This window comes from Corythoichthys intestinalis, chromosome 8, assembly GCF_030265065.1.
Source record: "Corythoichthys intestinalis isolate RoL2023-P3 chromosome 8, ASM3026506v1, whole genome shotgun sequence".
Taxonomy (NCBI): Eukaryota; Metazoa; Chordata; class Actinopteri; order Syngnathiformes; family Syngnathidae; genus Corythoichthys; species Corythoichthys intestinalis.
This window is the reverse complement of record NC_080402.1, coordinates 17,433,079-17,577,257: the sequence shown is the minus strand read 5'-3', so window position 1 is coordinate 17,577,257 and position 144,179 is coordinate 17,433,079. Positions and strand designations below refer to the sequence as shown.

Genomic DNA, 144,179 nt, shown 5'->3' with positions numbered 1-144,179 from the left:
AGCACACACGCACTCTCCTGAGAGCAATTAAAATTCCTCGAGGAAGAAAAAAAAAACACGTGACTTTTTTTAGTTGGCCTTAATCTCAAGCTCTTCCTTATTTATTTTTCAGTGGGGAGCCAAGGTACCACTCAGCCGACACAGACCACCCAGACCCGTGAAAGGGACCCTCTACTTAAGACTACATCAGGTGTTGTGATGATTTCTTTGTGAGCAAAAGAACCTTGAAATGTGTCAAAATTGTCCTCAGAAATATCGAGGTGCAACAATCAATTAATCGACAAATAATCGACAAGCAAATTAATCGACTACTAATTTGATAACCAATTAATCGTTTAGGACCTTCTTCAACTTAAACTTCTCTAAATTCTTAAAATTATAACAAACATATAACTTCTCAGCTGTAAATGTTATCGAATTTCTTCATTATATTTTTGTTAAGTCAAAGTCGGACATGAACAAAAATCTGCTTTTACTTTGGAAATCAACAATTCACATTTTTGCCAATTTTTGGAGACCTTCCTGTCTAACCTAACGTCTTAATAAGGCTGCAACAACTAATCGATTAAATCAATTAATAAATTAAATGCCAACAAATTTGATTATCGATACAGTTTTAGACTACAGTTAAATCAGGAAGCTGTAATAAAATATTATTTTTGAAGGAAAAAGTCATCCATTTTTTTCTTCATTGTTACTTACAACATACCGAAAACAACTTCAAGGTAAATTGTGAAGGTAATTGAAAGAAGAAAAGATGTTTATCCAATAAATCGTTTAATTAATCGTCTGATTAATCAATTATGAAAATAATCGTTAGTTGTAGCCCTACAAATATCATGACTGACTTGTGATCAATCCCATGTTTTTTCAATTTGGTTTAGTTGATTGTACAGTACTTTCTTGGTTGATTGAATTAACCAAGAATCTACAATATCTATCCACAATAGGGGTTGCACATAGACTTCATAATGATATTGACGGGGCGCGGGGCCTGCATTTTTGGCGTGGCCGTCAAAGCTGACCGAATGGAATCAGGGACAAAGAGCTTTTTTCGTTGAAAATTCTTGTGAATTAATGCTTAAATCCCTGAATTCTTTATAGATATGGACGCGAGACAGTCTCGATTCTTGGTTAAAAGCGTGAAAAAAAAAAACGTGCAGTTAGTATTTATTTTACGTAAATATGTAGATGTACGATGTTAGTCTGTCAGTCAATATGGCGGCCGCCATATGTAAACAGAGCTTTTCCGGTGAAAATTCCTGTGAATAAATGCTTAAATCCCTGAATTCTTTAAAGATATGGGTGTAAAACAGTCTCCATTCTTGGTTAAAAGCAAAAAAACGTGCAGCTTGCATTTATTCTACGTAAATATGTCGAAGTATGATGCTGGTCTGTCAGCCAATGTGGCGGCCACCATATGTAAAAAGAGCTTTTCTGCTCAAAATTCCTGTGAATAAATGCTTAAATCCCTGAATTCTTTATAGAAATGGGCGTAAAACAGTCTCGATTCTTGGTTAAAAGTGGAGAAAAAAAACCATGCAATTAGCATTTATTTCACATAAATATGTCCATGTACGATGCTAGTCTGTCAGTCAATGTGGCGGCCGCCATATGTAAAAAGAGCTTTTCCGGTCAAAATTCCTGTGAGTAAATGCTTAAATCCCTGAATTCTTTATAGAAATGGGTGTAAAACAGTCTCAATTCTTGGTTAAAAGCGAGGAAAAAAAAAAAAAAAAAAAACGTGCAGTTAGCATTTATTGTACGCAAATATGTCGATGTACGATGCTAGTCTGTCAGTCAATATGGTGACCGCCATATGTAAACAGAGCTTTTCCGGTGAAAATTCTTGTGAATAAATGCTTAAGTCCCTGAATTCTTCATAGATATTGGCGTAAAACCGTCTCGATTCTTGGTCAAAAGCGAAAAAAAAAACAAAAAAACAAAACATGCCGTTAGCATTTATTTTACGTAACTATTGCGAACTATGATGCTAGTCTGTCAGTCAATGGGGTTGTCAATGTGGTTGCCGTCATATATAAACATTAAATAACATAAACAAAATATTATATAAAAAAAAAGTTTTTCCGGTGAAAGTTCTTGTGAATAAATGCTTAAATCCTTGAATTCTTTATAGATATGGACGTAAAACAATCTCGATTCATGGTTAAAAGTAAAAAAACGCGCACTTAGAGTTTATTTTACGTAAATATGTTGAAGAATGATGCTAGTCTGTTAGACAATGTGGCGGCAGCCTTACAACAAAGAGCTTTTTTACGTTGAAAATTCTTGTGAAAAAATGAAAATTGTAATATTTACCTTGAAAAATATAATAATTACTAGAGATGCACGATAATATCGGTCACCGATAATTATCGGCCGATAATGGCAATTATGACGTCACACAGATAATCCAGATAAAACGAAATTCAACCGATAAGGCAATCCGATAATTATATACTTGATTTAGCCTCCAAATGTGCGCAATCAACAGTTTTGTCCAATTCTGCTAGTTTTAAGGAGGTGTTTTTGTAGTGTAGTAATGTGATATATGTTAGGAATTTCTTACTTTCAAAGGCATTTTTGTGCAACTTGGGTAGTTCACTCTCTAAGTAATTGTTGCCAAAAGCTTACCATTACACAACGTCATTGCCATTGTTTAGATGTTGGAATTTACTACTTGTTCACATTTGATGTGGAAAAAAAATAGCACTAAATTACATTTTTGCACAGTAACATTTGATCTTTGTATACTTTAAAATTTTACATACATAATTGAATAGAATTATCGGCGTGACATCATCGGTTATCGGGTGGAAGGGGCAGGAAATGATCGGTTATCGATATCGGTTGAAAAATGTATTATCGTGAATCCTCGAACAAATCACTCCTGAGACAATCCTTCCTGTTTGTATGCGGTGCAGCTTTCGTACTTTTTCAACATAAATCCGGCGTTGGGTCACTGCCTGTGTTGCTGCGACCGACTGCGAAAAACCGAAGCGGATTGTTGGATGGCCCCCTACTTGAAGGCGTGGCGCACTGAAGGTCGAATCTGACCCGTCAATATCATTATGAAGTCTATGGGTTGCATTAGCTAAGTTCTATTGGGTAATCTACTTTATTATTGAGTCAGGTCATATTTGAGTCATTTGTTAGGTTTTTGTTTGTTCTGTGTAGGGTCCAGTTAGTGCCATTGTTTTCTTCAGTTGCATTGGAATTTAATTCTTTGGTACGTCTTAATTCTGTGCTATAGTTCCAGCTGAGCTTTTGGTGTTGGTCCAATTGGTTTTATGCCTCGTGTGGTCGCAATTGATTCTTTGGTCCCAGTTGAGTCATTGGTTGGTGACCAAATCTTTGATCAAATTGATCTCTTCCCTGTGGTTGGGTAGTTTTTCTTGATCTGAGGCTGGTGGTGTTCCAGTAGGTTTTGTGGTTGACTTTAGACTTGTTTTGTTCTAAGTGGTTCTTTTGTTGGAGTGTTGTTAGTTGGGATCTACTTGGCTCTGTGGTTGATGGGATACCAGTTAGTTCTATGGTGGATTTTATGTTGTTTTTTTTTGTTTACACTTTGTATTTGTGCTGCTTCGGTTCTATTTGGTTCCATGATTGTTTGGACTCATGTTGGGTCTAGACATGTGCCGGTTACCGGTTTCACGGTTTACCGCGGTGTGAAAACGTCGCGGTTTCAAAACCACTAAAATTTTCCGTCAAACCTTAGTACGGTATTCGCTATTTTTCATGTGCCAAAATGCAGCCGAAGTGGTTTGGTGCGGCAGCGCTCACCATTCCCGTTTGTTGCCGTGAGTGTCAGTGACGCTATTCTGCTAAACAGCAAACCCAAAAACAATCCCTCCAAACACAAGGCGTACTTTTCTTCAATTTATTGAGCTCTCAAATCGTGGTGAAATATACAAATGAATACATTTAAAACGTTATACAATTGTATTTTTCCACATGTGAGTAGGTTCAACAGGATAGCAGTAGCACCATGAAAAAGGTCGCCAAAAACAAAACACACATTTTCCTTTCAAATTCAATATACAAACTAACTAAAACTTACAAAGACGAATGTTAGCCTAGGCTAAGCTGGGAGAGCAGCTTCATCGACGTTTCATGTCTCACAGCCGCTGAGTGAGAAACAAGCTTAAATGAAGGAGAGAAAAAAAAGGATCGCGTCAAAGATCGCTAATTGCGAAAGGAGGTCTCACTCCTCACTTTGTTTCAGATGAAACCTTTCCTCAACATATTTACATTTTAACTAACTTATAAAACTAACTTACACATCTTTAACTAACTTATTAACTTATGAATTCTTTGTTCTTTTTAACACAAAGGCATGACATCATGTAGAAGAGAGTTGACACAGTGGCTGAAAATGGCGAAATTGCAGCTTCTCCCCCTCAAAAAAAGTCATACAGTATATATTTTTAATTTTATTTAGAAGTGTTTTTACTTTTTTATAGCAATTATTTTGTTCTTGCTCTAATATTGAGCAACTTGAGCTGTGGCTGTGGGTATAGTCTAGGTTCTATTTATTTTAATTTTATATAAAATATTTGTTATTTTTTGTTAGTTTATTTATTTTCACATTAATTTATTTTCACATTATATTCATGTTCCAATTTGCAAATATGTTCTGAAAAAAAAAAAAACTGTTCAATGGAAAAAAAGTTTTTTTTTTTTTTTTTTTTAAACCCATACATCTCAAAATTTTGGAGCTATAATTGCAATACCGTGATACCGTGAAACCGCGGTATTTTTGCTCACGGTTATCGTACCGTCAAAATCTCATACCGGCACATGCCTAGTTGGGTCCCTGGTTGGGCTGGAACTGGTTATTAGAAGAGTGACACATGATGGAAACCTTCTCTGAAATGTAACTGGCTTTTTTATTGACGTGAAGGCAAGACGACTTACATCTTACCTTGCAAACAGTACAGTCGCTCCTGTACTTGCATACTTATTGATTTCCTAATATTGATGGTGAACATTGAACAAAATTATTAGGATGTGTGACACCATTAACACATATCTGCACTTAGATTAAGACGAGGAAGAAGAGGTTTAGGCCAGGCTCATACTTTATATTTAGTCTTTTTGTATTGTGAATACAAATAGACGTGTGTGCGCGTGTATGTGTGTGTGGTCAACAATAGGAAAGGTGACACCTCTTGTCTGCTGTCATTCTCGAAGGCGCCAGACTTCTTTCTTTCTTTTCCATTCTTTCTGTCTTCATTCTTGGATCATCGGCAGCAGATGAGACAAAAAAGGTCATGAAAAACTTTTTATGAAGGCAAGTCAAATGAGCCATAAAAACACTCAAATATCAAAATGTGTCGTTCAGATGATCATATTTCAATATTTACAAACGGTTCAATCATTATTAGGGCTTTCAAAATTATCGCGTTAACGAGCGGTAATTAATTTTTAAAATTAATCACGTTAAAATGTTTGACGCAATTAACGCACATGCCCCGCTCAGACAGATTTAAATGACAGTACAGTGAAATGCCCACTTGTTAATTGTGTTTTATGGAGTTTTGCCGCCCTCTGCTGGCGCTTGGGTGCGACTGATTTTTATAGGCATCAGCACCCATGAACATTGTGTAAGTAATTATTGACATCAACAATGGCGGGCTACTAGTTTATTTTTTGGTTGAAAATTTTACAAATTTTATTAAAACGAAAACATTAAGAGGAGTTTTAATATAAAATGTATATAACTTGTACTAACATTTATCTTTTAAGAACTACACGTCTTTCTATCCATGGATCGCTTTAACAGAATGTTAATAATGTTAATGCCATCTTATTGATTTATTGTTATAATAAACAAATACAGTCCTTATGTACCGTATGTTGAATGTATATATCCATCTTGTATCTTATCTTTCCAATCCAACAATAATTTACAGAAAAATATGGCATATTTTATAGATGGTTATAGATGGTTTGAATTGCGATTAATTGCGATTAATTACGATTAATTAATTTTTAAGCTGTAATTAACTTGATTAAAAATTTTAATCGTTTGACAGCCCTAATCATTATATGAAATAATTGTCGACATTCATTTGTGCCCTTTAACTTTTGTTTTTGTAAATTAACTATAAATCTACTTTAATAGTTGTGCTTTTAATAGATTTACCCATTATTATAATTATTTTGAAAAAAGAAATGTTTACTGATTATTAATATTTTCCATAAATTTTGGTCAAATCTCACATGCCTTTAACCTGTTCAACTAAACGACATTTTTTATTTTTGTAACTTTTATTTACAGGATTTATGTTAAAATGTCTTATGAATGTACAAACACGTTCCACAAATTGTCGAAGTTCAGATGAAAGTTTACTTTTCTAAATGTATTTGGGAATCCTCGTTGACCCTTGTAAGACCCCCAGGGCGGTGGAGGTGTTCAATTGGAGGAAGGCTCCCAGTTTCCTGGGCTCCACTTGACACGTAACAACCTTCTTTGGAGGCTCCGCATTCAGCAGCCCGCACAGACGCCGGTAATAGATCACTGCACGGGGAGATGCCGGTAAGTTGAAGGACCTACCATTCTCCAAAGCAAAGCCCACCACCAAACTGATCAATCAACGACACCTGACAGTTTGTATAGTATTTACCGTATTGGCCCGAATATAAGACAGTGTTTTTTTGCATTGAAATAAGACTGAAAAAGTGGGGGTCGTCTTATATTCGCGGTCTAGACGTTATACCCATTCGCGACGCTAGATGGCACCAAATATGATTGAAGCGATGTTCTGTCATGGCAGATCTCAGCTACTCTCAAGTTAAACCAGTTTGCATTATTTTATTGCCACGTTCGTCCTTATTCAGATTTGTTTCAAGACTACAGTTAGACTTCACTTTGATGGTTAATGCAGTTATTGCAATTTTGTTGTTTTATCACAATAGATCATTTTCGAATGTGATTGCACTTTAGTTTACATAATTAAATGTTCAGATATTAAGATTTGAATGAGGCAAAATAACATGCTTTTTCTCGCAAATATATTGTTATAATAATTTGTTTCAGATGTAATGTAATTATTTTCTGGAGAAAAATTAATTTGGTGTTTAAAAAGTCTTTTTTCAAACTTGAGTCTTGAAAAAGAGGGGGTCGTCTTATAATCAGGGCCGTCTTATATCCGGGCCAGTACGGTACATTTATTTTTTTCTTCCCAGGCGACTTCCTGGCTTTCACTCCTTTTAAAGCTTGCCTTTGTCTGTGTATTTATTTTATTTGTTTATTTCTAGTTATATTGAACAGTTAAGTTTAAAACTTAAATTGTCGTATAATGACAATATACATTTTGAGTGTTCTGATTGATAGATTGATGTACGAAAAAGGCAAAAAAATAGATAGTATTTTGAAAATGATTCTTTTTAAATGATGTACAGTATATAGATTTACCTTTTTTGTGAATTAAAACTTTTTTCACTTTTATAAAAAATCGAATGTCAGACTGGTAAAACAAAAATCCTTCATTTTAAAATAGGGCTGTCAGACGGTTAAAATTTTTAATCGAGTTAATTACAGCTTAAAAATTAATTAATCATAATTAATCGCAATTAATCGCAATTCAAACCATCTATAAAATATGCCATATTTTTCTGTAAATTATTGTTGGAATGGAAAGATAAGACAAGATGGATATATACATTCAACATACGGTACATAAGGACTGTATTTGTTTATTTATTATAACAATAAATCAACAAGATGGCATTAACATTATTAACATTCTGTTAAAGTGATCCTTGGATAGAAAGACTTGTAGTTCTTAAAAGATGAATATTAGTACAAGTTATAGAAATGTTATATTAAAACGCCTCTTAATGTTTTCGTTTTAATAAAATTTGTAAAATTTTCAATCAAAAAATAAACTAGTAGCCCTATTCTGTCCTCAATGTGTGTGAGTACACAAATTGACAGATAGCGAACATAAGTTCCAAAAAGAAATCAGATGGTGTGGCATGCAAGTTGCATGGGCTTTACTGAAGTCATCTCTTTTTGACAGGAGCACGTTTCTTGTATTTTTGTAAAACTGAAAATAACAAGGCAATGTGTCAATAACTTGCATAATCATAAAATGTACACACACGTGCCCATTTGTGCAGTAGCACTAGCCAATTAGCTCACAAGCATCTAACAATGTAACTGCATTTCACCATATATGTGAACAAATTCAAATACACATCATCAATAACTATCTAATGCTCATGAATATAAACAAAGGAGGAATATAACTCACAAGCGATGCATGTATTAGACACAAACAGTGTGATGGGGCTATGAGAACTGCCACTGAATACTGGATGCGGACGTTAGCTAGTCTGAATAGCACTGTCTATTAGTGTGAGTTCGCGTCGACATATAATTACGTCAGAAAAGCGCGCCGAAACCCAAATAATCAGCTGCACTGAATCGCCAGCAGAGGGCGACATTACGCCACATAACATATGCAAGTCACACCCAAGCGCCAGCAGAGGGCGGAAAAACTCCATAAAACACAAACAAGTTGGCCTTTTCACTGTACTGACATTTAAATCTGTCTGAGCGGGCCTAGTGCGTTAACTGCGTCAAATATTTTAACGTGATTAATTAAAAAATTTAATTAACGCCCGTTAACGCGATAATTTTGACAGCCCTATTTTAAGAATAAATGGCGCAATTGTTTTTTTTTTCGGTGTGTGTGTGTGAAAGAAATTACAAAAGTCTGAATTGTAATATTTGTAGTTCTAGTAATTGTAGTTCGTGCGTTAAAAAAAAAAACAATCAAAATAAAAATTACCATTTGATACTGTATGTTACATGCACATGTATGACAGGAATTAAATGTATCAGTCCATATAGTTTAAAAAAATCCTTTAGGCATAAAGTCACTTTCTTTATGATTAGATTACATTTAATTTAAGTATGTACCTAAAACACATTGGCTGCATTTTAATTTCTTAAAAACATTTAATTTAGAGACGAATTCCACTTGATTTGTGATATTTTTACATCCAATACATACAAATATATATATATTGTGTGTGCTTGTGTGTGTGTGTTTAGGTTCAGAAGCAGACTCTAAACTGCGTTCAAGACATCATAAATCATAGGCCCAATACATTCAATTTTAAACTTATTTTTAAAAAACAAAATGTATCCTAAATTTGGCTACTTTGTGTGTATGTGAAACTACCGTCCATATGTGTATGTACCTTTTTGTTCAATGGCGACAAACAACCTGCTTGCTTTTGTGTGTGCATGTCTGTCAGGTGTGTGTTTGTTTTGTTTGTCACGTTTCCTGTCATGAGGAGCAGAAAGTCTAAGTCCAGTGCTAATAACAAGCTTGTAATTGATCTAGTAATTAGCTGTCAGGACTTAGTATTAACAAAGAGGGTGACATCCAGGTGATGCCAGTGATACCAGGACAACATGATATGGGGATGATTGAAAACACGAGTCCTGAAACACGATCATTATTCCTTAGTTGTCGTGTACCAAATGATGTTCTTGACATGTTCTGGGATGATGACGCAGCAGGAACAATGTTGATTGTCAACACGAAGCGGTTGGGTTTCCGTGTTTTGTTGCAATATTATTTATCTGACTTTAGAAATTTGTTAAATCTCAGTAACTTAGTATTAGCTAAAGTAGCTTCTGAGTTACTTAGCTCAGTTTAGCTTTGTTAATTCTAGCTTCATATCTTAGCACAGCATTTAGTTTAACTCAGCCTTTGCATATCTTTGCTACCTTAGTTGTCGCGTGTCACTCAGAACACGCGCACACACATTCTTTGAGGTGCGTGTGCGCGTGTTGTTTACTGATATTTGCCTAGAACCTCGTTGACCTCTGTAGGATTAGCAGCTAATCATAGCACACACACAGACACAGACTATCAAGATGCATTCTGGGAGGAACAGGTCGCCACATGTGAATGAACACATAACCACACACAAAGAGACACACAAACACACCCCAAGAATGGAGAGGCACCCACATCATGCGCAGGCCTGTCCGGTACGCGCGTGCGTGAAGTTGTATTAAAACACGACTTCCTGGACTTTGGATGTTGATTGAGTGAATCGCGCTGCTGGCTTCGACCTTGTGATGCCTTTCTGTGACCTTGACACTTAGCGGTCTTCATCCGCTTGCCAGCTGCGCGCAGCTTTACTGAAACATCACAAAACTTCCACACACCCAAAGCAGCTGCGACAAAAGCATCACTGACATGCAAGTACATGGTAAGCCCAAAACGATACATGTATCGTAGAGTGACCAAATGTCCGCTTTTGCCCGGACATGTCCACTTTGTACATCCTGTCCGGGCCGTCCGGCGGGGTTTTATAAATTTATGAAAATGTCCGTTTTTTTTTTTTTTTTTGACTGACGATTTGCACAGAATACGTGGTTCTGTCGGGCTTGTGACGTGTTCCCAAAGAGTCTGCCCAGTTGTTAAGACTTGTGTTCAATACGTATATAATCAAATGTTCATGTACCTAAAAGTTTAATTAAGTTGAAAAAACATTTATTCTACTTTTATTCTACAGTCACAGACTGGCTTTATCATGGCGTCAACTGTTAATTGTCATTCACAAACAAACCTTCGTGTGTCGTGACGACAGGAGCTCACAGGCTATCGGTATGTACACTTGCTAACCTTACCTTTCGGCGACTGCTGACTTCTGTTGGAGCTTTGTATTGTACTGGTTTAATCTGTAAATTCCCGTTTGGTGTGGCATTTTTACGCAGCAAATGATTGTAAACTTTTACAGCAATGTTTGATTTTTGCCTCGGCTACCGGTGCTAGCTGTCATTGATGTAAGCCGCGCTAGGCATTATGGGATATGTAGTTTTGAAGTGCTGCGTTTGGAGACATGCCAGTTGAATTGTTTGTCAGTTTATTTTTGTTATTGTTTGCGTGCAATCTCAAACATTGAATGAGAATAATACGGTGATTGAGTGGGGAATAAAAATTTGTCAATGACAATTATAGTCTTGAGGCTACGGTTAATTTTACATTATTTCACTGGAAAGAGAAATTAGCTTTTTGTGAAAACTGGATTTTCTGCAGAAGAGGTATTATTTAGAACATTTTTTCAGATTATTTATGTACGGTAAGAATTGAAAATACAACTTTTATTTTGTTCAATGATTCGCCAACAAAGAAGAGGCTTTTTTTTAAAATCACTATTTAATTCCAGTGTTGTAATGCGTTATTATTTTAGGAAAAACAAAGACTGTTAGGTAAACTCTGCGAAATCTTTGGTTAAAAAGCTAAATAATTTTGGACTTTAAAGACAAAAAAAAAAATCGCAAAATATTTTTTCAAAATTTGTAATATTGTCTGTCCGTCCATCTTGACCTCACAATTGCTCCTGGGATATGTAGTCTTTCGTGGTGCTTTCGGTTTTGAAAAAGGACAAGAAATGATGGATATATGGACATAAACACATGGTCCATGTTTTAATGCTTATTTAGGAGGGCAATAAAACTATTAAACTCACATGACATTATCTCCCGTTTTGGTCGATTGACTTCAAGTAAAAATGGGCGTGGACCTCATTTTCCGCACTTTCAAATGAGAACAACCAGCGTGACAAGGCTTCAAAGATGATATGCGTAATTTTGTTTGGTGTTAAAGGGTTAAACACCCTCCTCAAAGTTAATTAGTGCTGGTGAAAGCGATACAGACCCCCTCAAAATATAAAAGAGGTGTCTTTCAACTATTTGTCAGTCGACATATCATCACAAATGTTATGAAAATATTTCATAAAGGTTGAAAAGTTACCTAGTGTTGCTTCAATGTGTTTCAGCCTGAAGGTTTGTCAAGTGATGTTGTTATACATAGACGGCAAACAATAAAATTTGGTAAGTATATACTATTTTAAGAGAAAATGAATACACCATTTTTAAGACTAAACCAATGAATTCATGGAATTAACCACATATTTTAGTTTTTTTACACAAATACGGTTTATACTATAGGAGTACATTAGATTACATAAACTTGTATATTTTTTTGCTCCCCATTGCTGTTAGGAATATATTAACATTTCATTTTAGCATCATAAATTAACATTGTGTATTAGCACCCTTCGATAGTGCTGATACAAAGTGTCTGAGTTCTTGAGTACTGGCGGCCATGTTTACCGCCTGAGATTTTGGATGGGAGTCGCTCAAAACATTCCTAAAAGTCAGTATTCATGTGTCCAAAACTGCCGATGTGGGACTTTTATATTTTATTTACGTGAGCGTATAATGATAACAAATGGTCTCAACAGGCAGACTCTATCACGGTGTTTACTTCCTCGACGACATGCTGCTGATTTAGGGAGAGGAAAGATCAGGCATCCATCCTCGAGCCGGAGTCATCCATCATAAACAACATGGAGTATATACATACTGCAGTGTGTAATGTAAGTGCACTTCCTGTCACAGGAGCTGCTGCTGACAATAGATTTCACAAATAACATGAGGCCTCTGTCAGAGAATCACAGTTAAAGGGATAGACAAGATCTTGACCACAGGCATCTCAGTGGGAAAAAATATTTTGTTTCATAAAGTGAAAAGACACTGAATTCAATTTTTAAAAATGGGAAATAGTAGAGAAAAACACAAGTAAATACCAATATTTTCCAGAAGTACAGGTAGTCCCCAGGTTACGACATACCCGACTTCCGTAATCTCGATTTTACGACGCTGGAATCTCGTCCACCATTTTGTTCACAGTAGTTTTTTGTTTTTAAAGTCGTGTAAATCTCCTTGCAGACTTATATCCCGCTAAATTCCCGTGTTATGTTTAAAAAAAAAATTTTTTTTAAACCTGTCCTGTTCAGCTGTTTGACATGGAGAATGGAAGTCTAAGTGTCCGGTTGGTCTGAACAGTTTTAATGTTTCACATTGGAGTATGACATACTCCCATTGTGATCATTCAGACTACTTCGTTTATTAAGACTAAGCAGCGAACAGGAAGGGGTTATGGACGAACAGAAAGCAAAGAAAACAAACACAAACAACAAGAAATACACTGAACGCCTACACTAACTCTGAATATGTTGGTGCTATCGTCAGCTAGATGTATTTTCGTTTGACACAATATGGGGGCCTGTTGACCAGGGAAAGACGGGGGGTGGTCGAGTCTATAAGATAAGTTATTGTGAGGGGTGGAGTGTACACAAATCAGCTCTGTGATCTAGAAACCAGTAATCATGTGAATCCCTTGTGAGTGTAACCCGTTGGCAACCGACCCTACGCTGCCCCAATGCCAATCCCGGCACCGAGGCCCCCCACCCGAGCGCACCCAATCACATCTAGCTGTGCAAGAGCCCCATCAAACATGCGACAGCCACACGGACGAGCGGGGACGCCAGCCCATCTCTCCTCCCGCGGCACAGCGAAGGGGCCATCGTCAACCCCCAGGGATCCAGGGTGGTCCCCCGGGCAGAGGTTGCGCTAGACTTTTTCGTTGTCTGTCATTTTGACTGACAGTGTCATAAAAATCCGGTCATAATCTATTTTTACCCGTCACTTACATTTTTAAAATGATAATAATGACATATTCAATAGTATTTAGTTTTCATTCATTTTTAATTAATATTCTGTCCGAACAAGCTTAACAAGAGGCAAACAGACAGCGGAGTGCACCAATCACTGACGGGCAGACGTGCCGTTAGCAAAGCGACGAGGGCAGGACGAGGGACTTGCGCGCGGAAGTAAACATACGAGGAGAGCGGAGTTTATTCAACATGGCTAGCGCGAGACAGACTGTTGTCAATGACTCGTGTCGATGTGTTTTAGCTCATTTAAAACTGAATTCACCACGGATTGGAACATATTCTCGGCTCTCCCGTTCGCCATCCGTGTTGTTGTAGAGATGACTTTCGGCGCGCAAGAGTGACGTTGCTCGTGAAGAACACATCACGCAAATAAACAAATCTGATTTGTCGATTGATTTTGTACCTACTCGAGAGGCCGTTAATGGGCTGGGTCCTAGACTTTTCTCTCAGTGTTTGAAAATACAGGGAGAACAGTCTGGCTGTGCCAGGCAAACACTCAGTTGCCTTGACATTTTTCCGAGTAAGGCCAACGACGTCATGCATCAAGAGAGACAATAGCTAATTAATATGCTCACTCACCACCCTGTGGTCTGGGGTGTGAATTGCAACCTGTCAAAATGACAGATGGACGTCAATTTTTTCCGTCACCGTTTTAAAAAAACGGTCAACGACGGAAAATATTCGGTTAACGCAACCCCTGCCCCAGGGCCACCCGCGCTCCCATCAACCGGCCTTCAGGGATGGGAAGAGGGTACGCACCCCCAACTGGTTAAATCCCGGATATTATACAGTACTAGGACATGACACGGTCAATGTCCGTGTCATCTCCGTGTCACTCGACACAGGAAATTGCTTTCAGACGTAAGGGCTACCCGTTACTTAACTGGAGTTCAGTGTATGTCTGAAAAGGGCTACAGTAACACCTCTCCGCATTGATGGTAAGTAAAGTATCTTATTTTTTACTGCATTTTGTTCATTTTGTTTTGTTTTTGGATGGTTATTTTGATCTCTAGGGGGTATTTAGGCACATTTAAAGGGTTTATTGCGACTTAAGCGAAAATTCGGGTTACGTCTTCCGTGTGGGCCCTATCTGTTTGCGAAATAGCCATTGTTGACATTTTTAAATGAGAGTAGTAATTTAGCCATTCAAATGCGAGTATCCCAGATTGTCCCCCCTTATTTGTCACGCATTTGCTACGAACTGTACTATATGTGGATATTGGAGAAACAAAAATGGAGCCAGGAAGTGAATCAGGCTTCATCCGAGTCTCAGACAGAGAAAGGAGAAGGACAGTGAAATTTTGAACAGGGATAGAAGCTATTAAGAGTGTATGCTTATTTTCTTAGCTACGAGAATGTCAACGTTTATGTGCTGTTCGCCTATGGCGAAATATCACACAATAGCTGTCCTGCAATTTATTTTGTTTCATATAATTGTGATGATGGATGGATGGGTATTATTTCATGTTTGAGTTATTTTTATTCAATAGTTCACCAATGTGTTTATTTGACATCATTTTATTTATTATTTTCAATTCTGTGTTTTATATATGGCGGAAAACACTGGTGACTCGAAGTTCGGCTCTGAGACCCCCAATTGGGCCAAATTTCAAAATTGTCCGATATGGATGTATGATACATCATTGAAAAGCTTAAAATCTGAATTTTCTGGGGGAAGAAAAATTTTGAACAGGAGGGGATTAAAAAAAAAAAGTTTTTTAAACAACAAAAACCTTTCTGGAGGTGAGAGCATGCGAGAGCAGAATTACAGACGCCACAACTTTAACGAGACATTATCGCCTACTTACCTTGTTTCTATCCAAAAACTCCATGTAGCATGTATCACTGAGAGTCAGGACACAGCTGTGAATGGCCACAGCTGGATTTTTGGGGGATTTTATGAGTGGAACAGGGTCACATAACAAGGGTCGCGATGCAGAAATCGCAGACATCAAGGAGTGGTCGAGATTTTCTTTTTCATATATTTACCTTTTCAAAAGTTTTTTTAGGGGTGTCAAAAGATTAAAATTTTTGATCGAGTTAATTACAGCTTCAAAATTAATTCATCGTAATTAATCGCAATTCAAACCATCTATAAAATATGCCATATTTTTCTGTAAATTATTGTTGGAATGGAAAGATGAGACACAAGATGGATATATACATTCAACATACGGTACATAAGTACTGTATTTGTTTATTATAACAATAAATCAACAAGATGGCATTACCACTACTAACATTCTGTTAAAGCGATCGAAGAAATAGAAAGACGTGTAGTTCTTAAAAGATAAATGTTAGTACAAGTTATATACATTTTATATTAAAACCCCTCTTAATGTTTTCGTTTTAATAAAATTTGTAAAATTTTCAATCAAAAAATAAACTAGTAGCCCGCCATTGTTGATGCCAATAATTACTTACACAATGCTCATGGGTGCTGAAGCCTATAAAATCAGTCGCACCCAAGAGCCAGCAGAGGGCGACAAAACTCCGAAAAACACAACAAGTACACATTTCACTGTGCTGTCATTTTAATGTTTCAGCGGGGCATGTGCGTTAATTGCGTCAAATATTTTAACGTGATTAATTTAAAAAATTAATTACCGCCCGTTAACGCGATAATTTTGACAGCCCTAGTTTTTTTCCCAAATTTTCTTTGTTTGGATCAATTATTTATCATCTAACATATCGGAAAAAACGCGACAGAAGCAAAAAAAAAAAAAAATACAAAGCGATAGTTATGAGGTAAATATCCGTGACTTTTTTACAGACGCCATTTTTTGCATTGTGACATAATTTGTTTAAAAATTTAAAATATGCGAGTGAATTTTTTTTTTTAGTTTTTTTTTAGACATCAATTAATGATTCTAAGTTTAAAATGACACACATTTTGAATAATGTAATTAATTACCTTCGTTTTATGGCTGAGTTGAAACAAAAGCGGTTGCGTGGCGTCTGTAAACGGGGGTTTTCAGGGTAAAACGGGCAAATTAAAAATAGTTTGGGGGCTTAATGTGGCATGAATCTGCTTTGGCAGCATATAGACATATTGTTCTATCAAACACAACAGTTGTTTTGGCTTAAAATACAGCAGTTTCTTTTAAAGAGGGGTGCAAGAGCAGAAACTTTTCAGTCTTGTCTGTGTTTTCCGCCATATATTTTATTTTCTATTGTTGGTTGTTTTCAGTTTTTTTGCCCTGGAAATAATTTTATCATTTGTGGAATCTGTTTTGTTTTAGGTGTTTGTACTAGAGTTGACCGATATTATCAGGTAGCCGATAATATCGACCCATAAAAACATTTTAAAATGATATCAGATAATATCGACATCGGTTTTTCATTATTGGTTTTGGGCCAATATTGGTGATGGTGGTCTTCGGGATGTGAATTTTTGTTCCGACTAACAAAAACATCAAAGACGGCAGCAAAAGCAGCGATGTCAAGACATTGCCGGGGGATCGTAGTACTTAGGTTAAAGTCTAAACACACACTGACGGACTAAACCTGAGGCAGAGACACACACACGCCGACTCCAACTTTGACCCCAAGCATGTATCCCCGACCACGATCTTTCGCCCCCGTCTTGTTGCCTTGGGTGGTGACTGTTGATGTGTACACACCAACACGGATCACTTCCTGCCACAGATCATCCAGATTCCACACATGCACACACACACTTGTGTAAATCAGTGTGTTGACATGTTATGTGCCGACTGGTGCCGGGAGGAAGTTGAGCAGGATGACAAAGCACAGACGTCCTGCCTAACCATTGAGTCCTCACTTTTAACAAAACTATGTGCGTGAAGTGAGTAAAAGTTATCGACATACTTTTAGAATATTGATTTTTATCAATATCCTGAAAGGATGGTGACAAAACTTGACAATTTGTTATGGTTTTGAGGGTGCTTTGTAAGATTTTGATCAAGATTTTTTTGATTGGCAGAATGGGAGGAAGGAGCCAAATATGATCACTTTTTGCATCCTTTAGAGATGTCCTTTTATCATTTAACCTGAAGGATGCACTGTAAAAAACATAAAGTTGACAGAAAAATACTGTAAAAACTATGACCAGTGTTGTCACAGATTTGAAAAAGTAATGACTGATTACGCCTCAAAAAAGTAATCTAGTTACTTAACTGATTATTATCAAAGTAACTAAGTTACTTTAATTTATCTGTTACTTTTTACCAAATTTTCTTCCTTTGTTGCCTCAGCATAAAAACGGCAGTAGAAAGATTAAATTGAAAGGGGATGATCAGAATTTTTCACATTAGGCTTAATCTTCGAGTTAGTGTGGGGTTTAATTAGTCAATGGAGTTGATTTCAACAACCATTGACTAGTGCCCGCTTAGCCACTACGGAGCCCTGAAACTAACAAATAACTGACAAAGTACATGGAATTTTTGAAATCAACTCCACCGACTAATTAAACTCCCGGTAACTCAAAGATTAAATCTAATGTAAAAAATTCAGAACTTCGTGTTAGGGTTTAGGGGTTAACAGCATACCAGTGCCAATGTAAAACAATGCAAATTTACTACACAATAATCAAATAACACAAATGAATTGCACAGAATAATAAACACAAAGGTGGGGGCGGGCGCGAATGTGCGCGCACAACCTGAAAGTACGCCGTACACACACACTGTCAATTTGGTTACGAAACGTGACTGAAACTAAGCACTTTACACTTACATCCCAAAGATGCTAAACAAACACATCACCTCATGGCATAAATGTGCAACACGAATATCATGTAAATAATGCTCACCGATGGTTATCCGCCGTAGCAACGGCAAAGCTATGCAACGGCAGCACATGTAACAGCCCCAACCTATCGCTGGAACCCTCCAAAATGAAGGAAAAATACTCACATAAATTCATGGATGCACACAGATCAACTGTACCTAGCACATCTCAACAGGGGGCTGCACTAGGCTCGAATGTGCTCCCGCAATCCTCACTGGAGACAGGAAACAGGAAGTAACTATGAGCGGTTACCATGGAAACTAACGCGTAGAGGGAACCTTTCTGACATTTTATATTCAAAATGCTCTTCGTACATGACTACAATATTCTTCATTCTACATACATTATGAGGCAATTAAAAAAATAGTAACGTACAGACACTAAAGAAATTAACTTTAATCAGATTACTGGTTTGGAAAAATGAACTCGTTCAATTGCTTGTTACTGAAAGAAAACAATCAGATAACAATAATGCGTTGTGACAAAACTGACTATGACAGAAAAACATGTAAAATGTAAAAAAAAAGGTAAATTGGTTGTAATAATTTGTCAACAAAAGAACTGAATATAACTGTTTATTTCACATTAAAAATGTGTGAATCAAATCAAATTTTTGACAAAATACTGCACTTAAGAGTTAAGATGTGGAAAAACTGTACAAGAAACCGTTGGATAATACAGTAATATTTACAACATGACAGTGGTAAAATAACATTGGTTTGTCATGTGCTTTTATTGGTATAGAAAAGATGTGGATGTCATAATGTTCTCTTACTTTTTGATCACAAAAAAATTACTTTGGAACATTAAAATGTTTTATAAACACAAAACATCTGTTGAAATGCATTGTGTTCTATTGATTTTAAAAGAAAATTTGTATCTTGTTCAGTATTTCTTTGAACAATTAACAGCACTTGAACATAAAACTTACTTGGGGGGGCAGCATCTTCATGCTAGTTCACTAGAAAAGATCTATTCAAGTTACAAAATTCAAATGTTTTACTGATTAAATTATATAATTTTAAAAAGTACAAATTACAGGTTTGCTGTTATACAGTTATATTTATAGATTACAGTTTTTACAGATTTTTTGGGCAACCACAGCTGCCAACTTTTTTTTAAAGCAGTGTGCTAAAAAACATTCCCCCTCACAACCTTACGTGATGTCCTCTCATTAATACCAGGATGCCCCAAAAAATCTTCTCACTTTCACCTTGACAATGTCGTCTTATAAATATCCTGACAAAGGGATGCTGAAATGGTCCTCCTCACATCATTTAAATTGTAACTATGATAAAGTTAACACAGTAAAGTCGTGCAAATATTTGCGTCTTTGCTTTTTGTGAGTCTTAAGGGCTAATGGACTCCATCATCTTGGTCTTTGAAATTGGACCTGATGACAATGACGTCTTATTTGTGTTTGTTGAGAGCAAAAGCACAAAGAGGAGGAAGAGTGACAGCTCGACATATAGTAGATCTAAAAAAAACGCCTCTATTATTTTTTTGGGGCTGCGAGGGCAAGTTTTGACCCTTGTTCTAAAGACACCAGTAACAAAAACACTTTTATTTAGTGTTTTTAAAATGGTTCTATTACTTGTTTCTATCATTTCTGTTGCCGTGGTGAAAAGATTATCCGATTATCAGAGAAAGTGAAGAAGCCATTGTATAGCAAAAATTTATGAGTAATCATCAGCAACCCAAAACATTATACAAGAAGATGCACATTTTTTGGTTTTGTTTGTTTTTTGTTATTGAATCAGACTAAATGATACTTCTCCCCATGTCAACATGTTATGTTATGTGGTGTCCATTTTGACTCTAATGCCTTGAGATACAAGTGACTCACTCAACCAACGGGTTTTCTTGAGATATGTGCAGGGGTGAAAGTGGGCCGGAACGCACTGGATCGGCGTTCCGCCAAGAAATACGATGGCGGAACACCGTTCCGGCATATGGTGCTTTGATCCCGAAAATATGATGGCAACTGTCAAAACCCAATGTTTAAAAAAAAAAAAAAAAAAACTGCCACGCTGCCACACACGCATCTCCAATAAGAACAATGTCAGATTTACATACACAAGTGTTAACAATACAAGCCTAATAAAGAGCTTGCTTAGCGTCATCCGTTTTCACTGATTTTTATTATTCATTTATTCTACGTAGTTCTCCCCAGCGTCTCTCTCTATCTGACAAGTCGCATTGCCTGTAGCCCTTTTCACACATATTACCAGGGAATTCCCCGTATAAGGTAACGCAGGATTTACTCTTGTCATTGCTTTCGTGCATGAAAAGATTCCGAGAATGAAGCCGGTTGGACGCTTTCACAGACTTGACCTGTGTTGCCCACTGGCACTCTCAGTGCGTGGAAGGCTGCTGGGCAATTTTATAACCTGGACATTACGTCATTTTTGGTCAGCATTGTCACAATGTTGGTCTAATCCTGTCGTGTTTTGTTCCGGAGGGGGCGTTCCCCAACGTGTAACTGCAACCAATTTAAGGTCATCAAGAGGTAAAATTGGGCTTAAAAAAATCCAGCCCGACCCGACCCGACCCGACCCGTGGTCCACTGGTATTAATGCCCGACCTGCCCAAGCCCGATCAATTGACTTGATTTGCAGGCCCGAAAAAAACCCCAAATGTTATGTTTTATTTGTAGGCCCTAGCCCGGAAAAAAACCCGAAATTTTATATTTTATTTGTAGGCCCAAGCCCGAGAAAAAAAACCCTCAAAATTCTATGTATTATTTGTGAGGAGTAGAGGGAAGGGATGCTCCAGTCAAACCTGGACAGATCACTGCTTGCTGCTTGGAAAAACGGACTGGTTGCGTTTTGCGTGATCACATTTGGTGACAGTGCCTGCGCATTAAAGCCTGTCTTTTGTAACAAATTCTCAGTTGGCAGAAAAAAAACGCAACTTTTCTTTAATGTTTAAATAGTCTACATATTTTTATGATCATTTTAAATGAATTTGCACAATGAAATAACGCTGGAAAAGTTTGTAAAATGTAAATAAACAGATGCGGTTTTGCATCGCAGAGGAGAAAGAGTAAAAAGAGGGCGCATGGCACGCTCTGGCTCTGCAATGACCATACAGCGTCTTGTCTTTTTTATCCAAATTATTTATTTGATAAGTATTCCTTTGTTTAACATCCATACATCGTTTTGGTATACGTATATAAATATATATTTATTTTTAAAATTTAGCGAGAACCCCGACCCGAACGTAATGATTGACATTTTAATTTCGTTATGTTTTCAGTTTAATTTAGTTTAATTTCCAGCTTGCCATGTTTATAGCCCTGCTTTCACACACACAACGAGAAAACCAACGCAGGCATGGTGAGAACATGCAAACTCCACACTGGAAGGTCGGAGCCCAGGATTGAACCCTTGGTATCAGAACTGTGAGGGGAACGTGCTAACCACTGTGAAACCTGCTGTGTTTTATTGTGTGTTATATTTATAACTGTGCCAAAAGTTCTTGCATTTTGGTGGTTTTAGGAGGTTTAAGCTGCCCCCCCCCACACACACACACACACTCACACAAAAAAAAGGGCTCTGTGCCGAACTTTATGTTATGGAGTTCCGGCAAGAAATTCTAGCCACTTTCACCCCTGGATATGTGTCGTATTCCGCCGATTTTAATGTGACTATTACCCGAGAATTATGTTGGTCTAAGATGTACGTACTTATTGCATTTCAGCTGACCTGTTAACCTTGTTTGTTTTGACTTTGCTTGTTTAGCTTAACTGCCCTTAAGCAGGCCTTGGGGGGGGGGGGGGGGCAATGAGTCCTAATGGATGGCCTCACATTGACAGTTCTACAAGACGTGTGCGCGTGTGTGTTTAGGTGTATGTGCGCGACTTAGGCTAGCAGCAGCAGGCTGGAAGTGGAGGCCATTCGTCAAACACTTGAGAGCGTCTGACAAGCCAGGAAACACACCTGAATGTTTATTTTGACACACAGTAATTTACACCTTCCTTCATTTGTTTCACCGTCATGTCAAAATCATAAACACCACACTAGCTATTTCATTAGCTGCAACAGCTAACTCATATTCTAATACGGTCATAAATGTTTTTGCTATAGGACTATTACATCAAAGAGCTGGCCATTTTCTTAGCGATTCTTTTGAATTTACTGCTCAGGATATATACCGTATTTTTCGGACTATATGTCGCAGTTTTTTTCATAGTTTGGCTGGGGGTGTGACTTATACTCAGGAGCGACTTATGTGTGAAATTATTAACACATTATTATTTCATTTCACATGGTATTTTGGTATTTTGGAGTGACACTGATGGTTTGGTAAACATGTTAGCATGTTCTTTATGCTATAGTTATCTGAATAACTCTAATAATAGCTATTAATAGCTATGTTACGTAAACATACCGGCCACGTTCGCATTTCGTTGTTCATGCATCATGTAACATTATCACACTGTACACTTATTCAGCATGTTGTTCTATATTGTATATTTTATTTTAAATTGCCTTTCAATATGAAATATCTCTTCTATGTGCTGGGTTTTATTAAGTAAATTTCCCCCAAAAATGTAACTTATACTAAGGTGCGACTTATAAATGCTTTCTTCCTCTTCATTGGGCGTTTTATGGCTGGTGCGACTTATACTCAGGTGCGACTTATAGTCTGAAAAATACAGTATATATATTTTCAAACACTCAACTTTATTCAAAGGTTTTAAATTTTTTTTTTATTAATTAAAAAAGTTTGAGCTTACTAACAGTCTAGCTAGTCAGAAGAGCACAGTTGGCGACATTTTGTTCCCTTTTGAAAAAAAAAAAAAAAGGCTTAAATAGCGTACCGCACGAATGCTATTTTTAGACCTTGACGTCGCCAACATAGTCACACCCTCGCATAAAACCCACGTTATTACTGCTTGTTTTCAGCTGGTAGTCTTACTAAAAAGAACATCCTGAGTAAACACTGCTGTTGTGGAACTTGTAGAAACGACTCTAGACGTTACGACTTATGAAGGATGTTTTCTTCATACGTTTCCCGAAGCCAAAAAAAGAGGAAAAAATGTGAACAATGGATCAACTTGTGTGGACATCCAAAAGACCAGTTTAACGCCTGCAAGGTGAAGTCATTCACCTTCATATGCAGTAAACATTGTGTTGGTGGCCATGGTGCTACAGATGACAATTCCCAAGTGACTAAAAGCTCTGGAACCGAAGGTGGAGAGACGGACACGGGGGACGTAAAGGTGGAGGATAGAGGAAGAACAAAGTGAACGGGGAGGACTTTTAATACAGAGGGTATTGCAAAGGAATACATATTAGGGCTGTCAGAATTATCGCGTTAACGGGTGGTAATTAAGTTTTTTAAATTAATCACGTTAAAATATTTGACGCAATTAACGCACATGCCCCGCTCAAACAGATTAAAATGACAGCAGTGTAATGTCCGCTTGTTACTTGTTTTTTGGTGTTTGGCGCCCTTTGTTGGCAGTTGGGTCCAAATGATTTTATGGGTTTGGGGAGTGAGCATGGTGTAATTATTGACATCAACAATGGAGAGCTACTAGTTTATTTTTTTGATTGAAATTTTACAAATTTTAATAAAATGAAAACAACAATTTCTATAACTTGTACTAACAAATATCTTTTAAGAACTACAAGTCTTTCTATCCATGGATGGCTTTAAGAGAATGTTAATAATGTTAATGCCATCTTGTTGATTTATTGTTATAATAAACAAATACAGTACTTATGTACCGTATGTTGAATGTATATATTCGTCTTGTGTCTTATCTTTCCATTCCAACAATAATTTACAGAAAAATATGGCATATTTTATTGATGGTTTGAATTGCGATTAATTACATTTAATTAATTTTTAAGCTGTAATTTACTCGATTAAAAATTTTAATCGTTTGACAGCCCTAATATATATGGGAAAACCCATTAGCAGTGTATCAAATACTTGTTCTCCCCACTGTATATATATATATGTATATATATATATATATATATATATATATATGGCCTTCTACAGAGTTCCTTGGTCTATTTTTCTAAAATACGGATATTTAAATAAATTTGCCAATTTTTAGCCAGCTTAACCTTGTCTGATGTAAAGAAACAACCTCAGTAAGGGGAAAGTGTAAATAAATTATTGAAAAATTTTTAAAAAATTATAAGTGGTCGCTGTCTGTCACTGAGTAGCATTTGCTATCGCTACACAAAAATAGCAATGTAAATTAGAGATGTAAGAAAACCAGAGGATATAATATATAAGAAAGACAGGGCATATGGTGGTAAAGGATAGATTGTTGAAACAGGGGAATGTCATCGTTAGTAGCGTAAGGCAGTGCACACAAGAAAAAGGTGTCGATAAAAAAGCTACTTCTGGATCAGCCCTCCACACTCAAGCCATCTCTTTAACTGAACATTTGTATGTTCTTCCACTTCTTTACCAGTGAATTTGGCACCAGGGACATCATTTTTGGACAGAATTGGTAGGTTTAGCTCAGTAAACATCTCGTTCGTACACTTTACATGCATATACCATTCGGGACAAACGGGAGCTTGACCCGCCTAGCAACAATTGCCAATGTTATGAATATTAATGAGCAAAAGTGACGTGTTGCGTGCTGTACGCCATTCCTACTAAAAACACAGCATGAACGTAATCCATTTTATAATGCTTTCCGTATAACAATAATGTTAGTTAAGAGGTTCACAAGGTCACCTTACAACACTTTTTAGCACAACGTGAGAAAATAAAGGTACATGGACATTCGCGTGAGCCATGGTAGCCATTTTCCGGTATAATCCGCTGTGCCAGATAATCCTTACTCTGCATAACTTGCATAAAATTGAATTTCTGATTGGTTCTTTAGAGAAATACTACTTTCTTCAATCCATGATGTAAGGAAATGTGAGTCTAATACTTCTTAATTGCTGAAGTTTCATGAAAAATAAACAAGGAGAATAACAAGAAATATGTTAATAAGGAACATGCCTTGCAATGCACATAAACGGCTGACCTATGAAAAATGGTTCAAACATAGCCACCCACATTTCAATGCCAAATTACACATAACAGAATGTCATATCATCACAAACGTATGAACGTAATTCCAATTCAGATGCTTGAATAGGATAAATTACGTTCTTATGTTATTTAAGTTAATTTAGTGGCGGATGATTGAGGATTTAATGAACCTTTTTTTTATTAGGAGGATGCAGCAAACAGGATGGGGTTATAAGGCGACAGAAAGAAAGGGGGCAGACAGAAGAGGAGGAGAACAAATCGATGGCACCGATTGACTGCGGAAAACCGGAAATATGATCCTTTTACTTACATAATAAGAAAGGTTTTCTCCACTAGAGGGCAATCATGCTCTTTTGACAAATGATGCCTCATTCCAGTATTTTTTTTTGTCTTGCTGGAATTCAATTATTATTATTTTTTTTGTATTTCTTTAGCTTCAAGTGGTTATGTAATAGGTTATAGTCTTCTTCAAAGTTGAATAATCACAGTTCATATCGATTTTTTTTTTCAACATCGTAAGCAGTCACTCACAATTTTACTCATTACGTGAATATTCTTTACACCAAATACTTTTTTTTTTACTTGTACTTAAGTACATTTTTTGAATGACTAATCTTACTTTTACTTGAGTAATAGATTATTAAGTAATGCTACTCTTACTTGAGTAACATTTTTGGCTACTCTACACACCTCTGAGTGACAGTAATATGAAAATACTGACAACGCAATACTGACTGATGAAATGATATTATGTTCATTTCATATTACTTATTATTGAAAAGAGCATCCTATTTAAAGTCATGTATTATATTGCATTCAAACTGTGAAAACGTCATCAAAGATATGCAGAAATAAGATAACCAGACTAAGTTTTGTTTCAGACAGTACACATTTCAGTCACACATTTCCTTTGTTTTTACATGAAAAAAAGTGAACGAAATTTTGGATACATTCTTGGGAAATGCAGAGAGCTGTAGTTCCCTTTTTTCTTAACTGATTTCAATTATTTTGGCATCATTTGAAGGGATTTTCATTATCTATCTAGGGTTCCCACTTGTACACACAACATTTTGTTTTGAACAAAATGTATATTTTGAACAATTGTCCTATAGGTGTGTATATTGTGTAAAAACACTGTGTTCAATTTAACAAGTCAACACAACACGAGCGTGATATCCCGTTTATTTTCTTTTGCGCGTGCTTACAGTGACATTTACTGGCAAACGTTGTTACTGCGCCAGTGATTTTAGCCTGCTCTTCATATCGATGTTTGTCTGAAATCGCACACTATTTTTTAATGTTGTACTTTAAACTGAATACGTATTAGTACACAAACACAACATCAATTGAAGAGTGACATTAATATTAAAAACGCCTTATTTAAATGGAAATACACGCAAATTAATAGGCACTTCCTAGTCGAGCTCTTATTGGTTGTGATAAAGGCACGTCACATGTAAGGAGTCGTCTCATTGGGTAGTGTACTAACGCCCCTGCGTCTGTCTGTCCTAGCGGATACGTGAAGGTGAACCCGGGCTAACTTGCTACTTCCATCCCCGTCTGTCTTCCGGAAGCCCCGCGGCCGTCCTCCAGCCTCCTCTCCGCTATCATGTCCGTGTTCGGCGACGTTCCGCAGGCGCCTCCGGTGGCTGTCTTCAAGCTGACCGCTGACTTTCGCGAAGACAACCATCCACACAAGGTGAACCTTGGAGTCGGAGGTAAGCGGAGCTAACGATGCTAAAAAGCTAACTGGTCCCATTCAATGAGCACGCTGCGTTCAGTGTCATGTGACCATACCAAAATAGTTCGACATTTTCGAAGACAAGTGTAATAATTACATATCTAAGAACGTTTACACTCATTTAACTCAGTCGCAGTGCGTTTGAAATAAAAAGCAGCAGTTTGTAAACTCATTTATTGATATCGTTGACGTAACGGTGCCAACCGAGCATCTGCGTGTGTGGTTTTTCCTGCGTTTGAAGCAGGAACGCAAATGCAACATTTTTCAGCCACACATTTCCTCAGAGCTGTTCCAGATTTTAATAAATATATCAGTGAATAACCAATTTCTATATTTACGCGCATATTCCGCATATTAAAAAAGACATATTGAATGAGCAATTTCTATATTTACGCGCATATTCCGCATATTAAAAAAGATATATTGAAATGCAGCGAAATGCCCCAGAAACGTTTTCTTTCTTGTAAAATCTTGACAAGTTGTTACAAGCAAGCACATATTTATACTTTAACACCACCATTTCAATGAAGGATTTTATTTGGCACCTCAATAGTGTGTTTCACCAATGTCATTTTAAATTAAAGGCTTCACGAAAGTTGCATAACGTGACACACCTTTAGTCAAGACACGGATTAACTAACAAAAAAAAAAAAAAAAAAAAAAAAAAACAACACTGGGCACATGAAACACTTCTCAAATCTTGGATTGTGCATAAATTCTGTAATACAGGTGTGCTATTGCACTGATATTATAAAAAATGGAGGAATGAAACATACAAATAAGAAAAAAATGTCCACATACATTTTGCCAACAGTTGTTTCGAACACTACATAAATTGAGGGTTTTATTTTAGACAATTATTAAGAAATTTACAGTTTTGCAGCGTGGTAAGTTTCAAAACGGTGGGGAAATTGTAGAAAAAATGAAGGAAAAGAAAGAATGATGTAAAAACTTGTACTTACTTGCAATGGCTTGTTCAGTAAAAACCACACCTCATGAATCAGTAGTCAGACAACATAAAATACTTGTTACTGTAATTATCCGTTTTGGTTTGTATAGTTGCAAACCTCCACGGCGCGTATAAATAATTACTAGAGGTGCACGATAATTATCGGTTCGATAATTATCGGTCCAATAATAGGAATTATGACGTCATCCCAATAAATCCAATAACATTATTTATCGGTCCGATAATATACTGTATAATGTTTTTGCCACGGTGTCGGTGGATTAGGATGTGTGCGTTTGTTTCCACTCCTGTTTTGCCAGTATGCAAAGTTTTTTTTTTACTGTTCTAGAGGCCGTATTTTTCCATCACTGAGTGTTTAACCTTACTATACCAATTAGCAAATGTTTGTATTTTACAGTGTTAGTTATAAGTTAGTAAGTTATTGAGAGACCTTTTGGTTATTGTTAGGCTTGCTGTCCTATAATTGCCAGGTTAAGAAAGTTGTTTCATGGGCCAAGACCACAAAAGTCTCCTGTCCTGTTGCAGCAAATGTTTTATCTGGTGACAAAGCACAATACCTGTTTGGTTTATGTTTGTTTTAGTTCAGTGCTCATTTTTTTAGGGGAACACATAGTCAATGATATTGACTGATTGTGATTGACTCAAATTATATTTATTTGAAAAAATAAATATGGGCACTTTATTTGAAGTCCAAACTGTTCTTGTCTTTGTATAATCTTCATGTCATCATGAAAATTCTGGTAAGGTCAAAGGCAAATCTATGCTGAATCCACCAGTAGTATTTTTGATTTACGTGTGTTCAAAAACTCGAGTGAATATACATTTAAAAATTTTATATACATATATATATTTTAGGGGTGTCAAATGATTACAATTTTTAATCGCGTTAATTACAGCTTAAAAATTAATTAATCGTAATGAATCTCAATTCAAACCATCTATAAAATATGCCATATTTTTCTGTAAATTATTGTTGGAATGGAAAGATAAGACACAAGATGGATATATACATTCAACATATGGTACATAAGTACTGTATTTCTTTATTATAACAATAAATCAACAAGATGGCATTACCATTATTAACATTCTGTTAAAGCGATCCATGGATAGAAAGACTTGTAGTTCTTAAAAGATAAATGTTATTACAAGTTATAGAAATTTTGTATTAAAACCCCTCTTCATGTTTTCGTTTTAATAAAATTTGCAAAATTTTCAATCAAAAAAGAAACTAGTAGCCCGCCATTGTTGATGTCGATAATTACTTACACAATGCTCATGGGTGCTGAAGCCTATAAAATCAGTCGCACCCAAGCGCCAGCAGAGGGCGGCAAAACTCCAAAAAACACAACAAGTACACCTTTCACTGAGCTGTCATTTTAATCTGTTTGAGCGGGGCATTTGTGCGTTAATTGTGTCAAATATTTTAACGGGATTAATTAAAAAAATTAATTACCGCTCGTTAACGCGATAATTTTGACAGCCCTAATATATTATATATTATCGGTTATCGTATCGGCCTTGAGGAGCAGGAAGTTAGTGATATTGGTATCGGTTTCAAAAAATGGATATCGTGCACCCCTAATAATTACTACATTTAATGACAAGTGCTCACAGGAAGCAGCTGTCTGTATTGCATTTGTCCTCAGTGGTCTTTTCAGAAGGCAGTGTCTGATACATGATACCTCACATGACTGCACGCTTTGAGTTCCTTAGGGGTCAAAGGCGCATGCACATGCTTAGTTCAGTTCGCTGCCACCTTGTGGCATCGACTGTCTCGCACTCTCACTTCATGTTGGACCTTGGACTGTAAAATTAAGTCAAATATTAAGGTTCACAATTTAGCAAATTCCTCAGCAGGGCAGACATTTCCAGGTTGCCATTTACCTGACAGAAACTAAGGGCTATTGGTGTCGTGTCCCTCAGCCTATCGCACAGATGACTGTCAACCGTGGGTTCTACCAGTTGTGAAGAAGGTGGAGCGTCTCATAGTGGACGATGACACCCTGAACCATGAGTACTTGCCCATCCTCGGACTGCCGGAGTTCCGCTCGGCCGCCTCCAAGGTCGCTCTAGGGGAGGACAGCCCCGCCATCAAGGAAGGCAGGGTGAGTCTGTAGCATATTAGCATGTTAGCACAGGACACCAAAGTATGACTTTAAAATCTTTTATTGGGTTTCAAGTTATCACATTTTCATAAGACCGGAATTAGGTAAAAAATATCAGCTTTTTAAAATGTATTTAATTAATTTTTTTCCCCTAACGTTAGCTCATTGGCTGCCATTGCTGACAACTGACGTCCATTCCAGTTTGACTGGGGGGCTGGCAGCGATGCGAGCCCCAGTCATTTGGAATGGACATCAATTGCCGTCGATGGCAGTGAAACATGATCACTTAATGCCAGCCTTTCCAATGGAAGTGATTTGGTGTCTTTACAGGAACCATCAGACTTAGACTTGTAGGCTCTAATAAGCCACAATTGTTCTCTTTTATTTCCATCCATTTAAAAATCTATAATATTATGTACATGTTTTTACCTCTGGAAGCCGCCAGTTAAGTTATTGTTGTCTGCTTTCTGTTTAAGCTGCGTTTTCAAATTCTGTGTTCAAGCCAGCCGCACTGTCATTTCCGTTGCGTTTCCCATTCAGGTTATACTTCACAGACAGACAACGCATGTGGGTTGCGAATGCTTCATAAGAAAAATCATGACTCTAATGTCACGCAGAAGTATAGTCCTGTGGTCTACGCGCTCATCTGTCGCATGGGGAACAATTGCTTTTCCTGCTTGTTTTGTGAAATATCCACAGTGCAGTCCTGGTCATCACTTTTCCACTTGGGTTCAGATTGGAAAGATACAACCTACAAAATGTTTATGTAGCTAACAAGTGACACTGTGGAAGTACGGCAGCGCTGCCCAGTGACGTCACCGCCCAGAGTGCATTGTGTTGTCAACAACAATGGCAACCTACTACTGTAGTTACACTAATTTTATAAAAATGAAAACATTAACACGCGTTTTAATATCAAATTATTATAACTCATACTAACATTTATCGTTTAAGAACTGCAAGTCTTTTTGTCGTTGGTTCCCTTTAACTGTCATTGGTAGTGAATAGGTTAAGGGCTGCAAGCAACAAATTAATGCATAGGTATAAGGTTATTGTAAAAAAAATTTAAAGTGTGTTTTACAATACGTATATTTGCACTATATTTGCTGAACAAAGGGAACATGTCCAGTGACAGAAAAACCCCCACAACCAAGATAGATCAATTTATTACACTGAAAGACCAACTTTATTCTTAATGTAAGTTTTTCTCAAAAAATACGTATATTAAAACGTAATTTGTTTGCAGCCTTATTTTGGGCTTCACAGAAAAAAAGACTTGTGATTTTTTTTTTTTCTCTCCACTTGATTGAAACCATTGCTGTACAAGTAACCCTTTTATATACGTACAATGTTTCTATAGCTTTGTTTAAGTTTGGGGAAATAAGACATTTGAATGTGCTTTTTTCCCCGTCCTTAATACATTTCTGAAGTATCAGAACAGGATTCTGTATTAGGGCTGCAGCTATCGAATATTTTAGTAATCGAGTATTCTACTGACAATTCCATCGATTAATCGAGTAATCGGATAAAACATTTTTTTAAGTAAAGAGCAATTATTAATAAACATGAGAAAACAAGACATTTCACCTAATTTTGAACCATTTATAGACAATCATTGTCTTTATTTTAGATGCAATTTCTGGCCGTTTTCAACAATGTACATCTCAGATGTGACTAGAAAAAAACAAAAAATTAACTGCTTTCACCCAAAACCTTAGATCTTATAAAAAAAAATTTTTCTTTCTTACCTAATATTGTCATTACGCTTAAAAAAAATTCTCATTTCTTACTTAAAAATGTCATTACGCTTGCTAACACACATCAACACCACTTAAAAAATTTCCCCACATGTTTCGATTGAATTTCCATTTGTGTCAAGCTATTTTTAAGTTCTAGTTAAGTTTTAAGTTTGAATTTGAATTGTAAGTCCTGATAGGCTTTTCAGTTTTTGCATTTTTCAAAATAATTGTATAATACCTGCTGTATTGGAGCTCATTAGGCACCAGTGCTACTTGGTGTTTTATCCATCACTGACTACTGAGCTAAAATTGACAGTTAGCTTTATTATGTTTTTATTTTACACCCTCATCATTCTACAGTGCTGTGTTTTTACAAATTAAATAAAGCCTGTATGTAAGACACAATAGCCACGCATCAACAGTAGTCATAATTCATAGAAACCTAGCCCTTCACAGTGCTAATGTTACATTAGCAAGGTACAGTAACGTTAATCTTATTTATTAGCGCTACGTTAACTAATTTTACCTTATCCTAAGTATCGCCCCTCTGCTCTCGGAGTAAAAGCGGGGCCTTCGGTGGAGCGGGGGCTAGGCGGGCAGGTCGCAAGGTGGCGCCCGGCCCGGGTTTCGGGGGCGGTCATCGATGCCACGTTCGTTTTACAAGGACAGTAGACATTCTGCTCCTCATTGCCCCATGTTAAACCCCGACTCCTATTAGCCGCCGTACTGCTAACCACAGAATGTGATGCTAAACAATGAAGGAATTTGACCTTTCAGCCAGATTGCCAGAATCATGCCAGCCGAACCGCTTGAATCGCGCTAGCGCAATCCTAACGACCTGGGTCGGCGGAAACATGACAACCCAGCCAAAAGGACAAACTCCGCGCGTTCACCTTAGTTTTAACACCTTGTACTGACTCCATTCTAAAAGATGGAAAAAGTCTTCAAAACACAAGTTTACTATTTATTCCAAATCGACAGCAGTCAGACAGCAAGGTAAAACAGCAAATAGAACCAGACGAGGAAGAAAGCTGGCTCCAGGGTCACCATATCACAAGTCAACAAAAGGTTCCTGAGAAAAATGACAACGATTAGTTGAACATTCAGTCTTTTAAAGGCTCTGGTGAGGTCCGGAAAAAGGGTGTTTTGGGAGTTGTTTAGGATTATTGTCTGTTGTGGATTGGACAGGAGAATTCGGGTGTTACTGTTGTCAGGGCGGCGAGAGTTAAGGGTTTTGCCATCCTCAGCGCCACGTGAGCACTAAGTGTTCACTTCTCAGTTGCGGGTTCTTGTTGTCAGGCGTTCCTTGTGGCAAAATCGCCATTAGTTAGGCTTGTAGATGTCTTGCCTATCACCTGCTTGTCAGCGTCAATTTTGCTCTGTCAGCTGAATGACGCATAGTTGGGCTTCTGTGGTCATAAGGCGTCCTGTATCCCCTATGCCCTTATCTGCCAGTTGTCTTGGCGCTAAGGGTGTGACAAAATATTGAAATGGTGATATTTCGTGATACTTTGTATCCCAAAAGGTTATCGATATGCTCCTGCCAAGAATTGAGATATCATTTTAAAAAGGTGTCAATGCCTAAAAAAAATAAATAAAAAGGAACCAACAAGTTGCCACCAAAATCTTCCACCATAATAGTGTCTGTTAACTCTAAGGCTGGATTGACGGTGCATGACGCCCAATCCATTTGGACTGGTGGTTTTCAGGGCATTTACACGTCACTTGCGGTTAATTTTAGGGCATTTATAGGTCATTTCCTGTTGAGTTTGAGTCACTGCCTATTCATTTGGGTGATTCCCAGGTCACTTCCTGTTCTGTAACTCAAAATCAATGTCGCCGAATACTTCCTGTCCTGTAACTCAAAGTCAACAGGAAGTGACTCATAAAATACCCCAAAATGACAGGAAATAACTGAGCATCAACAGGTTAATGACCTTAAATGGCCCAAAATTACCTTATTGTCTGGCATTGGCTGCCACTGACGGCCATAGACATTCGATCCGTTGGAAGTGGAAGGAATGTTCATTCGCTGCCACCCTCCCATTTCAAATGGATTGGACGTCTACTAGTGATAAACTCATTCCAATTCACAGCAGAAGCTTGTTTTTTTGTTTATTAGTTGTTGTTCAGAAAGTCATTCTAGGATATTCTACAAATGTATTGATAATCGTTGTATCGTCAGATCGTTATCGTGAGCTTTGTATCGCAAATTGTATCGTATCGTGAGGTACCAAGAGGTTCCCACTCCTACTTGGCGCTGCAAACAGTCAAACAGGAAATATGGGAAAGATACTATTCCCTTCACCAAACAACATTTTCTTGCCAAGGAAGCCTGTTTTGTGCAGAAAGGTATGTGGTTTCAGCTACGGTCCGTACCTCGGAGCGGTCGCTTTCACACCTATTGCAAACCGCACCACGGTACGCTTGGAAACGAACCGAGACCACCTCTCCGGCGAGGTGTCGGAACGGCTGTTTGGTCTGCACCAGAGTTCACTGGTTTGTATTCACACCAGCCCAAAAGGTGCGCACCACAAACTTTTTCGCTTTGGTCCAGACCAAACAGGGTAGGTGTGAATACGCCATCGGATTCGCATGCAAAAATATGTCGTCAGGACAGCGGTGATACTTTTAGTGTTGGTTACCACATGTGGTTCTCTTTCCTTCTCAGGTGGGTGGAGTGCAAGCTTTGGGCGGCACTGGCGCTCTGAGGATCGGCGCCGAGTTCCTGCGACGTTGGTACAATGGTGTCAACAACACAGCCACGCCTGTCTATGTTTCTTCACCTACATGGGGTTTGTAGAAACTCATTCATACACTGTAATCATGGGCAACATATTAGTTTTTATGTATGTTTTGCGTATGTATGTCAGAGAACCACAACGCTGTGTTTGCTGACGCCGGGTTCAAGGACGTCCGTCCGTACCACTACTGGGACGCCGCAAAGAGAGGCCTGGATATCACCGGCCTGGTGGATGACCTGGAGGTGACCTCTTTGTAATAAAAGACATAAGATGACACGTTAATAATTTTATGTTGTGTTTTGACAGAAAGCTCCAGAAGGTTCCATCTTTGTGCTTCACGCATGTGCTCACAACCCCACAGGCACCGATCCCAATCAGGACGAATGGAAGCAGATAGCAGAGATCATGAAGGTCTGTTTATTATTTTTAAAGTAGAACTTCCACAAAGAGTTATTTTGATAGTCGACTAATCACCAATTAGTGTTGAGATAAGTAGACTCATTCGCTCATTTGTAAATCACTACTTTGACTGTATGTTTGCATACCTGTCAACCCGAGGCCGTTGGCAAGCTTACAAATAGCACGTATGCCCTTACAAATCGGTGACTAATCTTACAACGTTGTATATAGCGTGCAATATGAAAATAAAAACTCAATTTTTAAAATAATGTGAATTTATTGGTAATAGCGTAACATCTAACCTGGTGCAATCAAAGAACAATCAATATCTTCAGCTACATCATGATTACTAAAATTTAACAGTGACTTTTGTTATAATTGTACGTAGCACTTTTTTTAATACAAATAACTAGGGCTGTCAAAATTATCGCGTTAACGGGCGTTAATTAATTTTTTTAATTAATCATGTTAAAATATTTGACGCAATTAACGCACCCGCTGGCATATTGCCTCAAACATTACAATGAGGCCGTTTATGGACATTAAGAGTGAAGAGAATACTTCGGCCGCTTGGGGGCAGCGCCGTTCCATACTCATGTCTTCTAAACGTGGGAGAATTAGTAGTTGTGAGACGTTTATGCTGTATTCACAATGCAATGCAAATTGCTATTTGTGCACCACACATATTTCGGTAAGTTTTCTTTCTTTCAGTGGCAATTATGTGTCTCTTGTTTTATTTTGGGTAAGATATGTACAGATACAGTGGGGAGAACAAGTATTTGATACACTGCCAATGGGTTTTGGCAGTGTATCAAATACTTGCTCTCCCCACTGTATATGTTATACAGTAAAGGCGAGTGGACACAGGCGCGCCGTTTATTGGCATAAGCTTCTCCTTCACAACAAACATAAGTATCCTTTAGTGAAAGCACAACAAAAATAATATTCCTATCTCTCAAAAAAAAAAAATGTTCTCAAAAAGAAAAGCACTTCAGTCTATAGTAATGCGGCCCTATTCTGACACACAGTTAAACAACAATGCTAAATAAACTGGCATTCCATATCAATTTAGCTATGCAAAATACACATAAAACTTTTCACTCTATTTTTATTATTGTTATTTTTATTCTTATTATTATTATAGTAACTCTACTTTTGATTGAAAATTTTACAAATTTTATTAAAACGAAAACATGAAGAGGGGTTTTAATATAAAATTACTATAACTTGTAACTATAACATTTATCGTTTAAGAACTACAAGTCTTTCTATCCGTGGATCACTTCAACAAAGAATGTTAATAATGCCATTTGTGGATTTATTGTTACAATAAACAAATACAGTACTGATGTACAGTATGTTGTATGTATATGTCCGTCATGTGTCTTATCTTTCCATTCCAACAATAATTTACATAAAAATATGGCATATTTTAGAGATGGTTTGAATTGCGATTAATTACGATTAATTAATTTTTAAGCTGTAATTAACTCGATTAAAAATTTTAATCGTTTGACAGCCCTACAAATTACTTTTCCCAAAAAGTAATTGAGTTTGTCAGTTACCTGAATGTAAGAGTAATTAGTTACTTGGCAAAGTAACTGGTGTTACCTTTAATGTTTGTTTGTTTGTTTTTTTCATTAAAAAAACAAAAAACATAGGAACCTTTGCTATGTTTGGAAGTCATTTAATGTTGTGAATCAACTGTTAAAGTTGTTAAAACTGCTCCCGTTTTTGCATTAGTTCCCTTCTGTCTACTTTCAACACACGGTTTCATCATTAAAGATAGATTCTAGTCAAGATTTTGCCAATTTAGGAGTGTTTTAGATGAAAAGTTACTTAGGTTCGCTAGGAAGGTTCACTACAGCAGAGCCTTTCTAAAAAGTCCACCGTTTTAAAATGGCGGCTGTTTATGAACGCCGCCGAGTCTGTCATTTCGCATGTAGTTCGCAATATGCATGTGATATCTAGGCGTAGATTGTAGGCTGTCGACTACAGTCAGGAAATATTGGATCCACCTAGCCTAGCATCGTGTTTGCAACGGCGTCACAACAAAAACTCTTCTCTCCGTGTCTCACTTGTACAAATTACGCCAAAACCGTACAACTTGACAGGTATGTGTTTGTGTTTTGAATTTTAGCTTGAAATGTGCATTGGATTGCTATATTATTCCTCTTTATTTTTCGTACTAGATTTTTATTTTTTTTTGCCAGCGATGTAAAGAGTAGCTCTACCAATTTCACCAATGAGACACCGCAACAATAATCACACGACTCCATTACATTAATCAGACGCAAGCTTGCCGTGTGATCATGCCACGCACCGTAAAAATGAAGTATTTGACATAGAGCGATGCCCTCAACATGAATTGAAAGCACGTATTTTAACCTCTCTCCCAGTCATTATTTGGCACCGATTGACCACGGAAAACCGGAGATATGATCCTTTTAATCTCATAATTGTAACAATGAAGGAACTATTCACTATTCAAACTAGGAACTATTTTCTCCACCAGAGGGCAGTCATGCTCTTTGGTCAAATAATGCTTAATTTCTGTCATTTTTTTTTCTCTCGCCGGAATGCAATGATTTTTCTTTTTTTTTTTTTGCAGTTCTTTGCCTTAATGTGGTTACCGTGTGTAATGGGTTATTGTACAGTATCATTGTAACAACAGTTCATATATCTTTGTGCTGAGGAAAAAAAAATCAAACAAATTTGTAAGCAGATACTCGCGTTACTCGTTACTTGAGTATTCTTTTCACCAAATACTTTTTTACTTGTACTTGAGTACATTTTTTGGAAGAGTTTTGCTTGAGTAATATTATTTTGAAGTAACGCTACTCTTACTTGAGTACAACTTTTGGCTACTCTACTCACCTCTGCATTTACCCTTACCAATTAACTAATCAGAGGATGGGGTGAATACTCGTGCAGGAGAGTGAGGCGCGGCTTCATCTGGGGCGAAATAACCTAGTTTAAATAGATTTTTTCATATCGGCTGGTTGTATTTAAAAAAAAAAAAAAAAAAAAAAAAGGGTCAATACCGATGTTTAGTACAACAAATTTCTAAATATCTGCGCCGGTAATCTCGCCGTGTTTTGATTACGTCATCACAAGAGGACTAAGGTTCTTCACGTTATTCGGCGGTAATCTTTCAGTCTCAAAACTGAATACCGATAATACATTTTTAGCGTTTTTCGGCCGATTGCTTTCAGTGCCGAATTTTCAATCACATCTCTATAGAAAATACAACGAAATTCAAGTGCAAAAAAAAACCAACAAAAAAGTATTTTTGACAGTTTTTTTTTTTAATCAGAAAATTCAAATATTTTAAAAATGTACGAGGGCATTCAAAAAGTAATGCACTCAAGTGCGTTGCTCGTACAGGATTTTACCAATCTTGTTTATATTTGGCAAAAACATGATAGGACACACCTTTTTGCGATTGTTATATGTGTTATATGTGTCAGATTTTTATAGCTTAAACTAGCTTCCAAAATGGCTGCCTCTCTTGAAGCTTGTCAGAGGTGGATGGGCGACCACTAAGGGGCTTATCGGTTATGCTGGCTTTACCCACCTCTTCATGGTCTTCAGTACTGTTTTTAAATCGCTGTACCCATCTTTTTACAGTACTATAGTCTATGGTATCATCCTTGTAGACATTTTCCAGCCGGTTGTGAATCCTCAGAGGGGTTTCTCCCCTCTGCAACAAGGAATTCGATTACAGCTGTTTGTTTCTGACAAGCTTCAAGAGGGGCAGTCATTTTGGAAGCTAGTTTAAGCTTTAAAGATCAGAAAATAAGAAAAACAGATATAACAATCGCAAAAAGGTGTGTCTTGTCATGTTTATGCCAAATATAAACAAGATTGGTAAAATCCTGTACGAGCAATGCACTTGAGTGCATTACTTTTTGAATGCCCCATTTGAAAAAAATAATATTTAAAATATATGAGGCTCAAAAAAAAGGATTTGGACAACTTTTATGTAAAAAAAGTGATGATTAATTTGATCATCAATTAGTTGATTACAGTATGAAACACAATCTGTTTTAACTAATTTTTGGCGGCGGAATCCAAAACCGATCTCAGTTGTTCTCTACCACGTCAAGTTTTTTACCTTAAGGATCACCGTTTTATGGAAAAATTAAAATCTGCTTGTCAAATATTTACATGAAATATGACGGAAAAATGTAATGTCTATTTAATGCATTTTTGGTTTTACAAGAGAGATAGCTTCTATAAATTTGTGCAACTAATTACCACATAGAAAAATACAGAGAAAACCTGACGCGCTAGAAAAAGCTGCAGTTTTGGAATCGGAAAGCCAATTTTTGTTTTAATCAGCATAAAAATCTCAACAGTTTTTTAATGTTCATCATGGCAGCCCTATTTCAAAGTCACATGGTTATTTTTCCCTAATTAGCTCTTCTATGTCTTCTGTTTTTAGAGGAGGAATCTTTTCGTGTTCTTTGACTCAGCCTACCAAGGCTTCGCTTCGGGCTCTCTGGAGAAAGACGCCTGGGCCATTCGCTACTTTGTGTCTCAGGGCTTTGAGCTCTTTGTAGCTCAGTCGTTCTCCAAGAACTTTGGCCTCTACAGTGAGTAGACAAAAGTATTGAAGAACAAGTCAATACACGCAGTCACTTACCACTCTACCTCTCCTTAGACGAGAGAGTTGGCAACTTGACGGTGGTGGCGCGAGATGGCGACAACCTGGGCCGTATTTTGTCTCAGATGGAGAAGATCGTGAGGACCACCTGGTCCAATCCGCCTTCGCAAGGGGCTCGCATTGTCAGCAAGACCCTCAATTGCCCCAAACTCTTCGCAGAATGGTACATTCCTTTTATTCAAGTGTAAAAAAATAATGTCTGATTTTGAATTTTGGAGGGGGGGGGGGGTCAGGGCTTATTAATTAATTACGGACTTATTAGTGCCTGTGTTGCCTGCAGGTGGCAAGTTTGCTTGTAGAGTGCAAGCGCGCACAGCATTCAGCCTCAAGTGCAGGGGTGTCAAAATCATTTTGGTTCGCGGGCCACATTTATGGCAATTAGATCTCATGTGGGCCGGACTATTTTTGGCCAAGTTAACTCACTGGCTGCCATTGACTGTGCTTGATGTGCAATCCATTTTGACTATTCACCCCTCCCACTCAAAATGGATCGGACGTCGAGCACCGTCACTGGCACTGGAAGATGAGCATTCACAGCCAGTTCTTCCAGTTTAAGTTAATTGGACGTCTATCATTGTCAATGGCGCAACACATAGAAACACATATATTATTGCCATTGATTTAAAAATCTATAATATTTAGTACATTATTTGACCTACGGAGGACGGCATGTGTCATGCGCAATGCACACTGGGGGTGATGACGCAGTTTGGTTGGACTTGGAAAGTAGCTGTGCTCGCTAGCAAGCACAGCTAGTATGACGACTGGTATGATTTTGTCTCATTCTGCTGCTCGTCAGATTGTTTTGTTACAGAGATGTGGGAAGAGTTCCCAATGTCGTACCTGCATCCAATTCCAGCTCACCAGCAGTATCTTTAAACCAATCCTAGGCGGCTTGCCGAGATATTGACAGAACTTTCCTCCAGAAGGTCTTATCTTTGTCCATGTGATCAGCAGCAAACTTCAATCGAGCCTTAAGGTGCCGCTTTTGGAGCAAGGGCTTCCTTCTTGGACGGCAGCCTCTCAGTCCATGGAGATGCAAAACACGCTTGACTGTGGACACTGACACCTGTGTTCCAGCAGCTTCTAATTCTTGGCAGATCTGTTTTTTGGTGATTCTCGGTTGAATCTTCACCCTCCTGACCAATTTTCTCTCAGCAGCAGGTGATAGCTTGGGTTTTCTTCCTGATCGTGTCAGTGACAAAACAGTGCCATGCACTTTATACTTACAAACAATTGTTTGCACTGTTGCTCTTGGGACCTGCAGCTGCTTTGAAATGGCTCCAAGTGACTTTCCTGACTTGTTCAAGTCAATGATTCGCTTTTTCAGATCCATGTATGTATATTTTTGACCCAGCAGATTTGATTACTTTTTCTTTTAACCCATAATAAAGTCATAAAAAAACCAAACTTCATGAATATTTTTTGTGACAAAGAAGTATCTGTTCCAATCACTCTATCGGAGAAAAATCCGAGTTGTAGAAATAACTGGAAACTCAAGAGAGCCATGACATTATGTTCTTCATAAGTGTATGTAAACTTTTGACCACAACTGTATGTCATTTCTATTGATGCCAATGTACTTGGAGTCCATTGACGCATATGGATGTCGATGCCATTGACGGCCATGGAAAACAACTTCTGGATGGCTTTGAGGAAATTCTGGTCACCATTCGGCGTCTGAGGAAAGGAAAGCAGTGAACCATTAACACTGTGTTTCGTGAAGATGGGGTACTGCTGACCTCGACTCGACGCGTCGTGAGTCGTTGGGGGGAATACTTTGAAGACCTCCTCAAATTCCACCTACACGCTTTCCTTTGAGGAAGCAAGAGTCTGGGGACTCCGATCTCTTGGGTTGAAGTCACTGAGGTGGCTGGAAAGTTCCTCAGTAGCAAGGCCCCGTGGGTCGATTAGATCCGCCCGGAGTTCCTGAAGACTCTGGGTGTTGTGGGGCTATCGTTGCTGACACGCCTCTACAACATTGCATGGACATCGGGGACAGTGCCTCTGGATTGGCAGACCGGGGTCTTTTTAAGAAGGGGGACCAGAGGGTGTGTTCCAATTACAGAGGGATCACACTCCTCAGCCTCCACGGTAAAGTCTATTCAGGGGTGCTGGAGAGATTCGGAGGAGCAGTTTAGTTTTCATTCCGGCCGTGGAACAGTGGACAAGCTCTACACCCTTGGCAGGGTCCTCAAGGGTGCTTGGGAGTTCGCCCAACCAGTCTACATGTGTTTTGTGGATCTGGAGCGGGCGTTCGACCGACCGTGTGCCTCGGGGAGTCCAGTGGGGGGTGCTCCGGGAGTACGGGGTACGGAGCCCCTTGTTAAGGGCTGTTCGGTCCCTGTACAACCAGTGTCAGAGTTTGGTCCGCATTGCCGGGAGTAAGTCAAATTCGTTCCCAGTGAGGGTTGGACTCTGCCATGGCTGCCCCTTTGTCATCGATTCTGTTCATAATCTTTATGGACAGATTTTCTAGGCGCAGCTGAAGCATTGAGGGGGTAGGTTTGGTGACCTCAGCATTGCATCTCTGCTTTTTGCAGATGATGTGGTGCTGTTGGCTTCATCAAGCCGTGACCTCCAACTCTTACTGGAGCGGTTCGCAGCCGAGTGTGAAACGGTTGGGATGAAGATCAGAACCTCCAAATCCGAGACCGTGGTCCTTAGTTGGAAAAGGGTGGAGCGCCCTCTCCTGGTCGGGGATGAGATCCTGCCCCAAGTGGAGGATTTCAAGTATCCTGGGGTCTTGTTCACGAGTGAGGGTAGGAGGGAGCGGGAGAGCGACAGGCGGATCGGTGCAGCGTCTGCAGTGATGCGGACTATGCACCGGTCCGTAGTGTTGGAGAAGGAGCTGGGCCGAAAGGCGAGCCTCTCGATTTGCCAGTCGATCTACGTTCCTACCCTCACCTATGGTCATGAGCTGTGGGTCGTGATCGAAAGAACAAGATCCCGGATACAAGCGGCTGAAATGAGTTTCTTCCGCAGGGTGTCCGGGCTCTCCCTTATGGATAGAGTGAGAAGCTCGGTCATCCGGCATGGACTCGGCGTCGGGCCGCTACTCCTCCGCATCGAAAGGAGCCAGCTGAGATGGCTCGGGCATCTGGTTCGGATGCCTCCTGGACGCCTCCCCGGAGAGGTGTTCCGGGCATGTCCCACCGGCGGGAAGCCCCGGGGACGACCCAGGACACGCTGTCTCTCGGCTAGCCTGGGAACGCCTTGGGATCCTGCCAGAGAGCTTGTTGAAGTTGGCTGGGGAGAGGGAAGTCTGGGATTCCCTGTTAAAGCTGCTGCCCCCGTGACCCGACCCCGGAACAAGCGGAAGATGATGGATGGGGTGTTTGGATCAGCAACTTCATATCTCAAAAGTGATGGACAGAGTAATATTTCATAAGTGAAACCAGGTTACTAAACTAAAGGAAGAAGTGCATTATGCATAAAAACAAATTATACGGGTGCAAAAATTTGAGCACCCCAACATTTACAAAAAAATATTGAGTAGATCTTGGCCTGCACAAGAAGGTTCAGTTACGCCTACATGATTTTGTAACACTAAAGGGAGCTAGTCACCTAAACATTGATTTGTTTGCAGGCAATCTAACGTGAAGACAATGGCTGACCGAGTGCTTCTCATGCGGGACCAGCTGCAGTCCAAGCTGCAGGCCCTAGGGACCCCCGGAACCTGGAATCACATCACCCAGCAGATCGGGATGTTCAGTTTTACCGGACTCAACCGTACGTAATTAAATAAAAAACACTATCTCTACATTTCAACATACAGTACGATATCCACTAAACACTGTTTTCGTATTCTTTTATGTCTATGCTGTTTATTTTACAATTATTGTTCAAATGTTACTGCATAATATGACATGTTAATTGCAAATTTTCATGGTTTAATTGTAATGTTTGAGAGTTGGTATCAATGTGAGGTAAAACCATTTCATACACTGTAATATTGGATGTATGTTTTACTTCAAACTCAATCTATCCTAGAAAGAGAGTCTCTGTGAGTCTGGGCTGAATCAAGTTTTCCCCAAAAAAGGGACTAATTTTGCTTACTGGTTGGTAAAAACACCACCAAAAGTTATCATTAGTTTAAACTAGGCCTGAACGATATTGGGAAAAACTATTGCTGCGATTTTTGGGGGGTTTGCGATGTATTGCGATATTATATTGCGATATAAAAAAATTATTTATTTATTTTTTTCAAGATATTTTCACAAGATGACTTAAATAGCTGTTTGGAAAGACTTTAGATCACCACAGTGTACAGTCATCCCTTGTTTTTCGCGGTTAATGGGGACCAGAACCCGCCGCAATAAGTGAAAAACCGCTAAGTAGCCCACCCCCCCATTTTAATTTTTTTTTTGTGTGTGTGTTTTTTGTGCCCAATGTATTTAATAAGATTTAGCATTGGAAAGAGATACATAGAGGTTGACCCAAAAAAAAGTTTACACTCAGTTGACTGCTTGTTTAAAAGCCATTGAAACATATCTAAATAGGTTGTCATGCTTAAGTGATTCATTAAGGCAGTGTTTCCCACTAATGGACGAGACTGTGGCGGCCCGCCACAGTCTCGTTTGGGCCCGCCACAGTCTCGTTTGCGCGCCCCCCCCCGAAAAAAAAAAAGATACTAATCAGATGCGTCAGTCAGCCGATTACACAGCTGTAGCCCACTCCACTCTACTAACCGCGCAAGCGAGAGCAGCATTTTAGAGTAGTATTTTATTTATTTATTTATTTATTTATTTAAGAGACGCAAGGGGAACGAGTAGGAAGAATGGGAGAACGAGCGAGATAGCGAGAGATAGCGGTCGCATGTCGTAGCAGCCCGCTGTTATTTTGTTATTGTTTTTCTTTATTATTGTTACCACAATCGAGTGGGTAAGCAAATACAGACTTCTCTCCTTCTTCCCCATATCCGGGGCATTACAATAGTTTCGATCGGACTTTTCGGCGAAAGTGAGCGGTGGACGGCCGTCTTGGACGGAAAGCAAACTTTGATTGAACTTGCGTGGAGAGGCGGGGCCCAAAATAAAGCCTTGCTCTATTTTCAGAGCGTTGGTCACAGTAAAGTATTTATTAGTTCAAGCAGAGTAAAATGATACATATTCACGGTACAAGAACGTCGTTTCCGTGTCCATCGATTGGTAAGAAAAGGCTGTTTGTACGAGTGACGTGTGGGCGCTCCCATCGGGGGGACATTTCGCGTGGAGTGGCTATTTTTCGGCACAACACCGACGCGCCAACTTCAGACAATTATGGCTGACGAAAGTTGGATAAATGCGCCCCCCCCACACAATTTCGTGAGCTCTGGGACACTCGAAAAATGACTCTCTTACCTCTCCTTGCTAAGTTAATGGTACCTCGATGTGCGTTTGTGTGGAAATTTAGTTCACGAACAACGGGGAAAAAACTATTCACCTTCTCACCGAATCAAGAAAAACTCTTTACACGGCCATTAGAATTCCCCCTGTCCTGTAAATGGGTCAGTTGACAGAAGGACTGTTATTGTTGTGGTAATGTAGTACTTATGAGGGTCAAATAAAAAGAAAAAAGGAGGGCTACGACGGGGGTCTGAAACCCGCGGCTCTTGGGCCGCATGCGGCTCTTTAGTGCTGCTTCGGAGCTTTTTTTTTTTTTTTTTTTTTTTTTTTTTTAATGGAAAAAGTTGGGGGAGGGAAATATATTTTTTGTTTTAATAGGATTTCTAGGAGGACAAACATGATACAAACATTCTTTCAATTCATTAATATTGTAATGAAGTTAAACTTGTGGTGTCATCGTACAACAGAGTAGTCACGTGGTGCGCTATAGGATCCACTGCAGGGAAAATAAACATTTAATCATGAAGGCTAATTATGTATTTCTAGCCAACTTAGTCATTTTTATAGTAGGCTAATATAGCTAGTATTGATAATTATAAGGCTTGTACAAGGCTTTTAATTTTTTGCTGCTCCAGACATACTGTATCAGGTTTTTTTTTTGGGGGGGGGGGGGGGGGGGGGGTCAAATATGGCTCTTTTCAACAGTTTGCCAACCCTGAGTCACTACGAGATGTAAGTCGTACTAATGCTACGAGAAAAAAAGTCGCATTATTACATAGGGTAACGTAGCTGTACTCAGCAACGCATTTTACATACATGTACCGTAGCTGAGAGCTATAACATTAGCCTAGCTAATGAAATATTTCAAATATATCGTTGTTATGGTTCTTCTTGGGGGAAAAAAATAATGAAAAAAAAAAAAAAAATTCGCCGTGGCATGACATGGTGTGGCTGTCCGACTCCGATGCAGCCCACCACCACAGTTTCAAAAAATCCTATGGTCAGAGACCCTCCCACCACAGTCTCCTAAAATCCTGTGGGAAACACTGTTAAGGTCACTCAATGCAGCTGGTAATCTCTCGTCTCTACAATTCCTGTGCTTCTGCTGAAAATGAAGAAAACTTTAGCTGTACCTGAATTGCTGCGTGCCGGTCTGACACCTACTGAGATTGCAGCAAATCTGAGAATATCCAGATGTGCAGTCTACAAAGTTAAAAAGAAGCTGAAAGATATTGGAACAGCCTCACGAAAACCTGGGTCTGGAAGTGCCGATCTGTGCGGCCAAAAAGTTGATTGACAAGGTGATATGTGGCCACCCCAGAGTCCAGATCTCAATCCCCTGGATTATAGCATATGGGCAACTGTGGAGGACAGTGCCTGTAAGAAGCCACAAACTTCTGTGGCAGCCTTGGAGAGGTCCATTGTTAGATCTTGGGAAAAGATGACAGCATCCTACATAAAGAAGCGTTCCGCAGGCGCCTGGAGGCTGTTGTGACACTTAAGGGAGGACACATTGAAAAATAGAGTGTACTGTACATGTTCTTTACAATAATGTATAATTTGTGATTCAATTCTAATTCTAAGCTGAATAAACATGGCATTTAAGTTGTATTACGGCAGTGTAAACTTTTTTTTGGGTCACCGTGTATAAGACATGTCCCCCCCCCAACTCCCCCCCCCAAAGTGATTTTAAAAATGTATATAAATAAATGGTTTTTAAGCACTTCAAATTTCATAATTATGATGTTTTAAACATAACTGTCCAACCAAATCATTTTTGAACAAGAATAAAGTACTGTAGCAGATAAATGCTTGGCTTTATTAAATGCTTCTGTTTATCTACTTTAGCTGTGACCGTTGAAGTGACATGTAGAAATTTCAAACTCCTCATGATCACTTCTGGCATTTAAATGTCTCCAACGTCCCCACAGTACACACATTCATTCCAGCGAGGCTTCCTTGCAACTGTTTAACAAGTTAAACGATGATTGACAGATGCCCGTGTGAAGTCTGCTTCTTTGGCCAGATCAAAGCCATTGTTGTGCCGCAGTGACTGAGAGGATCAAAAGGCTGGGAGAGGGAGGGTAGGAGGCTGTGCGCAGACCAGAAAGTGAGGCTTATGTGGATCAAAAAAAAGAAAAACTATCGCACGTGCTTGCGATGGGACTATTGCGCACACGCACATCGCGATGGCGATGTTTAAACGATATATCGTTCAGGCTTAGTTTAAACTATGTTAAGCCATAAGATACTTTAAAAAATGAAAACAAAACAAGTACAGTGGGGCAAATAAGTATTTAGTCAACCACTAATTGTGCAAGTTCTCCTTCTTGAAAAGATTAGAGAGGCCTGTAATTGTCAACATGGGTAAACCTCAACCATGAGAGACAGAATGTGGGGGGGAAAAAAACAGAAAATCACATTGTTTGATTTTTAAAGAATTTATTTGCAAATCATGGTGGAAAATAAGTATTTGGTCAATACCAAAAGTTCATCTCAATACTTTGTTATGTCCCCTTTGTTGGCAATAACGGAGGCCAAACGGTTTCTCTAACTCTTCACTCTTCGCTTGGTGTAAAGAAATCAACTGTGGGAGCAATTATTAGAAAATGGAAGACATACAAGACCACTGATAATCTCCCTCGATCTGGGGCTCCCTGAAGATCTCACCCTGTGGCGTCAAAATGGTAACAAGAACTGTGAGCAAAAATCCCAGAACCACACGGGGGGACCTAGTGAATGATCTACAGAGAGCTAGGACCACAGTAACAAAGGCTACTTACTATCAGTAACACAATGCACCGCCAGGGACTCAAATCCTGCACTGCCAGACGTGTCCCCCTGCTGAAGAAAGTACACGTCCAGGCCCGTCTGCGGTTCGCTAGAGAGCATTTTGATGATCCAGAAGAGGACTGGGAGAATGTGTTATGGTCAGATGAAACCAAAATAGAACTTTTTGGTAGAAACACAGGTTCTCCTGTTTGGAGGAGAAACATACTGAATTGCACCATTCCCTCTGTGAAGCATGGGGGTGGAAACATCATGCTTTGCGGCTGTTTTTCTGCAAAGGGACCCGGACGACTGATCTGTGTAAAGGAAAGAATGAATGGGGCCATGTATCGAGAGATTTTGAGTGAAAATCTCCTTCCATCAGCAAGGGCATTGAAGATGAGACGTGGCTGGGTCTTTCAGCATGACAATGATCCCAAACACACAGCCAGGGCAACAAAGGAGTGGCTTCGTAAGAAGCATTTCAAGGTCCTGGAGTGGCCTAGCCAGATCCAGATCTCACCCTATTGAAAATCTGTGGAGGGAGTTGAAAGTCCTTGTTGCCCAGCGACAGCCCCAAAACATCACTGCTCTAGAGGAGATCTGCATGGAGGAATGGGCCAAAATACCAGCAACAGAGTGTGAAAAGCTTGTGAAGAGTTACAGAAAACGTTTAGCCTTCGTTATTACCAACAAAGGGTACATAACAAAGTATTGAGATGAACTTTTGGTATTGACCAAATACTTATTTTCCACGATGATTTGCAAATAAATTCTTTAAAAATCAAACAATGTGATTTTCTTTTTTTTTTTTCCACATTCTGTCTCTCATGGTTGAGGTTTACCCATGTTGACAATTACAGGCCTCTCTAATATTTTCAAGTGGGAGAACTTGCACAATCAGTGGTTGACTAAATACTTATTTGCCCCACTGTATATTCGTCAGCCGAAACAGCCTGATAGCACAGATATAAGTACGCCTGCACCTCGTTGTTGATGTTGGCGCGGCGGCGCAAATTCATTCAAACTAAGCCTGAACGATATATCGTTTAAACATCGCCATCGCGATGTGCGTGTGCGCAATAGTCCCATCGCAAGCACGTGTGATAGTTTTTTTTTTTTTTGTATCCACATACGCCTCACTTTCTGGTCTGCACACAGCCTCCTACCCTCCCTCTCCCAGCCTTTTGATCCTCTCAGTCACTGCGGCACAACGATGGCTTTGATCTGGCCAAAGAAGCAGACTTCACACGGGCATCTGTCAATCATTGTTTAACTTGTTAAACAGTTGCAAGGAAGCCGCGCTGGAATGAATGTGTGTACTGTGGGGACGTTGGAGACATTTAAACGCCAGAAGTGATCATGAGGAGTTTGAAATTTCTACATGTCACTTCAACGGTCACAGCTAAAGTAGATAAACAGAAGCATTTAATAAAGCCAAGCATTTATCTGCATTTTATTAGTATTTTATTCTTGTTCAAAAATGATTTGGTTGGACAGTTATGTTTAAAACTTATCACAATTATGACATTTGAAGTGCTTAAAAACCATTTATTTATATACATTTTTAAAATCACTTTGCGGGGAAAAGTGAGAAAAAAACATGTCTTATATGTATCTCTTTCCAATGCTAAATCTGAATAAATACATTGGGCACAAAACACACACACACAAAAAAAAGGGGGGGGTGCGCTACTTCGTGGTTTTTCACTTATCGCGGCGGGTTCTGGTCCCCATTAACCGCGAAAAACAAGGGATGACTGTACACTGTGGTGATGGTGAGTAAAGTCTTTCCAAACAGCTATTTAAGTCGTCTTGTGAAAATTTCTTGAAAAAAAAATATATACATTTTTTTTAATATCGCAATATATCGCAAACCCCCAAAAAATCGCAGCAATAGTTTTTTCCAATATCGTTCAGGTCTAATTCATACTTAAGTCTTCCGTCAGAGACAAAGAATCCAAACTACTGAAATTCCCCGGATATGGGGAAAAAGGAGTCTACATTGGCTTACCCACGTTACTGTGGTAACAATAATAATAATAAAAAAAAAAAAAAACAATAACAAAATAACAGCGGGCTGCTGCGACATGCGACTGATATCTCTCACTATCTCGTCCGTTCTCCCATTCTTCCTACTCACGTTCCCCTGCGTCACAACTCCCCAGTCCGATCGTCTCTTAAGGGGGCCGCACATAGTTACGGACATTACAATTAGGGATGTCCCGATCCAGGTTTTTGCACTTCCGATCCGATACCGATATTGTTTTGCACTTCCGATCCGATACCGATACTGGCCGATACCGATACCGGCCTATCTGAGCATGTGTTAAAGTTTAAAGTTATTTAGCCTCCTTACTTAGTTCTCAGACTCATGTTGAAAAAGGTTTTAATACTCTTGATAACAACTAGCCAGCTGAATTTGGTGAGTTTGAATAACGCACAACGGTTGGTAACAAGAAACTGACCTGTTTATTCAGTGACAAACACAAAACATTATAAATAACAAACAGAAATGGCATAGTCAGTCAGTAAAACATGCAAATAATATTGTAAACTGTCTTAAAAAAAGCAAAACACACCAACAACCTCAGTGGAAAATTCCACAAATCCCCCAAGCTATTAGATGCTTTTAATGTTTCATGCATTAGTTACAAAAATTGTATAAAAAGCCTGTCAGGTTTAAATAAACGACTATTTCAGTATCAAGTTAACATTATAAAACTGTAAATAAAATACTCAAGTCCCCATTCTGTATCAGCAGCTCTAAACTACATTCAATTCATTTAATTTTGCGAATCAACTGTTAAAGTTGTTAAAATTGCTCCCGTTATTCCATAATTTCCCTTCTGTCTACTTTCGACATGTGAACGTTTTAAAACTGTTTTGAAGATAAATTCAAGTCACGATTTTGCCGATTTAGGAGTATTTTAGATAAGAAGTTAATTAGGTTCGCTTGGAAGGTTCACAACAGCCTACTAGGGAAGTCTCTTGCTTTAAGATGGCGGCTGATTACTAACGCAACTAGTTTACAATACTTCAATGTTGCTAACGCCGTCGAGTCTGTCATTTTGCACCTAGTTGTATATACATATGATATCTATTATCTACAGTAAAACGATGTTGACGTAGTTTGTAGCGGCTGTCAGCAGCAGTCAGGTATTCTTGTGTTTTTTATCCAGCGGCATGAGTTCATCTAAAGCCGTGAGTTGAGCATTGGCATTACCCGGGTCTATGACAAGCATGATGTTTACTCTCGGGACGCAATGCGGTCCGTTTCTCATTGCGTCCCGAAGACCGCGCTGTGTATTAGTTCCGCTTCACTCGACATATTTCAATAATCGGAATTTAGATGTTTGTGACTTGTTCTCGAATCTTCCGCGGCCGAATCGCTCAAGGATGTAATGACGGCTGGGCATGTTGTACCGTGGTTCTAAGTGTTGGATGGTGCGTCTTTACTCACGAGAGATAATGGCTCGTCATCCAGAATGAATTCTTCGGCAATGATTCTTGTTATTCCCTGGGCTTTGGGACTGTCGAGTGCCAGTTTGTCACGCATAGCAAAAGTTTCTGCCAGTGTTAGTTGCGTAGGACCTTTTTGTCTTCGGTTTTCTTGACATACTTCTTATATTGTTTGTGGTGATATTTCGCTAAATGCTTGATTAGGTTGGTTGTATTAAAACTTCTTACAGCTTTACCACCACGATTGACTTTATTGTGGCATATGTTGCACTCTGCCTCTTCGTCTTTGTCGTTCCTTAAGGTGAAATGATCCCACACAGCTGACATTTTTACCGATAAAGTCTCTCGGTAAATTGGGAGACGGTAATGTAAATGTAGTGTGTTTAAGGTGTGCCGTAAAATGCGGACCGGATTTTAGGGAAACCGAAGCAAAAACTTGAATGGATCATGTAAATCGGTGCGCTGGGAAACCCGGACCGGACTTAAAAAAAAAAAACCTGGATCGGAGGTCTGGATCGGAATTTTTCCGTGTTGGCCGATCCGATACCGATGCGCATTTTTAGATATCGGCGTCTGATCCGATCCAAATATCGGATCGGGACAGCTCTAATTACAATGCACAATGAATAGGTTGCTGCTTAACCCTTCACACTCGGCCGCCGCTAGTTTGAAATTGCCATAAAAAAAATTTGAAACAAAAGAAAAACATTTCATTTGCAAGGCGTGGCGGCGTTTATTTTGTTGTGATGGGGCGTCACAATCTATTATATGCAGGGGAAACCCTGCTGTACATCTTTTATAGTATGCATGCATCTAGGTCCTTGTTTAATGTTATCTTTCTTTATGACCGCAGCCAAACAGGTGGCGTTCATGATCAAAGAAAAGCACGTGTACCTGATGGCGAGCGGTCGCATCAACATGTGCGGCCTCACCTCCAAGAACCTGGACTACGTGGCACAGTCCATCCATGACGCCGTCACCCAAGTCCAATGAGAAGGAACACTCACTTTTTCTTCTTTCTCTCTCCCTGTTGTCCAGTCCTGCTCCTTTCCTCACAGTCAGGCCAGTAACATTTTTAGTCCACACATTGCATCCTCATGCTCAGTGTTTCCCAACACTAAAAAAATGTTGCAAAAAAGTAAGCTTCCTATAGTAGCAAAATTATGTGAGTAATTGATCCTTCCTGCTAAAATTGTGCTTTTATCCCTATTTATTTATATTATAAGCTACTGTTACATTACGCACAGTTTGAGCAATTAACAGTACTGCATCAAAATATAGTCAATTATTCAGTGCTGTTTTCAAATATGCTAGCTTACTCACAATTGTCCTGACTGAAATCTGTTTAATCTAAAAAGCTCTTTTTGTTTTATATGAATGCCAATTTGAATTGTGCCTGCTGCCATCTGGTAAAAAAAAAAACATTTCAATACGCCTGTCACTTTACCTTGCTAATATTTCAAAGATTGAAACGTTACATTTCGTAGTTGGGAATCACTGCGCTAAGCTACGTTTGCTAGGCTGCCTTGGCTAAGCTACGTTTGTCGCCTGCTGCTGTCAACTGTGGACAGAAGAGGTCATTTAATGGGTCAGGTAAATGTGTGTGCGTATCGTCTTTGAAACGCTCTCCTGCTTCACACACACACGCTTAAAGTACACTGAATTAGTAAATTAATACAATTGTAATAGGAAAGAAGTAGCTCTTCCTGCTGTGTTCACCAAAGAAACGGGTCATGACTGTAACGTCGTCCATAATCGTGTACACTTAATTTTGTCACACGGAGCACCCTGAAAGGTATAGTAGGCGCCGCAGGGGTTTCCATTGTTTTAATGTTGCCTTTTAAAAGTGATTCAAATGTTTTTCTCTCATCACTAATGGAAACTATAAAATGCTGTTACATGTGTGTTACATGAAGAAATCAAATAAAAGCGCCACTTAAAATGACATTTGTTTTTGATCAGTGTGTGCAGCAGTGTTGTTTTTGGCAGCTCTTTTAATTCTCGTCGTAATCTTTTGGACGACAATACTTATTAGTCTTATATTTTAGTCATCTCAAAATGTGTTTGTCTTCATCTGGTTTTTGTTGATGAAACTTGAAAACATTTTTAGTAAAACTACAGTCCCTGACAAATGTCTTGTAGCTTATCCATTTTGTGGAAACAATTGCCAATAACTAGGGCTGTCAAAATTATCGCGTTGACGGGCGGTAATTAATTTTTTAAATTAATCATGTTAAATATTTGACGCAATTAACGCACATGCCCCGCTCAGACAGTACAGTGAAATGCCCACATGTTAACTGTGTTTTGTGGAGTTTTGCCGCCCTCTGCTGGCGCTTGGGTGTGACTGATTTCACAGGCTTCAGCACCCATGAGCATTGTGTAAGTAATTATTGACATCAACAATGGCAGGCTTCTAGTTTATTTTTTGATTGAAAATTTTACAAATTTTATTAAAACGAAAACATTAAGAGGGGTTTTAATATAAAATTTCTCTAACTTGTACTAACACTTATCTTTTAAGAACTGCAAGTCTTTCTATCCATGGATCGCTTTAACAGAATATTAATAATGTTAATGCCATCTTGTTGATTTTTTGTTATAATAAATAAATACAGTCCTTATGTACCGTATGTTGAATGTATATATCCATCTTGTGTCTTATCTTTCCATTCCAAAAATAATTTAATATGGCATATTTTATAGATTGTTTAAATTGCGATTAGTTGCGATTAATTACGATTAATTAATTTTTAAGCTGTGATTAACTCGATTAAAAATTTTAATCGTTTGACAGCCCTACTAATAACCTGACTTTTAGTTATTCAATTGGTTTCAGAAATGGCTCATATGAAAGCTAAGACCTTTCCAAGTGATGTTGAATGTACAAAAATTAATGTTTTTCACTGAAATTTTTTTTTATCATTTAAAAGATATAAAGGTCAAATTTTGGCAATACAAAGGTTTTGTCGCCTACATAAAGTAGTGTGAAAATTGAACAAAAAATGTACCTCAAATACAAAAATATGTTACATAACATAAGCGAATTAAGTAGTGGTGCTAGAGATCCAAATTTAATATTTTGTACTACTTCCATGGGCTTCGGCAAGGATTTGTACAATTTATTGATGAAGTCATCAGAAACAATCAAAGAAAGCAGTCTTGCATGCCTCCCAGAGTTCGTCAACATTCTTGGGTTTCGTCTTCCATGCTTCCTCTTTCATCCTACCACAGACATGCTCAATGATGTTCATGTCTGGTGACTGGGCTTGCCAGTCCTTTGTTTGTCTTCAAGGCAAAGAAGATCAAGATCCTCCAGGACTGGTTATGATGGTGTTATGACAGTCTTATGGCAGCATAACTAACAATTGATGAAACAACTGGAACAGTAACTGAAAATAGAATTAGCACAGAAGATGAATTTTGATTGTTACTTACATCTGTAGTGCAGCAATGCATGTTGGGCGACAACAGTGTTGACAGCAGGTGATAGCAGAGTTTTGATTGTCTCCTGATGATGGTTCATTTGATCTTATGATGCCACTGTCAAATATAGTGTTACCGGTTAATATCTTTTGGCGTAAGTATCCCATATTACAGTGAGGACAGCTGTGGCCTATGGTCCAGTGCGGCTAATATATGAACAAATGCCGTTTGTCATGTCAAATTTGGTGGGTTGCGGCTTGGAAGGTGGAAAAGCGCTATATAACACCATTTACCATTTATCGTCCGAAAATTACGGTACATAACAAGTCCAAAGCATCTTACTTTGGAGACATCTAATGGTCAAAAAGCATATCTGCTGTGCTAAGCTGTGACCAGCCCTAGTACAAAGGCAGAAGGCGTCTACATTCACTTTGAAGGGAACATACATATTGGCCCAAAACCAGGGGTGAAAGTGGTTAGTATTTCTTGCCGGAACTGCCCGACGTGATGGTCGCCACGGAGCCAGAAATTTTATTTATATTTTTATTTTTTGGGGGGGGGGTCAAAAGTACTGAAATGCAAAGAAAACTGTTTAGGTCAGTTATTTCTATAACACACACAAAAACTGATTTTCATTCAAAATTGTATTTTTTTCAATGATTTGTAAAATAAAAGTTACCAAAAACAGCTATAACCCCAACCTCCATCTCCTAATTTTTATTTTCCCTCATTTCCTCACATACTAAATGCCAAATCTCAATTTTAAGTACTTAAGAACATAGGGTGTATATTAAAATTGAAGTTAATGTAAAAATTTACTTTGTGTGTGTGTGTGTTTTTTTTAAAGTATGATATAAGTAACATACGTTCAGAAAAATAAGTACAAATGACCTATATTATCCAGAGTGAAATGGAATATATTTTGAAGATCGCGCAAACATTGACTTTTTTTTAAATCATAAGGAAATGAATAAGCCTAACATAAATGAACAAATGTCCAAAAAGTCCAAAGTGCACATTGACAGCTAAGATGTTCTGAACCTCCCCATCAGAGCAAATAAAACTAAATATGATAAATAAGGCACCTTAACTCTTTCCTTGCTGTTATAGATTTGATCCATTTTCTGTTGCATTGCCTTTTTTTTCATTGATTCATTCCATTTTTCATTGATTCATTCATTTTTTTCATTTTTTCATTGACATGACTCATCATCGTCAGACTCAGATAACTGCAACAGCTGAGGAAACCTCCATGCCGTCCGTGGAATGAAATAATAATATATATCGGTGGAAACGGATTACGCCACACAAGCATTTTATTTTGCTTGTTGTTAACACTTGTGTATGTAAATCTGATGTCGGTAGATTGTTTTCTTCTTGGAGATAAAATGCATGTGTGGCAGCTTTGTATTTTATTTTATTTTTTTACATAGCGTTTTGACAGTTGCCGTCATATTTTCGGAATCAAAGCAGCATATACTGGAACTGCGTTCCGGCCCTGAATCTTATACCGTAACTGCGTTCCTGACTGTTCCCGCCCACTTTCACCCCTGCCCAAAACCTATAATGAATAACCGTGTAGCTATTATCCGATATAATTTGAAAATGCTTTTTTACAGCCAATATTATCCATAATATCTGACAACTCCAATCGGAATTTAATTGTTTTTCTAGACATTTTCGAGGGATGTATCCGCATCGATCGGTCTTATGTGATATCGTGTGGCGGAAGGCTGCTTTTGTTCACCCATTTGTCTTGCGGTTATCGCACTTATCTGCCTTTGTAATGTGAGACAACTGCAATGTCAATAAATAATTGAACACATTTTTGTTGTGCAGACACAAGTGATAATCTAGTTGCGTAACAAGAAAAAATCATTTGTACTGGATGGCTTAGAATGATGCACCTTTGAAGTACTAAGTATGTTTTGCATGTAAACACAGATGCATGTTTATAAATAGATTGAACAAAAAATGTGAAAATGTTTCCTGTCTTCAGCTGTAGCAGAGGTAAACACAATAACTGGGGGATTTACTTGATGAAAATTGTAACAATTTGCACTTACCTCTATTAAGTAAATTTTACTGCTTGTGAACTGAACTAAATATTGCAAGCAGTTGCAAGCTGTTTTTATTTCAAATGTTTTACCATATGTAGTATTTCTCACTTTTAATGTGAGGAAATATTAATTTTATTTTCTTATTTATTCATTGATTTATTTATTATTTATTTTCATTTAATTTTATTACTGCACTGAAGAAAATAACTGATGAATTTACTTGATAAAAATCATTGTAACAATTTGCGCTTACTTCTATTAAGTAAATTTTACTGCTTGTGAACTGAACCTAATAATGTAATATTTAATATTATTTATATACTATATATTATTTAATATTTTATATTTTGTTAGTTTGCCTTTAATTCGTATCACTATTTTCTTTGTTACATTTTTGTTTTTCATTTTACTGTTTTTATTTCTAATTTTTACTATATATAGTATTTATTTCTCACTTTTAATATGTGGAAATGTTAATTTTATTTTCTTCTTTATTCATTGATTTATTTCTTATTTTATTTTCATTTATTTTATTACTGCACTGAAAAAAAACTGACGGATTTACTTGATAAAAATCATAACAATTTGCACTTCTATTAAGTAATTTTTATTGCTTGTGAACTGAACTTAATATTGCAATATTTAATATTTTATATTATTTATATACTATATATTATTTAATATTTGGTAGTTTTGTTAGTTTCCCTTTAATTCGTATCACTCATTTTTTTGGTTACTTTTTTTTTTTTTTTTTTACTGTTTTTATTTCTAATTTTTACCATCTATAGTATTTGTTTCTCACTTTTAATGTGAGGAAATGTTTTCTTATTCATTGATTTATTCATTATTTTATTTTAATTTTATTACTGCACTGAAAAAAAAACTGATGGATTTACTTGATAAAAATCATAACAATTTGCATTTACTTCTATTAAGTAATTTTTATTGCTTGTGAACTGAACTTAATATTGCAATATTTAATATTTTATATTATTTATATACTATATATTATTTAATATTTGGTAGTTTTGTTAGTTTCCCTTTAGTTCGTATCACTCATTTTTTTGGTTACATTTTTTTTTCTATTTTACTGTTTTTATTTCTAATTTTTAGCATCTATAGTATTTGGTTCTCACTTTTAATGTGAGGAAATATTTTCTTATTTATTCATTGATTTATTCATTATTTTATTTTTATTTTATTACTGCACTGACAAAAAAAAATAACTGATGGATTTACTTGATAAAAATCGTAACAATTTGCACTTCTACTAAGTAATTTTTATTGCTTGTGAACTGAACTTAATATTGCAAGCAGTAAAATTTACTTAATAAAAGTCCAAATTGTTACAATGATTTAAATCCATCATTTTTTTCAGTGCAGTAACAAAATTAAATGAAAATAAAATAATAAATCAATGAATAAATAAGAAAATTACTATTTCCTCACATTAAAAGTCACAAATAAATACTATATAGAAATAAAAACAGTAAAATAAAAAACTATGTAACAAAACAAATTACAATGATATAAATTAAAGGCAAACTAACAAAAATACAAAATTAAAATTTTGAAAACAAAGTGTTTGACCTCCAGGTACTCCCCGGGTTACGACGTACTCGACTTAGGCGATTTCAACCTTACGACACGTCTGCCATGTTGTCGCTAATGTTTTTTTTTTTTTTTTTAAATCGCATAAACAGTACCTTATTGTACCTCACAGTATCTTATTTTTTGTCTTTCCAAACTAAACGTGAAGTTGTTCAGCTTTACAGAGAGCAAACAAGGCGATTGTGCTTTAAGCGTTTTAGTTCCCTCACTTTTGACAATTTGCAAAGCTGTAACACACATAGGTACACTTATGCTCAAAACGACACGCATTTTAACAATAAAAAATTGACACAATTGATGCACAAACATCAATGTAGTCCGATCAATATGTAAATGTAATAGATTAAATTAGCCTAATTTGCCGAACGAAAATCCGCTATCTTAAATGCTACGAATCCTAATGTATCTACAATTCTCAAAGCAAATCGCTCACACGTAACTCCACAAACTGTAGCTGTAAACTTAATTACAAATGCATACACAAACATGTTAGCTGAAACAATTTACAGCCTTATTTGACCCAAACTACTACTACTCTGACTTCTTGAGTCTTGCTTCTCAGTCATACAAGGTGACAGTCCAGCCAGACCCAATGTTGCCACCAGAGGGCAGTGTATCCTTCATCTTTAAACAAAATACGATACTTTTCGACTTTTTGGATAGTTATTTTGGGGTACTTAACACTGGAAGTCCCGGGAGTTTTTTTGGGGGGTATAAAGAAATACCAGAAATGCGTCAAATGAGCCCGATACCAAACTGACTGCTTTGCTTTGTCAAACAATAGACCACTCAAACAAACAATCAAGCAGCCTAGGCGTGAAGGGGGGGTTTCACTCTGGATAGCTGCAATTAGCATCTTGAATATTTGCAAATCCAGACTTGTTAACTCCTGGGTTAGTGTAAAAATGATGAGGGCCATGTGGCATGAAACTTAGACTGGCATTCAGAACTGTAGCTAAAACAGACTGTCTATATTTTAGAAAATTGAGTGTTAGAACATCTGGGACGAATCCCTTCAAGCACCGTTACTTTGTCTTGACAAGTCCAACATTCAGTTGTCAAGGTTCACAGATTGTTATGTTGAAGCACACAATGACCAAAGAACTTTCCACAGCAGCTCAAACAGTTGTTTTGTCACAGCAAACACAAGCTTCAGTATACAGTACATACTGTAAAAAGGTTGTCCGCCCGATTGCCTGCCTGAGCGGTCCAGTGTCTGACAAAGCCAAAGCAGCCCTACCCTGCAGACTCAAGATGCTAATGGAGCAATCCAACCTTGTGATTTTGCAAGTGTGAATGGGAATGACTACTGAGGACCTCACTGCTCACAAAAGATATGCTGATTAGTCAGATGACCCTTCCCTGGTAACAAAAGTGACTTGTATCATCTGATCCACCCTTGGTAGTTCTAGTGTTAAAGGGTTAATCCTGAGTTGCGAGGAAATTCGGGTTACGTCGCCAGCGTAGGAATGGAACTTGTTTGTACCTGTGTTATAAAAGGCAAATACAGTGGGGAGAACAAGTATTTGATACACTGCTGATTTTGCCGGTTTTCCCACTTGCAAAGCATGTAGAGGTCTGTAATTTGTATCATAAGTTCTCTTCAACTGTGAGGGACGGAATCTAATACAAAAAACAGAAAATCACATTGTATGATTTTTAAATAATAAATTTGCATTTAATTGCATGAAATAACTATTTGATACATCACAAAAATCGAACTTGATATTTGGTACAGAAACCTTTGTTTGCTATTACAGATACTAAACTTTTCCTGTAGTCCTTGACAAGGTTTGCACACACTGCAGCAGGGATTTTGTCCCACTCTTCCATGCAGATCTTCTCCAGAGCTTTCAGGTTTCGGGGCTGCTGCCGGGCAACACGGACTTTCAGCTCCCTCTATAGATTTTCTATCGGGTTCAGATCTGGTGACTGGCTAGGCCACTCCAGGACCTTAAGATGCTTCTTACGGAGCCACTCTTTAGTTGCCTTGGCTGTGTGCTTTGGGTCGTTGTCATGCTGGAAGACCCAGGCACAACCCATCTTCAGGGCTCTCACTGAAGAGATCTGGCGATACATAGCCCCATCCATCCTCCTCTCAATACGGTGCAGTCGTCCTGAGAAGCAGCCCCAAAAAAATGATGTTTCCTCCTCCATGTTTCACGGTTGGGATGGTGTTCTTGGGGTTGTACTCATCCTTCTTTTTCCTCCAAACACGACGAGCCGAGTTTAGACCAAAAAGTTCAATTTTGGTCTCATCCGACCACATGACCTTCTCCCATTGCTCCTCTGGATCATCCAGATGGTCAGTGGCAAACTTCAGACGTGTCTGGACATGCACTGGCTTCAGCAGCGGGACCTTGCATGCGCTGTAGGATTTTAATCCATGACGGCGTAATGTGTTTCCGATGGTTTTCTTCGAGACTGTGGATCCAGCTCTCTTCAGGTCATTGACCAGGTCCTGCCGTGTATTTCTGGGCTGATCCCTCACCTTCCTCATGATCAGTGATGCCCCACAAGGTGAGATCTTGTATGGAGCCCCAGAACGAGACAGATTGACCGTCAACTTGAACTTCTTCCATTTTCTAATAACCGCTCCAACAGTTGTTACCTTCTCACCAAGCTGCTTGCTTATTTTCCTGTAGCCCATCCCAGCCTTGTGCATGTCTATTATTTTATCCCTGATGTCCATACACAGCTCTTTGGTCTTGGCCATTGTGGAGAGGTTGGAGTTTGTTTGTTTGAGCATGTGAACAGGTGTCTTTTATACAGGTAACAAGTTTAAACAGGTGCAGTTACTTCCAGTAATGAGTGGAGAACAGGAGGGGTTCTTAAAAAAGAACTAAGAGCCGAAATATTTACTAGATGGTAATGTATCAAATACTTATTTCATGCAATTTATTATTTAAAAATGATAAAACGTAATTTTCTGGATTTTTGTATTAGATTCCGTCCCTCACAGTTGAAGAGAACTTATGATACAAATTACAGACCTCTACATGGCTTGCAAGTGGGAAAACCAGCAAAATCGGCAGTGTATCAAATATTTGTTCTCCCCACTGTATTTAGCTTTAAATTGTTTTTAACCCTTTACAGTATTGCCAAATGTATCACATTTGATACACCTAAAATGTCATGATTTTGAAACTAATTCAGAATTTTGACATTTCTTTTTGAAAAAAATATGATGGATGCAAGTCAAAACATGCATCTCCAGGTTACATGAGGGGAAAAAAAACAGGATGTAGCAAGGGTTATAGATATTAAAGCGCTTATTACACATATTCATTTTGACTTTTCTTTTTACAAATTTGAAAAAAAAAAAAAGGTTTCATTAGGACCTTATTTTTCAAATTTTGGGATTCTCTGATAATTGCTTCATGTTGCAGGCATTTAAGAGTTAAAATAAAATCAAAAGCGTAAAAGCAAAAGTGTAAACAATAATAGTAACTTGAAATCGTTAACCAGTGAGAATAAATAAAAATACTAGGGAATTTCAAATACAAATTATTACGCAAAATATTAATGCAAAGCATCTATTTACATTATGGCTGTCAAAATTATCGCGTTAACGGGCGGTAAGTAATTTTTTTGGATTAATCACGTTAAAATATTTGATGCAATTAACGCACATGCCCCGCTCAGATTAAAATGACAGAAGTGTAATGTCCGCTTGTTACTTGTTTTTTGTTATTTGGCGCCCTCTGCTGGCGCTTGGGTCCAAATGATTTTATGGGTTTGGGGAGTGAGCATGGTGTAATGACATCAACAATGGCGAGCTACTAGTTTATTTTTCGATTGAAAATTTTACAAATTTTAATAAAACGAAAACATTGAGGGGTTTTAAAGGGTATGTAGCGGCAAAGGGGGTGTGAGACATCAATAGAACCGTTATGTGCCAAGATAATATTGATAAAGTTAACAAAAAAATCAATCACATTAATGAGCAATTATCGAAAATAGATCGAAAATGACGAACATTTCCGAAAGTGTTCCGGAAACAGCCGGATGGGGCGGGGACGTCACGACAAGTGAATGAAAGTCGAGGCGGAGCCAGGTGCCATTGTTTTTTATCGACGAGAGAGTAGCGTTCGGGTTTGTTTGACCAAAACATCACTAGAATGGTTCAAAACTGCTGTGCTATGTGGTGTACAAATAGCTATTTATCGGAATATAGTATCCATGAGTTCCTGAACGTGAAAAAAAAAAGCTGGACTACGCAGACAATGGGTAAAGTTCGTCCGTGCAAAGAGGGCTAATTTTCTAGACACAGCCTCCGGCACGGTTTTCTGTTATTTTCCACCTGAAAGCTTCTCGAACTATGGACAAGTGAAATCGGGTTTTGCTAAAAGATTGCTGCTCAAAGGAGATGCGGTGCCGACCATACACGCGCAGCCACCTAAATGTCCCTAGATATCAAGAAAGAGGACGATGACTGGCAAAGGAGGCTAAGGCTAAGCAAAGGAGGGGAGCAGCCAAGCTCGAAATGGCCAGAGTGAGTACTCTTTTATAATAAAAAAATGTCACGCATTGGATACAGGACTGGACACATGTATAAATTATCGTTCGTAAAATATATAGAACAAATTCTCTGATCCCATACATATTTGTGTCTGTTGGCAGAGCGAAAAGCTATGATAGCGCAATAAATGATAATTATTCTATGCATTCCTTTATTTTGCAGTCACGGTGTATCAGCTTCACAAAAAGAAATGCAAAACAAATCATTGGTGTTTCCCACACGATCTGCTGCCGATGTTTCATCAGTGTCATTGCTCCCCTCAATGACCGTTTCATTACGCTGCATTGGCGTTCGTTTGGGCTCAAATTGGTAACGTAAAACACCGATTAAAGCTTCGTAACTCTCCTCGTCACCATTAGATGAACATTCGTTACGTCCTTCTACGTCGGATTCGTCGCTGAAACTAGAAACGAAATTGTCTGCCATCATCGCCGCCATTCAGTATTAAAGCACTGAGCCTTTTTCTTGTTGAAGAAACACCTCTCACTGTCAATTCTGAATTCTCTTTTATTGACAACGAGGGGTGTTTCTTCATGAGGGAACCTGGAATATGTGCAGGACGAACACAATGCATCAGCATAAACAGCTCAAAACACCCCTAATTCTCCCCTCACTAGAAGGAATTATATTGATGCAGACAGGCACTGCCCCCCTAGTGGCCGATGGCACTCTCTTCACTTGTCGTGACGTCACGCACACAATCTGCCAGATCTACGGGCGCCGGTCGTTTTAGCTTGACAATCGAGCCAAATTTCTCTCATTTTCTTGTGTGTAATTACACGAAGTGGCATGATATGAATACTAAAGGCATGCGTTTATGGATAAATGATGGAATATTAACATTTTCCCAGGGCATGACGTACCCTCTAATATAACATTTCTGTAAGCAGGAATTGTGCATTATTATAATTTCATTATTGGTGTTTTGGCTCATTTCCAATTTATTTTAATTATATAGGGTATCATTTATTTTATTATGCATTAATATTTTCGAATGTGATGCTTCGTTCATTTATATTTAATATTTTATGTTGCATAATTTTGTTCCTAGTTGAATATTTGTTCCTCCTAGGTTGTGTTGTTAGAGGACATGTTAAGTGTAACACAGGGAGTTCCTGGCGCCGCGCTGCGAGAATAAAGACGCAGAGTTAAGACTGTCCAGTGTCCTGCCGTGTCGGTCATTATTTTAGTAGAGGAGACGGAGTAAAGGCACCACAACAATTAAACTGTAACCCGATTGACCCACAGCCTCACAGCAACGGAAAGTAAGGGTTACATTTCTATAACTTGTACTAACATTTATCTTTTAACTACAAGTTTTTCTATCCATGGATCGCTTTAAGAGAATGTTAATGCCATTTTGTTGATTTATTGTTATAATAAACAAATACAGTACTTATGTACAGCAGTGTTGTTAATAACGGCGTTACAATATAACGGCGTTATTTTTTTCAGTAGTGGGTAATCTAATTAATTACTTTTCTCATCTTGGCAACGCCGTTACCGTTACTGAGGACGGAAAGGCATGCGTTACTATGCGTTATTATATTGGTCGAAAAGTCTGAGGGAGACGGACTCACCGTGACGACAGAGCAGTCAGGAGTGGGGAGGAGGCAAGAAAGTTGTGACGCCGAGCAAACGCGATGCTAGTTAGCTCCAATAATACATGTTGTAGCCGATAGCCTTCAAACTACGCCCGCATGTTATGGTAGATATAGTAGACATGGTAGATATCACATATACTGTATATAGATATAACTAGATGCAAAATGACAGACACGGCACTAGATGCGTTAGTAAACAGCCGCCATCTTAAAGCAGTAGCCTTTGTAGGACGGCTCTGTTGTAGAGAACCTTCCTAGCGAACCTAAGTAACTTTTTATCTAAAATACTTCTAAATCGGCAAAATCTTGACTTGAATCTATCTTTAAATGATGAAACAGTTTTAAAACTTTCATATGTCAAAAGTAGAGAGAAGGGAACTAATGCAATAATGGGAGCAATTTTAACAACTTTTAACAGTTGATTCAGGGTAAATTAGGGTAACGAATTGGGCTGGGGCCAATTGTACCAAAAATCTTCACAAAAAACTTCACATAGTGTGGCCAATGTTTTTTTTTTTTTTTTTTTGAGGAAAAAAAAAAAAAAGTAATCATCACCAATTACTTTGCCAAGTAACAAATTACTCTTACATTCAGGTAATTGAGTTACTAACGCAATTACTTTTTGGGAGATTTGTAACTATAATTAATTACTTTTTTCAGTAAGATTAACAACACTGATGTACAGTATGGTGAATGTATATATCCGTCTTGTGTCTTATCTTTTCATTCCAACAATAATTTACAGAAAAATATGGCATATTTCATAGATGGTTTGAATTGCGATTAATTACGATTAATTTTTAAGCTGTAATTAACTCGATTAAAAATTTTAATCGTTTGACAGCCCTAAGAAATATATATAAATTATATTATGAAAATATATCTTGAATGTTTCTTACAATAAACTCAAGACAGATTTCATCCACATACGCGTAGTATAAAAACTTTATTTCCTGAACAAACGTGACATATAAGCAAGCAGCATTCAAGAGTGCAAGCAAGAGTAGCGACATCTTTGACATGAAAATGTTTATACATCCCCCAAATATTTGATTTAACATTCACTTAACGTCCGATAACACCAGACGTCTCGGTCATTTCCGTAAACAATGTTGTTAAGGTTGTGCGGTGGTTTCGCTAGCTTTCAACCAGTGCATGTTGAGAGTTGTCCTCTTGCTGTTCGGTTTCATGCTCATTTTGTATGGAACCCCCTTCAGACTCTTCTCTTTTCTGGTCTTCTAGTGACTCTTGTCCCTTCTTGTGACCTGATGACACAAAAAATTGTCAAAAACAAGCAATGTTTGTTTGTTTTGCCTAAGTGTGCGCTTTTTCTTGTACAGTCCCTGACAAAAATCTTGTCGCTTATCCATTTTGTAGAAACAATTGCTACTATCTAAGGTTTTTACGATCATGTTTTTTTGCTCCTGATCCAATCCTGATCATTTTAGTTTGAGTATCTGCCGATCCCGATATTTCCCGATCCGATTGCTTTTTTTTTTTTTTTTGCTCCTGATTCAATTCCAATCATTCCCGATAATTTTTCCCGATCATATACATTTTGGCAATGCATTAAGAAAAAAATGAAGAAAACTCGGACGAATATATACATTCAACATACAGTACATAAGTACTGTATTTGTTTATTATGACAATAAATCCTCAAGATGGCATTTACATTATTAACATTCTTTCTGTGAGAGGGATCCACGGATAGAAAGACTTGTAATTCTTAAAGGATACATGTGACTTTGTATATTGTGACTAAATATTGCCATCTAGTGTATTTGTTGAGCTTTCAGGAAATGATCCTGTAGCCATTTAACTGTTCTGCCCAAATGCTTGATGGGAAGTGCAACCATAACTGTGTGTAGTGGCACCAATTGATATATCTTCTTTGCGTTGGGAAATAACATAGGGTGTAAAGAAAAAGATCAACTACTACTTCTCTTCCCCACATTGCTTTCCCACGATATTTCTAATTGTTAAGAGAGGGATTTTAAGGCTTAAGCCAATTAAAAAAAGGCTCCAAAGGCTGCCAAAATTCACTCTTCTCATTTTACGCTGCCTTTTAGCTCTATGTATAGGTAAATCGGCGCCATTATAGATTGAACGCGACAATGCATGAGTGGGTCGTGCAGCGCATGCGTTAATTGCGTTAAATATTTTAAAGTGATTAATTAAAAAAAAATTTATTACCGCCGTTAACGCGATAAATTTGATAGCCCTACTTTAAGCCAAAACTAAAGACTCTGGATGAGTGTAAGACATTTTGTCTGTAACGTTAAATACAATTAGAAAACGATTTAATAAAAAAAAAAAAAAAAAAAAAAAAAAAAAAATATATATATATATATTAAAAAAAGGCATGTCCGATATTTTTTTTGCCGATTCCGATACTTTGAAAATGACGTGATCGGACCCGATCGATCGGGACATCTTTAGTGGTAAGCAATTCAAATCTGTTTACTTTTGTTGCACTTCAAATGTAGGATAAATCTGTTGCTGGTTAGGTGCAATAAATATTACAAGGTTCTATAACACAACTAACTACCTGTTCTTCTCTATTCAACTGACTTGAATACTGCTCAGAAAATTTAAAATTCTTTGAACATACAACAACTTCTTTTTAAAGAAACGGAAATAGTTACTTTCCCTGGTAACTAGTTACTTTTACTATAGAGTAATTCAGTTACTAACTCAGGTACTTTTTGGAAGAAGAAGTGAGTAACTATAATTACTTTTTTAAAGTAACGTGCCCAACACTGATTATGACTGACTGTGGTGTGCTCATGGGGTAAAGGTGGACTTTTTTTTAAGGTAGACTGGCAACTCTTTAAGTGTCATAATTATTGCTGATTCTCAGGGGTACAAATAGTTAATACCCCAGTAAATTACAAATAAAATAATTTTAAAAAATCATATAATGTGATTTCTGTATTTTTTTAAGATTATGTCTCTATGAGTGGAAATGCATTTATGATTCGAATGAAATTAATATGAAATTTTCAACCTCTACCTATACAAGGGGTGCAAATTAAGGCTGTCAAACGATTAAAATTTTTAATCGAGTTAATTACAGCTTAAAAATTAATCGTAATTAATCGCAATTCAAACCATCTGTAAAATACCATATTTTTCGGTAAATTATTGTTGGAACAAAAAGATAAGACACAAGACGGATATATGCATTCAACATACGGTAGATAAGTACTGTATTTGTTTATTATAACAATAAATCAACAAGATGGCATTAACATTATTAACGTTCTCTTAAAGCTATCCATGGATAGAAAAACTTGTTCTTAAAAGATAAATGTTAGTACAAGTTATAGAAATTTTATATTAAAACTAGGGCTGTCAAACGATTAAAAGTTTTAATCGAGTTAATTACAGCTTAAAAATTAATCGTAATTAATCGCAATTAATCACAATTCAAACCATCTATAAAATACGCCATATTTTTCTGTAAATTATATATATATTCTGTAAAATAAATTGTTGGAATGGAAAGAGAAGACACAAGATGGATATATACATTCAACATACGGTACATAAGGACTGTCGTGGGCATTTCACTCTACTGTCATTTAAATCTGTCTATGCTGTCCTCACTCCGAAGCGTCTACTTTTTCCAAAGCTAGACAGCTAGTGAACGACGCCTTAATAATCAGACTTCTTCCTTTTTCATCTGATTTATTAATAAAATAGCCTCAAACCATTGTCCTCTTTAGACCGTCGTAAAACTACAAAAAAAAAAGTACACAAGCATTGCATTAGCAACAACGTTAGCTTAGCACGCTATACAGGTTCACCAAACATAAACCAAAAGTGTCTCATACAAAAAATTGAACATTTCGCTTACTAACAAAATATGTACATTCTTTACAACAACCATACTTACGGACAAATCTTGTCCAAGGATCATATAAGCACAACATTACAACGTAGGCGTCAGCCCGAGACGTCGTGCAGCCATATTGAACTGGCAAGAAAACAATAAACCATGTCGCAAAGCGACCACAAGAGTTCGCTGTTAGACAGCACAAAAAGCCTTGCTGTAAAACTTATCAAAAGACAGAATACTGTCTGAGCGGGACATGTGCATTAATTGCGTCAAATATTTTAACGTGATTAATTTAAAAAATTAGTTACCGCATGTTAACGCGATAATTTTGACAGCCCTAATTAAAACCCCTCTTAATCTTTTCGTTTTATTAAAATTTGTAAAATTTTCAATCAAAAAATAAACTAGTTGCTCGCCATCTTTGACGTCATTACACCATGCTCCCGCCCAAGACCCATAAAATCATTTGGACCCAAACAGCAGCAGAGGGCGCCAAACAACAAAAAACAAGTAACAAGCGGACATTACACTACTGTCATTTTAACCTGAGCGGGGCATGTGCGTTAATTACGTCAAATATTTTAAATTGATTAATTAAAAAAAAAAAATTTACCGCCCGTTAACGCGATAATTTTGACAGCCCTAGTGCAAATACTTCTGCTCCTCACTGTATGTTGTCTTATAGTTTGCTGTTTTTTTCGGCCTATATGTGTGTTGCATTTGCATGTGAATTAAAACTGGCGAAAGGAATTGAAAAGGTTGCTAAATAAAAGGTTTGTGTGTGTGTGCAGACCAACTGGGTTTGAGCTTGTTTCTCAGCGTGTCCTTGGAGACGCTGACCGACAAGCTGCTGATCAAAGGAGACGTGTCCGTTACCGCGGGAACACCAGTCACGTCTGACACCCACCCCCACACACCATCGATGTGGGTGTTTATGCCACACTTGTGATATGAGTTACTGTTAAACACTTAGGGAATATCACATTGTGAATGCTTCGATAGTTACCGGAGTATTCTGGCCAGTCCTCTTGGATGTACGGGATATCGTCCATCCGTAAGAAGACTGAATCGCTCGGACTCTTCTGGCCGTCAGACTTACTTCCTGGAGTATTATTAAGACAAGAAATGTGTACTTAACAATATTAATTTTCACTTCAAGAAATATATTTTCAAGACAACAAATCAACGAAGAATTTTCTTTAAAAAGGTATGAACAGTATTTGGGTAAATACAAAAATTGTAAAACAAACAAACAAAAAACACTTTTAACCCTTCCACGTACAAATAAATATTCACAGCTGAATGAATGAATTGAACGTACAGTGGTACCTCGACATACGATCGCTTCGACACGATCTTTTCGACATCCGACATAAAATTTGTCTCGCCATTTGTTTCTGCATCCAACGACATGCTCGAAATACGACGATTTATGACAGCGCCACAGTTTTTTTGTTTTCCTGCAAGACGGACGCACGGCTGATTTTCTTGTGAGAGAAATAAACATAGGTTCCATGAATGTTAGTCCAGGTTGTAAAAAAAGGCAAATCCGCCACATTAGAACCCAATTGGTTACATTATTACAGGTATTATTATTATTACTATTATTATTATTCCAATTTTTAGTCATAATTTATTTGTTTTGATCTGTGTATGTAATTGCTATTTGCAGTAATATTAGCGGCATGGTGGCTGAGTGGTTAGCACGTCCGCCTCATAGTTCTGAGATAGGCTTCATCATGGAAAAAGAATAATATTAGCAGTATTTATTTTAAGTTTTCGGGCTGTGGAAGGAATTATAATGTAGTTTTATGGGAAAATCCTGCTCGACATATGACCATTTCGACTTACAAACAAGGTCCCGGAACGAATTAACTTTGTATGTAGAGGTACCATTGTACATCGCCATCAATGGCATGCAATAATTTAAATATTATGAAAAAAGTCAGGGCTGTAACCAGATTGCATTTCTTTTTTTCTTTTTTTTTTTTTTTTTAATTCATTTCAATTTCATCAATTTAGCTTTAATTCACATTGTATTAGTCTATGAAGTTATTTAAAATGATATAAAAATAGTCATTATTAATAATCAAAAAATAATTGCTGACATTTAAGTTATTTTGATGAAAAAAAAAAAAAAAAAAAAAAACCATCTCTTGCCCTTTAAAAGATTAAACGTCTCAAGCGTCAACTTTTTGATAGCTGTTAAATGTAGTGGCCACTGACCCTGAAAGGGTTAATGTGTAGAATGTAACAAACGTAACAACGCAAACGCTGCAGGATAATAATAATAAAAAAAAGATTAATACAAAACACAAAGGTAAAAAAATACAGACAGGGAAAAACAAGCAAAAATGATTTAATACAATATTTAAAGAAAAACTACCCCCCCCCCCAAAAAAAAAAAATTATAAGGCTGTCATTTCCATAACAAAATTTGATTAAAAAAAGTGTGTGAAATAGATTTTTGAAAAAAACAACAACAAAAAACCTACTGTGCTTACATTCACCCTCCAAAAGACATGGCATGTAATTTCTGTACGGTGACAAAAAACATGCACTGCCATTCATGTCACCACAGGAAGTAAGATATCATCGACTTCATGTTTCCCTTTTATTGGAACTTACTGACTATACGATTCCTACAGTTGAGCACGGAGGTGCTATGGGGTATGCAGTAGCCCTGTTGCCCCGCGTGCCCGGCAGGAGGGTAACGATCCATTTCCCGGCACGGTGGCATCAGTGTGGCGCCTGTGGCGATGCTAGCGGGACCCCCATTCTCAGTCGGCGAAGGCTCTGTCATCCGGGCGTCGGGGTCGGGCGTCTGTGGCGAGGTGTCCATCCTGGAAGCACCCAGTGCATTGTGGTAGTGGCTTCTGGTGATCTGAGAAGAGGTGGGGTGAGGCTAATCTGGGCCGAAACGGGACCATAGGGTAGCGCGTGATAGTTCACCTTGAGGATCTGCAATGGCGTGATCTGGCGTACAGAGTAGTCTGGCACATAGATATTCGACCCCCCGTTAAGCTGGCCAGGGGACCAACCCTCTGACTCGGAGCGGGATGGCGACCGGAGATCTTCATGTCGAAAACAAACAGTTCAGCACAAAAAAAACTACTAGTTCAAGTAGACATTGACAGTGTTAACAAGTCAACAACATGTCACCAAACTGGAGTTATACTAATTATCCTCGGACACAAGAGGAGTCTGATAACCTCTTGAGTTTGCTCATTTGACAATCCACATACAGGAGAAGTAGTAATTGACAGTCCAGTTGCGACTTCAATTTTGGTTAACAATGAAGGTTAAAATTGCCTAAAATGGAAACTGACTCAGTTTGACTCTTATTCCATGCAAACAATATTAATCAATGCTGTGTTTTAGCTCATGTACGTACTCTATATTTTAGAGAGACAGCGAGAACCAAAAGTGGTATTTGCCATGTGGCAAAAATGTTTTGCCATGTGGCATTTTTTTTTGCCATGTGGCAAAATGTTTTTGCCATGTGGCAATTTTTTTTGCCATGTGGCAAAATGTTTTTGCCATGTGGCAATTTTATTTGCCATGTGGCAAAATGTTTTTGCCATGTGGCAGTTTTTTTTGCCATGTGGCAATTTTTTTTGCCATGTGGCAATTTTTTTTTGCCATGTGGCATTTTTTTTTGCCATGTGGCAAAATGGATTTTGCCATGTGGCATTTATTTGGGGTATGTGGCAAAATGCATTTCGGTTCGTGGGAGGGTATATGGTATTTTGGGGGGTATATGGCTGTTTTGCAAGTCCATGCCATTGACGGCTATGCACGTCCAAATTGTATTTTCATTTTAAATGGCAGAAAAACATCTGTGGCTGTGTTTTTTGACTGTACACTTTACATTAGAGCTTATCGGCATTATTCTGGAACCCCAAGTAAGGCTCTGCCATTGACGGCTATGCACGTCCAAATTGTTTTTTTCATTTTAAATGGCAGAAAAACATCTGTGGCTGTGTTTTTTGACCGTACACTTTACATTAGAGCTTATCGGCATTATTCTGGAACCCCAAGTAAGGCTCTGCCATTGACGGCTATGCACATCCAAATCGTATTTTCATTTTAAATGGCAGAAAAGCATCTGTGGCTGTGTTTTTTGACCGTACACTTTATATTATAGCATATCGGCATTCAACTGGAACCCCAAGTAAGGCTCTGCCATTGACAGCTATGCACGTCCAAATTGTTTTTTTCATTTTAAATGGCAGAAAAACATCTGTGGCTGTGTTTTTTGACCGTACACTTTATATTAGAGCATATCGGCATTCAACTGGAACCCCAAGTAAGGCTCTGCCATTGACGGCTATGCACGTCCAAATTGTTTTTTCATTTTAAATGGCAGAAAACATGTGTGGCTCTATTTTTTGACGATACACTTGACATTACAGCTTATCGACATTCAACTGACACCCAAGTAAGGTTCTGCCATTGACGGCTATGCACGTCCAAATTTCGGTGTCAGCTGTCTTTCTGCACTGATGAATCTTGGGTATGCGGTCACTATGCTCGCGGTTTGACCAGAGGCGTAGCAAGGGTCCCCGGGGGCCCCAGGCAACAAGCAACATGGGGCCCTTTTGAGTCACGTGACACACATACATACTCGCCCAGTATAATGAACACAAAGGTGAGGGGGTGCGAGTGCGTGCTGCATGCACGTGTGGTCCATCTTGGCCATAAAAGTGGCGAAAAGTAGCACTTTACATTGACTCATATGGATGTACTTACATTCGTTCATGGACGCACACATTTTAACAGGTGGCTGTCCTCTGCTCGAAATGCGCACCTTACGCCTATTCTCGCTCCCAGAATACACAGCGCTTGTGACATAGGACAATAACAGGACTGGTTGCCATGGGAACGTACGCATACCCAAGGAACCTTGCTAAAAGGAGTATTGAAATTGCTAATAATATAGTTTAGAATTATTTTAGATGCATATATGTTGTATTTTTCTTATAGAGTATTCAAGGAGGAATACAATAGACTAATTAATAGACTTTTTTGGAAAATCACCGTTTCTTTTAGTAGTTACGAGTAATGAGTTGGCCTGTGAAAAGCAACGTAAAACAACTCGGCAAAGACTTTCCAGAGAGTTTGGTGAGTTACTCTTTAAACAATCATGTGGTATTAATAGCTGATTGGACTTTCTTAAACATGTATAATCTACGTAACAGACTTAGTGCTGATTGGGATTGATAACAGAATTGTTAGATAATCTGCCAAATGATTCCATCGTGTTGAAACACAGCGAAATTGGAGTGTCACCCTTACAGTTGTTTCGACAGACGGAAAACTAGAATCAATACATTGCGTAACAGTTATTCAGTATCTGTGTAAAAGGAAAATAAAAGAAAACTGAGACGTACAAAGTATTTTATTTTTAAACATACAACACAATCATATAAAAACAACCAGCAATAAAATTAAGATTTACCTGAAATTGTTGATGTGGCTCCTGAAATAACCTCGTGGTCAAACCCAGAGGCGTCGCGTCCCATTAGGCAAACCAGGCAATTGCCTAGGGCCCCCAGCCAGAAGGGGCCCCCTCAGAGGGCCAACAGATTTAGCACACGCAACTTTACTGCACTGTCGCAGCGACAAGTGTAGGGAGTGTTTCAATAACATGGAATCATTTGGCAGATTATCTAACGATTCTGTTATCAATCCCAATCAGCACTAACTATGTCACGTAGATTTTACATGTTTAAGAAAGTCCAATCAGCTATTAATACCACATGATTGTTTAAAGAGTGACTCACCAAACTCTTTGGAAAGTCCTTGCCGAGTTGTTTTACGTTGCTTATCACAGGCCAACTCATTACTCGTAACTACTAAAAGAAATGGTGATTTTCCAAAAAAGTCTATTAATGGGTCTATTGTATTCCTCGTTGAATACTCTATAAGAAAAATACAACATATATGCATCTAAAATAATCCTAAACCATTTTATTAGCAATTTCAATACTCCTATTAGCAAGGTTCCTTGGGTATGCGTATATTCCCATAGCAACCAGTCCTGTTATTGTCCTACGTCACAAGCGCTGTGTATTCTGGGAGCGAGAATTTCGAGCAGAGGAGAGCCACTTGTTAAAATGTGCGCGTCCATGAACTAATGTAAGTACATCCATATGAGTCAATGTGAAGTGCTAGTTTTCGCCACTTTTATGGCCAAGATGGACTGCACGTGCATGCACCGCGCGCACTCGCACCCCTTACCCTTTGTGTTCATTATACTGCGCGAGTGGTATGTGTGTCACGTGACTCAAAAGGGCCCCATGTTGCTCGTTGCCTGGGGCCACCGGGGACCCTTGCTACGCCTCTGGTCAAACCGCGAGCGTAGTGACCGCATACCCAAGATTCATCAGTGCAGAAAGACAGCTGACACCGAAATTTGGACGTGCATAGCCGTCAATGGCAGAACCTTACTTGAATGTCGATAAGCTGTAATGTCAAGTGCATCGTCAAAAAAACAGAGCCACAAATGTTTTTCTGCCATTTAAAATACAATTTGGACGTGCATAGCCGTCAATGGCAGAGCCTGACTTGGGGTGCCAGTTGAATGTCGATAAGCTCTAATGTAAAGTGTACGGTCAAAAAACACAGCCACAGATGTTTTTCTGCCATTTAAAATGAAAAAACAATTTGGACGTGCATAGCCGTCAATGGCAGAGCCTTACTTGGGGTTCCAGATGAATGCCGATAAGCTCTAATGTAAAGTGTACGGTCAAAAAACACAGCCACAGATGTTTTTCTGCCATTTAAAATGAAAAAACAATTTGGACGTGCATAGCCGTCAATGGCAGAGCCTTACTTGGGGTTCCAGATGAATGCCGATAAGCTCTAATGTAACGTGTACGGTCAAAAAACACAGCCACAGATGTTTTTCTGCCATTTAAAATGAAAAAACAATTTGGACGTGCATAGCCGTCAATGGCAGAGCCTTACTTGGGGTGCCAGTTGAATGTCGATAAGCTCTAATGTAAAGTGTACGGTCAAAAAACACAGCCACAGATGTTTTTCTGCCATTTAAAATGAAAAAACAATTTGGACGTGCATAGCCGTCAATGGCAGAGCCTTACTTGAGGTTCCAGATGAATGCCGATAAGCTCTAATGTAAAGTGTACGGTCAAAAAACACAGCCACAGATGTTTTTCTGCCATTTAAAATGAAAATACAATTTGGACGTGCATAGCCGTCAATGGCAGAGCCTTACTTGGGGTTCCAGATGAATGCCGATAAGCTCTAATGTAAAGTGTATGGTCAAAAAACACAGCCACAGATGTTTTTCTGCCATTTAAAATGAAAAAACAATTTGGACGTGCATAGCCGTCAATGGCAGAGCCTTACTTGGGGTGCCAGTTGAATGTCGATAAGCTCTAATGTAAAGTGTACGGTCAAAAAACACAGCCACAGATGTTTTTCTGCCATTTAAAATGAAAAAACAATTTGGACGTGCATAGCCGTCAATGGCAGAGCCTTACTTGGGGTTCCAGATGAATGCCGATAAGCTCTAATGTAACGTGTACGGTCAAAAAACACAGCCACAGATGTTTTTCTGCCATTTAAAATGAAAAAACAATTTGGACGTGCATAGCCGTCAATGGCAGAGCCTTACTTGGGGTTCCAGATGAATGCCGATAAGCTCTAATGTAAAGTGTACGGTCAAAAAACACAGCCACAGATGTTTTTCTGCCATTTAAAATGAAAAAACAATTTGGACGTGCATAGCCGTCAATGGCAGAGCCTTACTTGGGGTTCCAGATGAATGCCGATATGCTCTAATGTAAAGTGTACGGTCAAAAAACACAGCCACAGATGTTTTTCTGCCATTTAAAATGAAAAAACAATTTGGACGTGCATAGCCGTCAATGGCAGAGCCTTACTTGGGGTTCCAGTTGAATGCCGATATGCTCTAATGTAAAGTGTACGGTCAAAAAACACAGCCACAGATGTTTTTCTGCCATTTAAAATGAAAAAACAATTTGGACGTGCATAGCCGTCAATGGCAGAGCCTTACTTGGGGTTCCAGAATAATGCCGATAAGCTCTAATGTAAAGTGTACCGTCAAAAAACACAGCCACAGATGTTTTTCTGCCATTTAAAATGAAAATACAATTTGGACGTGCATAGCCGTCAATGGCATGGACTTGCAAAACAGCCATATACCCCCCAAAATACCATATACCCCCCCACAAACCGAAATGCATTTTGTCACATACCCCAAATAAATGCCACATGGCAAAATCCATTTTACCACATGGCAAAAAAAAAATGACACATGGCAAAAATATTTTGCCACATGGCAAAAAAAATTGCCACATGGCAAAAACATTTTGCCACATGGCAAAAAAAAATGCCACATGGCAAAAACATTTTGCCACATGGCAAAAAAAAATTGCCACATGGCAAAAAAAATGCCACATGGCAAAAACATTTTGCCACATGGCAAAAAAAATTGCCACATGGCAAAAACATTTTGCCACATGGCAAAAACCACTTTTGGTTTTCGGCCCTGCTGATATTTTAAGGATTAATTCCTATTTAAGTACATTTTGTGAGAAAACACAAGAGATCTGTGGGTGTGTGTATGTGTGTGTTTACCTGCTGGCAAAATGGCAGGAACCCCAAAATAGGAAAAAGCTCCATTTTCAAATTTGAGACACTCCTTGCCAAACTCCACCTCTACTCGACCCTGAAGAACCAGGAAAGCATGAAAAATAAGTTAAAACAGAAGCCACAGAATTTCAAAGTAAAGTCATGAAGCATCTCAAACTGGAGACAAAATGAGACAGGATTTAACAATATAAGCATGAAAAACAAGAATGATGGTTTCTACCCTGATTTCATGGGAATAAAAAAAATCACAAGAGACGCAACTACAAAATATGTTGGCCAGGATTTCAGAATAAAAGCATTAATAAAAACATGAAACCCGAATTTCTGAATACAACTCGAAGGAATCTCATAACGAACAGGAAATGATGACACAGAATTCGGGAATAAAAAAAGAACAAAGAATTTACACTTAAAGACAGACGAACAGAAAAGACAAGACATTGGTACCAGGTGACAAAGTGCTCCAGCCTCCCCCTGCATAGCCTTTTTCTTCCCATCTCACTGGGGAGGGTCTCTTGCTTGGAATGTACAACCCCCCGCCCTGATTAAATTACATACAATGGTAAGAAGACAAAAGGGGCCTGTGTGAATGTTAGAGAATTAAGTGGCATTTTTCATGTGTGATTATTGGGAATAAATGGAAATATATTTCAACAAACTGAAGACCAAAGGGACAAAAGAGTGGATAAAACACAAACACACAATCAGGAAACGAGAGTGGTCATTTCAGAATAATAACCCCAGGACCAGAAGGAACACAAGCCAGAAATTATAGTAGCGATGTCCCAATACAATCACGTGATCGGAAATCGGGCCGATCGCGCCATTTTTCAGATGATCGGAATCGACTGAAAAGGATTGGGTTTTTAATTCAAGAAATATATTTATTTATGTATCTCTGCTTCATGCGCAACAGCCTTCGCTCTCCCTCCTTCTGCTTTTCTTGCTCACCAGAGCAGCTGGCGTTTGATTGTTAAAGTTAACAAGTTAACAAGTGACAGCTTTGAAACTTTGATGTTGCCAGAGAAGCATGGGAGCGCTATACTTGAAAGAGGCCGCATGTTTAACTCATTTGCCCCGAAAAACGTATAAATACGTTCTATTTTTAATTGTTTCAGTGTCCCAAAAATGTATTTATACGTCTCTTACGTTTTTTTTCACAAGAGACATCTCTAGGTTCTGATGCAACTTCGCTCCAAAGCACAACGCTCAAAATCCATTTTAAAGCAATAAAACTGGCCACTGGAGGGCAGGAGCGGATTTGGTAAGAACTCATATCGGACCATGAAAGGAAGTGAATGAAGAGAAATAGTCAGGAAACGGAAGTTGGAAGAAGTAAGAAGTGTGAGAAAAATGTGGAGAACGATGTAAAACACATGGCACATGCCCCTCACAAGTTGCCTAGGTGAATTCTGTTATGAGGTAGTGGTCACTACACAGGTCCCCCCCAGAATTCACTCACACAGAACACCAGGCGTACGGTGTTAACGCACGGCCGACAACAGCGTCATCTCAGTTCAATAGTTTAGTTATGTGTAAATAAATTGTTACTTTGCTAACAAAAGCGCTATTTGTCTTGATGTTTATGTTATTTTGTAGAAGGAAAACATTATTCAGATGTTTGGGATGTCACAAAAGTAAAAAAGAGTTGTGTTAAAGTCAAAGTTATGTTTGAAATATATGCTTTTACAAAAACCTCAATTTCTCATCAAATTCAATTTTTTCATCAGAAATTGGAAAATTGCTCAAACAGCTATTTTCTACTGCTGATTTCTAAAGAATGGAAAAAGATATGAATAGAGATGTCCCGACATCCCAATCGATCGGGTCCGATCACGTCATTTTCAAAGTATCGGAATCGGCAAAAAAATATCAGACATGCCTTTTTTTTAATATACATATATTTTTTAATTAAATCATTTACTAATTGTATTTAATGTTACAGACATAATATGTTACACTCATCCAGAGTCTTTAGTTTTGGCTTAAGGTAGGGTTATCAAATTTATCCCGATAACTGCGGTAATTAATTTTTTAAAAAATGTATCACGTTAAAATATTTAACGCAACTAATGCATGCGCTGCACGACCCACTCACGCATTGTCACACTCAATCTGTAATGGTGTCGTTTTACCTATATAGAGAGCTAAAAGGCAGGGTATAATGAGTAGAGTGAATTTTGGCAGCCTTTGGAGCCTTTTTTTAATTGGCTAAAGCCTTACAATCCCTCTCCCTATGATAAGAAATATCGTGGGAAGCAAAGTGGGGAAGCAAGGTAGTAATTGAGCTTTTTCTTAACACCCTATGTTATTTCCCAACGCAGAGAAGATATATCAATTGGTAGCACTACGCACAGTCATGGTTGTACTTCCCATCATGCATTTGGACATGGCTACAGTATCATTTACTGAAAGCTCAACAAATACACTAGATGGCAATATTTAGTCACAATATACAAAGTCACAAGTCTTTCTTTCCGTGGATCCCTCTCACAGAAAGAATGTTAATAATGTAAATGCCATTTTGAGGATTTATTGTCATAATAAACAAATACAGTACTTATGTACTGTATGTTGAATGTATATATTGTGCGAGTTTTAGTCATTTTTTTCTTAATGCATTGCCAAAATGTATATGATCGGGAAAAATTATCGGGAATGATTGGAATTGAATCGGGAGCAAAAAAAAGCAATCGGATCGGGAAATATCGGGATCGGCAAATACTCAAACTAAAACGATCGGGATCGGGAGCAAAAAAACATGATCGGAACAACCCTAGATATGAACTAACTTTTTTTTCCTGCTGAAAGAAGAGAGTCTAATCTTTCTTTTGGTGGGTTCCATGTTTACATAGCAATAGAAAAGAATTTTCTGTGGGCTTTGCAAAATCAGTCAAAATCCAGTAAAACGGAGCGAAGGGCCTTGCTCCGGTGAAACTGGCTCGGAGTGAATGAGTTAAGGAGTAAAGCTAATAGGAAACAGGTGTAGGCACTCAGGTGATTAGGGGAGGAAGACAACGCTGACTTACGTGAACACAAAGTAACCTACCAAAATAAAACTAGATAGGAAAAGACTAAATCAACGCCGCTGATGGCAGCTTGTAACACGTGAGTGGATTTGAGTGGACTCACTCAATGAAGCATTTAATAAAGGCAAATATTTTTCTGAGTTATTCTTGTTTGAAAATAATTTGGTGGGACAGTAACATGTTTATTTTATTTTATTTGGAACAATTTTTTTCGGAATTAGATCGGGACTCATTATCGGCAGATTCTCAAAATCAGGTGAATCGGACTCGGGTTCAAAAATATGCGATCGGGACATCCCTAAATTATGGAAAAATCTATCAGAATAAAAGCATTAAATGAAAAAGACTCCAAACAGGAGATACGGTTAGCATTATAAAACCACAGCAATTAATAGTTGTGTTTCAAAACACAAGAAACAAATGCATGAAAAACCAGAAGAACCAGAATTAACGCTTCAACAACTTGATAGACAAGAACTACAGTAGTTAACGCGAGACAATACAGTGGTACCTCTACATACGATCACTTCGACACACGATCTTTTCGACATCCGACGTAAAATTTGAGCCGCCATTTGTTTCTACATCCGACGAGTTGCTCGAAATACGACGACATGACAGCACTGCAAACGAACGCACGGTGGATTTTCTTGTGTGAGAAATCAACACAGTTTTCAAAAAAAGTTGATACAGTTGGAGAAACAAGGAAAAAAGTGATGCTTACCTTTGAAATGAAGATGCAAGTTATAGAAAAATATGAGCTTGGTGTGCGCGTCCCTGAACTGGCTCAACAATACAGCTCCATGGTCCTCTTCCGACCACCGTTCGCCACTATTTATAAGTTAAGGTGACAATTATTATTGTGGTAACATTGCCAAGGAAATCGCCAGCTTCGTCACGTTTTTATCATTTATTTAAGAACTTATCCAACACAAAACGCCCATTGCCTTAAGCAGTTGACTGCTCTCAAGAAAACGAAAGTATTATCTCTACCGCACCGACCTATCTCACCGTGACGTCAGCTTCGCGGTGCGTTCAGGGACAGTAAAAAGTGTCCGCCATATTAGAATCCAATTCGTTACATTATTTACAGGAATAATTATTAATTATTCTTCTTATTATTATATTATTCTGACTTATTTATTTATAACTTATTTGTTTTTCTATGTTTAATTGCCATTTGTAACAGTGCCAGCAGTATTTATTAAGAATTTAGTGTATGTTTTTAGGCTTTGGAACGAATTAATGGAATTATAATGTATTCCTATGGGAAAATCCTGCTCGACATACGACCATTTCGACTTACAAACAAGGTCCTGGAACGAATTAAATTCGTATGTAGAGGTACCACTGTATTTCACAATCAAAAAATGAAAGGTTAGAAGAGCCAATAAACGCACGAACACAGTGTTGTACCTGCAGTATAAGAATAAAGTAGTCTGCTGGCTTGTTTCTCTGGAACAGAAAGTGTTTTAGTGCTTGCTTGTTCTTGTCGTCAAACTTAAGGTCCTGAACGACGCTGGGATGCTTGATGAGCCTCAGCAGGATCTTCTCTGAGATGTACGTCGGCTTGAAAGGATCCACCTCTGACGGAAACCAAACAGCTCAATTTCCGACAGCGCCATGGAGCGCCATAATTAGCCGATTGACTATAACCATACCTGTGGACAAGAAGCGGTGCGTGGCTAGAAGGAGCTGCGGTGAAATTTTCACCATCTCATGCTCGGCCACTTTGAAGATGGAGAAGTCCTGCCGCCTCCTCTCGTGGTGCGACACGCGGCGCTTGCTGCGGTTGTCAGCTGTCGTCGAGGCAATGCAGACAATCATAATTGATGACGATGAAGTCAAATAAGCATATAAACCAAATGTAAGTTTAATGGTGATGGCAAAATCATGTTTTCATACTATAGAGATCGGTCTCGTCCAGAATCTCTGACTTAATGATTTCCTCGATGACGTCCTCCAGTGTGACGATGCCCATTACTTCGTAGAAGGGGTCGCCCTCGCCCTCATTGTTCACACGCTGTACGATAGCCAGGTGAGATTTACCTGATGAATAGAACACACCCTCCATTTCGTTAGACTGTGCAATCAACTGAGGTGGGTAAGGTATAGGGCTGCAGCTATCGATTATTTTAGTAGTCGATTAATTGATGAACTATTTAGTTCGAATAGTAATCGGATAAGGACCGTAAAACTTTTGAAATACTTGAGCTGAGTCTCAAATATATATATATATATATATATATATATATGTATGTATATATATATATTAGAGATATGCCGATCGATCGGATCCGATCACGTCATTTTCAAAGTATGGGAATCGGCAAAAAAATATTGGCCATGCCTTTTTTTTAATATATATATATATTTTTAATTAAATCATTTTCTAATTGTATTTAACGTTACTGACATAATATGTTACACTCATCCAGAGTCTTAAGGTAGGGTTATCAAATTTATCCCGATAACGGCGGTAATTAATTAAAAAAAAAAAGTATCACGTTATATAACGCAATTAATGCATGCGCTGCACGCTCCACTCACATATTGTCGCGCTCAATCTGTAATTGCGCCGTTTTACAAATATAGAGAGATAAAACGCAGCGTAAAATGAGTACAGTGAACTTTGGCAGCCTTTGGAGCCTTTTTTTAATTGGCTAAAGCCTTACAATCCCTCTCCCTACGATTAGAAATATCATGGGAAGCAATGTGGGGAAGCAAGGTAGCAATTGATATTTTTCTTAACACCTTATGTTATTTCCCAACGCAGAGAAGATATATCAATTGGTAGCACTACGCACAGTCATGGTTCCACTTCCCATCATGCATTTGGGCATGGCTACAGTATCATTTACTGAAAGCTCAACAAATACACTAGATCGCAATATTTAGTCACAATTTACAAAGTCACAAGTCTTTCTATCCGTGGATCCCTCTCACAGAAAGAATGTTAATAATGTAAATGCCATCTTGAGGATTTATTGTCATAATAAACAAATACAGTACTTATGTACTGTATGTTGAATGTATATATTCGTGCGAATTTTATTCATTTTTTTCTTAATGCATTGCCAAAATGTATATGATCGGGAAAAATTATCGGGATTGATTGGAATTGAATCGGGAGCAAAAAAAAGCAATCGGATCGGGAAATATCGGGATCGGCAGATACTCAAACTAAAATGATCGGGATCGGATCGGGAGCAAAAAAACATGATCGGAACAACCCTATATATATATATATATATATATGTATACATATATATATATATATAAAGGATATATATATAAAGGAGGACCTATGTACAAAAACTGAACACTTACATAGCAAAACATAGTAAACTAGATTACAAATGCATTAAAAAAAAACATTAGCTCAAACAAAAACTTAGCTTATGTTGGTCTTAACAGGGAGCAGATTCAGCCATGTGAAATGAGGTAGACTAGAGGGCCGTGTATCCACCCAAATCAATAAAACCTAATGCAAACACTTTCAAAACAAACCATTACAACGCCACTTTAATTAAACGAATACTCGAAGCAGCCAAAATTAATTAGAAACTTTTTTTCTAATAGAATACTCGAGTTAATCGATTAATCGTTGCAGCACTAGTAAGATACCCTAAAGTTTTACTCAATTAAACACAGCGTTACTTCTAAATCGTATTACTCAAGTAAAAGTAGTTATCCGAAAATTTACTTGAGTACAAGTGAAAAAAAATACTTGTTACAAAAAAAAAAAAACTTCAAGTAATGAGTAACATTGTGAGTAACTGCTTACAATGTCAGATTTTTAAAAATCATGTTACAGGTAGTCCACGTGTTGAGACGTACTCGACTTACGTGATTTTGACGCCGGAGTGTCTTCAGTCATTTTGTCTTTCGTCGTTTGTTATACAGTACCTTATTGTACCTCACAATATCTTATTTTTTACTTTTCTTCATTAATATGACGTGTTCTGTCCTCATTAAACGTGAAGTTGTTCAGCTTGACAGACAGCAAAAAAGGCAATTGCACTTTTTGAAGCATTTTAATTTCTTCACTTTTGACAATTTATAGAGCTGTAACACACATATGTGCACTTACGTTCAAAACGAAATGCATTTTAATTCATTTGCTCCCAAAAACGAATAAATAAGTTCTATATTTAATTGTTTCAGTGTCCCAAAGACCTATCTATACATCTTTTACATTTTTTTTCCCAAAAAGACATCTCTGGGTTCTGATTCAATTTAGCTCCAAAGCACAAAGCTGAAAATCCATTTTAAAGCAATAAAACTGGCCACTGGAGGGCAGTAGCGCATTTGGCAAGACCCGCAACCTGATTCAACGGCAACGAAAGGCCAAGCCGCACGGCCGCGTGCAGGCGGAAGATGACCGAATGGATGCCAGGCGGTAGACGACCAAGCAGAACGACCGGGACCACTGCCGTCTTGTTGATTTATTGTTATAATAAACAAACACAGTACTTATGTACAGTATGTTGAATGTATATATCCGTTTTGTGTCTTATCTTTCCATTCCAACAATAATTTACAGAAAAATATGGCATATTTTATAGATGGTTTGAATTGAAATTAATTACAATTAATTAATTTTTAAGCTGTGATTAACTCGATTAAAATTTTTAATCGTTTGACAGCCCTACAATTAAGCAATAGTTATGAGGTAAATATCCGTGACATTTTTACAGATGCCATTTTTTTCATTGTGACATAATTGGTTTAAAAGTTTAAAATATGTGCGCGAATAATTTTTTTAAGTCGTTTTTTTTTTAAATGAAATATGAGACATCAATTATTGATTCTAAGCTAAAAACGACAGACATTTTAAATAATAAATGTAATTATTTACCTTCGTTTTAGGGCTGGGTTGAAACAAAAGCAGTTGTGCGACGTATGTAAACGGGGGTTTTCAGGGTAAAACGGAAAAATTAAAAATAGTTTGGGGGCTTAATGCGCCATGAATCTGCTATGGCAGCATATAGACATATTTTTCTATCAAACACAACAGTTGTTTTGGCTTAAAATGGAGGAGTGCAAGAGCAGAAACCGCTTTTTCAGTCTTGTTTGTGTTTTCCGCCGTATATATTTAAAAAAAAAAAAAAAAAAATTCTATATTAAAAAACACAAGCCGATTATAATTCTGATTAAAAATATATCTATTATTTTTTTAGAAAACGAATTCTAAATGCCTAGAATTCCAAAACTATTTATTTGACAGTACAACATTCTTTCACCCCTCCCAGTCAAAATGAATTGGAGTTTTAGTGCCGTCAATGGCAGCCAATGAGTTCAATGTGTTCCCTGTAAGGGTTTAAAGAAAATCCTTATTGATGCACGAAAGGGTTAAGTTGAGTTTCCAAGTGTGCGCGCACACATTCACACTCACACAGGAACAGTGAATCCTTTCAAGTACGATTCGTCTGGATTCTGTTCAACTTTCTCAATGACACGCAAGCACAAATACACACAATTGCATTCATCTAAGTGGGTCAGTGCAAAGCAAGGGAGGGAAAAGCTTTTATGCTAATCATAATAATGAGCTGAATGTCAAACAAAAAGGCTTTAGTTATCATCCAGCTATAAGTAGCAAAGAAAAGGCTTCATTCCATACTGATATAACAGGCGGATGCAGCATATCATAGCTAGGAGTGGGAACCTCTTGGTACCTCACGATACGATTCGCGATACTAAGCTCACGAAAACGATGATCTGACGATATAGCGATGCAACGATTTTCGATACATTGGTAAGGAAATCATTCTAGGATATTCTACAAAAAACTAATAAACAGAAAAACAAGCTTCTGCTGTGAATTGGAATGAGTTTAACCCTCGTAGACTGATTCATTCGCTGCCATCCCTCCCACTTCAAAAGGATTGGACGTCTATGGCTGTCGGTGGCAGCCAATGCCAGGCAATGAGTAATTTCGGGCCATTTAAGGTCATTTACCTGTTGATTTTCAGCTACTTCCTGTTGATTTTGGGCTATTTTATGGGTCACTTACTGTTTCTTTTGCATTACAGAACAGGAAGTGACCTGGGAATCACCCAAATGAATAGGCAGTGACTCAAACTCAACAGGAAATGACCTGGAAATGCCCGAAAATGAAAAGCAAGTGACCTATAAATGCCCCGAAAATCTGACCGAATGACTGTGAATGCTCTGGTTTTGAATGAACGAACGTTCCCAGTCTTAATGGATTGGGCGTCGAGCACCGTCAATGGCAACCTTTTTTATTTATTTATTTATTTATTTATTTATTTATTTTAATTGACACCTTTTTAAAATGATATCTCAATTCTTGACAGGAGCATATCGATAACCTTTTGGGATACAAAGTATCACGATACATCACCATTTTGATATTTTGTCACACCCCTAATCATAACACATTACAATGTGAAATTTCTCACATTATAACATAAAAATTAGTTTATGGATGTTGCCTTGACAACTAAGCTCTTTTTTGGCTGCTGACTAGCTCTTCTTATTTTGGAGCAAATTGTGTGGATTAGAGATGTCCCGATTGATCGCGTCCGATCATGTCATTTTCAAAGTATCGGAATCGGCAAAAAAATATCAGCCATGCCTTTTTTTAATATATATATATATTTTAAATAAATTGTTTTCTAATTGTATTTAACGTTACAGACATAATATGTTACACTCATCCAGAGTCTTTAGTTTAGGCTAAAGGTAGGGTTATCAAATTTATCACGATAACGGCGGTAATTAATTTTTAAAAAAATGTATCACGTTAAAATATTTAACGCAATTAATGCATGCACTGCACGACCCACCCACGCATTGTCACGCTCAATCTGTAATGGCACCGTTTTACCTATATAGAGTGAATTTTGGCAGCCTTTGGAGCCTTTATTTAATTGGCTAAAGCCTTACAATCCCTCTCCCTACAATTAGAAATATCATGGGAAGCAATGTGGGGAAGCAAGGTAGCAATTGATCTTTTTCTTAACACTTTGTTATTTTCCAATGCAGAGAAGATATATCAATTGATAGCACTACGCACAGTCATGGTTCCACTTCCCATCATGCATTTGGGCATGGCTACAGTATCATTTACTGAAAGCTCAACAAATACACTAGATGGCAATATTTAGTCACAATATACAAAGTCACAAGTCTTTCTATCCGTGGATCCCTCTCACAGAAAGAATGTTAATAATGTAAATGCCATCTTGAGGATTTATTGTCATGATAAACAAATACAGTACTTATGTACTGTATGTTGAATGTATATATTCGTCCGAGTTTTATTCATTTTTTTCTTAATGCATTGCCAAAATGTATATGATTGGGAAAAATTATCGGGAATCATTGGAATTGAATCGGGAGCAAAAAATAGCAATCGGATCGGGAAATATCGGGATCGGCAGATACTCATACTAAAACGATCGGGATCGGGAGCAAAAAAAACATGATCGGAACAACCCTAGTGTCGATACTAGGACTGTCAAACGATTTAAATCTTTAATCGAGTTAATTACAGCTTAAAAATTAATTAATCGTAATTAATCGCAATTCAAACCATCTATAAAATAGGCCATATTTTTCTGTAAATTATTGTTGGAATGGAAAGATAAGACACAAGACGGATATATACATTCAACATACGGTACATAAGTACCCTATTTGTTTATTATAACAATAAATCAACAAGATGGTATTAACATTATCAACATTCTCTTAAAGCAATCCATGGATAGAAAGACTTGTAGTTCTTAAAAGATAAATGTTAGTACAAGTTATAGAAATTTTATATTAAAACCACTCTTTTTTCGTTTGATTAAAATTAGTAAAATTTTTTAATAAAAAAAAAAAAACTAGTAGCTCGCCATTGTTGATGTCAATAATTACACCATGCTCACTCATGGTACTAGCCCATAAAATCAGTTGGACCCAAACGCCAGCAGAGGGCGCCAAACAGCAAAAAACAAGCAACAAGCGGACATTCCAGTGTCCTGTCATTGTAGTCTGTTTGAGTGGGGCACGTGCGTTAATTGCGTCAAAAATTTTAACGTGATTAATTTAAAAAACTAATTAGCGCCCGTTAACGCAATAATTTTGACAGCCCTAGTGAATACGAAAAAATTAATTCTGACCAAAAAAAAAAAGTCTGATTGGTCAGCCAGCACTCGGCCAGCCTAATTTTAGAACTTGATTTTGCCTTTATATCCTAAATTAAAACCCTCATCCTTGTTTGAAACCCTAATCTTGGCTTAAAGAAAAATAATTTGAAATACTTTACCCTGATTTGAAATGTTAATTGTAATCACTAACAGTTGTTTTGAAACCCTTAAGATGTCTTAAACCCCATTTTTAAGCCCTAACCCTAACTTCAACCATAACTTGAAGCCCTAACCCTGGACTGAAAACTGAACCAAGAAATGAATCCATAATGCCTTTCCTTGAATTATTAATTTGAATCCCTAAACACAGTTTAAATACCGATACCCGATGTGGCACTAAAATCCAAATACAGTAGTACCTCGACATACGATCGCATCGACACACGATCTTTTCGACATCCGACGTAAAATTTGACTCTCCATTTGCTTGAGATTTTGTTCACGGATGGAATGAATGACTGAATGAATAAACTAATAAACAGAAAAGCAAGCTATTTTCACCCAACTGTTGTAAGTTTATCTCTAGTAGATGTCCAATCAATTTGAATTGGGAAGGTGGCAGCAAATGAACCAAAAATTTGTATCAGCGCAAGACTATCTCTAACCCTAGTTTGAAACCCTGGTTGCCCTCTGCTCCTTCTGAACACGCCTCCTTTCATCGTACCTTTTTTGAACTCCTCCAGCATGGCGTCCAGAGTGGTGTCACTGAACACAAAGTGCAGTGGCCGCATGTAGAACTGTGTCACAGTCTGCAGGGGCGTGCAGTCATCCGGGTCGACGAAGGCCAGGTCCTTAACGAACAGCACGTCGACGATGTTGGCGCGGGTGTCCTTGTACACGGGGATACGCGTGTAGCCACTCTGGTGGACTTCTGTCATGGTGTTGAAGTCCAGAAGGGTGTCGGCCGCCAACATGAAGCAATCCCCAAGTGGGGTCAGAACATCCTCTACAGTCTTGCTACGCAGCTCCAGAGCCCCCTGGATGATGTTCAGCTCCTCCTAGAGGAAATCGAGAACAAAAATGGAACGACCGCCGTTGCTATCGGAATGAAGACATCAGAATTGAAACATTAATAATCTTTAGCCGTAGACTTCATAATGTATTGACGGGACACGGGGCCGATAAATAGGGGGCCTGCATTGTTGGTGAGGCTGCCAATGCTGACCGTGTGGAATCACAAAGAGCTTTTTTCGTTGAAAATTCTTGTGAATAAATGCTTAAATACCTGAACTCTTTATAGATGTGGATGTAAAACAGTCTTGATTTGTGGATGAAAGCAAATAAAACCCCCATGCAGTTAGCATTAATTTTACGTAAATATATCCAAGTACAATGCTAGTCTGTTAGTTAATGTAGCTAGCGGCCACCTTATGTAAACGGAGCTTTTCCGGTGAAAATTCTTCTGAATAAATGCTTAAATCCCCGAATTCTTTATAGATATGGACGTAAAACAGTCTCGATTCTTGGTTAAAACGTGCGGTTTGTATTTATTTGACATAAATTTGTCGAACTCCAATGCTAGTCTGTTAGTGAATGTAGCTAGCGGCCGCCTTCTGTAAACAGAGCTTTTCCGGTGAAAATTCTTGTGAATAAATCCTTAAATCCCCGAATTCTTTATAGATATGGACGTAGAGCAGTCTCGATTCTTGGTTAAAAGCAAAAAAAAAAAAAAAAAATGTGCAGTTAGCATTTATTTTACGTAAATATGTCAAAGTACAATGCTTGTCTTTTAGTGACTGTAGCTAGCGGCCGCCTTATGTAAACAGAGCTTTTCCGGTGAAAATTGTTGTGAATAAATCCTTAAATCCACGAATTCTTTATAGATATGGATGTAAAACAGTCTCGATTCTTGTTTATGAGCAAAAAAATGTGCAGTTAGCATTTATTTTACGTAAATATGTCGAAGTACAATGCTAGTCTGTTAGTGAATGTAGTTAGCGGCCGCCTCATGTAAACAGAGCTTTTCCGGTGAAGATTCTCGTGAATAAATGCTTAAATCCCTGAATTCGTTATAGATATGGACGCAAAACAGTCTCGATTCTTGGTTAGAAGCAAAAAAAAAAAAAAACGTGCAGTTAGCATTTATTTTACGTAAATATGTCAAAGTACAATGCTAGTCTGTTAGTGACTGTAGCTAGCGGCCGCCTTATGTAAACAGAGCTTTTCCGGTGAAAATTGTTGTGAATAAATCCTTAAATCCACGAATTCTTTATAGATATGGATGTAAAACAGTCTCGATTCTTGTTTATGAGCAAAAAAATGTGCAGTTAGCATTTATTTTACGTAAATATGTCGAAGTACAATGCTAGTCTGTTAGTGAATGTAGTTAGCGGCCGCCTCATGTAAACAGAGCTTTTCCGGTGAAGATTCTCGTGAATAAATGCTTAAATCCCTGAATTCGTTATAGATATGGACGCAAAACAGTCTCTATTCTTGGTTAGAAGCAAAAAAAAAAAACGTGCAGTTAGCATTTATTTTACGTAAATATGTCGAAGTACAATGCTAGTCTGTTAGTGAATGTAGCTAGCTGCCGCCTTATGTAACCAGCTTTTCCAGTGAAAATTCTTGTGAATAAATGCCTAAATCCCTGAATTCGTTCTAGACATGGACGTAAAACAATCACGATTCTAGTTTAAAAGCAGAAAAGAAAAAAAAAACGTGCAGTTAGCATTTATTTTACGAAAATATGTCGAAGTACAATGCTAGTCTGTTAGTGACTGTAGCCAGCGGCCGCCTTATGAAATCAGCTTTTCCAGTGAAAATTCTTCTGAATATATCCTTAAATCCACGAAATCTTTATAGATATGAATGTAAAACAGTCTCGATTCTTGGTTATGAGCAAAAAAAATGTGCAGTTAGCATTTATTTTACGTAAATATGTCGAAGTACAATGCTAGTTTGTTAGTGAATGTAGCTAGCAGCTGCTTTATGTAAACAGCTTTTCCGGTGAAAATTCTTGTGGATAAATGCCTGCATTGAGGCCGCCAAAGCTGACCGAGTGGAATCACAGACAAAGAGCTTTTTTCGTTGAAAATTCTTGTGAACAAATGCTTAAATCCCTGAATTCTTTATAGATGTGGACGTAAAACAGTCTCGATTCTTGGTTGAAAGCAAAAAAACCCATGCAGTTAGCATTTATTTTTCGTAAATACATCCAAGTACAATGCTAGACTGTTAGTTAATGTAGCTAGCGGCAGCCTTATGTAAACAGAAATTTTCCGGTGAAAATTCTTATGAATAAATGCTTAAATCCACAAATTCTTTATAGATATGGACGTAAAAGTCTTGATTCTTGGTTAAATGCAAAAAAAAGCAGTTGTGTTTAATTTACGTAAATATTGCGAACTATGATGCCAATGCAGTAGCAGCTAATTCCTCCCATTGATTTGGTACGAAAAATATGATAATTACCTTGAATCCTCGAACAAATCACTCCTGAGACAATCCTTCCTGTTTGTATGCGGTACAGCATTCGTACTTTTTCAACAGAAATCCGGCGTTAGAGCGCTGCGTGCGTTTGTTGATAGCTCCTCTTGATGTGGGCGGCCCCCTACTTGATGGCGAGGCGCAGTGCATGACCGATCTGACCCGTCAATACCATTATGAAGTCTATGCTTCAGCAAAAATTATGGTTAGCTGTTGTACCGCCTATTTTCATTGTTCTTCTGTAGCAAAATTTAGTTTTAGACAAAAGTGTGTATCTAGTGATCGACAGGGGAATTACACCAATTAGATTACACAATTCCTATATATGATTATGAGATGAATAAAAACTACAGTTACAAAGAATTATAGTCCAACTCTAATTTGAAACACTAACTTGTGTAAAACCCTTATCCTAGCTGCAAACCCAAAACTCGCATTTGAAATCCTAATTTAAAACCCTAACAACAGTGGAGTCATCATGCAGCCAGCATTTTTCTCACCTTGAGCAAGTCATGGTACGGGTCGGTGACGCGCAGCATCTCCAGCAGCTTCTCTCTTGTGTAGAAGTTGGAGATCTCCTGGTGCAGGATGAGATCAAGCAGCTTGCTGAGCGGGTACGACACGGGGAAGGAGAGCACCATGAGCAGGCGCGTCAGCCAGATGCTGCGCGCCGCCATAGCCAGGCCGTGGCGGGACGCTGCCGAGTGCGGCAGAATCTCGCCAACGAAGAAAATTCCCAGTGCGCAGGTGGCGGTTGAAAGCCACGTCATGCCCAGGATGCGGCACATCCATACGGCCAGTGAAGAGTTGATCAGCGCCGTACCCAACAGCAGAGTGCATAAAACGTAGTTACCTGCAAGAAGGGTGTTCCACTTTAGCGTCAGTTATCAATACAATTACAGTCCTTTTTAATGTCTCTTACAAGGGCTCACTCTAGTGCTACGTAGGCTTATTAGACAACAATTGATTATCACCAATGATGATACAGTACAATATTGATATTACAATATGATATTTGCAGATATTACAAAGTCTGCTACGATTCGATTCGAAGTACAGCTGCAGCTATCGATTATTTTAGTAGTCGATTAATCGATGAACTATTTAGTTCGAATTTATGGAATTTTGTTGTCATCATCATCGGTATCATTGACAATCATTGACAATTACAAAATGTGACATGATTTGCCCAAAGGAACCAAAGAAGACGATAAAGGCGGACGAGATGAAGCATATGCTTATAAGTTTCCCGTCCCCCATACAACTAAGGACACACATTCAGGCATGGAACATACATCCCCTGGGCCAGGCGTCAGTTGTAATCCAGAAATGATGAGCTCATTTGCGCGTCGGCACTGGTCGAGATCGTCAGCCAAAATTTCCAGCTTCTTGATGCGAAAATCTCTCTCCTCGACCGCCTGCTTGAGTTTCCCGTTTTCAGCGCGAATTAAATGGAGCTCTCTGACGATTTCTTGATTCTGGTTTTGAATCAAGCCAGTCAAGGAGACCTCCAACTTCTGTATGGAGGATTTTATTTCATCCAAGTCTCCAGGTTTAAAATTCTTTGGAGCCATACTGGGAGTCGAGTTTGCTGGCCCTGAGCGTTTATCAGTTAAGATAAGAGAGTGCTTCAGAGTGCGTCTGTACGCGGCGAAGGCTGAGCAGCGAATCAATCTATAATAATAAATATTCATTCATTCATTCATTTTCCATGCCGCTTTTCCTCACGAGGGTCGCGGAGGTGCTGGAGCCTATCCCAGCCAACTACGGGCAGTAGGCAGGGGACACCCTGAACTGGTTGCCAGCCAATCGCAGAGCACAAGGAGACATACAACCTTTCACGCACACACTCATACCTACGGACAATTTAGAGTGTTCAATCAGCCTACCATGCATGTTTTTGGGATGTGGGAAGAAACCGGAGTTCCCGGAGGAAACCCACGCAGGCACGGGGAGAACATGCAAACTCCACACAGGAAGGCCGAAGCCCGGGATTGAACCCTTGATCTCAGAACTATGAGGCAGATGTGCTAACCACTAAGCCACCGTGCCGCTAATAATAAATATATAAATATAATAATCTAGTGATCGGATAAGGAACATAAAAAATTAAAATACCTGAGCTGAGCCTCAAACGGTATAAAAAATGAATAAATAAGGATCTATGTACAACAAAAGAAAAATTGGCGAACTTACATAGCAAAAGTCAGCTAGCTTAAATGCTATTAAATGCTAACATTTTTTTTTTTTTTTACAATGCTCTCAACAAATGGTTCAGACACACATTCCCACAAAAAATGGCTAAATATACCTATAAACTAAAATACAAATGCATAAAAAAAAAAAAACCTTAGCGCAAACAAAAACAGCTTAGGTTGGTCTTTACAGGGAGCAACTGGATTCAGCCATGTGAAATGAGGCAGACTAGAGGGCAGTTTATCCACCCAGATCAATAAAGCTAAACGCAAACACTTTCAAAGCAAACCATTACAGGGCCACTTTAATTAAACGAATACTCGAAGCAGCAACATTTAATTCTAATCTTTTTTTCTGATCGAATACTCGAGTTAATCGATTAATCGTTGCAGCACTAATTCGAAGCAAAGGTATTTTAACTGTTTGACAATTTTGTCGGCAAAAAATTTCAGACATTGAACAATCTTTTTAACAAAACGGCATACCTAAAAGATGAGACAATTTTGATCGATGTTTTGCGTTTCTATCGATTTGATTGGATTGTTTCTTACTCAATCGATGTTTTGATCCCGACTGATATTTCATTACATCTCTTGTGCTTGGTGAATGAAACACCTCTAATGTTCAACTTGAACCATAAAAGTTCGTTTAATTTATATTTCGCTAGCCATTGAAGAAATTGAATAAACACTCAAACATTGTAGTAGAAAAAAAAGATAAATTAAGAGTTGTCCGATAATGACTTTTTAACTGATAACCGATATCCTGGTACTATCCAACTCCAAAAATCTGATACCGATATCAAACCGATAACGATATATGCGGTCGTGAACTCAAACACAACAGTTCTTTTGGCTTCAAATGCAGTACTTTATTGTAAAGAGGGGTGCAAGAGCAGAAACTGCTTTTTCTGCCTTGTGTGTGTGTGTTTGTGTGTGTGTATATATATATATTTGAGAGAGAGAGAGAGAGAGAGAGAGAGAGAGAGAGAGAGAGAGAGAGAGAGAGAGAGAGAGAGAGAGAGAGAGAGAGAGAGAGAGAGTTTTATTTAAAAGTGTTTTAACTTTTTTGTGGAAAATATCTATTTTTGTTCTAATGTTTAGCAACTTGAGCTGTGGCTGTGGCTTTAGTCTATAAGTTAGTGAGTTCAATTATATTCAAAATATTTCAGTTATTTTTTATTTATTCTCACATATTCATGTTGATGTTTCAATTTGAAAATATGTTGTGAAATTTAAAAAAAAAATCCTGTTCAATGGGGGTGGGGGATTAACCGATAAATCTAAAAAAATAACACATTTTAGAGCTATAATTCCAATACAGTGAAACCGCGGTATTTTAGCTTAAGGTTATCATGTAATCAAAAACTCATACCGGCACATTGCTAGTTGACAGTATTATGACATATATTTAATGTTTGTTTTTTTTTTATATTGTGTATTTTTACTCACCATGCCGTCGCACCGATTCGATCTTTCGGGCATAACGTTGCTCCTTGTCAGTGCCGCTGTTCTGCAGAACCTGCAGCTCAACGGGGTCCAATGCCAGTAGACTCAGGTTGAGTCCGCTGAAGAGCGCCGACAATGCCAGCAGTAGCACCGACACCAGAACCTGCAGCCACAGCTCAGGAGCTTCACCGGAACGTTCCACCACCGCCAGCCAGTAGTCCCTAGTGCGGTAGTGCTCCCACTTTGACCCGTCAAAGGCACACACCTGGGGGAAAAAATATATCCAGCTTAACTCATTGGGTCCCATTGATTGTATGAGACGTCCAACAAGTCAGTTTGACTGGGAGAGCGGGCAGCGATTGTTTGCAATTTGGGGTTTTCATTTTGTCTCCTGGTCAAAATTAATTGGATGTCTATCAGGCGATTGTCATGAAGCTAACCTGTCTTCGAAGACTTTAGGGCAGGGGTGTCCAAATTTTTTGCAAAGGGGGCCAGATTTGTTGTGGTAAAAATGTGGGGGGTCGACCCTGGCTGACGTTCTTTACATAGAACAATATATTTAAGCAAATTTTAGCAAGCCATTCCTTGTGTCACATTTGCTTTATTATTATTTTTAATTAATAATTTCACCAATCTTGCAACTAGCCTTTGTGGCGTCCTCTTTCGACTCTCGGGCTCTTGTGAAATACTGCTGCTGTAAAATTAAACTATCTTCAAGTTGCTTCAATTTCTCGCTACGTATCTTCCCTGTAATCTTGTCATACATGTCAGTGTGTCTCGTTTGGTAATATCGCCTCAAATTGTACTCTTTAATAACAGTGACTGTCTCTTTGCAAATGAGGCAGACACAGTTGTTGTGTATTTTAGTGAAGAAATTTCCACCTATCCTTGAAGCGTTGTACTGTCGTACTCAACTTTTTTTTTGTTGATTTTCGCCATTTTAGAAAATCAGGAGTAAAGAGTCATATGGGGTAATGTTGCTTAGAGTGCTGCTGCCTTTTAGTGGGTAAATGAGGAGCAGCATTTAGTGTGTAAACTACTTCATATGCTGGTAGCAGTACTTCTGACCAATTTATTAAGTCTATGTGCGGGCCAGACGTTATTGATTTTATGACAGAGGCTGGGGGCCGGATGAAATTTGACCAAGGGCCGCATTTTGCCCCCAGGCCGGACTTTGGACATGTCTGCTTTAGGGATATAGTCATGAAGACCTAATATAGTTCATTTTTAATTGAAAGATGGTTATGTCTATGTGGCGAAATCCACTATTTATTCCCAAAATTGTATTTTGTATGTTTAGAGTCGTAAATTCATTACTGTCATGCGTTCGTGAAAAGCCTTGATGTTTTTACCTCAACACAGCATCATATTCAGTTAATCTTACAAAATAAATTATAAATTTGTTTAAAACTGTATAATTAGCAGATTATGATAATGTAATGGGTTCTTACTTTGTATAAAAAAATATTTAAGGAAAATCTGGTGTCCAAGCATGTGGCTTCCATTACTGTTGCACTGTTTTTTTTGTTGGTTTTTTTTTTTAAACCCAAAGCTACTTTTTTCGTACTAGTGTATGCAACCACTCTAAAAGAACTTAACATGCACACCGAGTAGAACTTGATGCGGTCCCCTCTTCGCAGCTGCTTGGCTAGCAATTCCACCAGAACCGAGTTCCGGCTGGAGGCCGACTTGAAGGAGCCCAGCACCTCGATGTCGGACGTGCGCGCGCTCTTGTCCGCGCACAAGTTCCGGGGGTCCGGTCCGTGACGGGGGAGCGCCTCGGTGCCGGGCTCTTCGATAAAAGCGATCCACGGGGCCGCGCTGGTGGCCCGCGTCCGGTTGAGCCTGTGCAGCGGGGAGGAGGAGTAGTACACCCGCAGAGTGAAACGCGTCCCCTCGGTGGCCTTCAGGACCCCGTCCTGCACGGACAGCTCCGGCCCGGTCTCCTCCGGACGGAAGCCGAGCAGAGCGTGCCCAGAGCCGGGTAACAGGAGGACCAAGAGGAGGATCAGGAAGAGGGGGAGGCTGGCCTGCATGTCGGGGTGGGACTTACTCCCTCCTCGGCTATGGTTAATCCCTCTTGTGCCGCTGGTTCCGGTCCATGTGCTGAGTGCTGAGAGGATGCTGCACTGGCGCGCCCACAGTGACGTCACTGCTTCTAATTATAGAACATGAAGTCAGAACCACTGCAGCAGCATCTCAGCTTGTTTACCTGATCTTTTCACACAAAAATAAAACAATGTTTTTAAAATGACTTTTCTTTTGCGTCTGTTTGTTTGTTTTATTTAAATGTTACTTTTTAGGGTTTTAATCTGATCTCTTAGTCAAATTAGATAGGACGTCTATCGCTGTAAGTGGCAACCTATGATTTAATAACAATAAAGTAGTCACAATCAAGGGTGTACGTTTGGTTTCAACATTGGTAGGGACGATATACCATACATAACCTGCATGTACCTGTACACTTTTTGCTGGGGACGGGACATTCATAATGATCAATGCAAAATAAATCTGTATTGACTTGTACCAACTTTTATGTGTATTTGTTCAGTCTGCACAGTTCAATTCAAACCTTTCGTCTCAAAAACTAGTAAAGAAGCATTTCGAAAGCTTCAAGAAAAAATGTCCAACTTTTATGAGCAAATCTAAATTGCATTATTTGAACACAAATTATATTAACATACACAATAAATACAAGCTTGTTAATCATCTCTTAAGTGCCCAGGAAAACAAACAAACAAAAAACAAACAAACAAACAAACAAACAAACAAACAAACAAACATTTGTCTTAAAACCACTCATCATTGTCTAAACAAAGAAATTAAATATAACTGAAAAACTTCTTTGTCAAGTAATAACAAAAATAAACTAGAAACTGCAATTTCTGGAGAAATTACACCTGGGTCTTTCCTGTGTGGAGATACAGATCTTAGCCCCGCCCAGGTTGGTTTGTGGACATTTTATCAGGTCATTTGGGAACATTTGGGGGGCGTGGCCTAGTCATAACAGGTCATTTGGGAACATTTGGGGGCGTGGCCTAGTCATATCAGGTCATTTGGGAACATTTGGGGGGCGTGGCCTAGTCAGCAGGTCATTTGGGAACGATTTGGGGGGCGTGGCCTAGTCATATCAGGTCGTTTGGGGAGTTAGTGGGCGTGGCCTAGTCATATCAGGTCATTTGGGAACATTTGGGGGCGTGGCCTAGTCAGCAGGTCATTTGGGAACGATTTGGGGGCGTGGCCTAGTCATATCAGGTCGTTTGGGGAGTTAGTGGGCGTGGCCTAGTCATATCAGGTCATTTGGGGACATTTGGGGGCGTGGCCTAGTCATATATGGTCATTTGGGTACATTTGGGGGCGTGGCCTAGTCATATCATGGCATTTGGGGACGTTTGGGGGGTGTGGTGCCGATTGGTCAAACGGTTCGGGCTGTGCAGCGCTCTGTATTTTTTTCATTAATAATGAATAGGAAACATTTTGGCAAATTTCCGGGGAACCGTAAATTTTTGCCAAATTCTGTATACAACCTTTATGCCCTCACCATCCCGGAATTTTTGATGGCCAAATTATGTGATTTGGTCAAAAATTGTGGGACTAGATACATTTTGAAACCTTTTTTTTTTTTTTTTTTGGAAAATTGCCATTTACGGGCGAACGGAAAATTTTTCGAGGCCGTTTGAAAACCCATACAGGAGGACACATCTCTCTAAGCAGCTTCCTACTCGAGTTTTGCATGTTAGCAAGTTCACACAGTTTATTAATGTCATGTTAACTCTGATGCAGGTTGGACTTTCAGTAGCAAAATTAGTGTTGTGTTCCCCACTTCCACAACATTGACATCTTTTTACATTTCTTACAATGGCTGCTGCTGGCTGAAAAAAATTGTAATATCTGTAATCTCTAATGTGTGTGTGAATGTCGGGGTCAAATGTGCGTTAAGGAGGGGAAAAAATTTGACCAGCACATTCAGCAAGTGAAAGGAGGTACATGTAAATCTGTACATAATGAAAACAATTCACTAAATAATGGTGGGGTCAATTACAAGAATTAAAAAATATCTACCTAATGACTTATATAACTGAAGTCATTATGTAACGCAAATAAGGTTGCTTAAAAGTTGGTGGGGACAATTTGAGCATCCTGAAAAGTTGATAGTGTTTTGTCCCTACCGTCCCTATGCAAACACCCTTGGTTACAATAATAGATATATTAGAATATAGAATATCATCGATCACCGTCAATGGCAGCCAGTGAGTCCAAACTATTTCTATGCGTTTCTTCGGGATGGTATGATATAGTAATACAAAAAATATTGATACAAGGGTCAGCAAATTAATTCATGATACTCCATGATACAAATATAAAAGAAAAAAGACAAGTTAAGATTTATTTTTTGCACTACTATGGACAGAAATAGGTAGATTAGCCAAAAATTTTACTCAAGCAAGAGTAGTGTCACTTCTAAATTATATAGCTCAAGTAAAAGTAGTCATCCAAAAAAATTACTCAAGTACAAGTTTAAAAAAAAAAAAAAATTGTTGAAAAGAATACTCAAGTAATGAGTAACATTTTGAGGAACTGCTTACAACGTCTGATTTTTTAAAACATTGATTTTTTTCTCAGCACAACATCTATATGAAGAGTTATTATTATATCATTGGTGAAACTGGTAGAGCAACTGTCGGCATCTCTGGCGAAAAAGTCAAATGTGAAATAAAGAGGAAAAAGTAACGACTCAAGTGTAGCCCAAAGTAGTGGCGTAAGAGTAGTGTTCCTTCTTTAAAAATCTATTCAAGTAATAGTAAAAAGTATTACGAGGTAAAACTACACTAAGAAGTACATTTTTCTCAAAAAGTTACTCAAGTTCATGTAACAGAGTAAATGTAACGCATTACTACCCACCTCTGATTATGGACGATCTGTAAAAAACGTTTGGCTTCCTCACAGATGAGAATATTTCAGTGCAGCATTTCTGTAAATAAATCGAGCAACACGATCTTATTGCAACATTGTTTTTAAAAAAATGGGTATTTCTTAACAAAAACACTTTTGTAGAGGTAAATTTTGGTGGCTACCCAAGGGTTTTATGGCAGTTATATTTACAATTACACACTGCCGTAGTGTTCAATAAGTCTGACTTTAAAAAAAAAAAAAAATCTCTTTCATAAACGGATCAAGTAAGGATTTAACTGTAACATTGACAACGCATTTGTAAACTTTTTAAGTTTTAATTTGATTTCATTATAAATATGAAAATCAAATGACAATCTACAACATTATATTGCACTGGGAGTTGAATAAATTTGAACACAATTTTCTTTAAAAGTGACCCCTCTTTAAAGCAATATATTATTTCTTGGCAGGAGCATATCGATAACCTATACACAGTGTTGTTAATCTTATTTTAAAACTTTATATTTTAGTTAGTTACAAATTACTTCTCCCAAAAAGTAATTGAGTTAGTAACTCAGTAAGAGTAGTTACTCGGCAAAGTACCTGACGTTCTATTTCATGTTCTTCACGTTATTACATGAACCATTCTATAACGTCTTTCACATAACATGTTTTTATCGACTGATTGAACTTTTTCATTAAGAAAAAAAAAAAAAAAAAAGATTCCCCTTTTTACATTATTTTAAATTTCACCTATATGCTGTAAGAGTGTAGTGGTATACAAACTTAACTTTCAAATGCTGTGAGAAAATGGCCCTTTTGTTTTTCCTGTTTTACTGAACCCGCCCCATGTATCTTTGCTCTAGTTGTTTGATTTAAAAAAAATAAAAATAAAAAAAATAAAAAATCACACAAGGTATATGGATACGTCATTCAAGATAAGTTTAGGGCAAGTGACTATTTTTGGTAATAAAAAAAAAATTACATTGTAGCATCTACAAGGGCAACATCCACTTGGTAATGATAATGCATACTGAACAGGAAAACAGTCCATTATTTTCATTTGATTGTACCCACCATTTAAGATGACGTTCACCACGCTAAATGCTAATGCTAGCAAGAACGCGAACGCTATACTAATGCTTAGAGCCACCTAGCGTCGCATTTGCAGCGGCGTCACAACCCCCTTCTCTCCTCCCCGCTCCCGCTCTGCTCCCTCCTTGTCTCTCAGACATCTCTCGTCATTCAACCAAATTGTAGTAACGCACGCCTTCACTTCCTCAGTAACGGTAACCACGTTGCAAAGATGGGAAAAGTAATTTAGATTACTCATTACTGACAAAAATACACCGTTATTAACAACACTGCCTGTACATACAAAGTATCGCGATAGATCATCATATTGATACTAAATTGCTAATTGCATCCCTTCCTATTTACTACTCATGTACTAGTCCTTCTCAAAAAATTAGCATATTGTGATAAAGTTCATTATTTTCTGTAATGTACTGCTAAACATTAGACTTTCATATATTTTAGATTCATTACACACAACTAAAGTAGTTCAAGACTTTTATTGTTTTAATATTGATGATTTGGGCAAAAAAGTCAAGAAAAAACAAAAATCCCTGTCTAAAAAAAAAAAAAAAAAGCATATCATGAAAAGGTAATCTAGAGAAGCTACTAAACTAATCATCTGAATCGACGAATTAACTCAAAACCCTTGCAAAAGATTCCCAGCCTGGTTCATTACTCAAAACCAGAACCATGGGCAAGACTGCCGACCTGACTGCTGTCCAGAAGGCCATCATTGACACCCTCAAGCAAGAGGCTAAGACACAGAAAGAAATTTCTGAGCGAATAGGCGGTTCCCAGAGTGCTGTATCAAGGCACCTCAGTGGGACGTCTGTGGGAAGGAAAAAGTGTGGCAGGAAACGCTGCACAACCAGAAGAGGTGACCGCACCCTGAGAAAGAATGTGGAGAAGGGGCGATTCCAGACCTTGGGGGACCTGCAGAAACCTGGAAATGGGTTACGAGTGCCGCATTTTCCAGGTCAAGCCACTTTTGAACCTGAAACAGTGGCAGAAGCGCCTGACCTGGGCAACAGAGAAGCAGCACTGGACTGTTGCTCAGTGGTCCAAAGTACTTTTTTCAGATGAAAGCAAATTTTGCATGTCATTTGGAAATCAAGGTCCCAGAGGTTGGAGGAAGACTGGGGAGGGGAAAGTTCCAAAATGCCTGACGTCCGGTGTCAAGTACCCACAGTCAGTGATGGTCTGGGGTGCCATGTCAGCTGCTGGTGTTGGTCTACTGTGTTTTATCAAGGGCAGGGTCAATGCAGCTAGCTATCAGGAGATTTTGGAGCACTTCGTGTTTCCATCTGCTGAAAAGCTTTATAGAGATGAAGATTTAATTTTTCACCACGGCCTGGCACCTGCTTACAGTGCCAAAACCACTGCTAAATGGTTTACTGACCATGGCATTACTGTGCTCAATTGGCCTGCCAACTCTCCTGACCTGAACCCCATAGAGAATTTGTGTGATATTGTGAAGAGGGAGTTGAGAGACACCAGACCCAACACTGTGGATGAGCTTAAGGCCGCTATCAAAGCATCCTGGGCCTCCATAACGCCTCAGCAGTGCCACAGGCTGATTGCCTCCATGCCACGCCGCATTGAAGCAGTCATTTCTGCAAAAGGATTCCCGACCAAGTATTGAGTGCATAGCTGATACAGTTAACTGAAGGTTGACTTTTTTTTTGTATTGAAAACACTTTTTGGTATTGGTCGGATGAAATATGCTAATTTTTGGAGACAGGGATTTTTGTTTTTTCTTGACTTTTTTGCCAAAATCATCAGTATTAAAACAATAAAAGGCTTGAACTACTTCAGTTGTGTGTAATGAATCTAAAATATATGAAAGTCTAATGTTTATCAGTACATCACAGAAAATAATGAATTTGATCACAATATGCTAATTTTTTAGAAGGACTAGGATTTTCTCATTTTTGACTTTTCATCTGAATTAAATGTAACTTGTAGCTGTCAATCACTCTGTCCATGCTTGAGAACGTCTTGTTGTGTTGCACGGCCCATGACAAGAAAAATCGAATTATTCTTTTTAATTTTCCGACGTTCACTAGACCAAAAGGCGAGTTTAGACCTTAAAAGCTGTGATGTACACATTTGACCACAAGATGGCCTAATATGTCAGTCACCCTGCTAAAAAATCCAGAATATGCTGGTCAAAACACAACAAATCCAGCAAAAGTATGCTTGATTTGTTGTTGTTTTTAGCACTGGTTTTACTGGTACAAAAATCAGTACATCTTGGATTTCTTAGGTTTAAGGCACATGTAAACCCGATGGGGGCCATGCACTAGATTTCATAAAACCGTACTCAGGTTTATTTCTAAAACAGCAGTGTTAACTTCCAAAATGTAGATGTCTCTCCATCCCAAAAATATTTCCCCCCCATTATTTTTCTTCACATTTTTAATGTTCTAGTTTTTACAAGCCTTTAAGAACATTACAAATTAATTTTTAATGTTCACGCTGTCATGTTTTTCTTTAAAAAAAAAAAAAAAAAAAAAAAAAAAAAAAAAAAAAGGAATAATTTCATGTTATCTGACTTTAAATCGCATGTGGAATTCTCAGGTGGCCGTGTATGGGGCGTCGTTTGTAAAGCAGCACATGTTGAAAATTACATTTTCTCACATTTAGTGCCACACAGTGTTGAAAACGTGGTGTTAAAACATGATCTAGCAACCTAAATATTCATTTTTAAATAAGAAGTTTTGGACCTGAATGTTTAAATCCAGAACTAAAGATTTAATTTAAATCTTAAATTTATATCCTAAATCCTAATTCTGGAAACGGTTGGAACTAAATATTTATCTTAATATGCAAATTCACATGACTGGAGACCGGAAGTAACAAAATAAAAGCTCGAGCAAACAAAATACTCTTTAAATAGTTTCTCCTAAATATGTATTTTACCTATACATTGTTATTATCACAATTACACATGTCCAAGAGCAGACTGCCACCGCTGAGTAGGTTTTATTCATTTTCAAGCAACGTAAACAGACAGTCTGAGCTGCTCCACCAGCTTTTATTTTGTTACTTCCGGTCTCCAGTCATGTGAATTCGCATATTAAATGAAATATTTAGTTCCGACCGTTTCCTGATTTAACATTTAGGATATAAATTTAAGATTTAAATTAAATATTTAGTTCTGGATTTAAACATTGAGGTCCAAAACTCCTATTTCAAAAACATTTAAGTTGCTAAATAATGTTGTATATGTGCAAACAAACAAAAAAAAGTGACTCTAAAAATGTCACACCATTTTGAACACTGTGTGGCGCTAAATCTGAGAAAATGTAATTTTCAGCATGTGCTGCTTTACAAACGGCGCCCCTTAACCGTGGACTTTACCGTGCCACTGGGTGGCGCTAATGCACTATCCAGGTGTGTCTTATGACCCGTCATCCTACTTGTCAAACGAAAAAAGGGGGCAAAAAGTGGACAAGCGTAAGTCACCTAACGACCCCAAAAGCACGAACCGTCGTCAATATTTAACGAGGCGGCTCATACATTAACTGACAAAAAGTCAAATACATTAACAACCAGAAGACGACAAGAGGAACAAATACTACTGTAGTAGTGGAAGCAGCAGCAGTACTAGTGAGTAGTAGTAGTAGTTAGCATTGGGTCGGCGTCATGTTGAGTTTCGGGGCCCGAAGTATCTCGTCTCGCTGGTTGACAAAATCAGGGCTCCTTGGTCGCGGAGGCTCCAGGCAGAGCGGGGCTCGCAGCTGGAGCTCAGCCGGCGTCCGGCTCGACCTGAGCGGCGTGTACCCTCCCATTGCGACCCCCTTCACGGAGCGAGAAGACGTCGACTATGACAAGTTGGAGCACAACCTGCAAAAGTATGCGCAGATTCCCTTCAAAGGTTAGACGATGAGGACATAAACAACGTAACAAGACAACGAATTAATAAATTAAAACACGAACAACTTTGTGTGTAGCCTTTAGCGTAACGTCACTTCCGGCACCATATAAAAGGAAAAAAAAATATATTACTGTATTTGAATCCAAAGATTAAAAAAAATATTTACGATATTTAATCTTTATATATTACTCGGGAAATTTCATATTCATAAATCAAAATTTGAAAACGTAAATCCGAATTTTTTGGGGGGTTGAATTTGAATCATATTTCACATCACTTAATATGATACAAAATGATACATGCAAGTCTACTCTAGAAGCTTATGCAAGATTGTTTAGCTTATAATATATTCCGTTTTCTCTTGAATTATTATTTATTATTATTATTATGTATGTCTTATGATGTTAATATGTTGAGAAAGTTATATTATGTGTGAACTAGTTGCATTGTATTATTGTTTGTTATTTGTATGTTGTGTATTGTAAAAAAAAAGAAGAAAAAAAAGAAATGCTGGTATACAGTACATTCAAACATTTTAACTTGAATTCAAATTATTGTTTGAGCTTTCCTTACTCTCTTAAAAATAAACACAAGCTATGCTCTCTTTTTAGAAATGTTTTTAAGTTTTCGTGTTATTTTCCATGTTACCTTTTTTCTTAAAACAAAACAACAACAACAACAAAACACTTCCAAGCTTGTTCTTATTTGCATCATTTTTTAAATTAAAAAAAACCAACAACAACACCTAAATATAATCTTGCTTAAATCTCATTTTTCTTCATTATTATTTATTCTTTATTTTCAAAACAAAGAAAACAAAGTTTCATTTTTTAAATTACATGTACATTATTTGTACTGTTCACTATATTTTCATTTTTCACTGCGACATTCTCAATGATTAATTTTTGTGTTTTATTCCCATTTTAATTGGTATATCTGTGCTAACTTTTTAAGTGTCTGCCAAGCATTTTGAATTCTCTTGTGTTGAATAGTGCTATATACAGTGGGGAGAACAAGTATTTGATACACTGCCGATTTAGCTGATTTTCCCACGTGCAAGCCATGTAGAGGTCTGTAATTTGTATCATAAGTTCTCTTAAACTGTGAGGGACGGAATCTAATACAAAAATCCAGAAAATCACATTGTATTATTTTTAAATAATAAATTTGTATTTAACTGCATGAAATAAGTGTTTGATACATTACCAACTAGTAAATATTTCGGCTCTTAGTTCTTCTTTAAGAACCCCTCCTGTTCTCCACTCATTACCGGAAGTAACTGCACCTGTTTGAATTTGTTACCTGTATAAAAGACACCTGTTCACATGCTCAAACAAACAAACTCCTACCTCTCCACATTGGCCAAGACCAAAGAGCTGTGTAAGGACATCAGGGATAAAATAATAGACCTGCACAAGGCTGGGATGGGCTACAGAAAAATAAGCAAGCAGCTTGGTGAGAAAGTAACAATTGTTGGAGCGATTATTAGAAAATGGAAGAAGTTCAAGTTGACGGTCAATCTGCCTCGTTCTGGGGCTCCATGCCAGATCTCACCTCGTGGGGCATCACTGATCATGAGGAAGGTGAGGGATCAGCCCAGAACTACACGGCAGGACCTGGTCAACGACCTGAAGAGAGCTGGAACCGCAGTCTCGAAGAAAACCATCGGAAACACATTACGCCATCACGGATTAAAATCCTACAGCGCACGCAAGGTCCCGCTGCTGAAGCCAGTGCATGTCCAGACACGTCTGAAGTTTGCCACTGACCATCTGGATGATCCAGAGGAGCAATGGGAGAAGGTCATGTGGTCGGATGAGACCAAAATTGAACTTTTTGGTCTGAACTCGGCTCGTCGTGTTTGGAGGAAAAAGAAGGATGAGTACAACCCCAAGAACACCATCCCAACGGTGAAACATGGAGGAGGAAACATCATTTTTTGGGGCTGCTTCTCTGCCAAGGGTATACGACTCAATACGACTGCACCGTATTGAGGGGAGGATGGATGGGGCTATGTATCGCCAGATCTTGGCTGACAACCTCCTTCCTTTAGTGAGAGCCCTGAAGATGGGTCGTGGCTGGGTCTTCTAGCATGACAACGACCCAAAGCACACAGCCAAGGCAACTAAAGAGTGGCTCCGTAAGAAGCATCTTAAGGTCCTGGAGTGGCCTAGCCAGTCACCAGATCTGAACCCGATAGAAAATCTATGGAGGGAGCTGAAAGTCCGTGTTGCCCGGCAGCAGCCCCGAAACCTGAAGGCTCTGGTGAAGATCTGCATGGAGGAGTGGGCCAAAATCCCTGCTGCAGTGTGTGCAAACCTTGTCAAGGACTACAGGAAACGTTTGGTATCTGTAATAGAAAACAAAGGCTTCTGTACCAAATATTAAGTTAGATTTTTGTGACGTATCAAATACTTATTTCATGCAATTAAATGCAAATTTATTATTTAAAAATCATACAACGTGATTTTCTGGATTTTTGTATTAGATTCCGTCCCTCACAGTTGAAGAGAACTTATGATACAAATTACATGCTTTGCAAGTGGGAAAACCAGCAAAATCGGCAGTGTATCAAATACTTGTTCTCCCCACTGTAAATAAATTTGCCTTGCCTTGCCTTGCCTTTAAGCTTTTCACACAGCTATGTGTGTTTTGTTGTGTGTGTTGTGTTTGTACAGGTCTGGTGGTGCAGGGCTCCAATGGCGAGTACCCTTACTTGACAGAGGAGGAGCGCGTAGAGGTGGTGAAGACAGTCCGCCGCTCGATGGCCGCCAACAAGCTGCTCATCGCCGGGTCTGGCTGCGAGTGTGCGTCACTCCATGTGTTTGTTGGTGGTGGCATGTAACCAAGTACAAACATTCTTTTTCGAATTTACTTTGAGCAGAAAGTTGTTGTTGTCATGCAAAGTTGTAAAAAGGTTCAAATGTGGTTGATAGGCCTCAAAAATTGCCAAGTGATTGACTTGTTCACCACTCAAAAAGTTTTGTAATATATTTGACTCTTAAACAAAAACAAGTGAACTCAAAAAGTGGGCTGATCTCACATTGTAAATGATTCATTGCTACCCTCTGCTGTCAGATGTACGTAAGTAGAATTGTCACCAAACTTGAAATTCAAAGTAAAGACCCACCTTTACCCCTCTGAATGGAAAAAATACCGAGTATACCATCAGTGGCAGTGCATGAATTTTGAGTTAAAAAGTTACCAAGCGTCAGTACTTTAGTTCTGTTGTTTTTGTTTTTCAGCCACGAGAGCAACGTTGGAGCTAACATCCAAAATGTCAGCAGCGGGTGCAGACGCCGTCCTGGTGGTGACGCCGTGCTTCTACAAAGGCAAGATGGACACCACCGCTCTTGTCCAGCACTTTACAAAGGTTAAACACTAAACGCAGTTGCTTAACCTAATTTTTTTTGTAAGCAAAAATTTGAAGAATGAGTGCGCTTAGGGAATTCAATTGCTTAATAGTGGCAGCAAACTTCACAAAAGAGTATTAAAGTACACTTAACCATGCAGGTTGCTGACAACAGCGAAGTTCCAGTGATTTTGTACAGCGTCCCGGCCAACACAGGCCTGGAGCTGCCTGTGGACGCTGTCGTGCGTCTGGCCCAACATCCAAACATCGCAGGACTCAAAGACAGCGGCGGAGATGTGAGGAGCATTTTTTTAAGCATCAACACAATGTAGACACGTTTCAGAGAGCGTAAAAGATCGAGAGAAAATAGGGAGACAAACAGTGGGGGAGTGGGAAGGAGTACATGAATGAATGAGGGTGAGAAATCAAGTGAGAGAAAAGAGTAGAAGTGGGAGAATGATAATTAATTACCCCACAAATTTAATGAAATGAAAAGCTAAAGATAGATAATACTGAAACAACATATAAAGAAATCAGACAAACTTTAACTTAACCCTTGTATTGCAATATATTGCTTCTGGGTCAAGACTGACCCGCTTTCAAGTTTGAGCAAGTAAAAAGTACAATTGATTTTTGCATACACAAACTTGAAAACAATACGAGGGTTATGAGGCAAAGATGACGTGAACTAAACGTACAGTCTCTGACAAAAGTCTTGTCGCTTATCCATTTTGTAGAAACAATTGCTAATAACTAGAGATGTCCCGATCGATCAGGATCACGTCATTTTCAAAGTATCTGAATCGGCAAAAAAATATCGGCCATGCCTTTTTTTAATATATATTTTTAATTAAAATCGTTTTCTAATTGTATTTAACGTTACAGACATAATATGTTACACTCATCCAGAGTCTTTAGTTTAGGCTTGAGGTAGGGTTATCAAATTTATCCCAATGATGGCGGTAATTAATTTTTAAAAAAATGTATCACGTTAAAATATTTAATGCAATTAATGCATCCGTTGCACGTCCCACTCACGCATTGTCGCGCTCAATTTGTAATGGCGCCGTTTTACCTATATAGAGAGATAAAGGGCAGCGTAAAATGAGTAGAGTGAATTTTGGCAGCCTTTGGAGCCTTTTATTAATAGGCTAAAGCCTTACAATCCCTCTCCTTACGATTAGAAATATCATGGGAAGCAAAGTGGGGAAGCAAGGTAGCAATTGATCTTTTTCTTAACATCTTAAGTTATTTCCCAACGCAGAGAAGATATATCAATTGGTAGCACTACGCACAGTCATGGTTCCACTTCCCATCTTGCATTTGGGTTGAATGGCTGCGGTATCATTTACTGAAAGCTTAAGAAATACACTAGATGGCAATATTTAGTCACAAAATACAAAGTCACAAGTCTATCCGTGGATCCCTCTCACAGAAAGAATGTTAATAATGTAAATGCCATCTTGAGGATTTATTGTCATAATAGACAAATACAGTACTTATGTACTGTATGTTGAATGTATATATTCATCAGAGTTTTATTCATTTTTTTCTTAATGCATTGCCAAAATGTATATGATCGGGAAAAATTATCCGGAATGATTGGAATTGAATCGGGAGCAAAAAAAAGCAATCGTATTGGGAAATATCGGGATCGGCAGATACTCAAACTAAAACGATCGGGATCGGATCAGGAGCAAAAAAACATGATCGGAACAACCCTACTAATAATCTGACTTTTAATTATTCAATTGGTTTCAGAAATGGCTCATATGAAAGGTAATACCTTCCCGAATGATGTTGAATGTACAAAAATATATTTGTTTCACAGAAAAAAGATTTATCATTTAATGAAGATATAAAAGTCAAATTTTGGCAAGACAAAAGATTTGTCGCCTACAGAAAGTAGTGAGAAAATTAAACAAAAAATGTACTTCAAATACAAAAATATGTTACATAACATAAGCAAATTAAGTAGTGGTGCTGTGAGATCCAAATGTAATATTTTGTATGACTTCCATGGGCTTTGGCAAGGATTCATACAATTTATTGATGAAGTCATCAGGAACATCAAAGAAAGTAGTCTCGAAATATCAACAAATCTTAGCTGCCTCTTACATTCCTAACCATAAAAAGGGACAAATTCTGTAGCAGGATGGTGCTCCATCGTGTACTTCAATCTCTACCTCAAAGTTCCTCAAGGCAAAGAAGATCAAGATCCTCCAGGACTGGCCAGCCCAGTCACCAGACATGAACATCATTGAGCATGTCTGGGGTAGGATGAAAGAGGAAGCATGGAAGACGAAACCCAAGAATGTTGATGAACTCTAGGAGGCATGCGAGACTGCTTTCTTTGATGTTCCAAATTACTTCATCAATAAATTGTATGAATCCTTGCCGAAGCCCACGGAAGTCATACAAAATATTAAATTTGGATCTCATAGCACCACTACTTAATTCGCTTATGTTATGTAACATATATTTGTATTTGAAGTACATTTTTTGTTCAATTTTCACACTACTTTCTGTAGGCGACATTATTTTTGTCTTGCCAAAATTTGACCTTCATGTCTTCATTAAATAATTTTTTTTTTCAGAGAAACAAATATATTTTTGTACATTCAACATCATTTAGGAGGGTCTTAGCTTTCATATGAGCCATTTCTGAAACCAATTGAATAATTAAAAGTCAGTTTATTAGCAATTGTTCCTACAAAATGGATAAGCGACAAGACTTTTGTCAAGGACTGTCTAGACCCTACCCACCGACGTCACAAAATCACGTGATCACTGTATTGTTCCGCCCCCATGTCCGTCATTTTGTGTCTGTATTATCAATGGTCTCAATTGATCGAGCAATTTATAATGCATTTCATGGAAGACCCGGTGCTTTCGGATGCCGTAAACTCACTGGATGCGTTGCATAAAAGGCGTTATGTGGAAAAGCTTCAGTTTATCCATTCGCCAGATCCATATTTGATGCCTAAATCGATGTTTTTCGACCCGCTGTCTTCGCCGTATTTGCCTGACATCTGCTAGCTACCCTGATATTTACAACTATCTTGTCCACACAAAATTGGCCTATTCTCACGAAAGTTTGAAAAACTTTAAGAGCTTGGAGGCTTATAAATACTTCGTTGCTGGTTGGGTGAAACAGGTCCTCGTCCACGAAAATTCGGCAGGAATCTATCTTGTGCTTGGAAAGGTGAGTTACGAAATTTTCAATTCAAAATCTTTTGTTCTTGCTAACATCCACTGTCAAGTCTAATGTATTTCATGTCATTTGTCAATGGAGCTAGGGCTTTTAATGTTTATATGGTTTAGCGATAGCACTCTCACTACATACATACGTGTATGTTGTCGGCGATTAGCCTAGCAATGATCTTAATTGTGGTTGTCAGCCCAAAACCCTCTAAATATATATTAAATGCATCTTACCAGATATAAAATGACTACTACACGCCTTCACCATTTTGATTATTAATGTTAACGAGCAGAAAAACACGCCGCAAATAGGAGGAATGTACGTAGCCGTAACAGGTAAACACGATGTGTTGACGGACAATTGGGCGGCACCAGTCAGGAGGACGGAGTTGTGACGTCACGTGGGTAGGGTCTATATGATAACTGGAACCAGGGGCGGATCTAAAAAAATATTGATGAGGGGGCAGGAACTTTTTTTTGTGTGGGGGGAGGGGTATTACATGATGATTAGGGATGGGCATCGAGTATCGATGGGATCCCGGACCCGTTCGAAATTTTTAAATTTCGATTCCAAGTTTCCATGCCCTGACCGCCAACCGGAAAAAAAAGCTGCCGAATACTACGAAGAAGAAGCCACATGAAGACTAGCTCCGTTATGAGCAAATCATATGAACTGGCTAATTTAGCTTAACACAAAAACGTTTTGCTTTGCTTCACATAAACGACAGGAACAGAATACACACACTGAAATCATATCAGACCCTAGTGAAAACGTGCAAACTTACAGATTTCATCAAGGGTTCCCAATGATGTGTAGTGCAGAGGAGGTGTGTAGCATCTGGACACCTCAAGGATTTTTTTTCCAACTAGTGTAATAAGTTCTTTTTACCTTCTGCTTCCAGCCAAGCGCACATAGCAAAACCAAAGAAAAAGTGTCGAGTCTGGAGTTACAATAGTGACATATTGTGGATGGATGAACATATCAGTTTAGAAAGAAATCAAACTTAAAAAGTCAAATTAAGATGAAGGGACAAAACACTCCCTGTCTGACATCTGCAAGATGTCAACAATTACTAACTTGTAGAAATACCACCTAAAACAAACAATGCAACACAATAAATGCCTGATGCACAAGACACTCTAAAACATAGGCAAAGAATATGTGTAAATTTGAGACTCAAGAATAAGCTTTGTGAAAGTGCTCTCCTGAGAAAAGAAACTTCATCATATTCAAGTTCAAAGACTGATATCTGGATGCAACTTAAAAATTGTCTCGTGCGAAATTCATAGCAAAGTTAATTGAAAGTTCATATTAAAATTAATATAAACTATGCAAATTTTTTTACCCTGCCTATTAAAAGAATCTGAATCGGGAATCGTTTGGAACCGGAATCGAAACGTGGAATCGGAACCGTTCAAATTCAAACAATGCCCAACTCTAATGATGATATTATAATCGATTCTTTGGACAGCGATACGGTTTTTTGTGACGATTCGATTTTAAGGGTCTTCGATCTATTTAACACAAGATTATGAAGAAATTTAACACGGTTCCAATTTACCTTAAGCAATAAAAAACATAAGTTTTAATATGTAAGACCATTTTGTTGATAAAACATGAGGTTTTATTCAATAACGAAAAAAAAAAAATTAAAACAGCATATAGAATTTCCAATTATTATGCATTTTAATGAGTTACATTAAATTGTGCTTAACAAATTGATATATTGATCCACATAGATTCGTTTTTACACCCCTCGTCTCAACATATGATAGGTGTGTACACGTAGGCTCGGTTCATACCGCAGGTCTTAATGCACAGTTCCGATTTTTTTTTGGTCATATCTGTTTGTTGTTTTTTTGGCTTGGCTGTTCAGACTGCCTTTGTCCATTGAGCACATTCAAGTATTACGCAACATCAAAACAAATGCAACATTCTAGGGCAGTGGTTCCTAACCTTGCTAAGGGTACTGAACACAACAAGTTTCACATGTGCATACACCGAACTCTTTGGAATTAAATAATAAAGTTTTTTTTTTCAAAACACTCAGGTGACATGAAGTTCCGCTCTGAGACCCCCAATTTGGCTAAATTTCAAAATTGTCCGATATGCATGTGTGATACATCATTGGAAAGCTTAAAATCTCAATTTTCTGGGGGAAGAACAATTGTGGACAGGAGGGCATTTAAAAAAAAAAAAAATTAAACAGCAAAACCCTATCTGGAGGTGAGAGCACGCGAGAACAGAATTACAGACGCCATGACTTTAACGAGATATTATTGCGTACTTACCTTGTTTCGATCCAAAAACTCTGTGTCGCATCATCGCATGTATCACTGAGTGTCAAGACACAGCTGTGAATGGCCACAGCTGGATTTTTGGGGGATTTTATGGGTGAAACATGGTAATATAACAAGGGTCGCAATGCAGAAATCGTAGACATCAAGGGGTGATTGAGATGTTCTTTTTCATATATTTACCCTTTTAAACTTTTTTTTTCAATTTTTCTTTGGTTGGATCAATTATTTATCATCTAACATATTGAGGAAAATGCGACAGTAACAGAAAAAATACAATTTAGCGATAGTTATGAGGTAGATATCCGTGACTTTTTTTACAGAATGCATTTTTTTCATTGTGACGTAATTTGTTTAAAAGTTTAAAATATGCGAGTGAATGATTTTTTAAAGTCCTTTTTTTTTTTTTAAACAAAATATTAGACATCAATTAATGATTCTAAGCTAAAAATGACATTTTGAATAATAAATATAATTACTTACTTTGTTTTCATGGCTGGGTTAAAACAAAAACAGTTGCGCGACGTCTGTAAATGGGGGTTTCCAGGGTAAAATGGGCAAATTAACAATAGGTCGGGGGCTTAAAGCGCCAAGAATCTGCAATGGCAGTATATAGACATATTGTTCGATCAAACACAACAGTTGTTTTAGCTTAAAATACAGCAGTTTCTATTAAAGAAGAGTGCAAGAGCAGAAACTGCTTTTTCAGTCTTGTCTGTGTTTTCCGCCATGGATTAATAGAACGCATGCACCGTATGTGTGTGCGTCGTGTGTGCATGATGTACACACATAGGGCCAGTTTGCCCCGACTCTCGGCCATTTAAGCAATATTGAAATACAGTACTGCTCATTTAGCACACAGAAAGAAAACTGAGCATTCCTAGGCTTGCCCGCCCCATTTATTCATTTTTTTAATGACTGTTGTCAAGCCTGTGTCTTCCTAAAAATCCGAGTTCAAGCTATGCGCTAACGCTAATGTACAGCTCCGTCGCTGCCGTCCTCGGTGCCTGTCGTTCTTTGCTGACGTAATTGCGTCATGAAATCCGATTGGGGAGACTTGACAGTTCAGACCGCAGCCACATTCTGGAAAATTTTGGAAAATCCAGATCGGATTTAAACCAAATACAAAAGTGATCAAGATCGGATTATAAATTGTCGACTTTTATGCGACCTGTCCCGTTCAGACCGTCAAATCAATGCCTCACTTGAGTCGGAAAAACACGAAAAAATTAGATTTGTGCATTAAGACCTGCAGTATTAACTTAGTCTTACTGAATTGAAGTTTGCTAAGAAATCGTTGTAGACTCTACTAAACAGCACAAGTGACATTTACAAACTTCGTTCCATACAATATTTTTTTATTATTTTAAGGATCCTCATTGACACCACTACTTAATTCATGGCAGTAAATGTCAAGTTGACTGGAGTTTTTTCTTTTCATTAGGGTTGTTCTGATCATGTTTTTTTTTTGCTCCCGATCAGATCGTTTTAGTTTGAGTATCTGCCGATCCCGATAATTCTCGATCCGATTGCTTTTTTTTTTTGCTCCCGATTCAATTCCAATCATTCCCGATAAATTTTCCCGATCATGTACATTTTGGCAATGCATTGAGAAAAAAATCGAACGAATATATACATTCAGCATACAGTACAGAAATACTGTATTTGTTTACTATGACAATAAATCCTCAAGATGGCATTTATATTATTAACATTCGTTCTGTGAGAGGGATCCACGGATAGAAAGACTTGTAATTCTTAAAGGATAAATGTGACGTTGTATATTGTGCCTAAATATTGCCATCTAGTGTATTTGTTGAGCTTTCAGTAAATGATACTGTAGCCAATTAACTGTTCTGCCCAAATGCATGATGGGAAGTGCAACCATGACTGTGCGTAGTGGCACCAATTGATATATCTTCTCTGCGTTGGGAAGTAACATAGGGTGTTAAGAAAAAGATCATTTACTACCTTTCTTCCCCACATTGCTTCCCACGATATTTCTAATTGTTGAGAGGAGGATAATAAGTCTTTAGCTGATTACAAAAAAGCTCCAAAGGCTGCCAAAATTCACTCTACTCATTTTACGCTGCCTTTTAGCTCTATATTTGGTAAAACGGCGCCATTATAGATTAAATGCGACAATGCGTGAGTGGGTCGTGCAGCTCATGCGTTAATTGCGTTGAATATTTTAACGTGATTAATTAAAAAAAAATTAACTACCGCCGTTAACGTGATAAATTTGATAGCCCTACTTTAAGCCAAAACTAAAGACTCTGGATGAGTATAAGACATTTTGTCTGTAACGGTAAATACAATTAGAAAACGATTTAATTTAAAAAAATATATATACATATATTAAAAAAAGGCATCCCGATCGATCGGGACATCTTTACTTTTCATTGTTGCTGACTGTGGTGGCAAGTCCTTCTTTTAGGGTGGCAGTTGCTACCCCATGCCACCCCGGTGGATCTGCCCCTGATTAGAACTATTCAAAAGAAAAATAACTAAGAATGAAGCATTAAAATTAAAAAAAAAAAAAAAAAAAAAGTCTCCAATAATGACCAATTCTGAATGGTCACCTGCAGTGCACACATGTACTATACAGTATAGACCGATGTTGTGCCGTCACTTATTATACACAATCTTGTGAATTATGTCAAGTGTAGAAGTTTTACAAATCACAAGTAAAAAGTTAAAAATAGGGAAAAAAACAAGAAGAAAGTAAAAAGAGAAGCGAGCCCTTCGGCAGGCGGGAGGTCAGCCAATGCGTCGTGTTGCGTTTGAGGCTGCGGGGAGGGGGGGTTGCACACTCTGGCTGTGTGGGAAGTGGGAACGGATTTGCGATTTGGGAGGAAGTCGGCGGCGCTGACCTTGTGCTCCTTCGCCCACGCCGCCGCCACTACCGTCTCGCTCGTAGGCGGGAAACGGGCGCCGCAAAAGGTGGGAGGTCGCAAGACAGGTTAGGGAAGGATTTCTCCCACTCTTAAAAAGTCGAATGACAAATCCTGCAACGCAAATAACTTTCTGCATTTTAACATTCTAACTAGTAGAAAATGGCGGGAAAAAAAAGTCAACATCTTTGAGAAACGTACATGGCAACCAGTCACATGGCACCTGATTGACAGTTCGGCGGCTAAAAATACATGCTCAGAAGGTGGAGCTTATTCCCTGCGGAGTTGTTTGATGGTCTCGCTTCTATTGGACAAAAGACAATTAAAAGAAACACGGGCAGTCTATGAATTATTCAATAGCTACCTTTAATGTTGTTTTGAACCGCTTGGGAATGTTGTCATGTGATCCCAGATGTCCAATGAAAGATGTCTATCATCATTGTTGTTTAGCTTGTGACGCCCTCTGCTGACAGTCATCGATACAAACAAACGAGTCCGGCCACAAAGTTCAATCTTCATGTTTGAAAATTTTGTTTTAAATGTGTATATAATAGCGAATTAAATCTATCGAAGGCCCTTGAATCATTAACTACGTTGTAATATTTGCAAATATTTTATCATTGTCCCCCAAAAATTGATATTGTGTGGTCATGACGTTGTTGATTTAATTAGTATTTTTTTTGCAAGGGGTATTGCATTTTCCTCCTTATAATTTTAAATCAGGGGTCCCCGGATACGGCCCGCCTCCATATTTGGTCCGGCCCCTTGAACAAAAAAAAAAAAAAAAAATTCCCCCTGAATAGTATGAATGAATAAATATTATATTATATTATTAATAGTGTTATTATTATTTATTATATTATATTATAATTTATTATTTGGGCTGTCAAACGATTAAAAATTTTAATTGAGTTAATCACAGCTTAAAAATGAATTAATCGTAATAAATCGCAATTCAAACCATCTATAAAATATGCCATATTTTTCTGTAAATTATTGTTGGAAGGGAAAGATAAGCCAGAAGACGGATATATATATTCAACATACAGTACATAAGTACTGTATTTGTTTATTATAACAATAAATCAACTAGATAGCAATAACATTATTAACTGTTAAAGCGATCCATGGATCGAAAGACTTGTAGTTCTTAAAAGATAAATGTTAGTACAAGTTATAGAAATTGTATATTAAAACCCCTCTTAATGTTTTCGTTTTAATAAAATTTGTAAAACTTTCAATCAAAAAATAAACTAGTAGCTCGCCATTGTTGTCAAAAATTACACAATGGTGCTGAAACCCATAAAATCAGTTGCACCCAAGCGCCAGCAGAGGACGACAAAACACCCCAAAACACAAGTAACAAGTGCACATGACACTGTGCTGTCATTTTAATCTGTTTGAGCGGGGCATGTGCGTTAGATGCGTCAAATATTTTAACATGATTAATTAAAAAAAAAAAATTACCGCCTGTTAACGCGATAATTTTGACAGCCCTATATATTATATTACATTGTATTATATTGTTATTATTATTATTATCATTTTTTTAATTTACTTTTGTTCCGTGAAGAATCCAGAAAGGGTTATTTGATTGTGGCTTTCTGAAAAACAATACATTTTTACATTTAGGCACTCCTGCAATCGTCACACCTTTTCTGTTGCAAACTGACCCCCCCCCCCCATCAGAAAAGGGAAAAGTTATGTGGCCCTCACAGGAAAAAGTTTGGGGACCCCTGTTTTAAATGAATAAATAAAATACAGTGGTATGAAAAAGTATCTGAACTTTTTGGAATTTCTCACATTTCTGCATAAAATCACCATCAAATGTGAGCTGATCTTTGTCAAAATCACACAGATGAAAAAACTGTCTGCTTTAACTAAAACCACCTAAACATTTATAGGTTTTCGTATTTAATGAGGATAGTATGCAAACAATGACATAAGGGGGAAAAATAAGTAAGTGAACCATCACATGTAATATTTTGTGGCCTCCCTTTGGCAGCAATGACTTCAATCAGGCACTTCCTGTAGCTGCAAATCGGTCTGGGACATCGATCAGGACTAATCTTGGCCCATTCCTCTCTACAAAACTGCTGTAGTTCAGTCAGATTCCTGGGATGTCTGGCATAAATCGCTGTCTTTAGGTCATGCCACAGCATGTCAATGGGGTTCAAGTCTGGACTTTGACTTGGCCACTCCAGAACGTGTATTTTGTTCTTCTGAATCCATTCTGAAGTTGATTTACTTTTGTGGTTTGGATCATTTTCTTGTTGCAGCAACCATCCTCTTTTTAGGTTCAGCTGTCTGACAGACAGCCTAAGGTTTTCCTGCAAAACATCCTGATAAACGTTTGAATTCATTCTTCCATGAATGATTGCAAGTTGTCCAGGCCCTGAGGTAACAAAACGGCCCCAAATCATGATGCTCCCTCCACCATGCTTCATGGTGGGGATGAGGTGTTGATGTTAGTGAGCTGTTCCATTTTTCCTCCACACATGACGTTGTGTGTTACTCCCACACAATTCAACTTTGGTTTCATCAGTCCACAAAATTTTTTGCCAAAACGTCTGTGGAGTGTCCAAGTGCCTTTTTGAAAACATTAAATGAGCAGCAATGTTTTTCCCATGAACACCGTTCTTGGCCATAGTATTACATATAGTTGATGTGTGCACAAAGATATTAGACTGTGCCAGTGATTTCTGTAAGTCTTTAGCATACACTCTACGGTTCTTTTTAACCCTTCTGAGTATTCTGCGCTGAACTCTTAGTGTCATCTTTGGTGGACGGCCGTTCCATGGGAGAGAAGCAACAGTGCCAAACTCTCTCTTTTTGTAAACAACTCTGACTGTCGATTGATGAACATCCAGACTTTTAGAAATTGTTTGTATCAGTTTCCAGCTTTATACAAATAAAAAATCCTTCATCGCAGGTCTTCAGACATCTCTTGACCAAGCCATGATGCACATCAGACAATGCTTCTCATCAAGACATTTCTTACCTGTTGTATGTTTTATAGTGGGCAGGGCAGCTTTGAACCACTCATCAGTGATTGGGCACACAGCTGACTTAAATTGTTTGGTAAAAATTGGTTTCATATCTCTTTAAGTCTCCTTAGGCAGAGGGTTCACTTTCTTATTTTTTCTCCCTTCTGTCATTGTTTGCATGCTATCCTCATTAAAATATGAAAACCTATAAATGTTTGAGTGGTTTTAGTTAAGGCAGACAGTGTATTTTCATCTGTGAGATTTTGATAAAGATCAGCTCACATTTGATGTTCATTTTATGCAAATTCCAAAAGGTTCAGATACATTTTCATACCAATGTATGCATAAATTCATAAGAAGACTGTGTTTCCCATGAGGACCAGGGCACACCCGCACAGTGTCGTAAAATCCTGATATCCCTGTCGCCTGCAGAAGTATTAAATGACATTTCTATTTCCAGCAGCTGTGTGAAGGATGAATAATAGGTAATGAATCCAGTTGTGGCTAAACAATAGCCAGGCATGAAAATCTCTCACCTTTCGGCGAAATTCGCCGTTTTGAAGCCAAAAAGGGCGACCTACATGAATTGCGTAGATCCGAGGAGAAATTCTTTTTGGGAGGAGGAGGAGGGGGGGTCGGGAGGTTTTATTTAATTATTATTATTATTATCATCATGTGATTAACTTAGTACGTAAACTGAGCACTTAAGAGCACAGTCAGCAAATCCTTCTAGATGCTTCGCTGACGAGAACCAATCATCGGCCCAAGCTGCGTTCCATTATTCCAAACGCGCACACTCCTTACTGTACATGGAGTGCTCGGAGAGCCTTTCGTTGCATTGCAAAGCTGCGAAAACAAAAAGCAGGCCTTATCCACACCGGGGCAGACCAGAGCGCAGCATACACACTTGCCTGTATTTGCCAGCAGATTGAAGTTTGTGAGTAATGGTTTCAATCGTTTTCACATTTTGCGATATAAAAAAAGTTACTGCCATTCGTTGCAGCTTGCGTTGAACACTGCCAGAGCTAGCTAAATCTCCAATGAAAAAAAATAGCTCCCGTTAAATTGTCGTCAAGCGTGTGTATTTAGCGGTAATACAAACGAAGAAACACACTGTTGAGTCAAATTAAGCGGCATGCTCTCGGATGGAGGGGGCGCCTCACATCGCTCCCGTCGTCCGCCGGAGACGCGTTATTTTCGGCTTGGATTTGAGCTGACGGCCGGTGTCGGCCCGACGAGTGGTGGGAATGAGTCCTGCTTCTTAAAGCTTTTCAGAAATACAGGGATCCCTCGTTTTTCGTGGTTAATGGGGACCAGAACCCGTCGCAATAAATGAAAACCGCGAAGTAGCGCCCCCCCCCCCATTTTTTTGTGCGTGTTCAATGCATTTATTCAGATTGGAAAAAAGATACATATATATGACATGTTTTTTCACTTTTTTCACCAAAGTATCATTTATGAATGGTTTTCAAGCACTTCAAAATGTAACAAATATGATAAGTTTTAAACATGTTACTGCCCCACCGAATTATTTTAAAACAAGAATAAAGTAGTAAGAAAATGCTTGGCTTTATTAAATGCTTCATAGTGAGTCTACTCAAACCCTCTCAGGCTTTGGTAAACGGTGATTGACACATGTGCAAAGTTTTTCTTTTTATATATATATTTTTGTTTGAAGCAACTTCTTTGATTGAATAATAAAGACACAAATGTCCTAGCCAAAATGTGGCCCAAATGCAAAACAACATTACTTCAATGGAAAAATTTGTTTCAATCAAGAAAAATAGTTTTCAAATGCTTTTTTTGTCTCAAATTTATTTTTGCAATCAAAAACCATTTTTTTTATTGAAGTGACTTTTTGGAGATTAAAAGTATATACTGTATTTTGATTGAAGCAACTTTGTTTTTGATAGAAGTAACTTTGTTTTTTGATTGAATAATACAAACACAAATCGTTATTGAGAAAGAAAGAAATTAAGAAAGCTTTAAAACTAAAAGCCACCGGGGAGTCTGTTTTTTAAAATATTTATATTTCATTACATAGACATGCGTCGTCGGGAAGGGAGATTGAGGGATAAAAAAATGAGTTAGATGAGGCTGCTAAAGGCAGTGGATACCTCATCAGCTGGGTGAATAGCAGACCTGGTAAGAACAAGTTTGCAAGGATAGTCGGGTATTAAATACAATTATAAACACAATTACAATGTTATTTTTCTATAAGATTTTTATGTCATTGCTTTATTAATCATTAGGTGCTAGAGTTGTTAAGTATGGATAATAATGAAATAATAGTTTTAAGAACACCCGCCCCTCCACCGGTCTCTGCACGGCCCTGCTGAAACACAGTGTGGGTCGACAGAGCTCAATATTTTGTTGGGGTGTACAGTGTACTGGAACATATTTCCTCCACACCCTTCTCACCTTTTTAACCCCTGACCCATTTTCATGCCTGAATAGCATATGACTGTTAGCAACTGTGTGGCTAAAACCACCCCACTCGAACTTGTCAACGTTGACAAGTTCAGTTGAGCAGGGGGCGTCATGCTAGCAAGTGAAAGCTGGGCCAATGTTTATTCTTGAGTATCCTGGTAGCCTCCCTTTTTTCCCTTCTTCGGACAAAACTTTTTTGTGTCTTTTGTTGCTCTGCCATCTTTGCAGACTTCGCGTGAAAGCATTCGCATTGACTTCCGTCTTTATAATTAATGGGAAAAGGGAGAAGTGACGTATGCTGTAAAGGAATCAGCACATTTTTTTGTGTGTGTCAGGGTTCCTGCCACCCTCCTCAAAGTTAATTAGTGCTAGTGAAAGCCATACAGTCCCCCTTAGGATATAAAAGTGGTCTCACTCAACCAGTTGTCAGTTGACATGTCACAAACGTAATGAAAATATTTTATGAAGGTTGAAAAGTTACCTGGTGTTGCTTTATCAAAAAAAATAAAAGTAAAATATTTGGGTTAGTTTGGTTTGTAAAATAGTCATTATGTGTCTTTATTTATAATGCAAAAATTCCCACGCAGATCACCAGGATAGGCCTGATGGTCCACAAAACCAAAGATCTGGACTTCCAAGTTCTGGCAGGCTCTGCCGGCTTTCTTATGGCTGCCTACTGTGTCGGTAAGTCACTATAAGCTAATGTAGCAGTTAGCTGCACGCAGCTAGCCTTGTTAGCACCGCCGGCTCCATTTGTCAACCAGAATTCAAATGTTAGTAGAAGCTAGGGGTGTGACAAAATATCAAAATGGTGATATATCGTGATACTTTGTATCCCAAAGGATTTTCGATATGCTCCTGCAAGAATCGAGATATCATTTTAAAAAAGTTTCAATGTCTAAAAAAGAAGGAAAAAAAGGAACCAACAAGTTGCTACCATAATAGTGTCTCAGTTAACTCTAAGGCTGCCTTGACGGTGCTCGACACCCAATCCATTTAGACTGGGATCGTTCGTTCATTCGAAACCAGAGCATTCACAGTCATTCTGTCAGATTTTCAGGGCATTTACAGGCAGTGCTGTTAATAACTGTGTTAGAATATAACGGCGTTGCTAACAGCATAATTTTTTTCAGTAGTGAGTAATTTAATTAATTACTTTTCTCATCTTGGAAACACTGTTACTGAGGATGGAAAGGCGTGCGTTATTTTGCGTTGCTATATTGGTTGAAAGACGCGATAAAAGTCTGAGGGAGACGGACTCACCGAGACGACAGCAGAGCAGGATTGGGGAGGAGGCAAAAAAGTTGTCACGCCGAGCAAACGCGATGCTAGGTGGCTCCAATAATACCTGACTGTAGCCGATAGCCTACAAACTACGCCCACATGATATAGTAGATATGGTAGACATGGTAGATACAGTGGGGCCTCCAGAAATTTTTCATAAGGGTGGCCAGATGGGGCCACTTAAAATCTTGGGGTGGCCAAAACTAAAAGCCACAATTTCAGGTTTTCATTATATTATTTGCAGTAAAAAGGTCAGGGGAAAACTATCAGAAAGACTTAAGGACACAGCTACTGATATACTTTGGTGTATTGTGTAATATTTGATGTTACTAATGATTTAATGTGCATAGTCCATAACTGTCCATTCAACATTTTGAGTTCCACAACAATTCTGTTTTATTGTGTTATGTATATATTAGGCATAAGGTGTACATTTAACTAGGGCTGTCAAACGAGTAAAATTTTTAATCGAGTTAATCACAGCTTAAAAATTAATTAATCGTAATTAATCGCAATTCAAACCATCTCTAAAATACGCCATATTTTTCTGTAAATTATTGTTGGAATGGAAAGATAAGACAGAAGACGGATATATACATTCAACATACTGTATATAAGTACTGTATTTGTTTATTATAACAATAAATCCACAAGATGGCATTAAATCCACAAGATGGCATTAACTTTATTAACATTCTTTCTGTGAAAGGGATCCACGGATAGAAAGTCTTGTAACTCTTAAAGGATAAATGTGAATGTTTATATTAAGACTAAATATTGCCATCTAGTGTATTTGTTGAGCTTTCAGTAAATGATACTGTAGCGACTTAACTGTTCTGCCCAAATGCATGATGGGAAGTGGTGCAACCATGACTGTGTGTGGTGGCTGCAAATGCTGCGTTGGGTACACTACAAGGTGTTAAGAAAAAGATCAACTCCTTTCATTCTTACCACAATATTTATAGTTGCTGTGGGAAAGAAGACAAAGCTTTTGCCAATTAAAAGCACGGCCCCAATGAATGCTTGTATCTACTCCACTCTGCCTCTTATCTCTGTATATAAGTAAAACGGCGCCATTGTAGGCTGTTTGCGACAATGTGTGAATGAGTCGAATGCGGTAATTGCGATGAATTTTTTCACGTGATTAATTAGAAAAAAATAATTAGCGCTCGTTAACGTGATAAATTTGACAGCCCTACATTTAACAAAAGAAAATAAATGCCTTCATCTGGGAAGAAATGTATAACTGATGCTACAACAATCTAACAATATACTGGCAAGCGGGGTGGCCAGTGGGGTGGCCAACCAATTTATAGGGGTGGTCGTGGCCACCCCCTGGTGGCGCCACTGGGTAGATATCACATATACATTGAACTAGATGCGAAATGACAGACACGGGGGCGTTAGCAACATGTACAGTATAGGAACTAGATGCGTTAGTAAACAGCCGCCATCTTAAAGCAGTAGACTTCTTAGGAAGGCTCTGTTGTAGAGAACCTTCCTAGCGAACCTAAGTAACTTTTTATCTAAAATACTCCTAAATTGGCAAAATCTTGACTTCAATCTATCTTTAAAAGCATAAAACATCTTTTAAACTTCCACATGTCAAACGTAGACAGAAGGGAACTAATTCAATAACGGGAGCAATTTTAACAATTTTTAACGGTTGATTCAGGGTAAAGGGTAAATTAGGGTAAACAATTGGGCTAGGGCCAATTGTCCCAAAAACCCTTTACACTTCACATAGTGTGACCTAAGATTTTTTTTTTTTTTTTTTTTTTTTTTTTTGAGGGGAAAAAAAACAAAACATGAAAATTATCACCAGTTACTTTGCCAAGTAATTAATTACTCTTACATTCAGGTAACTGAGTTACTAACGCAATTACTTTTTGGGAGAAGTAATTTGTAACCATAATTAATTACTTTTTTAAAGTAAGATTAACAACACTGTTCACAACATTAAATGACTTCCAAGCATAGCAAAGGTTACTATCTAGTTATCAAAATATCTGCAAAGCCCTGTGTCTAGTTAAGTTTAGGCTGAAGAATTGGGCTAGGGCCAATTGTCCCCAAAAAACCTTTAAACTTCCCCCAGTGTGACCTATATATATATATATATATTTTTTTTTTTTAAAGAAAAAAAAAACATGAAAAGTAACACCCAGTTACTTTGCCAAGTAACTAATTACTCTTACATTCAGGTTACTGAGTTACTTACGCAATTACTTTTTGGGAGAAGTAATTTGTAACTAATAATTTTTAAAAGTAAGATTTACAACACTGTTTACAGGTCACTTGCCGTTCATTTTAGGGCATTTCCAGGTCATTTCCTGTTGAGTTTGAGTCACTGCCTATTCATTTGGGTGATTCCCAGGTCACTTCCTGTTCTGTAACACAAAGTGAACAGGAAGTGACCCATAAAATACCCCAAAATCAACAGGAAGTAACTGAAAATCAACAGGTAAATGACTTTAAATGGCCCAAAATTACCTCATTGACCTGGCATTGGCTGCTACTGACGGCCATAGACGTTCGATCTGTTTGAAGTGGGAGGGATGGCAGCGAATGAACGTATGTTGTGAACGTATGTTCATTCGCTGCCACCCTCCCAGTTCAAATGGATTGGACGTCTACTAATGATAAACTCATTCCAATTCACTGCAGAAGCTTGTTTTTCTGTTTATTAGTTATTTTTTAGACTATCCTAGAATGATTTCCTGACCAATGTATCGATAATCGTTGTATCGCCAAATCATCGTGAGCTTCGTATCGCAAACCGTATCGTATCGTGAGGTACCAAGAGGTTCCCACTCTTAGTAGAAACCCAATCCATTTGTTTGTTTCAAAAGTTTAAGCCTTTTGATCTGTTTCCTTCTTTTGCAACAAAATGTGGGGAAATTCCAGCTTATACCCGGAGACGATTTGGCCCTGACTTCAGTTGCTTTTATCAAATAGTTCAAACAGGTGTCAACTTTTCACTCAGGAAGTGTGCGAGCGCTTACCAGACACAATTTGCAAGTTGGGACCTTTTTGATGTGCAAGGTGTTATGACAGTTGCTTCAGTATAATTAAGTGTGGCTCCACGTTTAACACAATGGTAAAAATATATCTAACAAATTAACAATAGCACACCGTCTACTGCTTGTTTTTAAGCTGCCACTTTTCACTTAGATTTTTTTTTTTTCTCACCTAGCTAAGAACAGAGCTCTCAATTTATAAAAATTGTTTGTGCAGTGGAGACAGAACTACAGCTATGGATTATTTTAGTAGTCGATTAATCGATGAACTAGTTATTTTGAATAATCGAGTAATTGGATAAGGAACATAAAAAATTAAAATACCTGAGCTGAGCCTCAAACAGTATAAAATAAATAAATAAATAAATGAGGTAGAGCTGTCCCGATCCGATATTTGGAACGGATCGAACGCCGATATCGGCAAAAAAAATGCGCATCGGTATCGGATCGGCCGACACAGAAAAATTCCGATCCACTTTTTTAAAAATTCCAGTCCTGGTTTTCCAGCGCACCGATTTACATAATCCATTCCAGTTTTTGCTTCGGTTTCCCTAAAATCCGGTCCGTATTTTACGGCACACCTTCAACACACTACATTACCGTCTCCTAATTTACCGAGAGACTTCACCGGTAAAAATGTCAGCTGTGTGGGATCATTTCACCTTAAAGGTTGACAAAGACGCAGAGTGCAACATATGCCACAATAGAGTCAAGCGTGGTGGTATAAAGCTGTAAGAAGTTTTAATACAACCAACCTAATCAAGCATTTGGCGAAATACCACCGCAAACAATGTGAGGCGTATGTTAAGAAAACCGAAGACAAAAAGAAAGGTCCTACGCAACTAACACTGGCAGAAACTTTTGCTATGCTAAACTGGCACTCAACAGTCCCAAAGCCCAGGGAATAACAAGAGTAATTGCCAAAGAATTCATTCTGGATGACGAGCCATTATCTCTCGTGAGTAAAGACGCACCATCCAACACTTAGAACCACGGTACAACATGCCCAGCCGTCATTACATCCTTGAGCGATTCGGCCGTGGAAGATTCGAGAACAAGTCACAAACATCTAAATTCCGATTATTGAAATATGTCGAGTAAAGCGGAACTAATACACAGCGCGGTCTTCGGGACGCAATGAGAAACGGACCGCATTGCGTCCCGAGAGTAAACATCATGCTTGTCATGGAGCCGGGTAATGCCAATGCTCAACTCACGGCTTTAGCTCAACTCATGCCGCTGGATAAAAAAAACAAGAATACCTGAATGCTGCTGACAGCCGCTACAAACTACGTCAACATCGTTTTACTGTAAATAATAGATATCATATGTATATAGAACTAGATGCAACATGACATACTCGACGGCGTTGGCAACATTGAAGTATGGAAAACTAGATGCGTTAGTAAACGGCCGCCATCTTAAAGCAGGAGACTTCCCTAGTAGGCTGTAGACATGTGCCGGTTACCGGTTTCACGGTTTACCGTGGTGTGAAAACGTCGCGGTTTCAAAACCACTAAAATTTTCCGTCATACCTTTGTACGGTATTCGATATTTTTCATGTGCCAAAATGCAGCCGAAGTGGCTTGGTGCGGCACCGCTCACCCCTTGTTGCCGTGAGTGTCACTAAACAGCCAGCAAACCCAAAAACAAATCCTCCAAACACAAGGCGTACTTTTCTTCAATTTATTGAGCTCTCAAATCGTGGTGAAATATATAAATAAATACATTTAAAACGTTGTACAATTGTATTTTTCCACATGTGATTAGGTTCAACAGGATAGCAGTAGCGCCATTAAAAAGTTCGCCAAAAACAAAACACAAAAACACTTTCAAATTCAATATACAAACTAAAACTTACAAAGACGAATGTTAGCCTAGGCTAAACTGGGAGAGCAGCTTCTTTTATGTCTCACAGCCGCTGAGTGAGAGAAAAGCTTGAATGAAGGGGGGAAAGAAAAAGAATCGCGTCAATTTATTTATTTATTTTTTTAGATGAAACCTTTCCTCAACAATATTTACATTTTAACTAATTTATAAAACTAACTCATACATTTTTAACTAACTTATTAACTTATGAATTCTTTGTTCTTTTTAACACAAAGGCATGGCATCATGTAGACTAGAGTTGACACAGTGGCTGAAAATGGCGAAACTTCACTTGAGCTTCCCCCCTCAAAAAAAAGTCATACAGTATATATTTTTAATTTTATTTAGAAGTGTTTTTACTTTATATAGCAATTATTTTGTTCTTACTCTAATATTGAGCAACTTGAGCTGTGGCTGTGGGTATAGTCTAGGTTCTATTTATTTTAATTTTATATAATATTTGTTATTTTTTGTTAATTTATTTATTTTCACATTATATTCATGTTCCAATTTGCAAATATGTTTTGAAAAAATCCTGTTCAATGGATTAAAAATTGTTTTTTTTAAACCCATACATCTCAAAATTTTGGAGCTATAATTGCAATACCGTGATACCGTGAAACCGCGGTATTTTTGCTCACGGTTATCGTACCGTGAAAATCTCATACCGGCACATGCCTAGTAGGCTGTTGTGAACCTTCCAAGCGAACCTAATTAACTTTTTATCTAAAATACTCCTAAATCGGCAAAATCTTGACTTGAATCTATCTTCAAAACAGTTTTAAAACTTTCACATGTCGAAAGTACACAGAAGGGAAATTAGGGAATCATGGGAGCAATTTTAACAACTTTAACAGTTGATTCGCAAAATTAAATGAATTGAATGTAGTTTAAAGCTGCTGATACAGAATGGGGACTTGAGTATTTTATTTACTGTTTTAAAATCTGAACTTGATACTGAAATAGTCGTTTATTTAAACCTGAGAGGCTTTTTATACAATTATTGTAACTAATGCACGAAACATTAAAAGCATCTAATAGCTTGGGGGGTTTGTGGGATTTTCCACTGAGGTTGTGTGTTTTGCTTTTTTAAGACAGTTTATAATATTATTTGCACGTTTTACTGACTGGCTATGCCATTTCTGTTTGTTATTTATAATGTTTTGTGTTTGTCACTGAATAAACAGGTCGGTTTCTTGTTACCAACCGTTGTGCGTTATTCAAACTCACCTAATTCAGCTGGCTAGTTGTTATCAAGAGTACTAAAACTCTTTTCACCATGAGTCTGACAACTAAGTAAGGAGGCTAAATAACTTTAAACTTACACATGCTCAGATACGCCGGTATCGGTATCGGCCAGTATCGGTATCGGATCGGAAGTGCAAAACAATATCGGTATCGGATCTGAAGTGCAAAAGCCTGAAACGGGACATCCCTAAAATGAGGATCTTAGTACAACAAAAGAACAATCAGCTAACTTGCAAAGCAAAAGTCCGCTAGCTTACAGGCCATAAAATGGTAACTGTTTTTTGTTGTTTTTTTTTATACAATGCTCTTAAAAAATGGTTAAAAAAAATATTCCTACAAAAACGGCTAAATATACCTATAAACTAAATTACGAATGCATTATTAAAAAAATAGAAAATAAAAAATAGCTCAAACTAAAACTTATGTTGGTCTTAACAGGGAGCAGCTAGATTCAGCCATGTAAAATGAGTTGTGTCATATTCGCTGTCGCCACTAGAGGGCAGTGTATCCACCCAAATCAATAAAACTAAATGCAAACACTTTCAAAACAAACCATTCCAACGCCACTTCAATTAAGCGACTACTGGAAACAGCAAAATTTTATTCGAATCTTTGTTCTTATCGAATTACTCGAGTTAATCGATTAATCGTTGCAGCTCTGCAGTATATACAGTTATGTTTTTTTGTTTGGGTGTAAGAATTGCCTGACATATACGTATGTATCCCACTCTCAATTAGTGAGAGTTGAGAACCCTGTAAGGATGCTTCAGGTTCAAATGTGTACTTGTAATTGATCATTTTTCAGGTGCGGTGGGTGGAGTCTGCGCGTTGGCTAACGTTCTGGGTGAGCCGGTGTGTAATTTGGAGCGTTTGTGCATATCGGGTCGCTGGGATGAAGCCCGGGAGCTGCAGCAGCGACTCATTGAACCCAATGCTGCTGTGAGGACGCACTATTTCACACCATCAAGTCACAAAAATAATTGCTGGATTGTTGTTTTGCTTTCGTTTGGTGTTGACTCATATGACTTGACTTGGCATAATTAACATTTTAATTTGATGGGTTTTCATGTTTAATATGATTTTTTTCTTTTAGTTTAAGTTTTTAGTTTTTAAGTTTTAGTCTTGAAACTATATATTATATCATAACTTGATCAATTTTACAAATCCTGATGCCACATTATAAATTGATAAATTTAACGTCACAACACGATCAATTTTACATATGATAAATGTGTTTTTTTTAAAGAGAGATTTCATGTTATGTTAAATAGGTCATATTATAATTTAGCTTTTGAGGTCATTGTTGTTTTTGGCAGCCAATTTCATTTTCATCTTAGTCTTTTGGACGAAAATACTTATTCGTCTCAGTCGTATTTTAGTGATTGTGCCACAGTCACTGCGGGCTAAAATGGTTGCGCAACTGCATGCAGGTCACAGTGGTATTGTTAAAATGAAAGAAATGGCGAGAAGTTATTTTTGGTGGCCAGGATTAGATAATCGGATCGAAGAGACGGTAAAAAATTGTCCATCTTCCCAGAAGATTCGCAACAATCCACCTGCAGCCCCACTTCATCCTTGGGATTTTCCTCAGGACCCTTGGCATCGCATTCATATTGACTTTGCGGGATCTTTCGAAATTCGAATGTTTCTGGTTGCTATTGATGCCCATAGTAAGTGGCCAGAGGTAGCTATCATGAAATCAACCACATCGGAAAAGACAATTGAGAATTTAAGAGAGATGTTTAGTCATTTTGGAGCCCCTGCACAACTCATTTCAGACAAGGGGCCCTAATTTGTGTCAAAAGAAATGGTTGAATTCCTGCAAGCCAATGGGGTTCAACACATCAAATCGGCTCCCTATCACCCGGGAACCAACGGCTTGGCAGAGAGGTTTGTGCAAACCCTCAAACATGCTCTCAAAGCATCACAAGGGAACTCACCTGGATGCCACGAACTGTATTTAAAATGTTTTCCAAGAATTTAAGAAGACACCGAGTCACCGCTATAGATGCTAATGCTAACGCTATGCTAACACTACAAATTTAGTGTGTGATGATCACTCAGCACAGACCTTTAAAAGCTAAAGCAACTTGGCATATCTAGCCAAGATAAGAAAACAAAACTTACTGTAGGCTCCACAATGAAAAGCCCTTCAATCGGACTCTATACTCTTCCTTCTTCCTCGTACCCGCGAGACAGCGGGAAAGAAAAACTCTCTAGCAGCTCCTCAGGTTCGTTCTTTAATCCAACAAAATCAATCTAAACGGCCTGACATCAAAATTACAAAAAAAGAGCAACTGAGAGATCGATAGAAAGAATGTGGAAGAACGTAGATCAAAAAATTATCAGAGCTTTATCCTAAATACTTCATGCCGTCACGCCGACTCACTCGTCCAAAACAGCCCTCGCTGCCCATTTATATCGTACGACATTACGTCACAAGCCCGTCCCACTAAACCCGAATAAACAAATAACAATTCTGTCTTGTATAACCAAATAACAATTATCGACTTGTTTTACAGAACCAAATAAATTATTTACAATTAACATGAATAATTATCTAAACATTATTTAGGCACTTACACTTACCCAGCAGCACATAACACATATGTATGTTTCACAAAAGGAGCCTGGAATGGGCACAGGTTTTAAGCGTGTGTGTGAGGTGGGGGGGGGGCGCAGCACGTCACATGAGTGACATGACCAAACACTGCGAAATGCCTGCTAACTTCACAAAATATCACACATTGTCAATTTATGACGGAAACGATCGTCAGACGACAAGTGGCATCCATCTTGTTTTAGTCTCCCAAGACACGTTTTCAGCGCGTCATTGTGACATCATCGTCATGAAAAGAATTGTTTGATGACGAAATATTTTCGTTGGCGTCATCGTTGACGAAAACAACACTGTTGGAGGTGATATTTTTAAAATTTTTCACCTGTCCTGTTCAGCTGCTTAAACACATAGACTGAGAATCTGAGTGTCCCTATCAGGGGTCGCATTAACCGAATATTTTCCGTCGTTGACCGGTTTTTTAAAACGGTGACGGAAAAAACTGAAGTCCGTCCGTCATTTTGACAGATTGCAATTCACACCCCAGACCACAGGGTGGCGAGTGAGCATATTAATTAGCTATTGTCTCTCTTAATGCATGACGTCGTTGGCTATTCTGTCAGAATATTGTAGCGTCACCGGGGTCTGGCGGCGGCACCGTGATTGACACATCAACGCGAGGTTTTTATTGGTGCACCCGGTGTGCCAGCGCGTCATCCAATTGGTGTACTAGATTGCCGCCTGTGTATAGACCCCAATCACATGACGTCACAACTCCGCCCCCCTGACTGGAGCCGCCATATTGTGTGTCAGCTAGTCCTGTTTACACATTACTGCTACGTACATGCCTCCTATTACGGCGTGTTTTTCTGCTCGTTAACATTAATAATCAAAATGGTGAAGGCGTGCGTGGCGGTTGGTTGCAGTAACAGAGAAGATAGACGGAGAGACTTGAAGTTCTACCGTATTCTGAGAGACCCGAAGAGGAGAGCGAGATGGACTGCTGTAATTCGACAAGAAATCTGGGCACCAAACGATCACCACAGACTATGTAGTAGTCATTTTATATCTGGTAAGATGCATTTAATATATATTTAGAAGATTTTGGGCTGACAACCACAATTAAGATCATTGTGTGACGTTGGTGATTGGGGTCTATATAGTTGCCTCTTTTTCTTTGGGGGCAGAGTTGTTGTTTTGTTGGTGTTGTTGGCGGTAAGCAGAGTAAAAAGAGGGAGAAAAATACCATGACTTCCGTGTCTAATTTTTCGCCGCCAAGCAAGCGTTACAATATTAATTAAAAATGAATGAAAATTAAATACTATTGAATATGTCATCATTTTAAAAATTTAAGTGACGGGTAAAAATAGATTATGACCGGATTTTTATGACCCTGTCAGTCAAAATGACAGACAACGAAAATGTCTAGCGCAACCTCTGGTCCCTATAAACTGAAGTTTTAATGTGGCACATGGGAGTTTGAAATTCTGTACTCCCATTATGGTTGATCATTTTAAATTCATAACATGAAAACTGACATTGTGATGTGATGAGGTTTATGTCTTAATGTGATTATTTTCACATAATAAGATGATAAATTTGATAAGCAAATTCTTCTGGCTCAGGTTACAGGTGTAGACTTATACAGTGGGGCAAATAAAGTATTTAGTCAACCACCAATTGTGCAAGTTCTCCTACTTGAAAAGATGTTGTCAAAAAGTTGTCAAAATGGGTAAACCTCAACCATGAGAGAATGTGAAAAAAAAAACAAAAAAAACAGAAAATCACATTGTTTGATTTTTAAAGAATTTATTTCCAAATTAGAGTGGAAAATAAGTTTTTGGTCACCTATAAACAAGATTTCTGGCTGTCAAAGAGGTCTAACTTCTTCTAACGAGGTCTAACGAGGCTCCACTCGTTATCTGTATTAATGGCACCTGTTTGAACTTATTGGTATAAAAGACACCTGTCCACAACCTCAGTCATTCACACTCCAAACTCCACTATGGCCAGAACCAAAGAGCTGACGAAGGACACCAGAGACAAAATTGTAGACCTGCACCAAGCTGGGAAGACTGAATCTGCAATAGGTAAAACGCTTGGTGTAAAGAAATCAACTGTGGGAGCAATTTTTAGAAAATGGAAGACATACAAGACCACTGATAATCTCCCTCAATCTGGGGCTCCGTGCAAGATCTCACCCCGTGACGTCATAACATAACAAGAACGGTGAGCAAAAATCCCAGAACCACACGGGGAACCTAGTGAATGACCTGCAGAGAGCTGGGACCACAGTTTACTATCAGTAACACAATGCGCCAGCAGGGACTCAAATCCTGTACTGCCAGACGTGTCCCCCTGCTGAAGCCAGTACACGTCCAGGCCCGTCTGCGGTTCGCTAGAGAGCATTTGGATGATCCAGAAGAGGAATGGGAGAATGGTTTATGGTCAGATGAAACCAAAATAGAACTTTTTGGTAAAAACACAGGTTCTCGTGTTTGGAGGAGAAAGAATACTGAATTGCATCCGAAGACCACCATACCCACTGTGAAGCATAGGGGGTGGAAACATCATGCTTTGGGGCTGTTTTTCTGCAAAGGGACCAGGACGACTGATTTGTTTAAAGGAAAGAATGAATGTGGCATGACAATGATCCCAAACACACAGCCAGGGCAACAAAGGAGTGGCTCCCTAAGAAGCATTTCAAGGTCTTGGAGTGGCCTAGACAGTCTCCAGATCTCAACCTCATAGAAAATCTGTGGAGGGAGTTGAAACTCGGTGTTGCCCAACGACAGCCTCAAAACATCACTGCTCTAGAGGAGATCTGCATGGAGGAATGGGCCAAAATACCAGCAACACTGTGTGAAAAGCTTGTGAAGATTTACAGAAAACGTTTGGCCTCCGTAATTGCCAACAAAGGGTACATAACAAAGTATTGAGATGCACTTTTGGTATTGACCAAATACTTATTTTCCACCATGATTTGCAAATAAATTCTTTAAAAATCAAACAATGTGATTTTCTGTTTTTTTCCCCCCACATTCTGTCTCTCATGGTTGAGGTTTACCCATGTTGACAATTACAGGCCTCTCTAATATTTTCAAGTGGGAGAACTTGCACAATTAGTGGTTGACTAAATACTTATTTGCCCCACTGTAGAAGTACAGTTTGAGTGTCCTCTTTACTTGCCTCATATAATTATTTTATTATATTTTAGAATGAAATTGTAGTTACATGGCTTGTAACTCGCTACTTGTTTAAGTGAGACTTACTTTTGATTTAGTCTCACGTGTGTCGTCTAGGTAACTAGAAAGCTGGGTGTGCCCGCCCTCAAGCAGGCCATGGAGTGGTTCGGCTTCCACGGTGGCGTGTGTCGTTCGCCTCTTCGACCGCTTGACCAGGAGCAGACGCAACAACTCAGACGAGACTTCGCCTCCAACGGATGGCTCTGAATGTGCACGGGTGTGTTTATTTAATGCATAAGCACATTTAAATTCATACATATCTCTAAATATTTTGAAAATAGATATTTTAGCATTAATTTTAATTGCGAATATTAAGTTTTTTAATCCAATAGTTCATATTTCCTAAACCAACTTGTATTAATTGGCAATCAAAAATATTTGAAAGCATTTACTTTGATGAACCATGTTAAGTACTCCCAGCCAATCAGAGACCACAATTATATATTTAAAATGTAAATGTTACTTTTTTTTTTTTTTTTTAAAAAAAGGTTTTTGATTGTATTGATTGTGTCTATTTTATTTCAGTTTTTTATATTTATGATGTGATTGTTTTGGGATTTAAAAATGAATGTAGTACCGCATAGAACATGTGCGTCAAACTAATTTTTGTTACGGGCCATATCGTTATGGTTTCAGATGGATATTATGACTGGATACATATAGATGAAGGAATGGATTATTGCTAATCCAAAAATAATAATAATTGGTTTTGTGATTTGAAGCCACTAAATACTTTGTTCGACAACTATTAAATTTTATAAGCGGGATTGGTAACTCACCTCTTAAAGCAACATTTGATAACTTTTCAGTTTTGGTCGATTTTAGCAACGTCGGTGGACAAAAGCGGTAGTGTTTTGCCTTGCTGAAAACTGCATTTCCAATGAGGACCAGTGCTGGTCACCTGCTAATGGATTAAACGACATTTCTGTTTCCATCGGCTGTAAAGGATGAATAATAATGAGGTAATGAATCCAGTTGTGGCTAAACAATAGCATACAATGGTTAGCAACCGTGTGGCTAACCACCTCCCTACCCGAACTTATCAGTGTTGGTTGGGGGGGGACCCCACGCCAGCGAGTGAAAGCCGGGCCAATGTTTATTCTTGAGTGTCCTTTTATCCTTTTTTTTCCTCCTCAGACAAAACTTTTTGCCTCTTTCGTTGCTCTGCCATCTTTGCAGATTTCGTGCGAAAGCGTTCGCATCGACACCTGCCTTTATAATGAATGGGAAAAGGGGGAAGTCACGTATGCCGTAAAGCAGTCAGCACATTTGTAGTTTTTTTGTGTGGCAGAGTTCCTGCCACCCTCCTCAAAGTTAATGAATGCCGGTGAAAGAGATACAAAGCTCCTCAAGATATAAGAGAGGTATAATTCAACTAGTTGTCAGTCGACATATCATTACAAATAGGGTTGTTCTGATCATGTTTTTTTGCTCCCGATCCGATCGTTTTGAGTATCTGCCGATCCCGATATTTCCCTATCTAATTGCTTTTTTTTTTTTGCTCCCGATTCAATTCCAATCATTCCTGATAATTTTTCCCGATCATATACATTTTGGCAATGCATTAAGAAAAAAATGAATAAAACCCGGACGAATATATACATTCAACATACAGCACAGAAGTACTGTATTTGTTTATTATGACAATAAATCCTCAAGATGGCATTTACATTATTAACATTCTTTCTGTGAGAGGGATCCACGGATAGAAAGACTTGTAATTCTTAAAGGATAAATGTGACTTTGTATATTGTGACTAAATATTGTCATCTAGTGTATTTGTTGAGCTTTCAGTAAATGATACTGCAGCCATTCAACCCAAATGCATGATGGGAAGTGCAACCATGACTGTGCGTAGGGGCACCAATTAATATATCTTCTCTGCGTTGGGAAAGAGCATAGGGTGTTAAGAAAATGATCAAGTACAACCTTTCTTCCCCACATTACCTCCCACATTAATTTTAATTAATGAGAGAGGGAATGTAAGGCTTTAGTCAAAAAGAAAAAGGCTCCAAAGGCTGTCAAAATTCTCTCTACTCATTATACGCTGCGTTTAGCTCTATATATTGGTAAAACGGCGCCTTTATAGCTTGAACGCGACAATGCGTGAGTGGGTCGTGCAGTGCATGCGTTAATTATTTAACGTGATTAAAAAAATAATTACCGCCGTTAACGCAATAAATTTGATAGCCCTACTTTAAGCCAAAACTACTCTGGATGAGTGTAAGACATTCTGTCTGTAACGTTATATACAATTAGAAAACGATTTAAATTAAAAAAATATACAGTTGGGAGAACAAGTATTTGATACAGTGCCGATTTTGCTGGTTTTCCCACTTGCAAAGCATGTAGAGGTCTGTAATTTGTATCATAAGTTCTCTTCAACTGTGAGGGACGGAATCTAATACAAAAACCCAAAAAATCACGGCGTATGATTTTTAAATAATAAATTTGCATTTAATTGCATGAAAGAAGTATTTGATACATCACAAAAATCGAACTTAATATTTGGTACAGAAACCTTTGTTTGCTATTACAGATACCAAACGTTTCCTGTAGTCCTTGACAAGGTTTGCACACACTGCAGCAGGGATTTTGGCCCACTCCACCATGTAGATCTTCTCCAGAGCCTTTCAACTCCCTCCATAGATTTTCTATCGGGTTCAGATCTGGTGACTGGCTAGGCCACTCCAGGACCTTAAGATGCTTCTTACGGAGCCACTCTTTAGTTGCCTTGGCTGTGTGCTTTGGGTCGTTGTCATGCTGGAAGACCCAGCCACGACCCATCTTCAGGGCTCTCACTGAAGGAAGGAGGTTGTCAGCCACAATCTGGTGATACATAGCCCCATCCATCCTCCCCTCAATACGGTGCAGTCGTCCTGTACCCTTGGCAGAGAAGCAGCCCCAAAAAATGGTGTTTCCTCCTCCATTTTCACGGTTGGGATGGTGTTCTTGGGGTTGTACTCATCCTTCTTTTTCCTCCAAACACGACGAGCTGAGTTTAGACCAAAAAGTTGAATTTTGGTCTCATCCGACCACATGACCTTCTCCCATTGCTCCTCTGGATCATCCAGATGGTCAGTGGCAAACTTCAGACGTGTCTGGACATGCACTGGCTTCAGCAGCGGGACCTTGCGTGCGGTGTAGGATTTTAATCCATGACGGCGTAATGTGTTTCCGATGGTTTTCTTCGAGACTGTGGTTCCAGCTCTCTTCAGGTCATTGACCAGGTCCTGCCGTGTAGTTCTGGGCTGATCCCTCACCTTCCTTATGATCAGTGATGCCCCACGAGGTGAGATCTTGCATGGAGCCCCAGAACGAGGCAGATTGACCGTCAACTTTAAATTCTTCCATTTTCTAATAATCGCTCCAACAGTTGTTACCTTCTCACCAAGCTGCTTGCTTATTTTCCTGTAGCCCATCCCAGCCTTGTGCAGGTCTATTATTTTATCCCTGATGTCCTTACACAGCTCTTTGATCTTGGCCATTATGGAGAGGTTGGAGTTTGTTTGTTTGAGCATGTGAACAGGTGTCACTTATACAGGTAACAAGTTCAAACAGGTGCAGTTACTTCCGGTAATGAGTGGAGAACAGGAGGGTTTTTAAAAAAAAAACTATGAGCCGAAATATTTACTTGTTGGTAATGTATCAAATACTTATTTCATGCAGTTAAATACAAATTCATTATTTAAAAATTATACAATGTGATTTTCTGGATTTTTGTATTAGATTCCATCCCTCACAGTTGAAGAGAACTTATGATACAAATTACAGACCTCTAGATGGCTTGCAAGTGGGAAAACCAGCAAAATCGGCAGTGTATCAAATACTTGTTCTCCCCACTGTATATATATATAAAAAAGGCATGTCTGATATTTTTTTGCCGATTCCGATACTTTGAAAATGACGTGATCGGACCCGATCGATCGAAACATCTTTAATTACAAATGTTATGAAAATATTTTATAAAGGTGAAAAAGTTACCTAGTGTTGCTTTAATATCATTTAGTCACTTTTATTGTGCTGCTTTGTTTTAATTTTTTAAAATTGTGTTTTTAATCCTGTTTACAGAAAATTTTCTTTTTAACTATTGTTTTTTTGAAGTACACTGTCCTTGGGTTCGGAAGTCGTTTCCACATTTAATGTATTATTATTAACAGGGGTGCACATAAGTGGTCCGCATGTGCGCATGCGTACTGGATGTATACAAACGCGCTGGCCCTCAACGGCTTCCATACGCTTTTGCGTACCGATGGCTGACCACTGTATTTGCGGCGGACACGAGATAATCACTTCTCAAAATGTCTGAGGCAGGCCCCAATGAGTAATTATTTCCGTGTTCCCCCACCCCCGTCAAAGGACAGACAGACGACAAAGACGTCACCGGAGCTACCGAAAAAAGGACTTTTGCTGAAAAGTGGCTGCAGGAGGTACCATGGCTAGAAGCAAATGAAGCTCGCACGGATATGTGGTACAAAATTTTCCGTGAGAATCCCAGTGTCGCTGATAAGAGCAGCGCATTTTATGTAGGGTCAAAGAATTTCAGCCATCCAAACTTTTAAAAGCACGAAAAAAACAGAGCATGTGGCAATTAAGCAAACTATCGATGTCAGGCAGCACCCCACTCGCCCTATGGACAAGTGGCGGAATAAAGTTAATGAAGAGCAGCGCCATGCACTGACAAACGTGTTTTTGCTCGCATTTCACAAAGCTAAACATGCACGTTCAATGAGCTCTTATGAGGAGGAGGACATCCTACTTTTACAAAGGCTTGGAGTTAATGTGGGAGTCGCATAATGCCCTTTATATTGAAATAGTACTGCTTTTATGTTTATTTCTTTACATTTCACTTCAAAGTAATGGCAATTTTGTTGTGCCAGTTGATGTTAATCAGGCATTAATTGTTAATATAATTAATTAAAGGTATTTGGCTCTAACTAAAGCTTGTCATAATTTTATCGCATCAGGCGGGTCGGCTCTCAAGCTCAATGAGAACCAAGTCACATCTCCAGGTCCTCCTCTGAGAACCTGGGCAAAAAAACATGTGCACCCCTGATTATTAATATTTTTAAATGTGAGGACGATCTGCAATTTTGATATTTTGGCAAAAAACAATAAGTTGATGTACATGATTTGCTTTCACCAGCCACACAAACCGGAGCCGAATAAATCAGTTTCCGGTTCAAAACAAGCCAGCCAGCAGCCATATTGCGCGACCTAAGTACACGTGGTTCAGGTTATCTTCAAAACCTTCTCTCGTGCACATATTTAGCTTAATCAATCAGCAGACAGGAAAATTTTGACGTCCGTTCGAATTTGAGTGAAGGTGTGGTAAATAAAAAAATGGCTGACTTTCATACTGCTCATGAATGTGCTTTACAAGCTCACATTCACCCATTCTCACTGCAGTAGGCAGTGTTGCTGCCAAGCCCATTGGGAGCGATTTAAAGTGTAGTGTCTTTAATTGATTGTAGTCTTCGCTTTTTAATATTGATCAGGATTATTTTATAATTATTTTCTAAAAACATTCACGACATATCAAGGAATGTTTTTATCGGTGTTGCATGAAACGACTTTGAAAATGTTATGATTGAATATAAGATGGTAGGATTATTTGAAAAAATGTAATATATCCATTTTTTAAACGAGTGACGACATTATCTGAGACTGGAGGCATCTACATGCTTGAAGAAGAGAGCATCAAAGTGAGATTTCTTCCACCAAATGTTGGATATGCAAATAAGGCTTGGTGTGCAACCCCCCAACCACGAACCTACCACCCCCCAACCCCCATCCCAGCCTCCTTTGCAGTATTTACACATGCACCTCCATCTTCATGCTGGGAGCAAGTGTGTGTGTGTGTGTGTGTGTGAGAGACATGTAGATTAAAATAAAAGCATCAAATTAAAGGAGCCCTACGGGAGAAGTGACATCTTTTCAAGTGCAAATTGAACATGTAAGAGATATATATGTGTATATATATATATATATATATGTGTGTGTGTGTGTATATGTATAAAAAAGTTTGGGCAAACCTGATAATTTTCAATCATTGGGGATGGCTACATCGTTCAGCCACTGTGATCTACAGTGGGGCAAATAAGTATTTAGTCAAGGCCACTAATTGTGCAAGTTCTCCCACTTGAAAACATTAGAGAGGCCTGTAATTGTCAACATGGATAAACCTCAACCATGAGAGACAGAATGTGGAAAAAAAAAAAAAATAATAATCATATTGTCTGATTTTTAAAGAATTTATTTGCAAATCATGGTGGAAAATAAGTATTTGGTCAATACCAAAAGTTCATCTCAATACTTTGTTATGTACCCTTTGTAGGCAATAACGGAGGCCAAACATTTTCTGTAACTCTTCACAAGCTTTTCACACACTGCTGCTGGTATTTTGGCCCATTCCTCCATGCAGATCGCCTTTAGAGCAGTGATGTTTTGGGGCTGTCGTTGGGCAACACGGACTTTCAACTCCCTCCACAGATTTTCTATGGGGTTGAGATCTGGTGACTGGCTATGCCACTCCAGGACCTTAAAATGCTTCTTACGAAGCCACTCATTTGTTGCCTTGGCTGTGTGTTTGGGATCATTGTCATGCTGAAAGACCCAGCCACGTCTCATCTTCAATGCCCTTGCTGATGGAAGGAGATTTTCACTCAAAATCTCTCGATACATGGCCCCATTCATTCTTTCCTTTACACAGATCAGTCGTCCTGGTCCCTTTGCAGAAAAACAGCCCCAAAGCATAATGTTTCCACACCCATGCTTCATAGTGGGTATGGTGTTCTTCGGATGCAGTTCAGTATTCTTTCTCCTCCAAACACGTGTTTCTACCCAAAAGTTCTATTTTGGTTTCATCTGACCATAACACATTCTCCCAGTCCTCTTCTGGATCATCCAAATGCTCTCTAGCGAACCGCAGACGGGCCTGGACGTGTACTTTCTTCAGCAGGGGGACACGTCTGGCAGTGCAGGATTTGAGTCCCTGGCGGCACATTGTGTTACTGATAGTAGCCTTTGTTACTGTGGTCCCAGCTCTCTGTAGGTCATTCACTAGGTCCCCCCGTGTGGTTCTGGGATTTTTGCTCACCGTTCTTGTTATCATTTTGATGCCACGGGGTGAGATCTTGCATGGAGTCCCAGATCGAGGGAGATTATCAGTGGACTTGTATGTCTTCCATTTTCTAATAATTGCTCCCACAGTTGATTTCTTTACACCAAGCGTTTTACCTATTGCAGATTCAGTCTTCCCAGCCTGGTGCAGGTCTACAATTTGGTCTCTGCTGTCCTTCGGCAGCTCTTTGGTCTTGGCCAGAGTGGAGTTTGGAGTGTGACTGACTGAGATTGTGGACAGGTGTCTTTTATAACGATAATGAGTTAAAACAGGTGCCATTAATACAGGTAACGAGTGGACCCTCGTTAGAAGAAGTTAGACCTCTTTGACAGCCAGAAATCTTGCTTGTTTGTAGGTGACCAAATACTTATTTTCCACTCAAATTTGGAAATAAATTCTTTAAAAATCAAACAATGTGCTTTTCTGTTTTTTTTTCTCCACATTCTGTCTCTCATGGTTGAGGTGTACCCATGATGGCAATTACAGGCCTCTTATCTTTTCAAGGAGGAGAACTTGCACAATTGGTGGTTGACTAAATACTTATTTGCCCCACTGTACAAAAAATAATCACTTCTCTTGAATATTGTTCGCAAATCTGTGATAGTAAGCACTTCTCCTTTGCTGAGAAGTTTTGAGGGAACGTGCAATTGGCATGTCAACCAGAGCTGCTGCTCCTGCAGTGAAAGTACATTTCTCTACCGTACGATTCCCAGATTCAGCACGTTCACCTCCAAGATCATTGCCTGAAGATTACATGTTAATTACATGAAAATACAGACGCTGTGGGAAAGCCTGCTCAGGGACAAGATGGGTTCTGCGTACACAGCTGAATGCACTTTGGCCTGCCATTCAAGCATATCAAGCCAACAACAAAAGCGAAAGACCTATGAAAATGGTTGCTGAAGCTGGCAAGAGTGTCATTATCCACAGTGGAACAAGCACTTCACTGAAAAGGGTGAAAAAGCCCTCAAATCTAAAAAGACGCCATCATTCCAAACTAGGATTATTTTGCAAAGGCACACAAGGACAAAAAATGTTCTATTGTTTGTTGAAACCAAAATTGAACCGTTCGGCCATAATGAGCATATTGTTGACAAGCACAAACTCTCCAACGTCTCACTGTGCACGGTGGGAGGCAAAGCAATTAGGTGCACACACAAAACCACACGAAGTCCTTTAGGTAAGTGTGCATGCACGCGTGCGTGTTTATGTGTTTGTGGAAATCTTTCAATCTTTGCGTGGTGCCAAACTGGACATTCCACCTTAATTGTTAAGATTTTGACAACCTATTGCGTGTGTATTCCATATTATTGACGAGCAGTAAGTGTTTGCACAAAGAACATAAGAGCACACTTGTCAGAAATGGGATGTATGTTTTATCCTTCTTTTTCATGCAATCTGTTCAGAAACAACTGTCTAGCTGTAATATTTAAAAAGACCATTTATCATATTGCCTGATCCATACAAGACAAAAGCTAGAATGAGCTCCTCGTGTGTGTCTTTCATCTGCGGAATCAATGCCTCGAGTGTGTCTTGAATTTCTATCTTTGGCCAAACTCGACACTCAGTTAGTTTTTTTTTGCCATTGGGACA

The 144,179-nt window shown here is 38.3% G+C and overlaps 3 protein-coding genes across 3 annotated transcripts in view; 1 reads left to right on the top strand and 2 right to left on the bottom strand.

The window, feature by feature from the left end:
* LOC130920077 (homeobox protein Nkx-2.5-like) overlaps window positions 1–8,513 on the bottom strand; it is a 13,611-nt gene extending 5,098 nt beyond the window's left edge. Inside the window, exons 1-2 of the mRNA XM_057842943.1 lie at window positions 8,262–8,513; window positions 5,169–5,237 (exon numbers count right to left, since the gene is read on the bottom strand). The gene's annotated coding sequence lies outside the window, so the exon portion shown is untranslated. The remainder of the gene's footprint in view (window positions 1–5,168; window positions 5,238–8,261) is intronic.
* A 56,904-nt stretch (window positions 8,514–65,417) lies between these two features.
* LOC130921048 (metal transporter CNNM1-like) lies at window positions 65,418–100,226 on the bottom strand. The gene is made up of 13 exons (XM_057844663.1): window positions 100,131–100,226; window positions 96,836–97,386; window positions 95,232–95,493; window positions 92,085–92,437; window positions 88,823–89,156; window positions 81,902–82,045; window positions 81,658–81,795; window positions 81,413–81,582; window positions 76,953–77,043; window positions 71,277–71,398; window positions 70,953–71,208; window positions 69,331–69,426; window positions 65,418–65,745 (listed from the first exon to the last, which is right to left on the bottom strand). Exons 2-13 carry the CDS (start codon window positions 97,262–97,264, stop codon window positions 65,618–65,620), a joined length of 2,523 nt encoding a protein of 840 aa, XP_057700646.1. The 5' UTR covers window positions 97,265–97,386; window positions 100,131–100,226; the 3' UTR covers window positions 65,418–65,617.
* A 4,373-nt stretch (window positions 100,227–104,599) lies between these two features.
* Window positions 104,600–137,768, top strand: LOC130921074 (4-hydroxy-2-oxoglutarate aldolase, mitochondrial-like). Its single transcript, XM_057844718.1, has 7 exons — window positions 104,600–105,078; window positions 107,757–107,885; window positions 108,324–108,451; window positions 108,592–108,726; window positions 122,831–122,927; window positions 130,467–130,600; window positions 135,521–137,768. The coding sequence occupies exons 1-7, from the start codon at window positions 104,847–104,849 to the stop codon at window positions 135,668–135,670; spliced, it is 1,005 nt and encodes a 334-aa protein (XP_057700701.1). The 5' UTR covers window positions 104,600–104,846; the 3' UTR covers window positions 135,671–137,768.
* Window positions 137,769–144,179: the final 6,411 nt, after the last annotated feature.

Coding starts and splice junctions, on each gene's coding strand:
- LOC130921048 (XM_057844663.1), bottom strand. CDS start 97,264: ATGCAGGCCAGCCTCCCCCTCTTCCTGATCCTCCTCTTGGTCCTCCTG. Junction 92,438..95,231: donor CGAATCGGTGCGACGGCATG/GTGAGTAAAAAT, acceptor CCCTTCTTGCAG/GTAACTACGTTTTATGCACT. Junction 89,157..92,084: donor CGTACCATGACTTGCTCAAG/GTGAGAAAAATG, acceptor GATTTCCTCTAG/GAGGAGCTGAACATCATCCA.
- LOC130921074 (XM_057844718.1), top strand. CDS start 104,847: ATGTTGAGTTTCGGGGCCCGAAGTATCTCGTCTCGCTGGTTGACAAAA. Junction 108,452..108,591: donor TTGTCCAGCACTTTACAAAG/GTTAAACACTAA, acceptor TTAACCATGCAG/GTTGCTGACAACAGCGAAGT. Junction 130,601..135,520: donor TCATTGAACCCAATGCTGCT/GTGAGGACGCAC, acceptor TGTGTCGTCTAG/GTAACTAGAAAGCTGGGTGT.